This window comes from Lytechinus pictus, chromosome 2 (genome assembly GCF_037042905.1).
Source record: "Lytechinus pictus isolate F3 Inbred chromosome 2, Lp3.0, whole genome shotgun sequence".
NCBI classification, from domain to species: Eukaryota; Metazoa; Echinodermata; class Echinoidea; order Temnopleuroida; family Toxopneustidae; genus Lytechinus; species Lytechinus pictus.
Genome location: NC_087246.1, coordinates 11,419,205 through 11,533,611, shown reverse-complemented (window position 1 = coordinate 11,533,611; position 114,407 = coordinate 11,419,205). Strand labels below are relative to the sequence as shown.

The 114,407-nt window shown below is 34.9% G+C and overlaps 3 protein-coding genes across 4 annotated transcripts; 1 reads left to right on the top strand and 2 right to left on the bottom strand.

Annotated features, from left to right (window-relative positions):
* Positions 1 to 9,591: 9,591 nt before the first annotated feature.
* LOC129254827 (uncharacterized protein KIAA2013 homolog) lies at positions 9,592 to 26,014 on the bottom strand. Its single transcript, XM_064109452.1, has 2 exons — positions 25,622 to 26,014; positions 9,592 to 16,664 (listed from the first exon to the last, which is right to left on the bottom strand). Exon 2 carries the CDS (start codon positions 16,557 to 16,559, stop codon positions 14,682 to 14,684), a length of 1,878 nt encoding a protein of 625 aa, XP_063965522.1. The 5' UTR covers positions 16,560 to 16,664; positions 25,622 to 26,014; the 3' UTR covers positions 9,592 to 14,681.
* A 6,397-nt stretch (positions 26,015 to 32,411) lies between these two features.
* Positions 32,412 to 47,722, top strand: LOC129254828 (beta-ureidopropionase-like). The gene is made up of 14 exons (XM_054893362.2): positions 32,412 to 32,566; positions 36,783 to 36,954; positions 37,360 to 37,447; positions 37,914 to 38,008; positions 38,944 to 39,028; positions 39,516 to 39,592; positions 39,920 to 39,974; positions 40,584 to 40,698; positions 41,490 to 41,571; positions 41,888 to 41,930; positions 42,258 to 42,284; positions 42,592 to 42,632; positions 43,571 to 43,657; positions 44,703 to 47,722. The coding sequence occupies exons 1-14, from the start codon at positions 32,466 to 32,468 to the stop codon at positions 44,790 to 44,792; spliced, it is 1,158 nt and encodes a 385-aa protein (XP_054749337.2). The 5' UTR covers positions 32,412 to 32,465; the 3' UTR covers positions 44,793 to 47,722.
* LOC129254830 (bridge-like lipid transfer protein family member 2) lies at positions 47,150 to 102,670 on the bottom strand. 2 transcript variants are annotated; one of them, XM_064109431.1, is made up of 63 exons: positions 102,552 to 102,670; positions 101,878 to 101,927; positions 100,852 to 100,979; positions 100,370 to 100,425; positions 99,544 to 99,662; positions 98,938 to 99,001; positions 98,322 to 98,408; positions 97,828 to 97,873; positions 97,121 to 97,177; positions 96,202 to 96,293; positions 95,042 to 95,100; positions 94,614 to 94,738; positions 93,936 to 94,003; positions 93,219 to 93,490; positions 92,236 to 92,424; positions 91,961 to 92,087; positions 90,903 to 91,155; positions 90,431 to 90,537; positions 89,867 to 89,953; positions 89,114 to 89,225; positions 88,397 to 88,532; positions 87,774 to 87,888; positions 87,276 to 87,367; positions 86,595 to 86,664; positions 80,353 to 80,445; positions 78,341 to 78,400; positions 77,780 to 77,876; positions 76,962 to 77,172; positions 76,292 to 76,464; positions 75,533 to 75,631; positions 74,314 to 74,580; positions 73,844 to 73,940; positions 73,174 to 73,270; positions 72,476 to 72,550; positions 71,981 to 72,052; positions 71,423 to 71,517; positions 70,457 to 70,619; positions 69,969 to 70,052; positions 69,262 to 69,317; positions 68,626 to 68,749; positions 67,933 to 68,034; positions 67,135 to 67,200; positions 66,383 to 66,565; positions 65,460 to 65,535; positions 64,624 to 64,790; positions 63,489 to 63,821; positions 62,761 to 62,922; positions 61,951 to 62,048; positions 61,743 to 61,826; positions 59,702 to 59,794; positions 59,184 to 59,236; positions 57,979 to 58,093; positions 56,779 to 56,875; positions 56,440 to 56,518; positions 55,893 to 56,060; positions 55,472 to 55,512; positions 55,042 to 55,119; positions 53,597 to 53,656; positions 53,111 to 53,179; positions 52,431 to 52,571; positions 51,322 to 51,389; positions 50,686 to 50,737; positions 47,150 to 50,089 (listed from the first exon to the last, which is right to left on the bottom strand). In XM_064109431.1, the coding sequence occupies exons 5-63, from the start codon at positions 99,627 to 99,629 to the stop codon at positions 50,027 to 50,029; spliced, it is 6,555 nt and encodes a 2,184-aa protein (XP_063965501.1). In that variant the 5' UTR covers positions 99,630 to 99,662; positions 100,370 to 100,425; positions 100,852 to 100,979; positions 101,878 to 101,927; positions 102,552 to 102,670; the 3' UTR covers positions 47,150 to 50,026. The 2 variants fall into 2 exon arrangements, with proteins under 2 accessions (XP_063965501.1, XP_063965507.1); XM_064109437.1 differs by lacking the exon at positions 97,121 to 97,177 and having other exon boundaries at positions 102,552 to 102,668.
* Between the last annotated feature and the right edge of the window lie 11,737 nt (positions 102,671 to 114,407).

The following is a 114,407-nucleotide window of genomic DNA, read 5'->3' as shown; positions in this document are numbered from 1 at the left end:
TACTGATTTTCTTAGGAAACATCCAACCAACGAGTTGATAGTTATTTATAGCTTCATATTTTACACTTCCATTTTCTTTTTCCATTCTTCTATCCAGTTCTTCTCGTGAAATTGTTGTCATTTCCTCGCATTTCCTCAATATCTGATGTATATCAAAATAAACATGATATTAAACCCATTACTCAAATTTCTCCACGTCATTCTAAACTTGCCAACTTCGACTGATACAAAAGCAGCTTATCATTAAAGCATACGTGGCATTAAATATTTCATCATCTACTATAAAGGTTGCATGTTGGCGAACGAGTGACCCATCCACTCTATGGGGTAACCCCCGAACACGCCTGTTTTGGTAAACTAAAATGAAAAATGACCGACTAAGGTCTGTTTCAGGGGCGGATATCCAGTTCTCGCCAATGGGGGGGGGGGGGGGCGAAAAAAATTCACCCATTTTTTTCCCTGATCGGGCGCTCAAAGTTGATTTTTGTAATTTTTTTTGAATGGGTACGTTGTCCTACCAGTCACTTTTTAGCTATATTCTTATAAAACAACATGAATATATTATAATCTCATTAGCCCTATTTTAATAGTGCGAGTGCAAAGCGCGAGCTGAAATTTGATGTATTTTGTCCTGAAAATTGAACATTCTGAGCAATGTTTGTGATCCTGAACAAGATGCGTACGTAACTATACTGCGAGTGCGAAGCGCGAGCAGAAATTTTTAATATATAGGTTCTGGCCTGATTGAAAAGGGACCTGTTAAGGACTGTTTGCAGTTAGCCATGAAGACGATACGTATTTCAACAATCAAATAATGCAAGCGCGAAGCGCGAGCTGAAAATTGTTGACATTCCGACCTAAAAAATGGACGTTCGAAGCACTTTTTGTAATAATGAACAGGATAGCTAAATAACTAAACAAAATAATGAATCAAAAATAATTTTTTATATTCTGATCTGAAACTGGATAATTTAAAGGAGAATGAAACCCTTGAAACCAGCTGAATCCATATCAAAGAGAAAAATCAAAGAAACATATTGTTGAAAGTTTGAGGAAGATTGAATGAATAATAAGAAAGTTATGAGCATTCGAATATTGAGATCACTAGTGCCATGTAGATCCTCCCAACGGCAATGCGACCAAGATCTGTGATATCACGCACGTACAACTCCCTCATTACTTTAGTACTTATTTCACTTATATTCTCACTTTTATAGAGTCTATCACAAGGTGAGGTGTTCTCTTTATGAGATGACAAGTACAGAGGTTTCACAACATTATATCATTGATGAATCGTTTGTCATATGATTAGAATGAGCAAAAAGAGATGTTTTGGGGTATATTTTCAGTGTCCAAATGGGAGAGTTGTACGTGTGTGACATCACAGATCTTGGTCGCATTGCCAATGGGAGGATCTCCATAGCATTAGTGATCTCGACATTCAAATGCTCATAACTCTTTTATTGCTAGTCCGATTTTACTCAAAGTTTTGTTGATCTTATTCTTTGATTTTTATGCTTTCACAAAAGCTAACTTGCTCCAAGAGTTTCATTCTCCTTTAAGCATGTCTTAAGAACCAGCAGTACATCTTAATCATGCGTGCGCGTTTTTGTCTCACCTGCATAGCAGAGTGAGACTATAGGCGCCGCTTTTCCGACGGCGGCGGCGACGGCGACGGCGACGGCGGCGGCGGCGGCGGCGGCGACGGCGGGGGCGGCGTCAACACCAAATCTTAACCTGAGGTTAAGTTTTTGAAATGACAGCATAACTTAGAAAGTATATGGACCTAGTTCATGAAACTTGGCCATAAGGTTAATCAAGTATTACTGAACATCCTGCCTGAGTTTCATGTCACATGACTAAGGTCAAAGGTCATTTAGGGTCAATGAACTTAGACAATGTTGGGGGAATCAACATCAAAATCTTAACCTAAGGTTAAGTTTTTGAAATGTCATCATAACTTAGAAAATATATGGACCTAGTTCATGAAACTTATACATAAGGTTAATCAAGTATCACTGAACATCCTGCTTGAGTTTCACATCACATGACCAAGGTCAAAGGTCATTTAGGGTCAATGAACTTTGGCCGAATTGGGGGTATCTGTTGAATTACCATCATAACTTTGAAAGTTTATGGATCTGATTCATGAAACTTGGACATAATAGTAATCAAGTATTACTGAACATCCTGTGCAAGTTTCAGGTCACATGATCAAGGTCAAAGGTCATTTAGGGTCAATGAACTTTGGCCAAATTGGGGTATTTGTTGAATTACAGCCATAAATTTGAAAGTGTGTTGGTCTAGTTCATAAAACTTGGACATAATAGTAATCAAGTATCACTGAACATCCTGTGCGAGTTTCAGGTCACATGATCAAGGTCAAAGGTCATGTAAGGTCAAAGAACTTTGGCCACGTTGGGGGTATTTGTTGAATTGCCATCATATCTCTATAAGTGTATTGGTCTAGTTCATAAAACGTGGAAATAAGAGTAACCAAGTATCACTGAACATCTTGTGCGAGTTATACATGTAGTAGTTTTCAAAATCAGCACTGCTGCTATATTGAATCGCGTGATGCAGGTGAGACGGCCAGAGGCATTCCACTTGTTTAGATTTAGACCTAAAAATCTTGGTATTCTAAATACATTTTTTTTTCATAAAAATCAATAATGCGAGCGCGAAGCGCGAGCTGAAAATATTTGATATTCCGATGTGATTAAGGATAAATTTAAGCACTATTTCAAACACTGTGAATGTGTCAGAAAAATCTGAAGTGGATATGGACCGCACTTTATAAATGATGCCACTCGCGAAGCGCGAGCTGATATTTTTATAATTATTATTTTGACCTAGAAACGGGACAAGCTAAGGATATTTTGTCATCACATTAAAATGATGACTATCTCCCTATTCATATTCCTAAGCGCAAGATAACACTTGTCTATATTCCTTTCTGGAAAAAAGAACAATTTAATTATCAAGAGTTCATGAAGATGTTATTATCTTATGCGTTAATCTAATAATTTGTTGATATTGAGGCCTGAAAACTGGACATTTCAAGCGTTTTTGTAATTATGAATAGGATGCATGGGTTAATAATATATTTATAACAATTAATGCGAGCGCAAATCGCGAGCCGATTTTTTTAATTACACATCAGGAAAATTCTAAGTTTGTTATGCCGTAGAATTGCAATAGATGTATGACCTATTCATATACTCCCCAATCAAAATGCGAGCGCGCAGCGCTAGCTGATTGGTTTTGACAATCAAACCTGAAAATTGATATTTTGATAACTTTATGGAACACACGGGTACTTTGACAAATCAAATAATGCGAGCGCGCAGCGCGAGTTCAAAATGTTGATACTCAGACAATAAAACTGACATTTTACATAGCACTTTTTGAAAATCAATTTGTAAATCAAGCAAAATACCGAAAGCTTGATGTCCGAATTGAAATATGTTTTGTATATTGACTCAAAGCTCCATATCAGCCTATAATTGAGCAAGATATGTATCTCATCGAACATGCAATGCGAGCGATTTGTTTTGTAGTGACATGAAATATTTTTTTCCAAGTCTTCCCCTCACCTTATTTTATTCACTCGTCTTCCTCCTCTTTTTCCCCGCTTCTTTTTTCTCCTCTCTTTTCCCTTCTTTTCTTTCTTTCCCTTTTTTTTCTTGTTTTTTGCTCCGCCAATAGGGGCCCGGGCCCCTCGGCCCCCTGGATCCGACTATGTGTTTGCATTGACTTGTTGGTGACATATTTCACAAATCTAATAAGCCCCAATGAGAGCGCGAAGCGCGATTTTTTTTTGAAATTCTGACTTGAACATGTTGAAAACCGTTGGATATCCATTCCTATAAGATTTTATTATTATTATTATCATTATTATGAACATGACTATTGATGCGAGTGTGAAGCGTGACCTGGTGACCTGAGAATTTGAATATATATACTGACATGAAAAACGACCAACTAAGGACTGTTTGCAGCGGATGATGTACTTTTCGTGAAGAAGAAAAAACAGAAGGACATCGTTCACCACGTGCATGGAAAGAGTGGATTTGCCGCCATCTGTAGAGCCTGTCTTTCGACAATTTTAGACACTGTCTTTTGAGCGCATAGTCCTTTGACAGAAAAACATTTCAGATCACATCACCAAGTCATTTATTATGAAATCCATTAGGGGCAACTGCACGTACATATTTATAAATAATGCCTATAGGTTTGCTCTGTTATTCTGATAAACCCACTATTACTCGATTGTGATTTCCATGACAACACCGCTATGCAGCTGACCTTGTTTCCTGAAGATTACGCATTTCAGTAGATGCTTTGGTTGTGGTTCATCTATTTCACAATTTGGCCAAAATCATGTCTAGATATGTGCTGCTTTTAAGGAGTGATATATCCTACTAAAAAAGGACAAGTCACATCAAAGATACAAACTCTGTTTTGAAAGGTTGAACAAAAAAATACATTCCTCAGGGGCTGCTTCACCAAAGTGGCGTGGGGGCAGTGTGTGACGCCCTTATATGATTTTTTTAGTAGTGAAAAAAGAGGAGAAAACAGAAGGAAAAGATACGCGTTTAAATATGAAAAAAGAGAATGTTATTGAAACAAAATATTCATGTATATTTTCATATTCGTTTAAATATCTTACCCTCTATTAATTCATATACAAAATAATATTTCTAGCGTTTTTCAATATTTTAATAACTGAAATGTATATACTCACTGCAATACAAGGAAAAGGCGGTCTGAATTTGAAAACTAATTTCCAATCAATTAACGCAACTGTCTTGTTCGAGGCTTCCTTCATTTTCTTCCTCCGGGCCAAATGAAAGGACCTCGTTATATCATGGATTTATTATTCAGAATAGTAACTTCATGGCTACTGACCACCGGATCAAATAACCATATACGATGTGGTCACAATTTTTATTCGGGAAATATTCATGAATAATTGATCTTACACTTCATTGATAAAAATAGGCCCTATTATAAAAGAGACTTATACACCCCAACCCTATGGTACTTAAAATTAGAGCACATTAATAGCAAACAACAATGCGATATTAATTCTTAGTTATAGATTAAACACTTTATTTATTAGTCTAGCGTGTATATATATATATATATATATATATATATATATACATGTATATATTAAATATAATTATATCCGTCCGAGTTGTTTTATATCTTCTTACCAGGGCCAGAGATCTCACTAACAATCCCTGTTCATATAAAGGCCAATCAGACAAGACTTTCAAAGATGGTACGTCTTTTCAGTGTGACCGCCCCTTCAGTCTCCCATTGGCCTCTCCCAAGGATGGAGATTTCCAACTGTCTTCAATCAACCTTTTGTAATAATTGCTTTTGTATGCAACGCTCCCTCCCACTGTACATGAGATGAACATTCTTATCTCCATATCAGATACAGTGGTTTACCATTGTACGTACAGTATCTTCCCCTGTGTCATGCTTTGTAATTATTGCTTCATCTGCAAATCATACAGACGGCCAGTGATATTGGTCTTGTGATTATAATTTCTCACCACCCCGCCCCCATCCAATGCGTCATAGTCACACTGTCGTTCATTTCTCCTCCAACAAGACCTTATATGAAATCGTTTAAATATAATTGACCAAATGGCTTTCTAATTAATTTATTATCATGAACTTATATCAGCACAATCTGAAACGTAAGAGTCGGGAGCGATAAGTATGATATATGTATTATAATTTTCTTCCTTTTTCATATATCTTTTTTTTTTTCAAAACAAGATCTAGTGCTCTAACAAGGGTTGCATCATTGTTATATTAAATAGTGAATCATCGATGATCACTTACACATCACATTCGTCACATGATATTGCTGACGTCGTACAGGTTCGTCTTTCGTTTGCGTTGTGTACGTACGAAAAATGGAAGTGTTTCGTGCACACGTTCATTTTTTGTAAACTTTTCAGTCAAAAAGCGTAAGTTTTCGTAACTTTTGGGAGAAGGGGGTAACTGCCCCTGTCCCCCTGCACCAGCTGCGTACGAACATGTAGGCCTATTACGCGACCCATACTCTTTGGTGCAATTTCTCTCCTTTTTTCAGGACTTAATAAATAATGTAAGAGGACGACCGCCCATGCCCCCTTTAGCAAAGCCCATTGTTTCATACATCCTGCTCGTTAAAATAACCTTTTTATCATCGCTTGCTGGTCTGACTGGCTTCTTGTGGGGGCCGGTGCCCTTAAATTATTTGCTAGAGCTCCTGTGTGCTGACCGGGCTTGCCCCTTAAACTGTCCGTGAACGGGGCAGCAAGCAGGAGGGCATCAGGCCGCACAGACGAAGCTACATGTACATGTAGGAATGATGACCTGCGAATGATGATGCAAAACTATACTTTCGATAATTTCTAAGACATGTCTTATAATTTATAGACATCACCATACTTTTCAAATCTTAAATTATAAGGCTTTATCTACTGAAAATAATAAAATAAAAAACATCTTTTGAGATGTTAGAATAATTTTGATTGGCGCCTATATTCTTTTTTGAACGAGAACGCCGTTAAAAACCAAACAGCAACAAGAACGATTCAAGGAGTAAATAAAACCGAGAACAATTATACTACCATAATCACCCCCCTAAACCCCCCCCCCCAAAAAAAAAAAAAAAAACGTGATTTTCTGCTATACTAGGGCAGCGACAGATCCATTTATTTCTCCTATATACAATCGCCGATGTTTCGATATCTGCTAGAAAAATTAATGTCATTATCTATGAATAGGAAAAGATTCAGGGTGCTGATTACAAATAATTGGGGGAGGGGGCGAATCGACCTCTATAACTTACAAGGATTGGGAAAGGGCGATAGCCCCCATTATTTTTTTTTTCAAGTAGTGCATGGGGGGGGGGGGTAAAATTGTAGAAAAGGGATGAAAGAAGGAAGAAGAGAATAAAGAGAGAGAGAGAGAGATCTAGGCCGTGTAATGATCATGACTATGGAATACTGAGAAAAATACAGTGTATTATTATATAAGAATATATTGTTGCCGCCCCTGATGACATTATGACGAATTAATAAAAAGACAATAAATCTGGGATCTCATGCATGCAGAATCATGAGATTCTTCTTAAATCCGCTCAGCAAACGAGTTAAACAAATTAATAAATTATTATTCAAACCTCGATAATTCACGACATATATTACTCCAATACAAACGCAATTATAATGATGAGTAACATAAATGAGTAATTCCCTCAATGTAGTTTGTTCATGATGCAGCAGTATATACAGTATTCTCATTGCCCACTTGGGAGTTTTACAAATGGATTCTCACTCATCAAAAGGCTTGGATAGAGAACATTAAATCTGATTTGCATGCCTGGCTTGTTGATCACCCGCTGGCTATTTCTTAAAAAATGCATTGCTCTGGTGGGGCCCTCTAATTTCTGTAATCTGCGAATAGACAATCTAATGGGTATGGGTCTATGGCCGACATGACACCATCTTTATTACTGCGTGCTGCACAGATATCAATCAAAGCTATTCCATTCACTATAGTAGCTTATAATCTAGGCGGAGGCTGTAGTTATTGTCTTTGCTGTTATGCTGAACGTAAGCGATACGTCTGATCTGGCGAAGACTACACATAGTGGCTGCTAACGCAGCCACTAACGCAGCCACTAACGCAGCCACAATGCGTAGTCTTTGCTAGATCAAACGTATCACTTGTGTTCAGCTTAACAGCAAAGACAATAACTGCAGCCTCCGCCTAGATTATAGGCTAATTAAAGTAGGGGCCCCATGTATGGGATCATTAAATTTTTGCTCTATAGAACGATTGCAGATTGTGTAATCAGTATACATCATGTATATTCGTCATTCAAATAGCTGCCTACAGAAATTATACTTTTTTAGGCCTTCTGTATGCCACTGAGAATCTATAAATCAACATTCCGTTTTTTCATGTCTCAATATGAATTAATAATGGACAAAATTCAAGATAGTCTATTCATGGATGGTATATAAACATCACTCATGATATTCATTACCTAGGCTAGAACATAAGATACAAGCTCCATGAAATGAGTATAAATTCAAACTCCATGAATTCAAACAAAGCATTCAAACTTTAAAGTATCATTTTTTTATTAGAACAAGTACATTAGTGGGTCAAAGCTCTGATCTTTATAAGAGAATTAAATAGAAGACAAATATTCCATTTTCAAAATGTTCAATCAATTATGGTACACTGAACGGGACTGAACTATACAAACTTCCACAGGTTGGAAGTTATATTTTGCTGTACCTCTGTGAAAAACCCGATTTACATTTATTTATTCATGTTTTATTTATAACAAATGATAAAATAAGGTGGAGGGTAGTTCGGTTCAGTTATAAAACTGCTTTACAACGAAGCCCTCCCCCTTTACATGTATGCAGATTAAACTTTATAAACACAATTTGATGGAACATTGTCACACATCTTAATTCTAACAGAACCTTCTTTAGACATTTTTGTATTTTCAACACAATCATATATGTTTACTTAAAACAATACACATTATTAACCTCACATTCCTCACCCTATATTGTCTTGTGATTATTGGATACTGAGAAACGGTGTAAAGCTTGCCAAATGAGTAATCCACAGTAGTCCAATTATGTTTATATCAATAACTGATACTAGTATTTGATATTCAAAAGTTATAGAGTATCCCTTTTTATTAGAAATCATACAATGTGATTTTATAATTTTTTGGAGGGGGCCCCAGGAGTATCATTGAATAATTCCACTTGATCAATGCATATGACTTTAATTTCTTCTCAAAATTAACTTTAACATTACTTTCCCGGTTGAGAGTTTTAATGTAATTTCGAAAATGAACTAACTTAGACCTAATATTACTTTAAAAGATGAATAAGATGACTATGAAAAAAACAGTTCCGTAGAACAGTAATACATCAAATGTTTGTAAAAGAAATCATTCTTACTTGTCCAGATAATCCAGACATACATGTATTGCAAAAGAAATTACAAATTGATATACCTTTAGTGTTTAATAGAAATAGCAATATCACTGCATTAAACAGAACTTAAATAGTTATTGATGATACATATAAAGAACAGTGATCTGGATTTTAGATCAAAGACCTGGTCTGTTAATATATTAATTTGAAAGCAAAAAAAAAATAATAAAAGAAAACGCAGTAAAATAAGCATGGAAATTCAATATCAGATAAACTATTGAATGAATAAGGCATTAACTGAGTTTTATATAATTCTTTTTCATAAAACAATGGACATGGGCAATATATAAAGCAAAAGAGTGAGCTGATAGCATTAGACACTCACTATTCCTGTTTGTAATTTATTGGATGAAATAATTTAAAATACACTGCCTTTTAATTTGAGGGATTAAGATTTGAAATAATGCAGCTTTTAAAGTAGCAATGTTTCAAATTCTAATTAAGGTGATATAACATGTTCTATTAGGAGTAAAACTATGTTATATAAAACAAAAACAAAAAGAAATGTTGATATAACATACAAAAGGAATTACACATGTGTTTCATCATAGCCTCAACAACACATATTTATTAGCTATCATTTTCATGTAAAAAAAGAAATGCAAATTTGAACATCCCACACTGTAAAAACACCTAAAATGTTCAGCAATGCTGTAAAGCCTGTCACTCTAACAACTATTGCATAAACTTTTTAAAACAACTTGTTTAAAAGTTTAAACAATAGTTGTTAGAGTGTCGAGCTTAAACAGCGTTGCTTAACATTTTTAACAGCATTTTACAGTGCATAAATTTCTTATTTTCCATTTGATTTTGATGGGAAGTTTTGAATGTTTGTTTGATTTAACTCCATCTTTTCAAATCAAATTGATGCTATTACATGTAAATCAGTTTGGGTGACATTTTTTTCTTTAATTTTACCTAAACTCAAACCAATTAATTGCAGATTTCCTTGATTTTTAAATTCATGTATGAAAACCAATGTTCAGTAAACTCTATATATGTGAATGTACATCCTTAGCATGAAAACATATATCACTCGGCCTCCTAATAGATAATTTTCAATGAGAACATTCCCACCAATAAGGGCACACTCCTATATTGTGATAAGTGAGAAACTAAATAAGAGACAAACTAAATAAACAAGCAAAAATAAAAAATGTAATATATTACAGCAAATATATCAATGAGCTCACAATCATGGGTGCAAGTGTGCAACGAGGAGATAAACACAACTTGTATATAAAGATCTAAATTACTACTAATAAAAATCTTACGTAATATTTTATAGCACAACCAAAATATACTGTATAACAAACTTTTGAGTAATTACTAGATATACAAGAATAACTAAGAATCGTACATTGATATAACAGGGATATTTGGAAAGGAAAACATTGCATTTTACTTAAATATGTTTTGAAATTAAAGGAATTTATTAACCACGACTTACATTCTGAAATACACATAACACAAATAAATGTTAGTACATGCTTCCTTGAAGCTTGGACTGTTTGGCCATGCAGATAAAATAATGCAAAAGATGCACAGAGATGGGGAAGTAAATTTGATTAAACCTTGCCCAACCATGCAGATGTGGCCACTTTTTTCCCATGATGATGTTTGAACTGGGGACATTTGTTTAAATTACACATTACAAATTTGATGGCTTGTGCAAGAAGTTGAATTGACTGATTGATGAATTTTCAATGACACTATCAACATACACTAACATGAATATGTACTGTTGAATACTCGATCCTCTTATTTATCACAATATTTTTCGCAAATAATAGTTGCTAAATGTAAATAAATATGACCAATATAACCTATTAACTCCTACCTCAGGGTAACTCCCTACTCACTGGAAAGTTACAAGAAAACATTCCAAAATTATGTAAACTGCAACATTGATGAATTCAAACAAGTTACTACAGGATAGAAACAACAAAACTAGCAGATCAATTATGTGGTACTCATCCAACATCTTTCAAGAAAATTAATGCAATGCTTAGTTAATTCTAGCCCAGTTGACATTGTAGGGGATAAACAAACTTTTTTTTTTATATATAATGGTAACATAAATTAAGAAAGTGCCAATATTTCACTTATAATTTCAGAATTGTGTGTAAAACGTAATGTAGCTATACCAGAGGAAACTAGAAAAAAATCAAAATAAGTCAACAAATAAAGAAGCATTTTTTTTTTTTTTGGGGGGGGGGGGGTTAAAAGAAAAATGTGCATAAATCAGTTTAAAAATTTGGTGTAGGTTTGAATCCCCACCTAGTGCTTTCATATTAAGCAAAGAGAATTAAAATCTGACATGAAATGATGACGAAGCAGCATTATGAAATTGTGGACGGACAGATGGACGATGGATGTAATGCCACAGCATGCGCTCATCTGGCCCTACAAGCCCTATGAGCTAAAACAACCCCCATACTCCTACATTATACCCCAAATCTTTCAGTGCATAGTGTAAAATATTCCATGTTCATGGACTCCTATCAATTCACTGCATAAGCTTATCTTCAAAAACACAAAGTTAATGTATATGATTATTGATAGTTCTGAGCCACGAATTTTCATTCTGAAAATTATATCATGTGTCTCAAATGATAATACATGTCTGATGGCATAGCAGCTCTAAGATTAATAACATAATTGAGGAGTATAAAGTGAAAGTGTGCAAGCTAGATCATTAAATTTAAGACCATAAAAGCTTTAAAGCAATCAAAAAATGTGAAGGTGGAGTTTCATGTGCAAAAGCAATGGGATACTGAAGAGACTGTCATCCAATAAACATTACACTTTCCATCCTTATTTGACTACTTCTGAGTACACACCAAACTGAAAGAGTAAATTAGGATTCATGCGCTAGGGCAGATCAGACATGACATACAATAAGTCTTCAAATGTATCAATGTGGTGAAGTCAAAGCCACATACACAAACAGAAACAGATCAAAGTAATATCAAAGGAAATCATTATTCCACCACAAACACCTTCTATGCGAAAATAACAAACCACTGCCTGGCTTAGAAGGATTTTGAGATAATGCAAACAGAATACCAAGCTGGCTTTGGATGTGGTGTGCCTAGGTTTACTTGAATAGTTACATCTAAAATTGACATGGGCTTCATGAAAAACAGTCTCTTCTCATACATGTCTATAAGCAATCAATCCTATTGTAATGCTTTAGACATTTGTATAAACTTGCTTTGGTATTTTTTCCTTGCAGAAATGTGTTACATACTGTATAATACATCAAACTAATTATTATCTTGAGAGCATTTACACTAAACATGCAACTGGTAAACAAACAAAATCTAGTATAATTCTCTACTTTGTTTTCTCTCTCAATAAATCTGCTGTGAAATAAGGAATCATATACACATTAAATACATAATCACATCTACATGTCTACATCCATAAATTATAATTCAATATTTCACTAAATTGCACTATAGTCAATCTTTTTTTTTTTAAATCAATTGTCTAGCACGCAAATCAAAAGTTTTATCTGTATTGTGCAAAAAATATAATGGGGGTGGTGCCATGGTTAAAGGGGGGGGGGGGGTCAAGGGATACCCCCTATAATTTTCTCTTGATAAAAATAAAAAAGGGTACACCTGGCCTGTAGGGGGAAGAGAAAAGGGAAGAGGAAAAATAAAAGAAAGGGAGCATTGAAAAGAGAGATAGGTTGTAACTAAATAATATTTCAAATTTTTTCTTGACAAAAATTAAATCACATTGACATCACCTGGCACCCCTGTACTTTTAAATGCTCTAGCACCTATCGATGCACAGCCACCGTATGGTTACCACATAGCAAATCAATATATTTATTCCATGCAGCTGACAGCTCTATATTTTATGAAGAAATCATTAAAAAATATAAATAAGCATCACTCAATAATTAAAGAAGTCGCCTCCAAGAGTTTCACAATTTTCACAAAATTGTATATTGCCATTACACACATTTCCAGGCACAAAACACAAGTTTCAAAGTTTTAAAAACTTGCAAAATATATAACATATATTCCTTTTTTTATAACCAAAAAAGATTTGGATGACAATAAGAAATAAGTTATGTACAAAGACTTTTGATTTTAGTATCAAGTACATGTAATCCTTTCATATGCTTCACAGATTTGTGATAGCTTCCAAAATCACATCATGTCTTGTATCAAAACAAAGGTCATGCAATATTAAATGCTATTAAGTAGTGCAGTTGTACATGTATGCTGTTTTGACTATGAAGCTCAGCAAAACTAGATGAATTCTCAACTGCATGTACATGTAGGAGTTTATGCCTCCCCTAATTATAATACCCCACTGACTGGTCTGAAAAAATATTACATATTTAATTTCTAAAACTTAAAAAAAAAGAACTACAACAAAAAATCTGGTAGGTGTTTTATAAGGCTGTTCGGAAGTTATGAATAACTTTTTGCACAACATGTGACCCTTTCTAGTGCTCCATGATCCCAATATAGCTGACTGACATATGTAGAACCTAACAACATGTTCCAGTAGTAAATAAAACTTCACAAACAGCTTTATGAAACAAGCACCAGATCAGATTGTCACTTCCATATTGAGCATTATTTTATTTGCTCATTGGACCTATAAATAAACAAGTCAATTATGGATGACTCATATTCATATATTTGGCCACATTTGAAAATATTTATGCTTTAGTTATGAGTATAATAACCATTTTCATGTATTCATAGGCCTGAGTCAGACCCCAAAATCTAATATTATTTCCCTTCCTCGAGCTCCTATTTGCATACATGAACCGGATTTGAAATCTGATCCATCTAATAATTTTTTTAAGTCAGTGTGACAAAATCCGGAATAGAGTGACGGTGCAGATGGATGAATCATAAACATGACTATGGCATTCATATACGGCGGGGGAGGCATAACCAAAATAATTTATTACCGGTACATGTAAATCATGGCATACAGTGATAAGTAACTGACCAAAGTTCAATATTCAAACTTCTTTAAAGGGTTTTTTGAATTGCATACACAAGTATGTTACTACACCCCACACAAAATATACCAGATGAATTAATTATTCAAGTTGGAAGTCTCATGAAATTCTTTTCTAAATCTAACAAAGGCACTGACAAGTATGTTAGTACTCAAGTATTGAGAAGAAATTGAATTTAGATTAGAATTTAGCTTTTAATCAGGAAAATAAACCTAGGGATGGAGTTGAGACCGGCCTTGGTCTCAGAGCAAGTCACATACTCTGTCAAATTCCATTTAGGTAGCCTTATGACCGGCAACTCCAGGTCTCAACTCTTTCCCTTATTAACCCATTGACACTATAATTCATAAACAATCTAAATATCAATATACTAGCTAGTGTAAATTCAGAAATCTTGCACCATGACATATCAAAACATTTGAACATTTACTGTGCAACAATCTGTTGCCATATTATGATTTATATTGTAAAAAGATATCTTCATATTCTCTATGACATTAGTGAAAGTCTGTGATATTATGCTTTATCGTAGAATGATAAGCATCAAGAGGTAATTTAACTTAAATTATCAATGAAAAACAAATTCACATTAGACATTTTCTGATTATCACAAATGTATTGTAATATTCATTCAGCTATGGTTTAATATTAAATTTTGATGATTTCTGCTTGGTCGGTGATCCATCCCGACAGTACTCATTCCAAATCATTTTGATAAGAACAACATGAAAGCATATAATGAGACTGATGAGAACAATCCATACGATGACCGGAACTCGGAAACCATGATGGTCTTGGGCGGCACTGTTGATGGGTATTTCATCCAACCACCTGAGTTTCTTAATGTGGATGATCTTCTGGAGATACTCAAGGTGCTTTCGGTCATGTGACAAGTACAGAAATGGTGTTTGTGGTTCTGTCCACTTCAGGTCCAGCTTCTGATCTTCTTCTGTCAGCTGCAGTGCCTGGAGGCATCCTGATCCACAAGCATAAAGAGGGCGTACTTTATCATCTTGACTTTGGTAATGGCTGACATGAAGAGTAACCTTTTGATTTTCAGCAGGACCTGATGGATCCACATTGATTTGCAGGAAGGATGAGTTGTACAGGATGTTCTCAAAGAGGAACTTGCCTTTGATGTGTGCAGGATCTGCATGAAATGAAAGCTCCTTGTCAGTGAATTGAGCAGAAAAGACACTGAGAAGCATTGCCTGGGCAACTCCCGTCACTCCAGCTGATAACAAAGAACTGCAGCCATGTTTGTACAATGTGTGCATCCAATGTGAGATCAGATCATGTAGCTCCTGAGGTTTTGTAAGCTGCATCCAAAGCTCTGGGTTATCATACGTTGGTTGCCCATTAAAGCACGACTGTGGTCGCTGCAAGGCACTCACTAATTCCTTCTTCTGCTGTATACTAAGACCAGGCACCAAGAGAGGGGCTTTCACTGACGTCATAATATAGTAACACGTTGCAGTGACTAGTTCAGATGTCAAGTGCGGAGAAAGGGGGTTTTCCTCTACACTTGGCAAAGGTTCTACAAGTAGTTTACTATTCCACATACTCTTAGACCACACACTAATATGTTCATCCAAAATGTCCCGAAAGTCAAGATGTAACAAAGAAAACAACTCTTCTTCTGTTTTATCAGTTAAACTTGCAAGAACATCAGTGTCTGCATGAATATCTAACACAGGTTCAGAGAATCTTGCAATTGCAATGATTGTCTTTGAGTATTTTGTGCCCGGAGCTACTTCTACTACTTTGTCAAACCCTGTGGCTGCAATCACTAATGCCACATAGTGCTGCCCTTGCGTGTCCCTCACATAAGGTGCAGGAAATTTCCCTGTGGATATCACATAGTCAATTGATTTTCCATTCACTTCAAAGATTTCATTGCTTGTTGCTGATCCTTTCCAATTATTAGGGCCATTTCTTGAAACGACCAACGTCACAGGGATAGAAGCTGTATTGTCTACTTCCACTTCCTGATATAATATTGCTTCTCTTGTCCTGTGAGCCAGTGTGGTCACTTTAACTTGCACACACGAATCTTGAACATAATAACATTGTATATGTTCTATAACACCCTTCTTGTAGTTGATGATGGTCGCACGTTGATCATTGTACCCTTCAATCTTGGTGCGCAGGAGTGGACGGTATGGTGCATCAGATACCCAAGAATCTCCTCTAAGGTATAGATTGTTTGGCTTCACATGATCCACAATGAACTCAATGTACCCGTTCCCTGTCACTGCTAGCACCTTTGGACGTTCGGGACTGCGGTTAGCGTGGAGTACTGTCACTCCTGAAGCGCCATACTGCTCCTCTAGCTGGGTGACCTTGGCCCCCAGGCACTCAATGGTCACCTGTGTGGTCTTACCATGATGGATAACCCAAGGGCCGATGTAACCAAAGATGACAAGGATGAAGATCCCTGCAATGCAGACCTTCTTCCACTTTGGTGCTGGGATGGTCCCAGTCAGTGCGCTGAGTTGACTCTGGAGCCACATGTGATAGGCTGTCTACCTCTGCATAGTCTAGTCCACAATCACTTTCGTCTAATGAAGGAGATTAACACTAGATCACTTGTTCTCGTGCATAATATCCTGAAGAATCTATAACATGGAGATATAAATAATGAGGTACAATTGTTAAATAAGGAACACGGCCTGAAAATCATCATTACATGATGAACAGGTGGTTTTAGATTTTACTAGGAAATGGTTTGACTAGAATCACACGAATAATGAATATATCTACATACAAATTATTTAAAAAATAGAATCCAAGCCCTGTTTTACACCCACTTGGACAAAAGAAAATACTTGCAAATAGGATGTTGATTTGTTCATTAACTTATTGCTCTACTGAATACTGATCATATACAAATTTATTAACTAGTTTATGGTCTAGTTTATTACCCTCATTTAAGGAGGCGCGATAGCTCAGTTGGTAGAGCGGGGGATTCGTATTGCGGTGACCCGGGTTCGATTCCCACTTGGTGCGCTAGTGCCCTTTGGTAAGGCATTAATCCTCATTACCAGGTCCTTCGGAGAGGACCTTAAGCTGTCGGTCCTCTGGTTGCTTGCTTACAAGCATTCATGCTTTCTTAGCAATCAGGTAAAAAATCCCCACCAATCAATCAATCAATCAATGTCAAATATCTAATAAACTAGGTCCATATACATTTGAAGTTATGATGACATTGCAAAAACTTAAGACTCAATCTTGACACCTCAACGTGGGGCAAAGTTCATTGACTCTGAATTACATCAACTAAAGCAGGATGATTAGTGATACTTGATTACCATTATGCCCAGAATTTATACCCTAGTTTCATGAACTAGAGCTCTTCATATAAATGTGCTTCCAAAATTATGATAACATTTCAAAAACTTAATCTTAGTTAAGATTTCAATGAAACTTAACCTTGGTTATGATTTCAATGTTGATGATGCCACTGTCAGCAAAGCGGCTCTTTTGTCAAGAAGCAACTGCTTTCACTACACATTTAATTATCTCAAGAAAATAAATTATAAAAAATAGATAAAATAACTTTAGAAACAATAATCTGCAACAGATTTAGCTGAATGCTGCTCTGATAGCAAAGGAGAGAAAATCTTCATAGAAATAAAGTCTACAATATATATGAAGGGAAAGTTAAGATCCCAATATCAAAAGAACGTGAATCAAGGGCCAAGGCTTCTGAATGTTCATTGCAGATCAAATCAGGACATAAATATAAAATTGGCAAGCTCCATGTTACATAAACTTACGTGCCAGCTCCAGATATTGGGTAACTCTATTCTAGATAACATGTATCACTATTGATGATACAAGTACAAACTACATAGCAGGAAGCTGATTAACTTATGGTACTCAATCTAAAAGGAAATGAAATATCCATATCATGAATTTCAACAAAGAAGCTTTCCGCTAATACGTAAATTCAAGCTTCCTGCCCACGACCCGTGTATATCAATTACCATTGGTTCTCTTGATCAATCCTTTAAACATTTCATGAGGATTACCATGATAGAAGAATAATTTTGATCTTTGACTTTTGAAGATTTGCATAGTGGTACATATATTCATGGACCTACAATTGTGCTCAAAAGTTTGTGAACCCCGCCACAAAATGCACTCCTTCAAGCCGAGTGTTGAATGCAGACAACAACATTATACGAGCCTGGAGAAACAAACTTGAACACTTTAAATATGCACATTTTCAAGTGCTGTGGGGTTCACTAACTTTTGAGCACCACTGTATACATAGGTGTTCACCATATATGGTTAATCCTGATCAAGACTGCAGGTTGGTTGCATGAAGAGAAATTGATGAAACATGAAAGATAATGATTAGGAATTAAAAGATTACAAAGAGACAGAAATGGACAATGTACATTGACAGTTTGTCAAAATATCTTAAGATTAAAAGATGAAAATGAAAACAAAAACCTATGAAAAGACAGAGATATTGAAGAGAAAAATATTTAAGTTAAATGTATATATTAAATCATAGTACAGATTGAAAAGATTAAAACATTTTTAATAAGATGAGTAGATTCATGAACAGAATCGTACATGGGGATCAAGTACATGGGGAAATGAGATTTAAATCTAAAATCAAAATTCCTACGCAAACACACTTTGATTACATACATTTTCCAATATGGTCTACCTAAAACCATATTAAAATGAAAATATCTTACCCAAATCACAAAGAGAACTTAGACAGGATAATTTTTCAGTATAAAATCAGGGCATGCGCAACCATTTTATCACATTCTTTTTTTTGCGGAAAAAAAACCCCACACACGTCTCACAAGCTACATGTAGCGCTAGGCCTCGATACAGACATCTATCCTGCTTGAGCCTACAGTCTAACAATGGCTGACTTTGCAATGCTGCCATGCCTGCCGCGATGATCCAATTTTAGACTTAGTTTCATTGAGTCATTCTCTTTCTTTCAAGGTATGCTCAATGTTTTCCTCAATCATTTCAGCATGTAAATTATCTAAGAGTTTTGGCAACTAATCAATTTCATTTTTGTAAAAAAAAAAAACTGCCTATAATTTGCACTGACACTGCAGTGAATACTGTCTGTGTACGCCCACTACAATAGATTATGTGTTGCTACCATTGGGGAGGCGCAACTGTGTGTAGCTAAAGGGATAGTCCGGGCTGAAAATATTTATCTAAATAAATAGAGTAACATTCACAGAGCAAAATGCTGAAAATTTCATCAAAATCGGATGACAAATAACTAAGTTATTGATTTTTAAAGTTAATCTATATTGTGTGAAAACAGTTATATGCAAATCGTCATGAATATTCATTAGGTGGGCTGATTATGTCACATTCCCTCTTTCCCTTTTCTTGTGTTATTACATGAAATCATAAATGTGTTATTTTTTCATACATGTGTAAATGGTATATTCCATTATGATAAAACAAGTTGCAGCAATAAATAACTAATGCACTTAATCAGTTGTCAATACAATTGTTTTAGTTTTGGGTATTTTTTTTTTGAATAAACCTAATATCATATAATAAAATACAAAAGAACAAGTGGGGATGTGACATCATCAGCCCACCTAATGAATATTCATAAAGATATGCCTAGAATTGTTTCACCGCAATAATGCAAAATCTTTAAAATTAAATAACTACTTTGTTATTTGTTATCCAATTTTGATCAAATTTTCAGCATTTTGCTCTGTGAACTTTACTCTATTTATTGAGATATAAATATCTCCAGACTGGACTATCCCTTTAAAGGACAAGTTCACCCCAGAAAAACATTGATTTTCATCAATATAGAAAAATCAAACAAGCATAACGCTGAAAATTTCATCAAAATCAGATGTAAAATAAGAAAGTTACGACAATTTAAAGTTTCACTTATTTTTCACATAACAGTTATGCACAACCCAGTTGCATGCAAATGAGAGAGTCAATGATGTCACTCACTCACTATTTCTTTTGTTTTTTATTGTTTGAATTATACGATATTTCAATTTTTACAGATTTGACAAATAGGATCAACTTGACTGAACCCTGAAATGTTAAAACAACGGCAATACCACATGTTCAGGGGGGAATAAAACTTTGTTTCACAGGAAAATGGGGAGAAAATTAGAATATTTCATATAATAAAATACAAAAGAAATAGTGAGTGAGTGATGTCATCGGTCCCCTCATTTGCATACCAACCAGGATGTGAATATAACTGTTTTGTGAAATTAAGCGAAACTTAAAATTGTCATAACTTTCTTATTTTTAATTTTTCAGTGTTATGCTTGTTGGATTTTTCTTTATTTATTCAAGTCAGCATTTTCCTCGGGTGGACTTGACCTTTAATACTGGGTCTCCCAGATGATTGGTGCTGGTCCCAAAGTGTCCAAATAAAAAGGTTGGACTGTAGCATCATGGATAAAAATAAGAATAAAATGCTCCAAATAACCTACTAGTTTACATTTGGTTACTAGTACTATAATTTTGATGTGGCATTAAAAAAGGAAGTTCAAAGTCTCATGGCTTGTGAATATAAATGTACCATATTTTTGTAAATTAGCGGGTTTTTTAAGTATTGATAATGGCAAATCCAATGAAATTACTAATTTTTTACCTTTCCTTTAGAATCAAGTGTCAGAATTGACTTCAAAATACCATTTTTTCAATACTCCAGAAAGGCTAATTGATGCAAAATTGCACACAAAGTATCTGCACTCTGTGTGTGGTCGTGTGTTTCAGGCTTTCAGCTGTGCGTGTTTGGGACAAATTATACTATAGAGCCTATTGGAAGCATTTGGCTGAATTTCATTCGAAATTCATTATTCAACAAGTGGAATGCCTCTGGCGGTCTCACCTGCATCATGCGATTCAATATAGCAGCAGTGCTGACTTTGAAAACTACTATAACTCGCACAAGATGTTCAGTGATACTTGGTTACTCTCATTTCCATGTTTTATGAACTAGAACAATACACTTACAGAGATATGATGGTAATTCAACAAATACCCCCAACGTGGCCAAAGTTCATTGACCTTACATGACCTTTGACCTTGATCATGTGACCTGAAACTTGCACAGGATGTTCAGTGATACTTGATAACTCTTATGTCCAAGTTTCATGAGTCAGATCCATAAACTTTCAAAGTTATAATGGTAGTTCAACAGATACCCCCATTATGGCCAAAGTTCATTGACCTTTGACCTTGGTCATGTGACCTAAAATGCGCACAGGATGTTCAGTGATACTTGATTACTCTTACAGTATGTTTAAGTTTTATGAACTAGACCAACATACTTTCAAAGTTATGATGGTAATTCAACAAATACCCCCAATTTGACCAAAGTTCATTGACCCTAAATGACCTTTGACCTTGATCATGTGACCTGAAACTTGCACAAGATGTTCAGTAATACTTGATTACTATTATGTCCAAGTTTCATGAATCAGATCCATAAACTTTCAAAGTTATGATGGTAATTCAACAGATACCCCCAATTCGGCCAAAGTTCATTGACCCTAAATGACCTTTGACCTTGGTCATGTGACGTGAAACTCATGCAGGATGTTCAGTGATACTTGATCAACCTTATGTCCAAGTTTCATGAACTAGGTCCATATATTTTCTAAGTTATGATGACATTTCAAAAACTTAAAGGGGAATCCAACCCAAACCAAAACCTGTTTTTATAAGGAAAAGAAAAATCAGACAAGTTGATAAGTGAAAGTTTGAACAATATTAGACAAACAACAAGAAAGGTATGAATTTTTCAAAGTTGTAAATACTGGTAATCACTATACCCATGCAGACTTAAAATTGGCCGCATATGGGATGTCATAGTGATGTAAGGCAAGGACTACAAGGACTATGTACTCCAATACATATTATGGCTAAAATGTCATTTTTCCCAAAAGTTTTATTTCAAATTATATTTTTATTTCATGAGGACATAAAACAATATACTACCTGGGTTATATTTAGATTACTGCCCCAGAGGAATGGGTTCTTAGGAGAAAACCACAAATCCCTGATAATAAAGTACATGGCCTATGGGAAAGTTGTCCTTGCCCCTTGTCATAATTTACTTACTCATTTGCCAATTTGAAATCTACATAGTATTAGTGATCTCAATTTTAAAGCAGCTATAACTTTCTTATTGCTTGTCTGATTTCTTTCAAACTTTCACCATTCTGTTTAATTTATTTTTCTCCTTCCCAACACAACATTTTATGGCCAAGGCTGGATTCCCCTTTAACCTTAGGTTAAGATTTTGATGTTGATTCCCCCAACATGGTCTAAGTTCATTGACCCTAAATGACCTTTGACCTTGGTCATGTGACATGAAACTCAGGCAGGAAGTTCAGTAATACTTGAATAACCTTATGGCCAAGTTTCATGAACTAGGTCCATATACTTTCTAAGTTATGCTGTCATTTCAAAAACTTAACCTTAGGTTAAGATTTGGTGTTGACGCCGCCGCCGTCGGAAAAGCGGCGCCTATAGTCTCACTCTGCTATGCAGGTGAGACAAAAACCGATTCTTGGAATACTATGAAATTTGGTAGATTTCTATTTTGCATTATTTTCATCAAGATCTGAAAATATCAGACAGTCTGATGAAGTGGTTGAAGAGATTAAAAATTCTTGCCGTCTCCCGAACCCTCAGGCAACATTAAAGGTAACATGGAAGGTAACATTCTGCAATCATTCACCCAAGAAAAGCACCCTGGCATTCTTGTTCAATCTGGAATTGACATTTCACAAACATGTACCTCTTGCAGTCAATAAAGCTAATCAGATGCTTGGCATTGTAAAACGATCCTTCTCATATTTAACTGAAGGGACACTACCCATCCTATACAAGACACATGTCAGACCTCATCTGGAGTATGGGAACAGTGCCTGGCATTCCAAGATTTGTTATGGATATTGATAAACTTGAAAGAGTCCGGAGACGTGCCACTAAATTACTGCCTATCTTAGCCAATAAACCTTATGACGAGAGGCTCCAACATCTCAAGTTACATTCACTCAAAATATAAAAGAAAACCGGTGACATGATACAAGTCTATACATTTCTATATGGTATAGACTTTGGTCAGGTTGAGTTTTTCACAATGCACCAAGCCCGCAAAACTAGGTCACTCGCTGAAAATTTGCAAGCAAAAACACAGACTCAACCTCACAGTGCACTCCTTCAGCCAAAGAGTTGCCAATGACTGGAATAATCTTCCCCAGTCAGTGGTCATTGCACCTACTTTGAATACCTTTAAAAGATCATTAGACATTAATTGGTCCAAATAACAACTGTAGCATGTGATCCGACTCTCTAGCATGCCCTCAAAGTTGTATTGTCTGTAATTAAATTTCCAAGAAGTGACCGGAAGACATACAGGACTACCTTCTCTTCCGTATATCATGTATATTGCTGATGCTGATGCTCAGTCATAAGTGGCCAATTGAAAAAAAAAGGGGTCTTTGCGGAACCGTCTTTCATGTCGCTGAATGAAAAGGCCTTTAAAGGGGAATGAAACCATTGGAACAAATGGGCTTGTGTGGAAAGAGAAAAATTAAAGGATAAGATCAAAGAAAGTTTGAAAAAAATCATACAAATAATGAGAAATTTATGAGCATTTGAATATTGCGATCACTAATGCTATGGAGATCCTCCCATTGGCAATGCGACAAAGATGTGTGATGTCACATGTGAACAACTTTCCCTGTGAGGGACTATAAAATACCCGTAAAATGTCATTTTTTGCTCTTTCTCATAGTGATACAAACTCTTTATCCATAATGTATTATTAAAAATCCATACTACATGCACTCTTTAAAGAAAGAATACATGATCTATTGATAGATGTGATAAAAGAGGCAGTTTAAGCGAAATGTATAGTAATGGGAAAGTTGTTCACAAGTGACATCACACATCTTTGTCGCATTGCCAACTAGAGGATCTACATGTACATTATGATAATGATCTAAACTTCAAATGCTCATAGCTTTCTTATTATTTATTAAATTTTTCTCAAACTTTTGTTGATCTGTTTCTTTGATTTTTCTGTTTTAACACAGGCTATCGTGTTTCAAAGGTTTAATTTTCCTTTAATTTCAATACATAACTTGCAATTAATTTGCAAATGCACTTTCATGTCATAAGTGAAAAAAATAAATCAGTTCAAAGTGAGCTAGGCATTAATTTTTAAAATATGCCTCGTACAGGTAGTGACTACCGTAAATAAAGTACATCGTGCAAAAGATAGTAGTTGCAAAGTCTTTTGGCCCCTCCTAGTCCTAGCCTAGCCTACCTCGGGCAGAGTTCGTGCAGGCTCCACTCCACTTCACTACCGCTACACTACGCTCCACCTACCCGAACTTCGGGACCGTGAACTAGTTCGGATATACCGAGTGACAAAGGTGGGATCAAAAAGGGGTTTATTGTAAAAATTATAGAAAAAAAATATCAAGAGAAAGAAAAATAGCTTTATTTCTTACTCTTCACCCTTATTTCACTCTGTGTCCATCCTCCGGTTATCCTCAAAATTGGTGATTTTGGGCCAGTATCTAATTCCTCACACATATTATTCACGGCCGATTTCAAAACATCGCATGTGATCGGTCGCAGGCCAAACAGCATAAATATTTATATCATATTGGATGGCTCAAAAAATACCAGAAATATTCTAAGAGTTTGGGAAAATATTCAAAGAATCAGTGCAATATTTGGACACAGAGTGAAATAAGGGTGAAGAGTAAGAAATAAAGCTATTTTTCTTTCTCGTTATATTTTTTTTCTATAATTTTTACAATTAACCACTTTTTGATCCCACCTTTGTCACTCGGTATATCCGAACTAGTTCACGGTCCCGAAGTTCGGGTAAGTGGAGCGTAGTGTAGCGGTAGTGAAGTGGAGCCTGCACGAACTTCGCCTGAGGTAAGCCAAGCCCTAATGTTAGTATGGAACAGACATTTTATTTTTAATTTTTTTTTCATAAATATTAAATATAACTAAAGCTCAACTAGACCCTATGTCTAATGTCAGAATTACGTTATGGAACTAGAGGCTGGTCAGGGTCTAGCTATCTTTTAATGAGATGACGGCATTATCCTGGTTCAAGTCACTACTCCATTCACTGCCGTTCATTTCATCAGCGGCGGTGACTTCTTTCTTCTCCCAAGACCCAATCAATACTATAGTTTGGCTTGCCAAACGAACACACACACACTGACGTGACACACACAAGAAGAGAGGTGACTTATTTCAGGATAAGGCCGAGAAGACTCTAAGTCTAACTTTATGAGGTTATGTAAAGTAGAACTAGAAGCCTCGAACTGCACATGTGCTGTGGAGTATGATTTTACTTTTTAGCTAGCTCGGATTTGAATATATCACAGAATTGTGATATCACCTATCTATTTACGTGCACAAGAGATCACACATGATGGTAATGGTAATGGCCTCCTCATCCATGTCATCGTTACTTAGCCAGTACGGACGGGACAGGTTTAATTCAAATACTAAAATAGATAATATAGTGCTCGGCTTTCAACATTACCTTGTTAATTGCTGTATCAAATACAAATTTCCGTCGCTTGTGTGAAAGTTTCCAGTACAGTACCTTCGACTCTAACCATGACACTAATTTTTCGAGAACGTGAAACTTGTCTTGGCTGTGATTTATTATCCACCTCGGCTCTGCATTGATGATATACGCACGCACGAGATCCGGCAATTAGTACGGTCTGCCGGATGTAGATCAATTCTCTAAAGCCTTCAAAAAATCAAAAATATATTTTGCTTTAAGAGACAAATATTTTTGCTGCAAAAAATGGCATGCCTAAAATGATATTTAGAAATGCCTGATTTACTATGGTTTTAACTTTTATAAAATAGATATAGGCCTATATCATAGAGATTTGCCACGCCCTCTTTTGGCATGTACATTAGTAGAGAATGCATAATCCCATAGAGTACCGTCGAGATAGTAACGCACAATATTCGCTCATGTTTTTTTTTTCTTTTCTTTGAACTACTCCCAAAACAATTACGAATTAATTTATCTATATATGTCTGGACCTTTGTCTATATCCATTTCCACTTAGATCTAGATCCGAATGAAGGTAAAATTATACTTTCATGCCATCACAATTTGTTAAAATGCACTGCAATTCAAATTAAGTGAGGTAAATAAAAATAATACACTGTGTTTTATTAAAATCCGAGGGATACCTGCTATGTTGAATATTCATATATTTGTTATGTGCTGAGTAACTGTTCGGTATATTGTGAATCTCAATCTAAAACTATATAAAAAAATGAAGCGGGTTAAGAATAACATGCAGCTTTGCATATGATGTAGGCCTAGATCACTGAGGCCACTGATTGACTGCAATAAATTATATTGTTGTTTAAGTCTCTAGGCCTATGACATTCTGGATATAATTAACATGCGCCAGTGACCCCTACCGAAACATATGCAAATTCACCCCGAAACTTCACCAGTGGATGCGAGATGGCAATCTTCTAAAAAATAAGCAGTCAGACCGTTGGGGCCGATTGCACGAAAGGGTCTTTCCAAGGACCGTCTTTCGTGTCGCCCATCTTTTATGATACGCCATGTGAAACGCATTTCAATTAAATTATCTGCAAATATATTTTATTTGTCCGTTAAAATAAACAAAATATTTGTTTATAAAATGATGTGATATCTCATGAAATTGTATAAAATTTGATTTAAAAGCAATTTTATTTGCTTATCATAAATTTCAGAAACACCCCGCTTATAGCGCATCATAAAAGATGGGCGACACGAAAGACGTCCTTGGAAAGACCCTTTCGTGCAATCGGCCCCAGGTCCCTATGCTAATGAGCAAAAAGGCCAGATTCATCCAAATCATCTCGTGGCTGAATACTCCTCCTTGCAAAATCTCGTGATTCGTGAGATTTTCTTTCTTTAAGAATTTACTTGTTTTGACCTTAAGTTAAATGAAATATTATTGCACCATCAGATAAAGTAAATGTTATTCTTCCATATTGGTCATTTATTTTGTATACAATATTTTGATAAATAAGTAAATTTCTGGCCTGAAAATGTGCCTCAAAACTGAATTTTCTTCCTCTGTTTTCTTTTGCAAATTGTGCAAAACTTTTTATTTTGAGCCTCAACGATATATCATCATAAAGCTGAACTTCTGTACTTTCTCACAATGCCACTCTTGATATGCGGCACCTTTTAATCGGGTCAAGATCACACTTTTCCCACCAAGATACAAGACGAGATGTATGACATTTTGTACTTGCATGATATCCAGAGTTCTGATTGGCTGGATAAGGTTCACAGAACAACAGGCGCGGGTAATTTGAGGAGCTCCACATGGGAAGTGTGACCTTCCACTCATGATGAACCCAGGCACTGGAACCGTTGGAATAGTGTGATCTTGACCCGATTAAACCAATTCTTATTTTTAAAACCTATACAATTTTAAAGCATATGTATATCAGCTTTATCATGATATAAAAATCATGTGGGCTCAAACAAAAATAAAGTGTGAAAATAGCAGCTTTTGTCAGGTGAAAATAATTATTTTGTAGCATATTTTAGATCAAAATTTTAACCTATATTAATTTTTGTTTTAATAAATTCAAACACATGACCTAAAAGAATGACTTTTCTTCTTTACAATGATACCAAAATCATGAAATTCTATGCACAATTAGAGCAGCAATGACCGAATGAAAAGAGGTGTTTTGGTCCGCATTGCAGGCTCATTAAATATGCAAAACATCTCAAGTCATGAGTATCACTTGGATGAAAGAAGCCACTTTCTTGGGACCTGCCGTCTGACTGTAAGCCTCACAGGTACCCCTCATTTCCCGCCTCATTTTGTGTTTACCACTGTACCAACGACATAATTTCTAACCTGAAGATGAAACTTTTGTCAGGTCCCTCTTTTTTTTTTGAAGACGAATTACGCAATAATGTCGGAGGTACAGCGAAATGTGGTGGGTTCGTCTTACCCAAGGGATCCGATTTACCCCACTTTCCCCTAGTTTTGTAAAACTATACTATATTATGCGGGTACAGGGGCGGATCCAGCCTTCGCCAATAGGGGGGGGGGCCGGAATTTTTTCAGCCATATTTTCCCCGATCGGCCGCTCGAAGATGATTTTTGTTTGTTTCTTTGAAGGGGAAGTCCTATTTTTGCATTTCTTAGCTTTATTCTTATAAATCAACATAAATATATAATATCATAATCCTTATTTACATAATGCGAGCGCGAAGCGCGAGCTACCTTTTTTTTTGAAATTTTATGTATTTTTTCCAAAAATTTGAAAATTCTGGGCAATGTTTGTTCTCCTGAAAAAGATGTGTATGCAACGAAATAATTACTAAGAACGCGTAGCGCGAGCAGAAATTTTAGATACACGTTTTTAAGTGATGGGAAAGGTACCTGTTAAAGACTTCTTGCAGTTAGTCATGAAGACGTTACATATTTCAACAATAAAATAATGCGAGCGCGAAGCGTGAGCTGAAATTTTTTGACATTTTTACTTTAAAAATGTAAATTCTAAGCACTTTTTGTATCTTAAATAGAATAGGTATAACAATCGATGCGAGCGCGAAGCGCGAGCGGAAAATTTCGAGATTTAGACCTAAAAACGAGACACTCTATTCTTGTTTTGTAAATCATGGAAAGGATGAGTAATTGGTGACCTTCCGTACATTAATAATGCTAGCGCAAAGCGCGAGCAGAACATTTTTATATACGTTTTGAACTGATCGAAAAAGTACCTTTTAAGGACTGCTTATTGCACTTAGACATGAAAACGTAACATATTTCAACAATAAAATAATGCGAGCGCGAAGCGCGAGCTGAATTTTTTTGACATTTCTACATAAAGAATGGAAAATTTTAATCAATTTTTGTAATCGTGAATAGGATCGCTATATAACAATTGATGCGAGAGCGAAGCGTGAGCGGAAAAATTCGAGATTTAGACCTAAAAACGGGACACTCTATTCATGTTTTTTAAATCATGAAAAGGATGAGTAATAGGGGATCTTCCTACATCAATATTGCGAGCACAAATTTTTCGATCTGAAACTGGATAATGATTTAAATAGAGAACAAGTTGAGTATCTGAATAAACATGCGCGCGTGTTTCAGATTTAGACCTAGAATCTATAGGCATTTTAAATACATCTTTTATCATGAAAATCAAAGCGAGCGCGAAGCGCGAGCTTAAAATACTTGATATTCCGATCTGAAAAGAGAGTCAATTTCAAGCACTTTGTAAGAAATTGTGAGGTGGATATGGATCCTAGTAATTATTACTTTTAGTAACATAGAACATGTCATCATATGAAAATGATGACTATCTTTCCTCTTGCTAAGCGCGAGAAGAAACAAAAAGTACAATTTAATCGTTAAAATTGATATCTAATCTATTAATGCCTAATGAGATGCAAAATCTGATGATATCATGGCATGAAAACTGGAAATTTCAAGCACTTTTGTAATTATGAATAGGATGCATCAGTTAATATATATTTTAACCGTTAATGCGAGCGCAAATCGCGAGCCGAAATTTTCGATAAACTGTCATGTAAAGGGGATTGTAAGTATATAGTTTGTTGTATAATCAGCAATATTGAGACATACATAACTCGCCAATCAAAATGCGAGCGTGCAGCGCGAGCAGAAATATTTTAATATTCAGACCATAACATTGACATTGTTACAGAGCACTTAAAAATATAATTTGGAAATCACACAAAATAATGAAAGCTTGATTTCCGAGGTGAAAATTGTTTTGTATATTGACTCCCAAACTTGATATTTAAGCTCCACATTGAAAAAGATATGCAAATACCTAACAGGCAATGCCAGCGCGAAGCACGAGCAAAAATTTTATATAGTGACATGAAAGATCTATTTTATTTTCCAAGTCTTCCCCTCATCTTATTTTATTCACTCGTCTTCCTCCTCTTCTTTTTTCTCCTCTCCTTTTCCCTCCTTTTTTTTCTTTCTTTCCTTTTTTCCTCTTTGTTGCTCCGCCAATAGGGGGGGGGGGCGGGCCCCCCGGGATCCGCCTATGGGGTATAATACCCGGGTATAATAGCAAAATCGTCGATGGGGCCGGTTGTGGATGCATTGGCCTGGCCTGCCTGCATAAGAATTTAATCAAACACGAAATGGAAAAGAAGTTCAAGTTGATTTTGAAGACTTTTCTCGTCGAGTTGATATATTCGAGCTAGGGATGCATGTCATTCCTAATGTAAAAACATATTCTCTAAGCTCAATAGACAAATACAACATTTAGGGTCAGTCTATTTTATACTAAAATATTTTAAATTGAGACGTCACACAACCTGAGTGTACAGATTGGGAGAATAAAAGTCCAAGGTCTGTATACATATCGGGATACCTATGCAATGTGACGACAACCCATGACAAAAAAAACCCAGATCTGCTTGAATAGCTGATGCAGAAAATTTGTATGCAAGGCCGTATAGTATAAGGATTTTGCCGGGAATTTCGATCGTAGCTTATACAAGAAAAGCCTAACAGACCGGGGCCGCGGAACGGTTTTGGAAGTGGGTGGGGGGGGGGGGGGCTGACCATGCAAAAAAAATAATTATCATGGTAATTTTTACGTTTTTGTACACGAATTTGGAAAAAAAAATGCGGGGGCTGAAGCCCGGCCACAGCCCCCCCCCCCCCTCTCCGTTTCCGCGGCCCCTGGCCCTGCCTAATAAAATGGTGAAAACCATGAACTTAGTGGGGGAATCCCATATCACTACCGGGGAATTCCCGGACACTTGCGCGCGCTTGCAAACAAAGCTCGACAAATTGAAATGGGGAACTCCCTTATTTTATGCGCAGATCTCAGCGAAATTATGACGTTTCTGCGCTGCCAATACTGTATTGTATGCGCGTATTATTAGTGCGTAGTTAAGGGGATTTCCCCTGGACCACGGAACCGACTTTAATATAATATTAAAGTCGGTCCCGTGGTCCAGGGGAAATCAATTGCATTTTTATCGATTAGTTTTGCACCAACTTAATTTTGTTGGGACTTAAATGCAGACTGACTGACGGTCAGTGTGTCTGCTTTCTAGTTGCAGTCCCAGCCTATACTCAGCAACAAGTTAATGATCATCAACAAAAGCGTGTATATTATTTGATATGATCAATGATTTTAATTAAAATCGGAGTGAACTCGACATGTTCTTCAGATTTAGATCATAAAATGGAATGAATAGAAAATGTAAAAGACAAAACTGGGAGTTTTGGGCTTTAGAGGATTATGTATTATGCACACTGCATCATTGGTGTAAACGTTTGTTCTTTTATGTGCACAGGGACCGTGTTCATTGTTAGCTGCCATAGCACCTGAAGCTTCATAGCCCAGAGCAACAAATAGACAAGGTTCTTATTTATGAACACGGTCCCAACTTCACTTAATTTTCTCCTCTGCAGCTCTGGTTCCAGACAGTTGCAAGTTTGCAGTTCAGCGGACAGCTGGCATGACACCACTCAAAGTTCCAATGTTATGACACAATTGCTCCGATGGAAATTGTGCAAAGTCGAACATAATTATAACCTAACCTCCAAACCTAAATAAACCTTTATCCTTATTTAATAAGGAATAGAGTTTATTTAGTTTTGGAGGTTAGGTTATTTGCCGGTTCAGAATAATCTATTTTTTAAATTATTATGAACCAAAAACTATATCTAACCAGTAGTGATAACAGTGTGTACACGGCGGCCCATATACACATGAAATGTTTGGAGATTTTACTTAGGAAATATTTTTGTCATTAGGGACTTTGTTATTTTTCAGTAATAAATTTTACTTAGGAGATATTTTTATCATTAGGGGCTTTTTCGACTTTCACATCTTTCATCACCATCATCATCTTTCATCTTCTACATTACGACTTCACGACTTTCATCATCACCATCATCATCATCATCTTTCATCATCTACATTCCGACTTTTACATCTTTCATCATCTATATTCCGACTTTCACATCTTTCATCTTCTACATTACGACTTTCACGACTTTCACATCTTTCATCATCACCATCATCACAATCCTCTGACATCTTTTACATTACGACTTTCACATCTTTCATCATCACCATCCTCTGACATCGACTTTCACATCTTTTTCTCGACTTTCATGACATATTTTTACTCTCTTCCAAACAATGTAACATTGATACAGACTTTTACTGTAAGGAACAACACGTACAATATTATTATACATATCATGTACATATAGATCCATGCTCATAATATGGATCTGGAAGAAAAAAAACAATGTTTCAAGGTTAATTTACTTAGGTAAAGCGCATGCGCGTGAACATTTGTTTTTATTTTGGTAAAGATGGCATCTGAGACAGAAAGTTTGGAAAGGATTTTGGAGGAGCATCTCCCAGCTGATAAGATTCAAACAGTTAATCGTATTTTGTATGGTTCATCTTGTAGGTAATGGAAATAAAATTAGGTGTACTGGTAATCTAGAATATGATTTATAAGTCGCTGCCTTGCAATGCCATGAATGCCGCTTCGCGCTGCCACACGGTACACGCAGCACCGCTTGCTGACGTGATCCACCGCTCCCCGCCCCGCTCTAGCACAGACCGGGATAACCCAGGGAGCTCCAGCCCGCGAAGCGGGCCGCGAAGCGGACCGGAGCTCCCCGGGTTAGGACCGGGGAAGATGACGCGGACCACTCCTAATGTGATCCATGGTCTGCCTGCGAGTTGCGCTTGGAGCTTTGCTGCGGGTTACCGTTTATTAAATTGACCCTGGATCAGTGGCGTAGCTAGGATATTTCTCCCGGGGGGGCACTGGGGGGTCCTTGCTTTTTCAGGGGGGGCACCGACCATTTTTCCGGTGTGTGTGTGTGTATGTGTCACAATGGACGGGGCCCGAAATTATCTTCACCTATATCAGTCACTTCTTAGTTTTATTCTTTTAAAACAACATAAACACAGGGCCGTAGCTAGAGGGGGGGGGGTATGGGGGGGGGGGTGTGACACCCCCCCCCAACATTCATGGCAGTCGGCAAAATCATGTACCAGTTGGCAAAATGGAGGATAGGGGAGAAAAAGAAAGAGGGAAAGAAAGGAAGAGAAAAAAAAAAGGAGAGAAGGGGAGAGAGAGAGAGAGAGAGAAAGAAAGAAAGAAAGAAAGGAAGGAAGAAAGAAAGAAAAAAAGGAAAGAAAAATAGAGGTATCAACTTCGAAGAAGGTTACGACTTATGGAGTAAAGACAACCAGTTGACAAATCCAAGTCCATGTAGCCGGGCTTAGAGCCCTACTAGTCAGCAAAATACAAAGGACAAAACAGATGGAGCTATAATAAAGCACAAAGTAAGCCCCCGGTCCTCCCCTAATATAAACAAGCTTGTGAGTTTGCAAATTATACCACAATTATTGACGATTTAACATACACATTAGTTTTGTAAAATTAGAGGCAAGGCAAAGTGATGTACAAGTACTGCCCCGTTTCAGAACTGAAAAGAACAGAACACAAGACTTAAAAAACTGGTAACTCTGCAGTTGGCAAATTCATGAAGACAAGTGTACAACTTGTAGACTTGTCTACAAGTTTGCAGTTGGCAAAAAACACAAGTTATTATTGTTTTGTGTAGTGATATATACTTTTTTCATGACAATATACTTGAAGTGACTGCCCCCTTTTAAGGCCTTAATATAAAACATTTCCCGTCTGTGTTTACGTTCGCATTGGTGTGGACCGATATAGGTACCGGGCTGGTGTTAAATCAACACCGGCGTTTTTTTGCAGTGCACAAATTCCTAAAGACAGTCCTTAAAATGTCCCTTTTTCTGATCTAATTATAACAAACTGTCAGCTCACGCTTCTCGCCCGCAATATTTCATTAGTAAAATACGTATCATGTTCATGATTACAATGACCACAAAAAGTGATTCATGTGCTTAGGTGTAATTACAACAAAATCAGCAAGCGATTGTATCTCGCATTAGATGACTATGATGAGATACGTACGCACTTCATGAATTCCAAAAGATAGTCCTTAAAATGTCCCTTTTTAGGGTCAAGTTATACAAAAAATTTCCGCTCGCGCTTCGCGCTCGCATTGTTTGTTTTGTGAGACAGGTACATATCATGATTACAAAACTTTGCTTATAATGTCCCTTTTTAGGACTGAATATCAAACATTTTCAGCTCGCGCTTCGCGCTCGCATTATTTGATCACTAAGATACATATCCGTTTAATTGCATAGTCCTTAAAATGTCTCTATTAGGTCAGTATACCTGGCAATTGAGCACGCTTCGCGCGCCCACTTAATGACTCAAAATTTTTGCTGGTCCCCCCCAATGCCGCGACCCACGTTACGCCACTGTTAGCAGTAGCACTCTTGAAATTTTAGTTGAGACATCTTGCACAGAAGGTCAATTAAAAATTAACAAATCTTTGATTTTGATATTATTAATGCATAGGGTATGTCATTATACTGCAAGTTAGCAACTACGGCACACTAGCCTTTCTATTTTGATCCAAAATGTTTATTTTTACAGTGCAAATATCTTTGTATATCTTTGTATAATTTACCTTAAAGTATTCACCAAATGCCACTAATTTAATTCTAAAAATTCAAAATCTTTTGGCATGTGATTATTGTAGGGGGGGGCACATCCCCCATCAGACTCCCCCCCCCCTGTGCTCACGTTGGCGCTGTCACGCCAAATTTAGTTGGCAAATTTAGCTGGTACACCCCCCCAACAAAATGCTTCTGGCTACGGCCCTGCATAAACATGAAATAATCTCATAAGCCTGATAAAAAGTGCGAGTGCGAAGCGCGAGCAATTTTTTTTTTACTTTCATGTATTTTTAATTTAATTTTCTGGGCAATGTTATGTGTGATCCTGAACAAGATTCGTATGTAACTAGATGGCTACTGCGAACGCCAAGCGTGAACAGAAATTTTTATCAACTGTTCTAGCATTATCGAAAAGGGACCTGTTAAGGACTGCTTACAGTTACCCACGAAGACGGTATATATTTCAATAATGCGAGCGCGAAGCGCGAGCAAATTTTTTTTTATATTCCGACCTAAAAAATTGTCATTCTAAGCACTTTTTGTATTAATAAATGGGATAGGTATGTAACTAAACAATTGATGCGAGCGCGAAGCGCGAGAGGAAGAAAATTGAGATTTTAGACCTAAAAGCGGGACATTCTATTCATATTTTGTAAATCATAAATAGGATATAGTCGATAAGGTATCATTAATAATGCGATCGTGAAGCGTGAGCAGACAATTATTGATATTCTGATGTGAAACTGGATAATTTAAGTACATGTATATTTTAAATAAAGAACATGCAGGCTATCGCGCGATGTTGTAGATTTAGACCTAGAATCTGGGCATTCTGAATACATTTGTTTAATGGAATATTATGGAATACACGTAGACAATATGAACTTCGCAAATCAAACAATGTGACCACGCAGCGTGAGCTTAAAATGCTGATATATGTAGACCATAAAACGGACATTTTACAGAGCACTTAAATTTGTAAATGAAAAAAAAATAATGAAAGCTGGATGTCCGAGCTAAAATATGTTTTGCATATTGACTTCAAAACTTGCTCCATATCAGCCTATTGAGCAAGATATGAATCTCATCGAACAGGCAATTCTGGCGCGAAGCGCCAGCACACATTTTATATAGTAACATAAAAAGATTTGTTTTTTAATTACATTATTTCATTCACTCGTCTTCCTCCTCTTATTTTCTTCTGTCTTTCTTCTTTTTTTTCTTTTCTTCTTTCTCCGTTTTTTCTTTCCTTTTTTTTTTTTGCTCTGCCAATTTTTTTCTGGGGGGGGCACACCAAATCTCAGGGGGGGCACGTGCCCCCCCAGGCCCCCCCGTAGCTACGCCACTGCCCTGGATTGGTTGTTTATACTTTGGTATACATTACACTTACACTTACAGGCACTACCACATTGAAGTAGAAATATTTGAAATGACAATATTTCTGAATAATTATTACAATGTCAATGAAGGTTAGATTCTATAAAGTATAATCTATTCATATTCAAATCAACTGTTTATTTGTAACTTTGTTACTAGCATTGAGTGGTCATTTTCAGATGATTTATCCTTTGTAAAAAAATGGGATTTCACTTTCAAAACAGATTAAGTATACCGGTACTCTCCACTTCATCTGTTGATATTTTAAACATTTCTATTCATTAAAATCACCCAGACCATGCAGACGTAGACTGACAGTGCAGACAATTATACATTGATTTACAATTACAAATACAAACTTAATATTTTGTACTTGTAGAAGGTGCACATGTATCCATCTTCAAATCATATGATAAAAATGGAATTGCATGTTGCCCAGTAAATCATTTCCAAGGACTTTCAGCATCAAAAATACAAAGGAAATACTAATAAAAAATAGTCAAGACATTAAGACAATAAATTAGCCTTCCTTTTAATACATCCTTCTTGGTTCTGATTAATAACTATTTGTCCCACTTTTATTCTCATATTCTGCATTATCATATTTAAAGATGATTTCAAGCCCCGATGCATGCTGCAGGAAAATGAAGTTGGAATGCATTAACTCTAATCATATAATTAACATCCATCTAAACTAGACCCTATTCTTAATTTCATACATGTATACATTACAGGGTCCTTGCTCTTCCTGCTGAGTGTGGTGCCTTAGGAGAGAATGGTAACTTTGAGGTCAAAGGTTATCAGATAGGTGCAGGTCAGGAGCAGCTGCGTTCTCCTCGTTTAGTCCGTATCGGCTTGATACAGAACAAGATTGTGCTTCCAACCACTGCACCCGTTAAAGAACAGGTTAGTTTATGCAGATTGATGCACCTTTAAGCATTCTCCTGCAGAACGTTTTTTTGTAAAATGAGAAATATCTCAAGAAGAAAAGGGGGTGCAATCTCTCCTGTGTATTTTGTGCCACCTACCACATTGCAGTATAGTATTATTGATTTCTACATGGAGACCACAGTAACTCTTTAAAACTAAGTGGCATTTTTTAAATAAATCTTTATATTTATGAATTTGTAAAAAAAGTTGTCCACAAGAGCAAATGAGAATGCAAATAGAACAACACTCTTAGAAATATAACAGGTATTTGATTTTGTAACAAGGAAAAAATATATTGAACCAACCAAAGAAGGATGAATTTTATTTGCTATGCAAAATAGTGAAGAAATCTCCTTTATCTTTGATTTTGCATGTATACAGAAAGATGCCATTCACAAGCGAATTGCAGAAATAGCGGAGGCTGCTGGTAAAGCCGGCGTCAATGTTCTTTGTATGCAGGAAACCTTTGGTAAGGAAGGATATATTTTCTTTCTTACCAAATTATGATAGGTCAAAAGTAGTGGAAAATCAGATGGGCAAGTTCTCAAGATTTGGTATACATTTTGAAGAAGACATTAAAAAGAATTTAGTCTAACCTAAAACTTTTACTGAAAATTGGAAGGCACTATTAGAAAGCCAATCAAGGAAATTAAATATCCAAGGGAAGATTAAGATTGATGGTGATGAATGGGGTGGGTGTGATAGTGATGATGATTATGATGATGATAATGGTGATGATGTGATGGTGACAATGATTATGACAACAATGATGATGGTGACGAGGGGTAAAAATTAACAAGAAGGAGTATCAATATTTGAAGGAAATTAGTTCTGAAATCTAGCAAACTTTGGTATGAAAGAGTCAATATTCATTGTGTACTGTCTGAAAGTAAAAGTCAGCTCTTATCAATTAATTCATAATTTTTCTTCTTTAGGAATGCCCTTTGCCTTCTGTACTCGAGAGAAGACACCTTGGACGGAGTTTGCTGAGTCAGCTGAAGATGGCCCTAGTGTGCTGTTATGCCAAGAGGTATTAGAACTCCCCAGCTTAAATCTTTCATCACTTAAAAAAAAAAATAGGATCTTGAATTTTTCAATAAATATTAGTAAAAATTAAATAAACGAGGTAACTTTGGAACATTTTGAGGCAGTTTGGACTGTTTCAAATCTAATAAGTGTGTAACTATTTTATACATTTTATAAGAAAGCGACATGGATATATGATATTTGATAAACCATCCTAATCTCAAAACCATGACATTAATAAAACTAGTCATTAGTACCGGTCGTTAGCAAATTTCTTGTTAGCTAAAATGAATGACTGTCATGTGATAGATTTCAGCCAATCATTTGATTAGGATCCATATTACCATTTTACAAAATGCATATTCCATGATTTAGGGGACCAATATGTAACATCTTTTGTGTACCAGTTGTGCTAATTTAATTAATGCAACAACAAATGTTGCTTCTATGGAAGATCTGCTAGGTAACTTGAGTATGAAAGTTAAAATTGAAACTAATCTCTCTCCTAACTGTAATCATCATGAACATGTTATTCTGTACCAAAAATCTTATCACAACTTCAATTTCAACCATACTCTTTCAAGCAAGAAGTATCTTCCCAAATCAAATATTAGGTCACTCCCATTATGTAAACTCTGCATTATTTGGGCAATCCAAACCTTTATTAAACTGTGTCATCCTCAACTTAATGAATATGCTTTGTATAATATTTATTACCGAACCACAAAAACATCTCTCTAAAAATATTCCCCTTTGTATTCCTGATAGGAGGATAACAATGTGTTATTGACTACTCCTTTATTTCATATTTTATCATTAAAAGGTCCCATAATAACTATAATACCTATTTAAAAAAAAGGTTTTGTTACCTGCTTGAATTGTGCTGCCTGAAGTAAAATAAAGTAATTTTACTTGATGTTTGATTTGACTCTTTTTCAGTTTGCCAGGCGGTACAACATGGTGGTCATCTGTCCCATACTGGAGAGAGATGATGTTCATTTTGGAACCATCCATAACGCAGCAGGTAAACATTTGAAAAACGGTTAAGGGGTGATATTATGGATTATACTCTTAATGTTGCTGTGGTTGATTAGAAATTGTGTGATGTTAGTTACATTTTTATTTCTGTTTTTAAATTACAAGGAAAACATGTCATTTTTCTGTCAATTAAAAGATAACTGTCAGTGTATTTCAATGGAATGATGTACAAGTAAATTCTTTATTTGCTAGTATGGAATCAGTGCCAATTTTTAAGCTGTATTATATTGAAATCCTAATGACTCGGCCTATTATTTTCAACTAATGAATAAGATTGTATGATATCATAATATATTGTTGGAATTTTTAAATATGAATCATGAAAAACAATTTTTTTTTTACAGGATTCATGATGAGTGATTTCATTTTGTTCCATTTCAAGTACCGGTTAGGTGAAAACACTTTATATACTGATCATTTAAAAACTATTGATTTACAGTTTTTGAATTTTTTCATTTGTATTTTCTTGAAAGTTGTGATCTCCAATACTGGGAAGGTACTTGGAAAAAGCAGGAAGAATCACATTCCCAGAGTAGGGGATTTCAATGAGGTATGTTGGAGTATATATTAACCAATTTTAAATGTTAGTTTTAGACAAGGACTCCTTGTTATGTGATTGAGAAGTATTGGGGAACTGGCAGTGGACCATTTATTACAATGTCAATTGAGTAATTGAGCAAACCATAAACATTCTGACAAGGGATGAATTAATTTTAGAATAGAATGGTATAGATAAAGATGGGCTTCCTAAAACTGATAGACATCTTGGAGTGGAGGAGTGTTGTTTTTTCATATAATTCACAAGTACAACCAGTACTTTACTAAGTTGACTTATTACCCATTTGTGTTCAATGAAATTTATATGCTTGTCTTTTAGTCTACCTACTACATGGAAGGCAACACAGGCCACAGAGTGTTCGAAACCCAGTTTGGTAAGTGATCTAATGTTCAAGGTTGGTTTTACATTCTACCGTGTGAAGTGTACATGTGTGAAAATCAGGGAAGTTTTTATTTCTCCAATATGAGAATGACATGCATACTTGTTACATTTAAACTTACAACAAACGCACTGGACCTATGCCTTTCAGCATGAAAATTAGAATTCTGTCAATCGTCCCGTTAATGTGTACTTTGTAAACCTTGATTTTTATTGCAGTTTTAGAAGTTTTACCATCAATTTTAGAATACATGTATGTATCATTTATGGTTATCTTTGCAACAGGACATCAATGATATATCTTCGTATTTCATGGCTGAAAAAAAATGAGAATGTAACTGTTTTGTTAATAGAAAGCTTGGAAATGCGAATGTATCTACCCAAGTCGAATCTTTGACTTTGACTTACAGAAGGTTGACGTGTGGAGTTTCAACTATAGTTAAGACTCCATGTAGTTTAAAGCTAGACATTTATATTTTCAGATGAGAAAAGGAGCAATGCAATACATGCTTGACATAGTAGTCCATGAATAATTTGTTTCATACCAGTTCAAAGCAAATCCTTGGATGCTTGGATTGACTTGGCTCTTGATCTTATTGTGCAGGTCGTATTGCCATCAATATCTGCTATGGTCGTCATCATCCACTGAACTGGTTGATGTATGGTCTTCATGGAGCTGAGATTGTTTTTAATCCTTCTGCTACTGTAGGAGCACTCAGGTAAGGAGGTCAAGAAAGTTACACTGATTTTTTGTGTTTTCATAGTTGTACATTGTAAGTTTTGCTTTTCCAACGACTTCAAGATTTTGTTACTACTATATGAATGTTTTTATAGACTATCCCCTTCATACGTAGATGATTTATTTACTCTGTACAAGCCAAGTTGACATCTTAAAAACCAATTCACATAATTTGAATTTGCTTAGAATTTCTCCAATCTTGACGTGGTGAACATTCTTTTGTTCACGGCACCTTTGGGTTACAGGAATTTTTAAACAACTATATGTATATCTAGTTTGTAGAGTGTTGAATGTGCTAATAGTCATTTTTACCCAAGCCTTAGCCTTGTCAACATCCTGCCATAGAAGCGTTTCTTGAAATGAAATGTTAGGAACCAAATTGAATTTCATGCTCAAGGAAATGAATGCAGTGGCCAGGATTTGAGCTGTGTGTAGAAATACAAACTTGCAAAAATGGTTACTAAATTAAAACTAAAAATATTTTAAATTCCTCTGTTCATCTATGATTCAATGATGTCTAGTCATAGCAGAAACCTGGGGAACGTTTTTTTCATCCAACATTTTTTTTTGTCTGGCAAGTTGTTAAATCTGACAACTTCCTTGATTTTGATTACCTATTACTATGGCAATTGTGGGATAAAATGGAACACCCAACACGTCCTTTCATGAACCGCTTCCCAGAACTTACTGATTATCTATTGTTCCAATGTGATAAAGTGATAAGTACTACATAATTGTTTAATATTATTTTTTTTAATACTAATTATATAGTGAGCCAATGTGGGGGATCGAGGCTAGGAATGCTGCCATCGCTCAAACATATTTCACAGCAGCTATCAATAGAGTGGGAACGGTAAGGAAAAGAAATTGATTGATGATGATCATGATGATGGTTGAAAATGATGATGGTTATCGTAATCATAATAATGTTAATAGTAATGATAGCAATGACATGGTTAGTAATGATGGCTTTGACAATGAAATAATGATGATAATCGTAATAATAATAAAACTATTACTACCATTGTTTCTGCTACTACTGATCCTTCTGCTTCTGCAGTTATTTAATGTATTCCAATACATGGATGTTCACAAATGCAAATAATTATGTGTACTGTATTTCTATTTGACCTAATATTGATTAATAATCCTTTCCTATATATTTTTAGGAGAGCTTCCCAAATGAATTTACATCAGGAGATGGAAAGAAAGGTATTGTATGGACTTCTGATTTTTAAGAAATTGCAATGTTTGTTTAATTTAGTATATTTTCAGTTTGATTATGCAAATGTCAAGTTCGGGTATTAATGAGTATATACTTGGAAGAGATATGTACCTCTTTATACTCCATCAGAAGCAAAATTTTCTCCATACATCAAACTTAATACTCCCCTTTAATAACATGAGATTGCAAAAAAGTATATAATTGCAATTTTTTTTCTTATTTGTCAATCTGTTAAAATTGACTTATCAAAGGAGTATGTGAATGTCTTTATTTTCATTACTTATATAAGAATTTGTTTTCATATTTAATTTCAGCTCATAATGACTTTGGACACTTCTATGGTGAGTATGTTTATATATATTTTTTCCCCTTTTCTTCATATTTTCTTACATTTTTGGTGCATTTGTAACCTTAGTAATGCATTAAAGACTCATTTAATAAAAAAGGCATATTTAACAAAGCTCTTATTACATTTAATTTGATCTTTTACATTTATTTTTTCATATAATGTTTCATGTTTGTTCTTTGTATATTTTTTTATTTTCTACATTGTAAAGTGCTTGATATGAATTTCATGAAAAGTGCTATATAAGATAAAGTTATTATTTAACTGAATGACCAAGTGATAATTTCTGTCTCCCTCTCTAGGTTCAAGCTATATAGCTGCACCAGATGGAAGTCGAACTCCAGTAAGTCAGTACTCTTATCTTACTGTTAAATAGGTCAAGGTCTAATATGAGCTGATATAGAAAGATGTATATAATCCCACTATAAAGTTTCAAGGAAATCATCATTTGAAATTTGCTTCAAAAGGGAAAAAAGACATATTTTATTGCATCAAATAAAAATGAAGGCAAGATTCTTAACAAGTATGCAATCTCTAAAAAATGTAAGCAAAGGAATGACGGAGAGTTTATTTCTGATGCATTTCCATTTCCGAAGTATGGGTATATCTGGAAGTGTAGATCAATATTAGAATCATGACTGGAGAGTATGGAAAGCTAAATAGGATGCTAAAAACTTTGCCACAACAAAGTGGTACTTCTATTGTGTCCCCTCCCTACAAAACTTCATGTCTTTTTACAATCTCTCAAGTTCAAAGAACAAAGGTCACAGAGGGTCATTATTTGACAATTTCAGAAGTTAGATGTGTAATTTATTTATAATCTGTTGATGGCAGACGCATGCATTTTGACTGTGCAGTCGAGAATTGATTTAAGTTTGAACAAAATGCACTGCGTCTAAAGCTTTCATGGGGGTGGGGTTTTAATTTGCTGACACCAGACTCTGTGAAAAACACTGGACATACCTGCATTACAACAGATCTCTGTGGTTCTGCCAATTAGGTTCTCTCACCACAGATATTATTCTTCACCTGTTTTAGGCATTATCAGGCCTTGAAAAGTGAGATAATAAATATGAGGTGATGGGTGTGATATACTGTTCATTGCATAACATCTTTTGGTCATTAAACCTAAAGGTGCTCTAGATGATAGACAACAGTTCTAACTTTGTAAATGTCCTGATGGTGTCAAATTTCCTGTGAAAGCTGATTCTTGAGGGTCTTTAAAGTTTAATGCAATTACACCTCAGTGATGCCACTTCTTTAAAATTTAATTGAAACCAGGGATTGTCGAGGACTAGAGATGGTCTTTTGGTGACTGAAGTAGATTTGAACCTGATCAGACAAGTCAGAGATAAGTGGGCTTTCCAGGTCAGTATGTGTCAGAGAAGTAAATTCTAATCTGCCTTTTCGATATTAATCATAGAAATAGCTCTAAAGTTGAGTACTTCATCATCTCATCTTTCAGCAGGGATTTCCTCTACATTAACCCTTATAATCCCTTTCTGTTCTCATTTCAGTAGAGACGAGGAATAAGGGAGTTGGAAAGCAAAGTAATTAATATGAAATTGTAGATGCGACAAAGTCTATTAATCAAAACCTCATATGAGATGTAAACCAATAAAACAATGGACTCAGGGTGCTACATAAGCACTTGCCCGATTGCCCGGGCAAGTAAAAGTTAGAGTCGGGCAAGTGTTTTGAAGTAAAGACCAAAACTACTTGCCCGAATTGGGCAAGCAAAATTCTCACAGTAGAATGACCAAAATAAGGGTCGATATGATATACTGACCCTAATTTTGGTCATGGCAGGCAAGGAAAAAGAAATGCAATAACAAAGATCAGTTCATGTCAAAAGAGAGAAAAAGGTCAATGATTTATAAAACCACAAAACTTTCTTTTGGAGAGGTAAAACTTTTTTTTTCAATGATTTTTTCGGGCAAGTGAAATAGATTTTTGGCAAGTATATTCCAACTATTTAAAAATTTACTTGCCCGACTGGGCAAGTGCTTCTAAAAAGTTATGTAGCACCCTGGCCGACGTTAAGTAAATCTTCAATTTGGGCAATGTATTTTGTTGATGCAAAGTGAACCTAAGCAGAGTTTACTTTATGATTGTTCCCCATACTCATATTGATAATTTGTTGATGGTAGTGTGAGCAATGAGCAGGCTGAAAGTAAAGTAGAGGAGGAGAATGGGAGTAGGAAGAGGAAGAAAAGAATAGATGGAGGGTGAGAGGGAGAAGTGGGGAGCGATTCATGATTTTTTTGTCGTTTTTACCGATATGTTACAAGCTACTGAAAATCCTTGCATATGATAGGCTTCAATTGAGTTGATGTTTGTGTCTAAGAATTTCGGAAATATTTGTAAAACTATTAATTTCATATTTCCTCATATTTCTCTTATCATTGTTTAGATGACAGGTCGATATGAGATGTATGCTGAAGAACTACCCAAGGTGGTTGCTCCAGACTTCAAACCAAATATCATCAAGGAAACTGAATGAAATGAAATATTCTGAAAGACCTTGTTACATTAATCATTCCACTTCGAAAAAAGAGTACTCTCTAAATAGACAATCTAAATGGGTTGATTAAATGTTCACAAAAGATTTTTGGTATTTTGCCATGATGGATACTTTTAAAATCCAGCATAATATTTTCAAAACAACATGAGTATGTAATATCATGTTCAGTTAAGCTTTTTTATCACTCTTTATAATCATGCATGAGGCATGATTATTTTCATGTTTATATTGATTCAAATTATATAGATTCATATCATTCTTGAAATAGAAATCATACTGCTTGTGTATTAAACAGTTCAGATAAAGAAAGATAAAAGGAAGTACATGTATTCATAAGCAAAGCTCATAATGCCTGATTATATTTTTTTCATTCCAAATGAAATGGATATTTTTGTGTAGCGAAAAATGCTGTAAAATACTGTTGTACAGGCAGTAACAAATTGTACCCGTTATCCATAAGGATGACCTAATTATCAATGAGGTTGTATAGAAATGGCATATTACCATCTCAGAATATTCTTATATTTTTCTATCAATTACAATGTATGTTCTTATGATGTATCATTAAGAATTATGTAAATGATATAAAGGAGTGTTGGGCTATGTATTTTCTGAACTATTATTATTTTTTTTTTTTTTGGGAACCATGAAGGTTCACCCTTCACGTTGTGATTATATATTCCAATAAACTGTATTTTTTAAATTCAGTGTGCATACTGTGATTTTTGCTGTGGTCAGCAACTTCTGACACTGTGTTAGGTTGTCAAAAATACAATGTAAAAAAAGTTGATGTATTTTGATATGTTACTAGTAGGTCTAATATTTGTTTGTTTCCATGTTGTGTATGTATACACTGTGTATACACTTTAAAATTCTGGAATCACTGCCAGTAGTGCTTGTGCCATAATGGAAATTTATGGAAAAAAGGTTAATCAGACATATTTACTTGCCTAATATATATTTACATGAAGGCCAATTAAATGAACATTTTAATTTTCTTTTTGATGGATTGAATCATTATTTTTACCTTTTGAAATAGGCTTATGAATTAATGTGTACTTTCTATAAAGAAAAAGATGCCATAGATATATTTTTACCCATACTGAATGGTTTGAATCCATACCATTTTTATTTTGTCTAGCATTGCAGATGAAAGAGATATTTATCTTGGATTTTATGACAAAATATTTCATCATAAACTTACTGTCATCGAATTAGGAAAGGAATGGAAATTTAAAAGGACATTCTCTGAAAGATAGCAAAAATAAATGAAAGTTGTTAGATAAACATTAAAAATGACCAAATTCATTGAACTTCTAGCTCCTGAGCTATCTCAATATTGACATACCTCATGAAGCCAAATTGCAAAGACCTGCAAATCAAGGATTTCAATGATTGTGGGGTGTGTAAACGATGAGAAAATGTTGCAGAACTTCCCTAATTTTGTTGGTCTTCAGTGAGGAATGATAAATCTGTTTATACATGCATGTGATCTAGAAATAAATCAAGGTCACAGAATTCTGCGAGTATGCTTATCCTTTTTTTTTAAATAGAATTATAAGAATATGATGATGGAGGTATGTGATTGATAAAACCTGTGTTTGTATGATTTTTCACTCTTATGGTCATTCCAATGTAAAGGAGCTTGTCAAATATTTTTCATTTCTTAGCAGTCTCAAGTTTACATGATACTTTGTAATGGTGAAGTGGGTATTTTATTTCATAGATTGAAATTAGTTTTACAGACACCATGTATTAATATTTACAGTATTGAATAAAGAAGATTATACATGTTTGTTTTATTATATTTTAAAAAATATATGGTCTTGGTTTGAAAAAAAAAGAGAAATATATACTTGCCTTCCTATGTGTGCATTATTCATGTGTGTATGAAAACAATGTACCTATGGGTGCTGGAAGGCATTTATTTATCTGCTTTGATCCAATGATGAGAATAGATGTCCGATATGCTATCAATCAATTTATGAGATCTATTGGTATACTTAATTCAGATTGGAATGTCAGATGATACTCTAACGTAATACACATATTCCCACTTCAATTTATCATTTCTAGTCAAGGCTCCACAACTTTTTCTTGGTGGCCCGATAGGTTTACCAAAATCATCAATTTCATATTCTTGGTGGCCCTAAAACAATATAAAACATTACCGTTTATCAAAACTTCGGCAGCCCGACTGGGCCACCTAGTGTGGGCTTTTACAGAATTTTGGTGGCCCAACTCTCACTTTTGGTTGCCCCGGGCCACTGCTGATGTCGATCCCTGGTATTATAGTATTAGTGCCAACACAGAGATTGATGGAAAAAACGATGACATTGAATTCTTTGAATTTTTTATTGGTTGCAAAAACATCTCCTTACACTTGCCACAAACAAGTTACATTGAAGAAAATGTAAAGGATTATACATGATACAGCATACAATTGGGATAAAAAAAGATGCTGTGTAAACTACCAAATTTATTGTGTTAACTACCAAATTTATTCTAGCATTTCCAGTTCTTTTCTACCCCTTAAATCAGAACAGTAATTTGTTCATATTTCTAGAAATACAAAATTTGATATATATTTGTGAGAGTTCAACATGTGCTTCAATGAATTGTTGGTTTGGTTACTAATTAGTGCATGATTTAAGCCTGTATGTAACCCTGTTGAAGCACAGTCTCTTCAGACCACATGACATTGGTTCAACTAATAGAAATGTAATTTAAAAGAGGTATATAACTTAATCTGCATAACCATACATGTAACTATTACCATCATTAATACATGCTTGTATGATTCTCAATGTTAATTGGTTTACTGTACTCTCTATTCACCAACAAATGCTTCATATAAAATGGATAAGTAAATGTCTTTTATATTAAGAATAAAGTAATACAGCATGACAGAGATTTCAAATCAATTGCTTTTGTTGCAAATCCCGCAGAAAATGGACATATCAGTTCACATTCTTAATAATTGGCGTAATGTGACACAAATATTAAGTATAATAAATAGTGAATAATTCTAAAGTAAGAATATGGAGAAATCAACATGATGCATTAATTGATAATGAAAAAATAATAGATCTTTATTAAATTAAATGATATTGTATAAAAGGTATAAAAGACTATACATTTTGTACAAATGTCATGTGAATAATTCACATACTAAGTAATTACACCTTTATAATCATACATTCATACACAGTATACATAAAGCACATACTGTGTTCAACTGAACAATCAAACCATCATAATATAATTCTAAGTATCCCTCAAACAATGCATGCACTAATGCATGACTTTAATTGTAAACTATAAATTTACATGGAAAATAATTTAATTCTTTACAAAACACACATTGCACTTGAAGATAATTTTTGTAAGCTCACGTTTCTATTGCCATGATTGTTTTGATTTAATAGCACTAGTAATCAACAAAAGCTCCCCTTCAAAACGGAACAGGAAGGAATTTTTGTTATTGTAACAATAAGGACCATTGCCTTTTGGGGCTCTATGACATGCCAGGTTGTCAATGACAACTATAATAATAATAAACAAACATGGGCCAGCTTCATAATTATACAACTTGTGCTCCAACATTGTATGGTAAATTGTTCTTGACCAATCACCTAACATTATTTCAGTAGCTTACAATTTATTATTGATGTTAAGTATTGTGAGACAGGGCCCAAGTCTCCATCCAAATCCTTGATAAATCATTTCTGATCCTACCTTTACTCTGTACATCATTTTTCTTCTGTGAGTTCATTTTATATTTTCTTTCTTCTTTTTTTTTCTGTTCTGGTGAATGTACTCGGGCTAGAGTCAATTCATTGATATTCGGTAATTAATATTTCATCATGAGGTATTACCCTGAATAGCATTTTCATTCCATGTAATATTTCATTTTCCTCAGCTTTATATAATTGATAGTCGATTAATAACTTTTCTCACATAAAATGTATCTGATTATACTCATGATTTTTTAAATACTAAGTTCATCAAATAATTCACACTCACATGGCTTTCAAGTGATGAGCTCATGTTACTATTTGAATATAATATCTCTATTCATAAAAAAACTGACCCAAAGGTACAAATACAAGCCTCTACCTATATCAAATTGTATACATCTTCATATACTTCTAAAATAATATTGGAACTCTATAAATAAACAAATGAATATGGTTTTATAGCATAATTATATTAATTAAAAAAGAATATGGCATATCATGACTAAAACTAGAATGCACATCAACAGGAGCATCTAGTCAGATATGAATAGGAAGGATTAATCATCACTAGCCGGTGATGTTTCATAAAGCTGTGTTTTTGCAAAGTTACGAATGAATGAATTATGAATGAAGAGCATTTAACAGGCCAAAATTTGTTTCTTAACAACTTTTAGTGACACTGGTTAAAACTAAAATACGATAAATACAGATTTTAGAGTAAAGTATTTTTGTCATGATTTGAAGTGAAATCATACAAATTCAGACAAACTGTTAATATGGCTCACATTCAGGCACTACATATTCAAGTATATTTCAAATAATTGTAGAGTCCTTTATAACTTTAAATACAGTTTTACGATATGGTCCGCAGGGCTCCGTAACACAAAGCATAACGATTGATCGTACGCTTGATTTTTACAATTGCTTGTACATTGTAGTCAATGCAGTCAATCGTGAAAATATGTTCTGCGATCATTGCTAAGCTTTGTGTCACGGGCTCCTGGATAGCTCAACTATACATCTGTGAGTAATTGATTTTTTCTCCATTCTTGGGTATCATTTGACTGGAATATACTTCCATCTAACATAAATGCCATTCTCATAGTGCATCCATTTACAAGAGGACTCAAATGGTCAAAATAAAAAGCATACTTAAATGGAGAGAAAAACTGCAAGGAAACATTTGATATAAGGGCTCAGTCTGATATGCTTCACTTAGGTAAAGTCATGTAAAAATGCACAAACTCTGACAGAGAAGCTTGTTGGTTAAAGTCAAGAGTGACATCATATGACGAAGCACCGAAGGCTTCAATCTAGGTATAAAAAAGTAAGCATTTACCCCTATACAGTGATCCCTTGGTGAACCCTATGATTATGCAGTGACACCTAAGCAGTGAACCATAGGCAGTTGCCCCTATACAGAGTAAAGACTCCTAGGCAGTGACTCCTACATAGTGTGATATAGCTAGAAGTTCAATGACCTGATTGACCTTTGCCAAAGAGAATTCTCTTGCTAGAATGCTTTTCTTCTGTGGCCTGAAAATATCAAGAAAGAAACGGAATCATCGTCATTATCATTATCATTATCAACACAATATCTGATTTCAATCCAGTAGTAGGGTTATCATCTGTAAAGTACTATTATGTAAATTACATAAAAATCCAGAATGTTTTTTTATAAAACAAATACAGAATAAAATGGTTCTACCCCCCCAAAAAAAAACCGCTGATAAAGACCAGCAACAGAATGAAATTGAATATGATGACACAGTTCTAATTTAATTATTAAGTTTGCCATATATCATAATCCTAATTCTTATTGCCTGTTGTGTAGTATCTGAAGAATTGAAGTGCAAATGAAACAGAGTAACATAACGAATTGAAGTCCTTTAATACAAATGATTCATTACATGAATTTGCTGGTGTAACAATGGCTTTGGGTGCAATGACCTTGCCCCTGTTTTTACAGAAAGTTACTATCAATGTCAAATGCAAGTATTCTATTACAAATCTAATATAATCCAATCAAATCATATCATTTGTTGTACATATAATAGGAGACTAACTTTTCACAAAATGGGCCTAAGGACCGTGTCACACTATGTTTTTACTGTATCAAAATCTTTACTTACAATATTTGTGGCTTTTTGTCCCATCAACAATCTTGCTTTATCAACATCTTCCCTGCAACACAATGAACACCATACAAGAAATAATGATCAAGACTCCTACAAAATATACATATTTTGAAAATTATTGAGAGCAGTAAGATACAACTTTTACATAGAAATATAACACAGTGTAGCTATCCTTGCAGAGATTGAAATGTGTTTATTTGTAGGGCAGAACTTATCATGATGCACATTCTTTCACTTTTCTAATGTCTCTGGGCTTCCTAGACAAGTTGTAGCAATTTCTGCCAACGTGTTCTTGACTTAAGATTTTATTATTAATTATTTATTGGTATAAACAGATAAATATTAGCCAACGGCAGAGCTGAAAGGGCCATTTTAAAATCTCAATTATATAAATCACCCTACAATATGTGTAGATCTATGTATTTCATAATGTAATACAATGAGGTGGATCAGAGAGAGAAAAGTGAGTGAGCAGGGGAGAGACAGCAGTAGAAAATATATCTCAATTTGAAAGAAAAACTAAATTTAAAAGTAAGGAGCAAATATATACACATAATATGAAGTTTGTAGGGAGTAAATGATTATCAAAGTACCAAGAGGCACGTGAGTACATTGTAAGTATGCAGTTACCTTGCATCAATAGGCACTGGTCCAGCATCATCTTTGCCTGATTTGAACCAAAGCTTCTCCTTGATTGCCTACAACATGGATAAACATATTCAAACATTTTACCTACTATGAAAAATAATATCAACATAATAATATAGTGAGTCCACCACACATGAACCACCTCTTTTGAAACCAACCACCTTGCGAGCATTAAGATTATTGCGTATTACAAACGCTATGCGAGGGAGAGTAGGTGCAGTGTCCATAGGAACGATAAGAATAGATTTTACGATAGAAAGAGAGGGATAAAAAGGTACGAAATTTGTAGATTTTATAAAAATTGTATTGACTAGAACCAAACCCCACTGCAAAATAGCTGTTCATACCATGAAATCATATAGGAAACAGCTTGAGAACAAATATCCATTGTCAGTCATTGAATTATGTGCTGTAGCTCGCCATGGAAGTAGCGAGATAATCAATCAACATCATAGAATTGATTTGAAAGAGTCAAAATATTAATTAAAATCTGAGTCATCAATCTAAACATGGGATTCTGATCTGCTCAATTTTCTGCACAAATGAGACAAAAACTTGGTAAAACTGATATATTTTTTCGCAGATATGTTGCTTAGAAAATTAGGTGGTCAATAAGGGGTAGGTCCAACCATAAATTATTCTTGTAAAACACATAACATGCCCTTATTTGTTACATTATTAATCTCATTAGGTAATCTTATTCTCTTGAAGGTTGAGAGATGACGTATTATAAAATATTAAGCAGAGCTTTCAAAGCAGTTACCTTCTATACAACACATATAGCATACAAACATTGAGAAACATATAGGGGAAGTTACAAGAAACTTAAAATCACTTTTGCAATTAATTTGATCTTGCAACAGGAAGTATAAATAGGTTTGCTTTGGTTGAAAAATTTATCCATCGATTGCAAATTTGCACCCAATATTTGCAATAAATCAAATTCAAATAAAATTCTGGCAACACTCTCATAAACTTGTGTAATGCATTGCTTCTACCTAGATGTTTCTTTACTGCAAGCATCCAATGAATTCTGAGCATTCAGGTTACCAACAAACCATACTCTTCATATTTCCATAAAACACACTAACCTGTGACACTAGAGCATTCTTGTATTCTTTCTTCATACCCATTAGAAAGTCAAGCCAAGTCCATGTTTTGTTGTGATACTCTAAAGACGGCAGCAGGAGATGAAAGTTATGCACATCTTCCAGGTTCTTATCCTTCTCACCCTGTAGGGGTCAAAGGTCAAAGTCAAACCATTATAAAAATCATATTTCCCATTTTGTAGATCTATGGTATCGGTAAATGCCATAATACACCTATAAACGTTACAATAACAGAGATTAAACTCAGAGGTAATGTTCAAGAAAGGAGACATTTATGCTTGTTGATTCCAGTGACTTGAACCTAAGCACCTATAAAACAGGAGATCCCTCCCCCCCCCCCCCGAGACCACAATGCAAATGGGAGATCACAGCTCAATGCGCACGTAGACCACATCACCAGCACAAAACACAGAATTCTCCTGCCCATAGGCCTCTCTAAGGGTAAAATCAGCTCTCTACATTTGAAAGTCAACTCGAAGTAAAAGATCTGCCGAAAAGGGAGAGTTAGATTCTTTGTGATTCAATTATTGTTGATTCAAATCCTTGCTTCAAAAACTTATGGTTCCAATGGGTAGAGTAATTATTTCATCCTCCTAATTGATAGTTAAAAGAAACCTATACCTATCCTATTGTACTCCTTTTGAAAGTCAATGTTTACATACCTTGTAGCTGACTAGTAAAGGTACTGCTGGAATCTTGATGTAAACAAACATATTGTTCAACGCTCGCTCCTAGAATAGTAAAGGAAAATTGTAATTGGAGATCCATCATCCATAAATAGAAAACTCATAATGACATACAGATTTACATTAGTAAGCATGAATATTATATAAATAATTAACAAGAACTGACCAGCTCAATTATGAAATACATATGCAGCAATTTTGCTTGCAAGATTGCAAGATCTTGCACAAAACAATAAATGTAATTATGTACAAATTTCAATTCAGGAGCTACATTGAAAATTTTCATGAAAAACATTTGTTAATCTATAAATAATAATTTAACCAGATTGCACTTTCTGGAAAGTTGGATAAGTTGAACAATATCTTCCATTATCATCTTATTATTTGTATTAACTACACATCGCTGACAACCTCTAACAATGTTTTTTTTTATTACTTTTTAAAACCAATTATTCAAGTTACCTTCATCTTGTCAATGTCATCTGTTTTCTTGAGCTTTGCTAGGAGTTGCTTTCTCTTTGGCTAAGGAAGGGATGAAGGTAAAATGAAGATTAAATCTGTTCAAGCCATGCAAAGACAATCAAGTGATTGTTTGAGTAACACTGAGCAATTTAATGAAAACTTCGAGTACAATACAAAGTTTCTATCACATTCAAGATTCAACTGATTTTAAGGCCGTGTGAAAGAATGATTTGCAATTTACTATAACATGGCAATGGGTAATTAAAATAATGCATAATTTGTTCCAAAGATTATCCAATAACTAATCAGATGATTTCTTTCAGATTAGCAGTTCATCATAGGCCTAGGGCCATGCCAATATGATGCAGAACTATCTAAAGCAACTCATAGTCAGATTAGATATCAACATTGGTGTCCATTGTGAGATTTCAGGATGATCAAAGAGATAAAAAAAGAAGAACTTTACTAACATTCTTTTTCACAGGTTTTATGTGTTTTTTCATAGCAGCTTTTTGCATTCCCCATTATTTTATTCATGATGAAATTTGGAGATTGGTAAAGAAAGGCTGTTTGCAGGAATTCTGTCAAAAAGACGAGGTCCCAATTGTGGACAAGTAACCTATGTCTGATTATGGTCACTCCTGTAGGAACTCAGAAGGACAGATTTTTTTTGCTGGTAAATGCCAAACTGGCCTGGCATATAACCAATTACATAGGAAACATTTTACGTCTAAGATTGAAACAGTGTGGCTGACTTTATAGACGATAGAAATACTCTCCGGATACTTTTTTATCAAAGTGGAAACAATGGAAGAGCGGGGATTCAAACTCACAACCTTGCGATTATGAGTCCAATGACAATCACTCTCTCATTTCAAGAAGTTGCGAATGATGTTGAATGATGTATTAATCTTAAGAAAGGAAAGGATGTTTTTAATAACTACTTAATAACTACATTTTTATGGAGTGTTGCAAGAATCTTATTTGCAATCGATCACAAATTTTAATCTCAATTTTCAATTGATGGTAACTTAATTTTATACACTATACTATAAGACCAGTAATTAATCAATTGATTTCAAGACATATGATTGATATAGGGACAACACCGAAAGTTATCAGATTCAACAACTTGTCAGACAAAAAAGTTATTATTATTATTTATTTGAACAAATCACAATACAAATATAAATGACTTTTATACATGTCACCCCCACATGTAGCACTGAGTACAAATTAGACTTACAAAACATACAAATTACAAAAATAATAATCTAACATAGTGTTTATTGATAACATGTTACCCATGTAACCCTTTCTTGTACTAAATGCTACTTGTACAATGTTTATCACTGTTTAGCTGCTTTAACACCTAAGAATATGTTCCAGACATGTGTAAAGTCTTTCATAACATTATGAAGAGCTACATGAAATAGCAGGTATACCTTTGATGGTGGAACATCTCTTGGTAGAGTTCCACTGATACTTGATTCATCACTGCTAGTTGATCTCAAGCTACCACTCTGTATTCAAACCAAATAACAATGAATACTAATATGCAATGCATTTAGTGATGCAATACACAATGTATATCATAGTGTTTACATAGCAGGATAATGTTTAATTGACAATTCTAAGAGATGATATATGCATGATGGATACAGGTATCTTTTCAAATGTTTCTTAATTCTTATAACATTAACAGCAGACATTTCTAATGCATTCTCTATCTAGAAATATTCTAATCCAAGATGAATGAGAATATCACAAAGAATAACAAGAGTTTGAATGAGTAAAAATGGGCATTATTTCTTCAAATAAAAGGCTTAAACTAAAGAAATGTTATTTTTAAGAAATAATAAGATTTTGACTTACCCTTGTAAAGGTACTTGTATCATTCTCTTCAGATTCAATTCCTTTTTAGAACAATAAAAAATAAACAATAGGAGTGGAAAAACAGAAGAGATAAACACTTCAGAATGGATAAACAGAGGTTATATTTAAATAAATATACATATGTACATACATATTGGTATATAATAAAGATGTAAATTTTGAATTGTTGCTTTAACATGATTTTTGGTTTCTTTCTAGTTTTTTAAATTCCCTGCAAGGTACATCCGTAAGTAAATGTATTTCATATCATACAAATCTTTGTATATTTTAGATATACCTTTTTCTGTACAAGTGTTAAAAGATATTAATATACATACAGAATTTTCTATCAAAAAAATGAATAAAATAATGCCATCAAAATTTTGGAAGTGGCAGATATTAACTGGCCCTGAGAACTCACTCTTAAGCGTATCATCACTGAAAGCTGAAGCTGATACAGGTCCGTCATGATCAACAGATCGTCCAGGAAAGAAAAACGCCATCACCTTCTTAAAGAATCGATTGGTTAACTGGATGGTCAACGGTACAACATTGACCTCAAAGTTCTCCTGTACCGAAATCCCACCAACTGAAAATAGACAGTTTCCAGTAAAATGAAAGTTTAATTTTCACTGGTAAATGATTACAACCCTGTTTTTCAACTGATATCTACATCTACAGTATGTGATGGGCCTGGATACTTATGATTCAATCTATCGGTTACAAAATAATTGCATTTTAATATTTAGAATGTTAAAAGCGAAAAGGATGGTTTGTGGTACGAGACTAAAGAATAAGAGGATTTCATTGGGCAAGGATATAACTGAATAGCACTGGTTGCCGAGTATCACATGAAAGAGCCTCCATCCCCAGGGATTTTACTTCAGCAATTTGAAAGACATCTTAATAATTTACACTAAAGAAGAGAATCTTTAATTAAAGTAAAGTTCACAGTTGATGAAGCTTACCTGGTGGTTTTCCTCTTGCAATAACCCTGAGTGCAACCTGTGCTGATCTACCACTAGTGTCCTGGGGTCTCAGAACTTCCTGAAAAGTCAACAGAATATCAGAACAATGATACCCTCCAACGCAACTAGTTGTGGTAATGATCATAAAATGAGTTGAAATCAAATCTGATTTAAAGACCACCCAAGTATTTGTTCTTATGACTACTAAACTAAGTATGAATCTATTCTGGTAAAAAATGTGTAATTGTCTACTGATGAGGACCACAAATTTGGCATTCTGTTGGGTTGCCACCAGGAATACAGGTTTTTATTTTCACCAAATTAACATCATAACCATACCTTATAGACATCGTTGGGAAGGAGGTTTGTGATTGTCACATAGGCAAGCTCCATCAGGTTTTCAGTAGAATCATCTGACTTGATATTCCTACAATACCTGGGGGTTGTAACAAAGAGATACGTTGAACAGTTGATTGTATCTTATAATAATAATAATAATAATAATCCGTTTTTTATATAGCGCTTAATACATCGGAACGACGTGTCTAAGCGCTTTACAGATATATTATTACCCCGGTCATCGGATTCAATCAGTCATTCCTGCACACAATGTGTGCACATCCTCCACTCCCTGGGGAGTATTCCAGTCAGTCGCCGGTGAGGCGCACACAGTACTGGACAAGCTACAATGACTGTCACATCCTACCGGGTACCCATTTAGCACCTGGGTCGAGAGTGGCAAAGTGTGGATTGTTATGTTATTGTATGTTACTGGGCACTGGGGTCATAGCAGATATTATTACTCAATGGAAACATGTGAGAGAAAACAAACAAAACCAAAGTGACTGCTAGTACGAGAGAAAGAGAGAGAGCTAACAAACTTTATGTGGACCTCAACTGCTGTGTACATATAGGACATAATGAAAGAACCTGGGTTGAAATCATAACCAAATAGCCTTAATGAGAAAATAACGATAATTGTACATCTTCATGAACACAACTTAATAAGAAGTTTCAAAGCACTCTAAATAATGCAGCATAATAAACTTGGCTTAAGCAGAGGTCTTACGCCATCTGGGTTTCAAATAACAAGTTTCTGCCACGCCCAAATTTACCTCACCTGGGTTGAGTGCAGCATAATACTGATCATTTTCTTGCTGAAGAATCATTAATGCCGGGAGTAAGATTCACACAAACAAAGCAACTACATCCCGATGGAACCATTAGGACTGACATCTTTGAGTTCTAGGATTAATGTGCACAGCCCTGTAACATAGAGCTTAGTGGTTGATAATGGGGCTGATTCCTACAATTTCTTGTACTGAACACTAATAGGATCAATCATAAATATCCGCTCCACAATCAATTGTTAAGCATAATATTACGTGACCCAGGTAGCATACAAGACGTTTTTCATATCATCACTGTCCTGGCATGAGTCATAGGTTACAGATCATTCTATGGACAGATACCTGGAGGCATGCTCGTATGAATTCACAATCACAATGTCAACAGTATCAATGTAAGGATATGTCTTACTTGAAATGTCTGAGTTCTAGATCTGCTATACCCAGCTGTCCATCTGCTTCAGTTAATCTCCACTTGGCTAGACTGAAACACACCTCAGCTCGCCAAGCAACACGAACACTATCAGCTACAGATGGGTAATAATCGCAAAATAAATATCCAAAATACCAATGATTAGCTTTTTGTCACTCAATACTAAGAAAGAAATTTCAGCATGTCTCTAAATCTGAAATCAATCATACTAACATCCGATTCATTTTTCATGAAATTAAAAAAATCCTGACACTGCTCTGATAAAAGAGAACAAAGATCATATTTCAATAGTGGCACATGCAAGGAAATATTTTTCTTATTTTCATGAATGAAAACAAATTGAAGGTTAATACTTCATAAAGATAATGATAATAATAATCAGTTCTTGTATAATGCATATCACATTATGATATAAAGTCTCATGCGCCTTAGCAAAAATTTAAGTCAATTTTAGCTGCAGCTTACAGTGGGAATTTTGGTCGGTGTCTTTCACTTCCTAATCCTCCAGAGATGCCAACCTAAAGGGATGGTTGTCAGGAATATTTACCATATTTGTCAGGAACAAATGGGAGTTTCTCAGGAACATCCCGCGAAGTAGCATCATTTATATGCTCAACCACCCAATGATTACATGTACATGTATGTGTACAGTCAATCGCCATTGACATTGTGCATGCATGAACCGCGGCTTGCACTCCGCACTTCGCTGTGTATTCAGCAGCAGCGCGCTTGCAAGGCGCTTGCAATAGAAATCTCAGTAGAGAAACTCCCGTTGGTTTACCGTTGGCCACACACACGCTGCATGCACGATACATGTATACACAATACACGCATATACATGCACAATACACAATACACGCATATATACACATGCACAGCAAAGCAATACACAATACACATGTATTGTAGTTGTTTTTTCCGTAACCTTTTTATTGTTGCCGTAACACCGTAATTGGAGGAATAAAATCGGAACAAATACGGCGAATCCGTAACGGTTGGCATCTCTGATCCTCCCATATCTTCATAGCTTAACAATCTGGAAAGCTATTCAGGTATGCAGCAAAGATGGGCATAGGTTTATGTAGGTAATTCAGGTACAAAAGTGAATAAGATTCATGACAGGGAAGCACATGTGTTCCAGGACTGAAAGTATTTAATTAATTTGAAAAAAAGAAGGGATATACCTTGATGCATCTTCTTCTTTAGTGCCGTCTGTAATTGGATCTCCTTATAACAACTAGCAAAGAGAATAGAAAGACAAAATACTGTAAAACTATGTGGTATAGAGATGGTAGTAGCCAAGAGGTTATGCTACTCAACTTGAATTGACATGTTCATGGGTTCCATCAACAAAAACTAAAGTTATTGTCAACTTCTTGAATTTACATTGCAGCAAAGGCCCAATCAGCTTCGTAACTTATCTGAAACAATTGCAATGATGTCTCTCTTATTAGGAATTGGCTTCCCTTTATACCTTTACAGAAGCTCAATATAGCACAGTATTTTATAGTAAATATTTGTACAAGTATTTAGAAGTTTGTTCAGTATTATTTGCTGTTTGAATGTTAATATCAACTGCTGTAAGATTTGTGTTTGAAATAAGACACAGACTGTTCTGTCCAATACACTTTCTTTAATAACAATACATCAAACCAATCAATCAACACCTGGAGAAATGACATGAGCTCCTGGAGTCACTCACCTGACCATGATCCTAAGGTCCTCAGCAGCATTGAGAAGAGATTCTTTAGATTCATACAGCTGCTTCTCTAATTCAGATACCTTCCTTACCAGTCTGAAAGTCAATATATCAACTCAATCAAACACATTTCTCAGCAACAGACTTATAAAAAACAATCTAACAGATACAGATTTGTGATTAATTATAGGTCTCATTTCTATAACACTGATCAGGTAACCATCATGAAAATTAATTGAACAATCCTTTCATTTTTAAAACGCTTTGGTCCGAATTCACAAAGGTGATTTTTTAAGACCATCAATTGAACCCATGGTTTATGCAGATTTCCTGTATAAATTACGCTTATTTACAGCGTACATTAAAAAATGTCCAATGCTGAAGTGCATGTTTGTCAGAGTGCGCCAAATTGGTGCCTGTTGCCGTGGTTATCCATGCTATTTTATTAATGAGTCCACCGTTTTGCATTAATGAGTCCACTCTTCAAACAGTGGACTCATGAATAGAATATCGTACTTAACCATGGTAACAGGCGTCAATTTGGCGCACTGTGACAAAAGCGCGCATCAGCATTGGACATTTTTTAATATACGTGGTAATTCATACAGGAAATCTGCATAAATCATAGTTCAACCAATGGTTTAAAAAATTTAAAAACCACCTTAGTGAATTCGGACCTTTGTGTTAAGGCCCCAGAATTAGACATTCAACCAATAGTCAGCAAATGGTCTGTTTACAGAGTTTGATACTGCACTAAGATGGCAATGTTTCAGCTCTCTGCTCTTACTGTCTATGAAACATATCCTTCATTAAGGTACTAAACGGGACAAAATTCTTAGTTTCACCGAGCTAATTCATTTACATCCTCAAACAAACAGAATCATGCAGCTATGCTCATCTTCATACGCTGTCAACACGACCATGTGAATACATTAAAGGAGAATGAAACCCAAAAATTAATACCACATAATATCATTGATAAGTACATGACAATCAAAATGAATCCACTTATACCCCAATCTGATTTCCCAGTATCGAGTACCACCTCTACAAAGTTGGGCTTCTTCAGGTTCGAGGTCTCTGAATGGAGATCGCTATTGTTGTGGGGTTCGTTCAAAATTGTGAGGTCAGCGAAGAACAACTGCTCTCGGTAGTACCAGTACTTCCATGTGCATAATGCATAGCTAGCTATTTGGGCTGAAACCCCCCAAAAGTTTGCATAATATAGATACTTTTTTTACCAGAAATAAATAAAATATACACATGAAACACTTGAAAATATTATTAAAAGCTATTTAAATAATTTTCATGGTTTAAAAACACAAATTGATGAGTTTTGATGAAAATTTTTAAACATTTATTTACCATATCCAAATTGGCAAATTTGACAAAGCTTAATTTGTACATACTGTACGGACGGTCATATACCCTGAACCGAGTGATCGTGTTATGTTGGAAGTTTGGTTATTTATCCTAATTGAATATCATGAAATTGTTGATTGTGCTATATCTATATATATCTAACGTTGTTTATTATTTGTTACCGTCGATTTTAAATAAAACAAAACTTATCGCGGACGTTTGTATTGAAATGGAAGGCCAGAGCTAAGAGAGCCTACGACTTATCGAGCCACAATACTCGGCCGAAGAAATCGCTCAATGAGCAGAGCTAAAGGCACGTCGGCGCAAGGTCAGCAGCAGCCACCCATTTTTTTAAAGAGAGATTTCTGGCCTCTTCTGCGGATCATGAATTCGGTAAAAGCTAGCTGCATTTTGTCCCCTTTTCTGACCGATTTTGGCAGCCATACGTCTGGCAGTATACCATCCTGATCAGCATTGGCCTTGGGGTCGGACACCGAGTTGTTCGTCGCTGACGTCACAACCCCCCACGGAGATATGGGGAGTATGAGCAAAATGGTGAATGGAAAAGTAACAAGAAAATCTGGATGATGTTGCAAGTACACAAAAAATTAAACATACAAGGGAGGATATTAATTGAAGAGGAAAATGTATATTCAGAAAAATGTATCATATTCATTCTTACGGTTGCTCATTTCCTGAATCTTCCAAAGAGCGATGAGCATTGTACAGATCTCGCTCTATCCGTCGATTGTGGGAGATGTAATTCCTACAAATATCAAAAGCAAAGAAAAGAGAAATCGTATGTTTCCAACAAAGTATAATTTCAACATATCTGAATATCTGAAATATGTTGTGATTGCACCAATAAATTAACTGAGCTTTATATTTACCTGAGAGAGTTTTGAAGTTGCATGATAGGTTCTTTCTGATCTTCAGTATTGTTGAGTTGTAAGGCAAACCTCATATGTTGCATCCTAGCTATGGCTTCCTAAACATGGAGAGGAATAGAAAATTGAATCGGTTCATCTTACTTTGTTCTAGTCTTACCATTATCATAATCCTCATCATCATGACAAGCAAAATCTTGAAAAGACCACCATTACATTCATCATGTTGGTAATAATGACACTGGTGGTGGTGACAGTGGTGTGCTTTATATTATGCTTTGTTTATTACTAGTTGGTTTAACTCCAAGATCATCCCATATCAGTATAGCTAAACCGAATCAGATCCAGTCATTAATCGGTCTGATACCAACTTTGGCTAACTACTGTCCTTTTCCTAATGATCAAATTGTGTCAATAGCACTTCACTTCCCAGTTTATTTTATGACTATTCGGTTTCCCTATGGTTCTACATATAGGCATAGTCTGACTGGATGAGAGTAAAATGGTTAAATATTGTGACAAGGAGGCCAAATGTTTTATTTGACGAACTAAAAAACAAAATTAAATGAGTAGCAATCCCTTTGATGGTGTTGGTGGTGATGATCACCAACTGAATATCAAAGGGCCGATTCCGTGATATATTCGTCCATTCCCCTATATGTTGGATCTTCCTGAGCTTATTTGTCTCTTTTTTCTAGTTCTTTTTAAAAATTTGAAATGCTAGTGATTTGAGAAGTGAATTAAGAATGGAGGAAAATGTGGGTTGGATGTCTAAAAAGGCTGATCATCTCATGGAATTGACAAAGAACAAACCTTTCTCTTTGGTTCTACATAGAGCAGTAGATTGTTGATGATATCCATGATCATTGAGTACTGGGCTGAGTTGGTGCAGATATCTAGGTCATGATGGACCACTGTGATGGAATTTATTGATTCTTCTTTACCAAGTGGGTCACCATCATCATCTCCATCTCCCTGAACAAAAACAAATATTGAGGAATTAATACAAATATTGGTATGGTAAAGCGCAGGGCTGCTTATAATTGGTGAACCACATTTGCTTGGTTTGGTTTGGGTAAAAGTCTGGATAGGGGCTTCGGTTCAGGATGAAATGAAAAGAAGTCATTAAGGATAGTGTTTTTAATATTTTTTTATGTTTGACTGACCAACCACATGGGAATACAGGCCACAGTCAATGTCTAATAATCCTCAAATAAGGTTGTCAATGACTCAATATTTTCAAGGAATGCACCACTACCATTTTTTCCCTCTTCTCATACTACATGCTCATTGCAAATAATTCTTATATGTGGGGTAAATTTAAATTTACATTCAACATATGAAAAAAACATTGACCAGAAGAATCTCATAATCATAACAAACATGGCTTCTTGCTACTACAAGATGATCAATAATCGACAGTTAAGTATGTTTTCCTTTACATCTTCCCGTTTCTCCTTTCGTCTTGATTTCCACTCCCCCATCATCAAGATCCACACATCATTGCATGCACTATTATCCCTAAATAATGCACCTCTCACCTTATCCACATCTCCTCTGGCAAGCACCTGCGCTGCAACATCAGGATCCACATCCCTGCCGTACATGTTGTAGTAGAATCTGCAGGAACATCGCGAGATAATTCTCTGCAGCTGCACCGTATCGTTCTCCACATCCTCCGATGCCCCACCCACCGTATCACTGACAACCCCACCCACAGAGTCCCCACTCCCCACCAGGGCGGGGACGTCGGTCACACTTCGGTTGTGGTTAGGGTTCTTCTCTATGTTGGAGATGGCAAGCCATTTGACATGATCTTCTTGGTGGATGGCTGGGTTCACTCGAGAAGCAGGGTAACCAACCGTTGCAAAATACTGTCAGGATGAGGGGAGGGGCAATAAGAACACATAAAACTCAGCACTTGTCAAAGGGATACATCAACCATTTAAAAATACTTGTAAAGTATTGGTAGAAAGAGAATTGCATTATGAAACACATGTACCTATGCACTTCCAAAGAATATGGGATATTGTTAACACAGTTGCAAAGTCAAGATATGAAGCCAAACAGCTAATACAGTAATGTCAAATACCAATTAATATATCCAGAAATACCAACTATCACTGAGCTTGAGATATAGCATGTTCTCATGTAGATATTATCATGCATTTTATATCAATTACACACATTTTGGCCCCTCTGTCATCTCACCAACCTATAATAGTCTCACATAAAGTGATTCACTGAAATTAGAAGCTCATAATCTAGTACACATAGGGTAGAGCTGTGGGGGGGGGGGTTGAACCCTGGACCCAGTTCATGATTTACTCACTAATCCACAAAACCTGCACCATCACACTGTAACCCCAATGTCAAATTCTTCATTATATTTTAGACTAATCAGACCACATCACCATCATACCAAACAGAGAAGAACACACATATTCCAGAGTGTCACAATTTGATGCCAATATATCATATTAACCATCTTACATTTCAATAGAGCTACAATTTCTATTGGATTTAATAGACATTCAAAAGGAAATCAAAAGAAGTAAAACAAATAATAACTCCTGCCTAGAATATTTTGCTGTCCTAAGTTTAATTCAGCTTTCACTTACTAAATAAATAGGTTTAAAAAAATGAATTGATGTATTTATTTGTATTGAATCTTACCTGCATCCTATCCAATGTACCAACCACCGTGGTTTTACTGGTCAATTTACTCTCCAACCACTTTGGCCAATGAGCTCTCTGCATGACCTGTGCATTGGCTGCACATACTAAGACATAACCAGAACTATCTGACCCTCGCAACATAACCTGACTGTTGATAAGTTCAACTGTAGAAAGGAATACAAAAATGTACTATTAAAAAATCATCTAATCTTCATCAATCATCACTGATACACAAGTCTTTAACACAATTCAATTTCAGTTCTAATTTCAATTTCAATTATCTCAATTTTTCCATTTTCAATTTCATATTTTATTGTTAAATATGAATTCATATTCGCAGGCATTTCCAATATTAATTATCAATACCAACTTATTCAAGATTATTACATTCAACTTGCTCTCAACTCAAATATCTATTTCAATTCTAATTCTGATTTCTATATCAGTTACGAATTAGATCTATTTGTCAACAATGACAAATTCTACATTAATAAACTTGGTCTTCTGAAACACATATTATGCTTGCAATAAAAATAAATCAAACTCAGATGTCACAATCATGATCCCATTGCCTCTTTTGTTTAGTTTTTTTTTCACACTTCTTGTATATTACATTGTTATGGATACTTCGGACTATATCTTATGAAATTATGTACCATCAAAGACAAAAAGTTAATATCACCATTACACAACCAGTAGAGCATGACCTGATGACTTATTTCAACTTGAAAATAATTAAAATGGGGATATTCAATTAAATACTGTCTATAAAAGGTCAGCCACTATAATGGCTACAGTTAAGGCATTATAAAGTTTAACACACAATGAATTACCAAGCCAGTTGTTGGTCATGACATCATCTTTGTTACAAGCTAGAACACCAGACAGTTGTTCATTACTTCCTGATGTCTGGAAGATGAATAGGGAAACAAAGTATTGAGAAAGCAAAAGTCATTATCTAAATTCCATAAAGTATAACATCTACCTGGTCAAGTACTTGTTCTCCTTATATCCAGTTTAATAAAACAGGTTCAAGGATGTAGCCAATAGCGAGTGCATATGCAAGTCACATGATCATGAGTTTTAGGTGAATAATTTTACCACTAGTGAAGAAAACTAAGATGCCATCTGAAATATGCATTTAAAAAAAAAAAGATTTCGGCAAGAATTTTGGTGCACTTACTCAGACATGCATAGGTTGCCAAGTTGATGTTTCATTTTCGTTTATGCGATCCTAGAAAATTTGGATGGGTTTGAACGAACTTTCCACTACAAATTCATCCTGTTAACCCATTTATAAAACAAATAAAATTTGTGGTATAGTTTTTGATATTGCAGGTGTCTTGGGTAAATAGCCTCACTTACATACCCACACCTCGGCATTATTTGTATAAAAATGCACTTAAATTGAAATCAAACAAACTACTAATTAGACTATGTGATAAGTAACCCATCTGGATACTAAAGTGGTTTTTGACTATGCATGCATAAACCATAGTCTTCACTGCAGTACTATTAGTAGGGTAATTCCATAAGGTATGTACATCAGATGCCCTATTTTCAAGACCTTTCTATTTCTATCCTTTGATATTTCTAGTTCATATGAAAGGTTACAGAGCTTTTTAATCAACATCCGCTGACGTGAGCAGTTCATGAAGAAACATAGGAATGGATGAAAACTTTGATTGGATGTGCTAAAAAGGTTGATTATTTTATGTAACTATGCAATAGTGTAAGCAGTAATAGAAGTACAAACCTCTTCAGTAAAGACCATGAACTTAGTGCTTGTCTCAGCCAGAAGCTGCTGTAGCATACTAGCCCCATGACCAGCTTGCATCTTAGACATCGGGCTAGGGGTGTGTCCAGCTACCCCTGTGGAGCTGGAACCAGCTGAGGAGGGGGTACCAGGAGCGCTCTGTATACCACCAGTCTGCCGCCGCTATGTCAGGAAGAATAATCAAAAGAGGATTTGAATCTCTGACGTAGCAATTAAACATGTAGAGTCAACATATTAATTCAAGTTTGCCTGCAGCATATTCTTACATAGGTTATGGTAACTCGGCCGGTCAGCTTTTTGCTGTTTAACGCCAGCTGCTATAACTAATTACATAGGAATCATTTTACGTCTAAGTTAATCTGGCACAGTGGCTGACCTTTTAGATGACAGAAATTACTAATGGGCCTTTCTATCAAAGTGGAGACAATAGCAGAGCAGGGACTCAAACTCACGACCTTACTATCATGAGTCCAATGCTCTAACCACTAGACCACACAACCTGTCAAAGATATGCAGGTTCATTTCCATAACAAAATGTGTTTAAAAGCTAAGCTTTGAATAACAAAGTGGATTACCCTCCCCCTCCCCACTTTCACAGATAGCTATATTTTTTCCTGTTTTACAATGCATTTGTATTTGCATGTGCAATTGTCTCATCTGTGCTGTGAATATACAATATGATACATTTATACTTTCTAATCATAATGAATAATGAATTCAGATCTACTTACTGCCTGTGCACTGCTATCCATCTTCACACCCTTCAAGGCCTCAGTAGATAGATTCTGCTTCAGAGTCTAAGGGGAGAAAAACAGAGAGCGTCTTAAATTAGTATCATGCAAAGCTGCTGTGAAGAGATATTCATTAAGAGGATGAGTTTTGAATAATTGATGAAAGCGTGAAGTTATTAAATTTATTTTTTAAGCAATTATCAACACCCATTGAAGTATCACTTATCTACATTTTCTACAAATGAATTTTACTCTAAACATTCAGAGGCACGACAGGTACAAGAAAAGCAAACAATTTTCATATTTAACATGAAAAATTGTGATTCATACACTTCTTCAATTCAACAATCAGGATATAGAGGATGCTTCAGAGGTGACAGAGAGTTACTGTAAGTTTGTTCCTGCATTAATATTTTTAAATAAATTCATAGGGCTAGGATAGTGAATGGTTATTTTGGGGTTACTTTTGCTTTGGTTGATTTTTTTAATGGAGATTAGGGAAAAGGTTAGTTTTAATGTCATAGAATCCCCCAAAAGGCTATACACTTTCTGATCACTCAAATAAGACCTTGTGGGAGACACAGGAATTATAGTTTGACACAAAGAAGAAAATTGAAAGATGTTTTGAACCATATAAAATCCCAATGAGGAAAGCTAAAAATAAAGCCATTACTAATAGAATTGAAAGTCCATATAAATCCCCAAAAAGTGGGTCAAGAAGACTCTGAACACTAACGGTCATTTCTCAAATCCACAACATTTAGTATTTCAGCTGCTATGGTAATGGATATTTCTTACCTGTGCTTTGCTGTATGAGTCATAGAGCCCAAAGACCACATCTCTGTTGAACCTTGTCCATGATCCACGGAATTCATATACTACAAGCTTATGAATGAAATCCTAAACAATGGGGGGGGGGGGAGAAGTAATAAAGATGAAATCCATGTTTATATATACTTCATGAATTGAGGATTTATCTGCAATAAGAAAATACAATGGATAACCACCATGCAAGGCTATGTACTCTAACTGATTGTATCATCATAGTACAAGTACTCACATCATTGAAAGAAATTCCCAACTACCAAAAATATTAATCACATGGGAGGAGAGTGGCAATTATAGATTATCCACACAAATTGTATTAACTGTAAAATGCAGAACTAAGTGGTATAAAAACACCTATTAATTTGAACATTCATTACTCATTCTATTTTTAAATTCATTACCTGGCAATAAATGTATCTTTATGATGAAAGGAAGAAAGTGCATTTTATATACTTTCAACAAATTTATTATACATTATTAATTATTTATAAAGTAAAATGGAATTCAGACATTTCAAATGACAGAAAATATTTTGTAGTCTAAATACTACCCTAAATGTTAACTTGTTAAAGACAGAATTCTCCTATCTCACTATAAGCAACAAAGAAACCTCCCAGTTCCATAAACCAATAAAATGAAATATGAAATAATATACAATCCTACCCTTTCTTCATTCTCTGTGTTCATTCTCTTAGCATCCTTCACTTCTTCTTCCTCATCTTCAGAATCAGAAATATTCTCAGGTGTCGGCTCTAAGTTTTTGCACTTCTGTCGGCAGTAGCTAACTCTACAAAATTTAATCACAAGGAAGTTTTGTTTCTCTATAGATATTGTTAAAAATGATGTAGGTATCCCTTGCACTCCCTTATGATACACATAACTTCTGCACCTCTGGTATATAAACAGCAGCTCACTCTTTTATAAAAATGTAAGTACATGTATACAATCAATATCTTTATGACAGGATTAGCATACATCTCTGTAATACATGTACAAATCAATGGATATGATAGGTGTAAATCTACTCAAAATGAAAAGATCAAAATAACAACAAAGATTAACAGGATAAAAAACTTACAATACATGCAACAAGTCACTTTGCTTTTAAAGAGAAATGTTAACTGTACCAACTCTCTCTGAAACAATAGATCCTTGTGCAAGTATTTGAAGGCATAATTTAATGTTTATATATAGGCTTGAGACTGAAATAAATACATCAACACTTGATAAGTATAAGTATAGGAACAAAATTTGCTCCAGTTGACGAACATCATACACATTTGGTAAGAATTGACTCACCTGTTGACACTAGCAAGGTGATGCTTCTCTGCTGGGGGCTTGATGATCATGTGACACTGCAAATTGGCAAAACAAATAAATAAAAAAATTAAAGAGCATAACAGCAGACCCTTTTTAGAATTAAGAATCTTAAGTCAATTTGACCCAAAGTCTTTATTTTTAAAACTTTGAGGTCAATTCTCATTTTCTCAGATTAGGGGGGTGGGGGGGGGGGCATGGGTAATTCTGATCTTTTGGTGGAGCATAACAATTACTACATTCAGACCATCATTCAATAGAGGAGACCACATTTTATTATTTCAGCTTTGCTTTATCACACTGAAAAGACTTTCTCCTCCCTTTCAAAGATGATACATGTTTATAATTTATACAGGCAACATGAAGAAATATTCCAGAATACAAAGTGTTATAAATTTTTTTTTTTTTAAACACAGTCAAATGAAATTAATCACAAGAAGGAATGATAACAAAATAATCAGGCTGAATTAGCCACATTATTATAATGAAAAAGGTTGACATAAACAATGACCATCATCAGTTGCTCTCTCAACCAACTTCTTCATTATTATCTGCATCTTATATAAATTACTCTTACAAAAGAAAACAAAATAAATAGAAAATAAGAAGTGATATTCCAGAAGGAAACAAACCCAAATGCCCCTAACACACACATACACATATTAAGTATTGGACTGCTGAGATAATACCTTAACCTCATCTGCATTTGATGTGTAGAGATAAACATGGCTCTCTCCTACTTCAAAGTCAAGTTCAACAAAGCTCCAATCAGCCTGATAAGAAAAAAAAAAGAAAACAAGATTATTTATTTTGTCAGACATATACATGCAGGTGTGAAATATAAAAAAAAAAAACGGCAGTGAGATAGAAAAGGGTACAATATACATCAATTTAGTTCAATTTTTATGTTTCAAATAGCAATAGGAGATCAAAATTTGTTTCTGATACATGTTACTAAGTACATGTACATTACATTTATTAAGTACCGTAGAATAAACAAAACATTAAGATGTAAAGCATATGAATTTGATTTCAGTTTAATCTTTTTTTCAATTTGTGTGAAGAAATTATTTTGCACAAAATATAAACATGAAGAGTACTTATTCTGTAACCAATACACTGACAGTACACAGGACTTCAGTCGAAAAACAAAAGATGGACAAAAGTGGTAACTTACTATTGGTCTATGGATGAGACCATCACTGTTCTCTAAGAGCCGAAGACCATTCTGAGAGTGAAACATACCAGGTCCTAGACACACCTCTATCCCTCTCTGTTGGGCAAATGAAGCCCAGTAGTTCAATCGTAATGCTTGAAACTTGGCTTGAAAGTCTACAAGCCTGGAAAGACAAGAATGCTCAGGAAGTTGGTTACTGATTAATTTAACTTTGCATTATAGTGGAAAATGACTTCTAAACATATCAGTATTTATAAAATTACTGGAACTACATCTAAATAATTATGATTTCATGTAATAATATAAGAAAAAGGAAAGTGGGGATGTGACATCATCAGACCACCTAATGAATATCAATGAGGACCTGCATATAACTGTTTTCAAAAAATATTTCTGCAATTTAAAATTCAATAACTTGTTATTTGTGATCAGATTTTGATGAAATTTTCAACATTTTGCTCAGTGAATTTTATTATATTTATTTAGAATTTTTTTTTTTCAGCCTAGAGTAGCCCTTTAAATGTTTCAGGGCCTAAATCTTTAAGTTTCTGACTGAGTCTATTAAAAGAAAAGTGATGTCATGAGCTTATGTAAATTAGATGAAGCCAACTATAATGTATACAAAAATCCCAAATACAGATACGCACATGTGGGCACATGCATTATTCATAGTTCGAAAAAGGTAAAGTCTGCTAACTGAATGTTATGCTCATTATGCTTACAAATGAATAATTACTTGGTTTCTAAAAGAACTATTTGGTACACAATTTCTTTTCACACACACAAGGAGTTTTGTTGGATTTTGCTGAAATTCAATTTGTGATCATTACTTCATCTGTAATTTATTTTCTAACTTGAAACAAAACCTATATAAATTCACTCTGCACAAAATAACATAGTTCTTTTAGATACATATTCCATATGAACAATGCGCCACAAATCATATGGGGATTACTGCATTCTTACTTGAAATGTCTACTGAGTGGGGTCTTCTTTTGTACTGTGTTATTAAAGAGCCTTCCTCTTCTTGTTGGTCTTGTTACATTACCAAGGGTGCAGGACTGTTTGATACAAGAAAAAAATGTTTATTGTTTGAGCTAATGGATATTCTAACTAGTTAAGGTTATAATTATAAATGTATATTGCATCATACATCCATTCTTTCATCCATCCGTCCTACCAACTATCCATCCACATGCATTCATCCATTCATTTATCATTCAATGCACTCATCAATCTATTCATTATTCATCTATGCAGAACAAGAAAGAAAAAGTACAAGGTGTAAAATTCATAAATACATGTAGTTTGCTTTTATGTATGACATTCATGAATAATGCAGTTGTTTCTGAGACATTAATAATCAAATGTATGTAGAATGCAATCCCTAGACTTTAAATATGATTCCCATTTACTTTCTTATTCACCTTCAATTACAACTCCCTCCCCATTACACTTGCTAATTACAATACATACATAAAAAATGCAATCCAATCTCCTGTTAATTCAACATTACTAACAAACCTGAAAGTTTTGAAGCCATCTCATTGTACTACTGTAGAACAGACACTCTGGTGGGTCTTCTTCTTCACCATCCTATGAAAAAAACAATACAGAATTAACTTGCATATGAAGGCATAGGTGAAGTCAAACAAATATTTATGGTTAATACTATACAATATATTATGGTTCAAATTTATGCAAATATCGATTTTAAAATTGTTACTGTCAAAACATTATAAATGTAAAGTTGTGTTCTAGTCATATTTAGTGAGATATAACAAGAAATACGATCACACCATAAAACTGTAGGCATACCGTTGGCACTTCGTTCTCCAGTCCTCTATAAGATTTATACATTATCAACAACCCTTGTGTAACCAAGTAAACAGACCACTGCATCCTTATTACATCACTTAAAAAAATAAAACAATTTAATGCAGAAATCGATTTTCACCTCAGAATTATTGTATCCCACAAACATAAACAAAAAATGAAAGATTCAGATTGTATATTTACATTAGGTCCTTTGAGTTCCAGTGACATTCGTAAGTGGAGATTCTGAGACCTGAAAGCACCATACGAGTCATGAACCTGCAATCACAATAAAAAAAATATTAAAAATACATGTATGCAATGCCAGTCATAAAAACAAAACCAACTTATCACTAGTCTAAATACAAAATTAGTGGAACCAATTGATAATATGGTAGCTAAAAATGTGTGAGTTTGCGTTAAATCGGGAACTGATTAATTCTTTGTGTGCAAAATTTACACTGCTAACATAAACAATGTCAACATGACAGTACACTATCCCTCTGCACCTAATCAGTTTCAAATGGTATGCCATGCTTGATCATTGAGAGGATAAAGTTGTCATTTATTTTGTCTGAGTTTAAATTATCTTGTCAAACTCCCATTTTACTCTCTTGACAATCATAGAATCCTATCAAAATGTAATGGGATCATGTTTCATATCGGTGGACTTTCATTTATAACTTCTGTTAGATTATTATCCATAGGCAATTCAAGATTTGATATATACAACTTTTGTGATGCACCTATTTTTGCAAAAATATTGCTATATGCTTCCATAAAACAGCTTCTCACTTTTACACATGTTTTACAAGTTTTGCCCCCCCCCCAAAAAAAAAAAAATGTCACAGTAATTGCATCACAGATCTTAATCTGCCTATTAAGAGAGAGAGGCTTTTTACCTGTGTGATAGAATGAGCAGGAACCTTGTCTGGTGCACAAGGCATGATACTGTGATGATCATTACAATCTCCATTCGTCAACCATTCAATACCAATGCTGCAAAAAAAAATATATTGATAGGAATGAAATTTATTCTAGGTATCCATCTCATTGTTTATCACATTCATAGACTTCACTAAATGTATTTTCTGTAGATAAGCAAACACTCATTACATCACTCTTTACTTAATTCTTACTTCATTCTTTTAATTTAATCTGTTCCATGTTTATTTCATTGCATCAACAATGGCAAGCAATTTGGTAAAGTTTATGAAAAGTGTTATATATGACTAAGGTATTATCACAATAGTGCACATAGGAGTAGATAATTTCATGATGAATAGGGCTATATAAATGCCTATTATTATCATCAATATATTATGAATATAAACACTAATGATTTCCTTCTTAACAACCAAATAACTCTTGCCTAAATCATATCATAGCCTACTTTTTCAATATCAAATTTATTTAGCAATAAAAGCAGGTTTAAGCAACATCACATTCTGCATACAGGTAAATGAGCAAGACTCCAAATATTAGAGTTGTGCGATACATACTTAAATACGATAAAACTTCGAAATTCAAAAATTCATATACAACATTTAATAGTTCATAGAGATTACTTACTCCCATCTGAACTTTGGTAAGTGGATAAGTCTGACATCATCATATTTTGATGCAGTCCTCACAAAGATGTCTAAGTTACCCTTGATTAAGAAATGTGCTGGGAAAGAAAGAGAAATAAAATCATCATATAAGACTAACACTCCTGGCATTTTTTTAGAATTTGTGAAAAAATTATAAAAACATGAGAACTGAATAATAAAATAATAATAACAAGAACAATTCTAAATGATAATAAGGATATAGTGCATTAAAACATTATTTATCATGTGTAAGGGATTCTCCACACCTTAGAATAAAACAGAAGATATCTCGCTGTAATTTATCATGAAAAGAGGATTGAGGATCGAGTATGAACAACACTGTTTGGTTCCTGCTCGGTGCTTTGAATTAACAGTATGTACAACAATGTTCTTGATCGGCCATCATTATTGAATGATTATTAGCAAACATTTATGTTACAAAACACATACCGTTGGTCCAATCTAGATAGATATCCCTCCACTCCCAATCCAGTTGCTCTGTAGTGTTGTAAGGATCTTTGGTGGTAAGCCACATCATATTGCACTGTTCCAATGAGATGGTAAGTCGGCCATGGAAGAGTAGGCGGACCTTGTCCCAGAAGGGGAGGGGCTTGCTGGGGTCAACAGAAGGTCGATTGAGGAGGTTCATGGCTAGGTTGACCTGACCCCAGGCTGGCTCCATGCTGGGACCGTATGCCATACTCATCCCAGTAGCATCTAGGAAAAATGTATGAATCAAAAGTAAAAGAAACATGTCTTGATACTGCATTATATCATTAGAACTCTAAATTTTACTGCTTAAAGGTCAAGTCCACCCCAGAAAAATGTTGATTTCAATAAATAGAAAAAAATAAAACAAGCGCAACACCAAAAATTTCATCCAAATCAAATGTAAAATAAGAAAGTTATGGCATTTTTTAAGTTTTTTCTTATTTTTCACAAAACAGTTACATGCACAACTCAGTGATATGCAAATGAGAGTCGATGAAATCCCTCACTCACTATTTCTTTTGTTTTTTATTGTTTGAATTCTACAATTTTTCAAATTTTACAGATGTGACAATAAGGACCAACTTGGCTGAACCATTTTATGTTGAACAATTGTAATTCTACTTGTTCAGGGAGGGACAAAACTTTGTTTCACAAGATATTGAGGAGAAAATTAGAATATTTGATATATTATATATCAAAATGCAAAAGAAATAGTGAGTGGGTCACGTCATCAGTCACCTCATTTGCATACTGACCAGGATGTGCATATAGTTATTGTGTGAAATTAAGCAAAACTTCAAAATGTCATAACTTTCTTATTTTACATCCGATTTTCATTAAATTTTCAGTTTTATGCATGTTGGATTTTTCTCTTTTTATTCAAATCAACTTTTTGTTAGAGTGAACTTGCCCTTTAACTTATCCTCAGCAGTGACCTCAAATCGCCTCTGGCATCATTTTTCATGTTTTTAATTGTAAAGATTATCTTCATCACCATCGTAATCACCCTTTTCACCATCATCATCATTATCATCATCATCATCACCACCATCATCATTATCATGTTCATGCTTATCATTGAAATCATCACCAATATCAAGATGACCACCACCAAGACTGATACCATCATCAATATCATTGCAAGTTGTTTGTCAAGCCAATCAAACACTTTTATTACCTGTAGTGAGATCATGGAAGAACTTCAGAGGTGGCATGCTTCGAGTGACTTTCACATCCTGCCACGGTTCATCAATCTCAACCAGACCATCACGTTTGGCTGAATTAAAAAGAAAATGCTTGTTCAGATATGGCTCAACAAAGCTTAGCAACATCTCTGTGTACAACAATGTCAATGGGACATGAGGTAACAAAACTGTTGCAGAGGCAGGACTACATAAGAATACTGCGGTTCAAGAGACAAGATGTATTATCTTAACAGTTCCAAGTACTATTAACCTGAATGTCTGTGATTGCAGTAGTTCATAAAAATTCAAATACCCTGCCAAACCCAAAGATGCATGTCTGGTGCAAAAGTATTGTCTGGAAGTATTGCTATGTTGTAAAATGAAAAATATGTTATCATCATCTGGAAGAATTTGTTTATGTAGCGAGGTGTAGCGGTTCTGACTCTCGCCTTGTAATTAGAGGGTCGTGTGTTCGAATCCCACCATGGCCTAGCGTCCTTTGGCAAGACGTCAATCCACACTTTGCCACTCTCACCCAGGTGCTAATTGGGTACCGGTAGGATACAACCGTCATTGTGGTTGGTTTAGCAAGTGTGCGCCTAACAGGCTGCATGAAATGCTATGAATCCAGTGACCGGGTAATAATAATTGTGAAGCGCTTTGAACAGTCATAGATTGATAGAGCGCTATATAGATGTCAATTATTATTAGCTTGGTTCATTCCTAAGCCATCCTGTTTCCCCAGTGCTTACCTCTTGGGGGCCCAGTCTGTTCCGCTCCAACCAGCTTGCCCCACCAATGCCAGTCACTTATCTGCCATAGATTCAAAGGATAATCTCTAAGTTTGAGAGAGAACTGTTTGACATGACCTCGAACCATTCGACACCACAGTGTACTGAATTCTGTCTCATCTGAAGGTGGTGGACTGCAGAGGTAGAACAATGTACGTATATTAGGTGTTGCCAAACAATCCGTAATCAACAACAAATTCCAATAGCAATTAACTTGTACATTCTGTTGCTAGAAGATTAGAAATCACTTTTAAATTTACTATTTCTTAATTACATTTAATATTAATTCATGTTGATTTCAGGACCTTACAATTGACTTGTTATGATTGGTTTTTTTTTGGAAGCTCAAACCTGTCTTGTCCTTTAAGCAACAAGTTTGAATTTCAATCAGTTCAGTTATTTATAAAATAAAGAATTTATGACCCCTAACAAGCATTGCATTATACAATGACATTCATTCATCTAATCTTCTGTATCCCTTTAATTGTTTCATTAGTCTGTGCCCAGATTCATCAAGATGAAATCAATAAATAGTAATTGCCTAAATATCCTTGGTTGTGATTTGTTAAGAAGAATGGTTACCATGATAATAAAAACGTAAATAAATTGTCCAAAAATAAAAAAACCCTACCTCGCAACATCAATCTCTTTCATGTGTCGTAAGATATTCTCTCTACCATTCATAGATTCATCAGCAAGGGCGCTAATCTCTACTCCTGTCAAGGTCAAGGTCATGAGGACTTTCCGTTGAGTAGTGGAGGCATAAAGCCTCTGGGATCGCTTCAAGAAGATCTCTATATTCTTCTTCTCCAGGGAGATGTACAGCTCTTCTATCTTCTTTGCTGTTAGGTTATGAAGGAAATACATGATGTGGGATTAGAAGCAATTTTTACTATGAGTCCATCACTGTATTAATTATTGACAAACATGAATCATACTTTTAGTATCCGCATGTGGTTTGATTTGTTCTTGGAGCAAACAATGATGAAAATGTAAATTAGTCTTGAAGTATTAATCTTATCAAAAAGGAGAAGCGGTTAAAGTACATTTTCCCTTATTATGGTTTCTCAATTAAGCATGTACTAAAATAAACTGTTCATAATACATTTTAACCATCTTTTCAATCAAATCAATTTCATATTTTATTTCCACCATTCAATAAAATCAATCCACAAAAAAGACTGTATGTAACAATAAATATGCATACTTTGATATATATATATACAATAACAATAGGGATATAAAGAACACGACATTGAAAAAATTACTACATGTGTATTTTAAAAAAACGGAGGGACAAACAAAAGCCCGAGGCTTATCAAAGGTTTAAAATCAACATATTGTCCCCCTTCTTTATGAAGAAACCTGAACATCTATGACACCTGTCAATAAAGACCAGTTCTTTGGTCTCCCTTGAGTGGTCTTTCTACACAGGTTATGAATACAAACCTGGAAGAAACTGGCCATGATTCCTCTTTAGACCCTCTACCTTGTTGTCCAAGAGTTCTCTTCTATGTTCACTCTCAGCTCGTTCATCTTTTATCAGCTACAAAACAAGACAGAATAATGAGGAATTTTTATGGATTTCAAAGTTTCCATAACTAAATTTGGGCAAAGGAAACATAGTGAAGTGAAAGGATATACATTTACTCACCACATCTCCTTCATGATTTTTTTTTTGTTTTGATATATTTGGTCTAAAATCAATGTGTATTACTACCATATGATGTCACAAAAAAAAACATACACTGTGTAGAGACAGAAAATGTCAGCATTCCCCAAAACATACTCCTGAACTCTGTCCTTAATTCCCCTCATTAAACTACTGTTTATTTTTACATCTAATAATGACAAATAAAATGGTTTTGAATTTAATTGAATGAAATCACAGATCAAAGGAACATAACATGAATTTCAAATCTTAACATTAACGTGTGAGGGATTATATGACTAATATGAAATTCAAAACTTCAAAGTAGAAAATATTAATGGAAGAAATACAATACTTACTTCATAGTTATCACCCAGCTTCACTTCGAATGGATCCTCATTCATCTGCATCTTGATCACCTGAAAAGGAGTATGGTAAAAACATGGACATGCAAGTATTTCCAGCTGTGACAATGATCTCAATATTAACTAGAACAGAGTCTAATGAAATAACCACACCGGCGTTTCAAAATTTGAACATGAATTATAGGTCAAATGACTGTGGTAGAAAATTCATAATTACTGAGAATATCAAAATAGCCTGGGTATTTATTACTCCTGGGAAATGGATGTTTCCAAGCAATGACAATGTGTTCCTAAATGTGCTTTTCTGTGCAGATTTCATTGTTTTCGAGAGTTTGTTTTGGATAAACTTTACCAGATTTTGATCTTTATCATGATATTATTGCTTGCTGCAACTACTTGAGTTAGGCTTTAAGCACCCATTTAAGCAAATATGAGATAATTGGTATTATCATCTCTTTAGAGCAGTCATTCTCAGTTACTTCTGTTGAAGCTCCACATTTCTTGTTGAGAATCTGTACTGCTCCACTGGCGCTAACGAGCGAAATATTGCTGAGGGGCCCCTGATGGGCTCGAGGGGGCGGAGCCCCTTGAAGCTTTGGAATATGAGGCTTTTTAAATGGCCAAGAGGGGATCTAATTAATATCAAACACAAATGCAAACAAACTACACAATTTATTATTTTTCAAATGATAAGTGACTTTTCACAACATACCAGTGATACCGCTAGTTCACGAGAGCATGCATGCACACATCACAGCAGGCAATACCTTGCAGCATTTCTCTTTCACAACCTTGGTTTTAAATAATCGGCTTCGGAAACAAAGTTTCTGATTTTCAATATGTCTAAAACTTCTTACTTCTGTGAAAATTATTTGATGGTTAAAACTTACCCGACTTACTTTTCGTGATGCCACACTAATATGCAAATTAAGAACTTTATTTTATATCTGTATATATGTCACCACATTTTCCGATATGATGTGCTTTGCCAGGAGTCCAAGTTGTTGATTAAAAGCATGGCTTGTCAAGTATAAGAGTGTTAAATCATGGACTTATTGTCATCATTTCAAATGCTGCATCTGAGCAATTCCATCAATTTTCAATGTATAATCTGAAAATGCGAAATTACTAGCCGTAGAAATAGTTGAAAACGTGATAGATATCCGACGAACGGGGCTATCAGATCACTTGTGATCATAGAGATAATTTGTACACCTCTATCGTGATGCACATACTATTGACAGTCGCACATGAATCCATACACCAAGCATATAAAAACCATAACGTTAGAATAAATAAAAATAAGATCAATATAGACTTAAGTTTAAAACACAACTGACTTGTTTTTCCCTTTGGGTAAAATTATCATCAAACATCAATTCTACATACATATTTTTCCCATTTTTTTTTTCATACTGGCTCCCACGCGCCTCTCCGCAAAGCTCGGTGCTCCACAAGTGGCGCGCTGCCACTATTTGAGAATCCCTAATTTAGAGTGTTTTTTAGTAGTGATACATTAAAAACATGTATCTTGGTCTGCATCATGCCCGTTCAATACCAGAGCATATACGTAAAAGGACCGATATCCGACGAATATCCCATAGGCTCCTGTACAATACTTGCCGTTGAATATGAGACCGTATTCAACAGTCTATAGTGCGCATGCACAAATGCGTGAAATATACAACACATACAACAGTGAAAGAAATGCGATGCGCAGCACAGAGCACAATGACACTCAATGACATCATAATGAACTACATGTAAGTCACATGTCAATGACTAAATTTGATCTTACGAAGTTATGATGCCGTATGTGGCAAGTGATATGACTTGTTCAATCAAATTTCTCCCTCTTTTTTGGGGGGGATGGGAGAGGTGATAATAATTATATTGGATGGCTTTCTTTCATGGAATACCAGAAATATTCCACTCGTTAGGGCCAAGTAAAAAAATACCTAGAAATATTGTTAGGAAACCTTTTTGATTCTTAGCATGTGTATTACCTGTGCTCTTATCAAGATATCAGCATAGAGTTTCTCTTCACCAACTCGCTTCTTCTGATGTAATAACTTTAACCATTTCCTGATGTTGATGATCTGAAAGGATTAAAATAGAATGAAATTGAAAGAAGGAATTAAATCACGGACATAATGCTATAATTATTTGATAAAAATGTCATGTATCTGGATTTTTATACCGAAGTAGTAATTGTTGTTGATTGTGCGCCTTGAGTGTCATCAACAGATATGTGCGCTATAGAAATCTCAAATTATTATTATTAGTAGTAGGAGTAGTAGTAGTTATAACTATAAAAAGTGAAACAAGGAACTTCAATGGGATGGAAGCAACAGCACTTAAGTCTCAATGTAAATGAGAGACAAGTAAAAAATAGCAAACTTGAATTTAATAAAATGATCAAGAAAATCAAAGTCACCATCACCACCATACAGGAATTAAGCAACCATGACCAGATATCAACCTGAATATATTACATATTAAAGTTATAAAAAATCTACCAAAAGTTGGACCATAGCCAATTCACCCCCCCCCCCTTTGTATAATATGGTAATGACGATGGGACGCAACTGTCATTTATCATGGCAATGCCAAATTTGGCGTTATTGAAAATTGAGTAATGTCTTTTTTTTTTATAAGCTCTGAGGTCATCCTCAATGTAAAATCTTATATCTTAGATCTTTTGAGGGAACAGGGGGGTGTTTCATCAATATTGTCGCGCGACAACTGTCAGCGCTGACTAAAATTGTCAGCGCTGACTAAATTGTCAGCTTGAAATACATTCTGCAGGCCTACACATATGAAATAATTGCATTTCATGAAACTCTCGGAGCCCCTCTGACTATTGTCAGAGAATTTTTATTTTACAAATCGTCTTGAACGAGGTTCGCTGACTAATTAGGCCACGCCCACTCGCAAAGTCGTGAAAAAGATGTAAAATTGGTTGATGTTTTCGCCGCGACGATTCGAAATGAAACAAAGAAATAAGTAGAAGCGAAGGTCCCCGGAGAGGTGAATGGGGATTTTACCGTAAGTAAAACCCTTCAAAATGTCGTTCATATTATATGTAAGGTGATTGAATTATTCGTTGTGCGTAATTATCAAATGAATTACAAGAAAAGAGGATCTTCTGGCAGGACCCCTGTCGATACGATCGATAAACTTGACAGTACATAATCCAGTCTAGTCCCATACCCGTGTTTCTGTAGAACTATCTCAAGCCCAAACTAACGACACGGCTCACGACTGTCACGTTTTTATGATCCGCACATGGTTGCAATTTTATAAATTTTGCAAAGAGAATTCTTTATATTGTTCTACCTTTATGTCATTCTGTGTTACAAATCATATTTTTTCATTTCCTTTGGTTTTGTATTAATTTTGTTGCTCGGTGTGGTCGAGGAGACCTTGATCACCAGGCAAACTAGCGTGTGCAATTGTTAATGTACACATATCCAATGGGGCCATCCTAATTCTGTGTTACAGATATTGGAATTGAACAGGAGCTAAATCACATGGTAATAGTGTGAGTGGTAAATTTGTAAAGTGGATGTTCTCAACTATTAATATAGGCTTAGCCTAGTTAGCAAGTCACAAGTCGAATGAAGTGAAGGCTCTCGACAGCTGGCGAGGATTCAGGGGGGGGGGGGGTACCTCGAGCGAAGTTCGTGCAGGCTCCACTCCACTTCACTAGTCACTACCGCTACACTACGATTCACCTACCCGAACTTCGAGACCATGAACTCGATCGGATATTCCGAGTGACAAAAGGTGGGATTTTATGGGGAGAAAATAAAAAATTCATGCAACATCACGATCTTTAAAAACAAGTAGAACTAATATTCTTACTTTACACAAAGTTTCACTTCTTTTCCATGCTTCTATCAGTCTCAAAATTAATGATTTAGAGCCAACATGAAGTTCCTCACACTTAATAACTCGCTGCCGATTTCAGAACATCGCATGCGCGCGAGGGTCCGAGCTCGGACCAGACCCGGTACCTCCTGCATGCGATGTTTTGAAGTCAGCAGCGCATTAATATTTATACGTATGAGGAACTTCATGTTGGCTCTAAATCATCAATTTTGAGACTGATAGAAGCATGGAAAAGAAGTGAAACTTTGTGTAAAGTAAGAATATTAGTTTTAATTGTTTTTAAAGATCATGATGTTGCATGAATTTTGTATTTTCTCCCCATAAAATCCCACCTTTTGTCACTCGGAATATCCGATCGAGTTCACTGTCCCGATGTTCGGGTAGGTGGAGCGTAGTGTAGCGGTAGTGAAGTGGAGTGGAGCCTGCACGAACTTCGCTCGAGGTGGGGGGGGGGGTGATGCGATTGTGGCAGAGGTACGTTCACACCCAATAAAAATTAAAATCTAGATATGAAAAAATTATTAGATCTAACTAAGTTTTAAATGGTGCACCCGGCCCGTGGCCGTACTGGTATAGCCTATAGGCCTAGATCTATCTTAAATTATCTTTGACTTTGCGCACCCAAGTGAAATGAGCCATTGCATAGCTCCCTTTTAAAAAAAAGATTGATCGTCCAATTTGGATGGGAGACAAAATAATGCTCTTCATTTGTGTGTGATTATGAAGTTTGTTTTGCTTTTATTTTTCTTAGTCAATTTTTTTAGACAAATTAGTATTTAGCATGAATCTGCAATAGCATCGGTGTTATTGGAGTTAATAAATTAAATTATTGTTGATAATGTCTCTTAATCTTTTTTTTGAAAAATATTGTCGTACCACATAAAGTTAGAGTCTAGTCACACCTAACCTTAAATAGCATGTAAAGGTTAAAGGTCTCTTCATTCTTCATTAGAAAAAAATATAGGAGAATATGCAATGGATAGCTCTCATCAATCCCAAATATTTTTCTGCCTTGAATCTCATATTAAAGTTCCATTGAACAAAGGTCACAGTCCAGAAATAGTTGACAATTTGATGGGGATGCAATTTGCTGCAGTTATGAATTAGGAGCCTATTCATATTTTTTTATTAATTTGATTGTGGCTTTTAACCGGCAAGGTATCCAAGCGCTACTGGGTTAGAAAAAAACTTTTATTTTTATTTTTTAATTAAAAAAAGAATTTGTAAAAAAGCTGTTTTACTATTTTGTATGGTTAATGTGTTAATGACCGTCTTGTTTATAATCAAGTGAAAATTATATGAATTAACAAGGATAAATTGTTGACCGATTGTTGGTAAATTCTAGAAATTTCAGGATAATAAAAGAAGAAAAATGATTGGTATATTTGATCATTCCCCTTGATGAAATGTCAACAATATTCATTGAAAGTGCAGTATTTTTCAATGATCACTGTAAACCTACATATTTTCTTTGCTACATGTATAACAATGTGATATTATTAATATTTTAATTTCAGACTATGGACATTTGAACCATATGCAGAAGAAGACGGGTCTGGAACTAGAAAGCTAGGCTCTGACTGGTCTACGACAGCAAGGAATGTGCCAGCGGCCAATCTGATGAACATGTGGCAGAAGATTTGGCAATGGGTGAAGAAATACTAAGATTGAAATGCAACCACAGGTAACATGTAGACTAGTAAAATGTGATAATGATTATAAAATAATGAAGGATATTTTTGGGGTTGCAGAATGTTAAATCATTAAAACCCACATCAATGACAATGAAATCAGACTGTGACCAAGTTTGTAATGCAAACATTACATAAACATGAAAGACATATAAAAGAATCAGTTTGTTTTGCATGTTAGCTGCAGGGTCAGCAGAACGGTTTTGAAAGTGAGGGGGGTGAGCCGAAAGTGGGGGGGGGGAGGGGACTGACCATGCAAAAAATCATTAGCAGATGGTCAATTTTACATTTTTGTACATGGTTTTGGAAAACAATGCGGGGGGTGAAAAATGGAAAATTACCATCTGGTTATATTTTGCATGGTCAGCTCGCTCACTTTAGAAAATATTCCGCTGACCCTGCAGCTAACATGCAACCCCCCCCCCTGTTTCCGCAGCCCCTGCTCTCACCCCTCAATCCATTTATCACTACTTTCTCATTTGTATGTACATACAAGCTACATTGTGAGGAATAATTTCTCTATTTAAGTTTCTCAGCCAGAGCATGTCATTTATTATTGTTTTTATTTTTGATTAACATAATAAAAACTTGAACCCTTTATTTACCCCCTTCTGTATGGTTATCAAAAGATGTTTTATTTCCTGTTTTAGACATGTACATATACATGTGAGAAGAAATACAAGATTATGGCAAATATTTTAATTAGTTATTTCAATGCTATTTTTCCTTCAGGTGGAGGCTTTACCCAAACTTTTCAGACAGACATGAGATACAAAGTTACCCAAGTATAAATGGTTGAAGGTTTAGGAGAGCCAGACAAGAAGGCAGGAAATGTGATGTCACTTATAAGGTAAACACTCGTAATTATTACTGCCTCATTTTGGCAAAGAAAGTAAAGTCACATTAAAAAAATATCTAATTACCGGTACTGTTCTCTTCTTTATTTGGTCTTCTACCAGTCAATATTTGAAAACAATGACATCTATAAGTGCTTAGATGCTTAAATTATTAATGGTGATATTTCTTGGACAGTTGTTAAACAGCCAATATCAATCAATGCTAGATGGTGTGACTTGCTTTCTATTGCCAAAGTAGTAAATGAATGTTCCATTGTTCTGCATTCCTATTAGACCCCCCCCCCCCCCACACTCACACACCATCACCATCTGCTTTGTCAGGGAGGAACACCAGAAGATTACCCCAAAAAGAACACAATTTTTTTTAATATCTCTTGTAGGCCTGTGTAAATCAGATAAATGTAATGACTACAGAAGCAGTCACTAAACCTCACTAATTCAAATGATCTTGGTAGAGGGGGGGGCGTGCCTCAGGATCTTGCCTGTTGATTGTGCACTCACTTCAGAAATCAGCAGGTATGCTGCTGCTCCTGATGTTGGTTTTTTTTTATTTATGATAACATGACTCTTGCATGAAATCAGCATTTTGCTCTAAATCAAGAAATAAAGACCAAATGTGATAATTTTGGATTTTGACTCCCTTTCTTTGGTAAACCAATGAGAAAAACCCAAGTCATTAATTAAAATCAATTGTGTATACATGTACATTTTAATCATTTTCTTATGCATTTCTTTGTTATTAACTTGTTTGTTTTCGTTGTTTAATAAGGCTTTGGTGACAATACTTTAACCATTTAGAACTTAAAGTTATTATTTGAAACATTAAAAATAAAAAAATGTAAGTTTTAACAATGATAAATTAGGAATAAATGACTTTGATATCAATAATGATGGAAATTAATATCTTTATTAATAGAATATCACATGCTCTATAAATTTATTCCATTTCAGTTACTTCAATAAACATGAACAGCAGCAGGAGCAACAACAGCATCAGCAGCCGAAACCACAACTGCAGTAAAAGATACAACAACCACACCAACAACACCAAGAGCAGCAGCAAAAACAATTGCAATTCCAGCAACCACGATGACAACAGCAGCAACACCAACAACACTAATGAATATTGAAAAACTTGTACAAAAGTCAATGAAGCCACAGTTTTCAGACATTATCAGACATTATCGATTAAAAAATGCACAATGATTTATTCGGGTTGAAGAAAATTATGTTTGAAAAAATGTGTACATTTGAAGATGTTTCCTATGTATCGATTAATATTTATGAAAATATAGTTTTAAAGATGAAAATATGATTCTTGAAATGTCTACTTTTTATTTGTCATTGACTAAAAATAAATACATTTTCTTTGAATTTTCTTAATGAAATGAAAAATAAGCAATTTATTAAAATGTTATATTGAAAATCAACTGAAATTGATCAATTTTAGCTGCGAAGGTCCACAAAAGGCTTATTAGTCGGTGAAAATGAGTTTTGTCGGTAGGTAAAGGCCACCGACAAAATTAGTCGGTGGTTTCCAATAATTTGTCGGAGAAAATCACCGACAAATTTTCATGAAATGGAATTTAGTCGGTGATGGCAAAATTGTCGGTGAAAATGAAATTAGTCGGTGAAAATCACATTTAGTCGGAGAAAACCACCGACTAATTGTTTGATGAAACGCCCCCCAGAACTCTAAAACATATTAATTTTTATTTTCAAAATGCAGTTACTTGATAAAGGATCTGATTTGAAGGTAAATATAGATATATGCCAAGACAATTGCTTAGTGTGTTACAGACCTACCTCTGTGTAGTTATCTGCGAAGTCATACTGATAAGGAAACTCAATATCAAGAGACCTCATGAAGATACCCCTTTACAAAAAAGAAAATCAGAGAAGATAAAGGTTAAATAATTAGAAGTAAACAGGAAAATTTAGAGAAGAAACCATTTACAGGTATATCCAATAGTTAAAAAAGTTAATAACAATTACAAACAGTTAGATATAGCATAAACAATGTGCTTCAGAACATGAAGAAGAGAAAACAGATGTGTTGCTGAATTTGCTTTAGTGAATCAAGGTACATTTTAAATAAGTGAGTTTGAAGAGCACTTGATGTATCAAAATGTTAACAGACACTTACAAAGGACTTTGAATAACATTCTTATGGCTTTTGATGCAACTCTCAAACAATGAAGGAATAGAATTGTCAAAGTACCCACGGACAAAACCTGGATCAAAACAGGCAAATGAAGATTATTCATAAAACAAAGACTGCAGAGGGATGGACACATTAGTCATCATTGTTCATAATCCAAAGACTTTCCAAGGCTCCCAGATACCTCTATACGTAACAAATAATCATAGCTGATCAACAAGCAAAAACAATCATGACAGTCAAATTATCAAACATTTGGAGTAAAATTAAACAAAATATAAGGTAAAATTTATACAACATAGGTGAGAATAAAATCCTTTTCTTACCATGCCCTATTGGTAGGTGATTGCAGATGGCTGAAACTGAGTCTGTCTTCAAGAAGCTGAGGATGTTCTACAAGCTTCTCTATACATGCAGCCTGTTAAAGATAATCAGGGAAATTAACTCAGGAATCCCTACAGGGGATATTCACAAAGAGTCAAGCTTGACTGACAGATGAACATAAATTACTGGATGCATGAGGTATATGATGCATCACTACATTGGTTGGATCATACTCAAGGAACTGGCATTACTGTATAGTCATCCTCCAGGTTACACTTTGGAAAATGTGTGCACTTTATCACTTACACATGGTTTAATGGCTGAATTCTGGCCTAATGTTTCAATTATCAAGAAAACAATCATCTTTATCTTTCTGACAGATTTTGTTGTAAAAACATAAGAAATCAAAACAAAATATTTACTTTTAGCAATCAGTGTGGCATTGGACTACCCATAGTTAAACTTGAGGCAGAGATTAGAATACAGTCTTGAAGATTTACCTGGACAACAAATAAATGATGGTCATCAAAGCCCAGAATGACCTCTGTGGATGTGACTTTCAGAACCTTGGAACCTTCTTTCACTAAATACAGTTCTTTGGCTTGAACAAAGTTTCTGGCAAAGAAAAGAAGTTAAAGTGGTTCCATAACTGGTAATAAGAAAATATGTTCAGAACATAAGACTAATTTTAGATAGGTAAACAACCAGTGAAAAATTAGTTTCACATAAAACTGCATACCACAAATAAGGCGCGATAGCTCATTCAGCAGAGCGGGGGTTTCAAATTCCAGTGACCCAGGTTCGATTCCCACTTGGTGCGCTAGTGCTTTTTGGTAAAGCATTAATCCTCATTACCAGGTCCCTCGGAGAGGACCTTAAGTCGTGGGTCCTCTGGTTGCTTGCTTTCAAGCATTCATGCTTTCTTAGCAATCAGGTAAAAAAAAATCCCCACCATTTTACCATAAGCAAATTGGCTAAATGGCAATTACCAAAAATGGTTAGTAGATGAACAGGTTGTAGGCAAACTAGGATTAGACCATGTGGGAAGAGACAAAATGGAAAGGAGCAAAGTGGCTGGAGACCAAGTGAAAATTTACCACACAAAATGCAATCATAGACCTACTTGTGCTTGGAAGAAAGCTTGTAGTAGAACTCGACGAGCCTGACTTTGACCACAGCATTAATTCCTGGTGAAGATGGTGTCAATGGCGAGGATTCTGTAGTGGATGCCCCATCATCTCCAACACCTTTCAAGGTCCCTACAGTTGAAAAGAGAAATGACTTGATCTAAATAATATGTAGCAATCAGGTGGTGTGCTTTCACATTTGGTAAAGTGGTGGTCTTGCAATCCGGTGACCAAGGTTTGATCCCCAGTAAGTGCGCTAGAGCCCTTTGGTAGAACATTTATTTTCATTAACAGGTCTTTCAGAGAGGATCTTTAATTGTCGGTACTCTGATTGATTACTAACGAGCATTTATGCTCTTAGCAATCAGGTAAAACAACTATCTTAACCACTTATAAGTGTCGTGTCACCTTTCTAGCTGCCTTTCCAGTGGCGCACTATTATATCACCCCAAAGACATCAATTCTTTCCATTCCCTGTGCTTCTAGGTCTTCCTCTCACTTTAGTCCCATCAACATACCACTTATAAAATTTCAGTGTTTTTAACATTTATAACAAAAGCATTTCACAGAAAGGAATATATCTAGGGAAAAAATTAGTCTACCTCCATTTTAAACTTACAATTACCCCATCATTTTAATTTAAAGGGAGTCATAGATAACTGCCAAAAATAAAAATGCAAACTTTGTTCACCTTGAGCAGTGCATTCTATTACCTTTCAGTTCATTTGCAAATGCGAGCAGCTCTTTGACGTGATGGAAAATAGTCATGTGACTTGAGGTATCCCATGATGCTTTGATCCCTTCAGGAAGCTGAACTGTCAAATTCTGTATGGATTGAAAAAATTTAAAAGGGATTGATTTATATTGAATCATTAAAGCCCACAATTCTACATGAAACAGATTCATGTTATACTTTTTCCACCCTTGCCCCACTCAGAATAAATTTGCAGTTAATTTCTTTCATAGACAAGTCCCAATGTCACTCCTGAATATTTTTAGTATGTTTTTGGTTACTGAATTACTCTATTCTAATATGCACTATACCTTCACACTGATGTACAGAACGATAAATCAAGGGACAAGGAGAATGCTTTAGTTTTCATTTGTAAAACATATCAAGCTCTATATGAACAACCTGACTATGGAAAGTCTGATAGGATTTTCAGTCTCATATGGATGTGGAATTCACACCATAAACATTTCAATAATACGCAAGCAAGACAAACAAACATTTGTTTCATCCATGATAAATTCCATGATAAAAATAATTGGGGATGTTGCAATCAATCAATCTTAACTACAGTACAATGATTAATAATAATTATAATAATAAATTTGCTTTTACAAGAAGCAGTTCAATAACCTATTGCCAATTTTCTATCAAGATTGATTTGCAGTAAATCGTAACCATCTATGCATGTCCCCTGCAATTACATCTTAAAACTGAAGATGTTGACCTTTCTTACCCGTTCAGCTGCTGTATATTGTGTTGAGACTTCTTTGAGTTGTAACAAACCCTCAGGTAACTTGCCATACTTTGGACAATTTAAGACCTGATAGAACAAAATTATTTGATAACAGTTAAACAATATAAACTGTTATTTATCTATAGATTTATTCTTTTTATACAGAGTACTGCTTTACTGGAAAGCAATTGAAAGATATACAAAATGACTTTTAAGATGTTTCACACTCTGTTTAAGTCAACATGATGTACAATCCCCAATTCTCTAAATTTCAGCTACACCTCAGATGACTTAAGATACTATAGGAACTGCAAGTCTTTCATATGGACCAAAGTAAGGTTTAAAAAGAAATATGGAAATATTTAAATCAACAATTCTAATGTTTAACACACTGCTTTACAGGAAAAAACATCATTCACCAGAAACAAATCCATTCACTGAGCATGCACTCAAATATAAACTGCAAGTCAATAAGTCCCATAGTTTCTGAAAATTTGTCTCATTTTGTAATAAAGGTATATCATTTTCAATTACTGGTGACAAAAAGGTAATAATGTAACTCACCTTTGTCTCCTTCTTGATAATAAGGAACTTGAGACCATCTACAGCTGACATTGATTCTGTAGTACCAGAGCTCATCTCAATCATATCAACATGTAACAGTAAACTCTCTGTTCATGGTAAATAATACAATTGACATTAAAAAAATATAACAGAAAATAATTAACTTTGTGAGCATTGAATTCTCTTACTATCATACATGTACATTGACTGATTAATTCATTGTTCGATTACTGATGAGTTTAATAACAACCCCCTCAGGCTCCAAAGATGAAGAAAATGCATATATAGTCATGTCAAAAATGCAAAAGTGAATGTGTAAAATAAAATTGAAAGAAATCATTTTTATCAATTAATATGTTGTCCATCTCAAAGTTGTGTTTGAATGGGTAAGATATCAAATTTTGACACTGAAATTTAAAAAGTAATACATTTTAAACAATCATGGGTTTATGTTGGATGAATTAAAACTAACCTTTGATAGAGCTGGTGAGAAAGGCATTGAAGTCATCCATCCTCAGGGCAAATCTATACTTCCTACGTGCCCTACCCATAATGGGATCAACCTTGACCTTTCTACGATGGGAAGAAGTGTGCGGTGATGCCCCCTTCAGGTCTACCATTGTCTTCAAGACATGCTGGATGATAAGGTGAAGGGAAGGAGAGCTCTCAAGCTGGAGAGAATGCAAGGAGCACTCCACGTCAACCAGGAGCGGAGAGAGGTCCATCTGCAAGATTGATAAATTAAAGTCTTGAAAGATAATAACACATAAACATGCCACATGCACTGGGCCCTGCATCTTCATTCCCTTGCAAAAAATATGATAACACTACCTGGGGATATTCCTCAAAGATTCACACTGAAGTTTGACTAAATTTCAGGTACCAAAGGGCCCACTATATGTAATCTCATTGATTAACATGCAGTAGATTGCATCCCATGAGCGTGATCTGACTAATGCAATGATGTGCTATTTATCACATGCAACTGGAAATTTTCTGTTAGATACATAGTCAGACTTAAATCTTTGTAAAACACACCTAAGATCCTCAGTATTCTTTCAATCTATTCAAGCATGATCCATTCGCTCACCTATATCTTTGCTTAAATATCAACACATAATTACAACTATATGTTCAGTCAACTATGGAATGCTAGAAACTGTACCGTTTCAAGAATCTAGTGATATTCTGAAATTAATCTGTTTTGGAGCAACTACCTGTAAAATATGTCTCCAATGACACAAATCAGCAATTCAGCAAACAGAAGAATGACACAATGAATGGATATTTTTACTCATTGTAACATGTAACAAATTGTAGCTATTCTGGAAAAACTGCTCTTTGGCAACACTAGGGAGGAGTTTCCACGCAAGTTATATTACAGATTACCTATAAAGATCAGATTTGTGCAATATGGTCTAGAGAATAAGAGATCAAATCAAAGGTTTCAATGCGAGTTATATTACAAAAGAATACCAAATGAATAAAGATCAGATTTGTGCAATATGGTCAAGAGGATAAGAAGAATACCTTAGCATCAAGAGCTTCTATTGCACACACAGTTCCCCAGACATGTCTGGTTGGAAGCATTGCTCCAGAGGGGGTGCGTACTGATTCACCGACGAGCAAGTAGAGTTGTTCACTGTGCATACTCCCTCTGAAGAAAATATGTGGAGATGAAAGGAATTTGAGAAAACAAGATAAATTGACAACCTAGAGAATGAGGTGGGACGCTGATGAATCATGTAAAACGCACATAGGCAAATTGAAATACTTTACAAAACAATATTTTATTGTGAGTATACCTGATGTAAGCAAATGGTTTCTGGACTGATTTCCCAGCATCAGATGTAACACTCCAGCTCCCATGAAGTGTGGCTAATCTGACAGCACACTGAGGTACTTCCTGACAGTTGACCTGACATGATAGGTCAGATAGGTTCAGGTCAAGGTCAACAGGTAAGCAGAAATGTTGCCACGATTCCCAATCAGATCTAGACAAAATGGGTAAAAAAAATTGATAACCAAAATATCCATCTTTCTGTGATGCTAATTGTAACCAGACAAGACATTATTACCGCGGTCAAAGCTAAATTGCCAAAGTAGGTAGCACTCATGCAAATCAGGTACTCATTTTCACCTGGTGGAGAGTGGTAAATGAAGACAAATGTCTGACAAGGACATAGGTATATAGGTAGTGCAGCAGCATTTGAACTCAAGACTTTGTTACTCGAAGTTCAGGGATTTACCTACTGATCAAAAACATTTATAAAAGTTCAATTTATTCAAAATTAATAACAAATAAATGAAACTACATGAAAGAAAGATTATGATGTCATTTGAAGCAATGACCAGACTCTTAGCATTATCCCTCATACAACAGAATATGTTAACAATAAAATGTGACTGGAACTTCACTATGCACTAATAAAATACCCGTGAAGTCCACTTTTCAAATTGTTGAATCCATGGCAATATGCAAGGTTTATTAAAACAATGGTACTATTCAAATTTTGTTAAAAGTTTAGGTGAATCATATGTGACATTGACTGAAAGACCAATAGGTTTGTGAGATCATCATGGTAATAATTCTATTAGATGTCTTTAAATAACAAATACAATACAACAATAATTTATGTCATTCATTTATGCATTCATTGTTGATCAAAAAATGACAGGAAATGTTTCCACTGCTTATTTTACTTTACAGAATCTTTCCTGACTGCCTGACTAAAAATAGTAAACTGAACATTCATTTCTAGTCTCATAAGCTTGAATACATTACTACCTTGATAATGTGTTATTCAGTTGCTGCGGGGAAGGAAGCAACGGAGTAGGTGATACTTTCCTCGGCGGGGGCGGTGACGATGACCTCGATGACGGGGGTGATGATGATCTCGATGACGATGTTGAACCAGTTGACCCTGTGGACGTGGACCTTGGTTTGCGAAGTGCAATAGTTTCCATGATCCAGCCGGCCCAGAACAGGATCTCTTCTTCATCATACAAGGAATGTCCACGCTGTAACTCAACACCTATCTGTACACATCTTTCATTGACCTGGAAAAGTGACATTTTGTTTGAACCAATAGACTACTAAATTATCTAATTTACATAGACTTTGTACATAGACCACCCGGTTTTCATAGCCAATTGGTTGGTTACAAATTCAAGACCATGCTAGAATAGGATATATTTATATGATGAATAATGAATACATAGCAAATTTGCAAAAATTAAATGTGAATTTCATCATCAGCAATTAAAGCCAATTTGATGTGGTAAAAATTGTTGAAGATGGACAAACATAGCACGATAAAATTACTGTGCTTACATCTGGCAACCAGGGGACAATTAGTCCAGTGCCTTTCAGCCAATCAAAACCAGGAAGTTGTTGGATTTGACTACAAACCATGGTACAGACCTTACACCATTTCCCTTAGTATACATATAAAATATAAATAATAATGATTACAAATTATCTGTTGTACTACATAATACTCACCAGCAAGTATGTTTTTAAGCTTGTTACTCTCAACAGTTTAACAGAATCAGCATTCATTATATCCACATCTGGAATTTCAAAATAAAGTAGATCTTGGCTATATATAATTTGCGGATAGTAATAATAACAAAAAACAGTTTATCGCACAAAAGACCTGGCAAAAATAGTAGCTCTAACAATGTATTTATAGTCTGCTGTATTGTAAATACTAATTTTCTTACTTCACTATTAGATGTGTGCCTTTGTGTAACAAGCAATATGAATCTTTCAGAAAAAACTTTGATTTTTACTCTAACAGAAACAAGCAAACAAATTACCTAGTGAGTACAGTAATTTTTTGCTGTAAACATTTTGTCTTCTGTCATTCAAAAATATCAAATCTTGAAAAAAAATTATTTGTGAATATTATTTGATTCAATTTTGTTTTTTTCCATACATTTTTACAGTTCTTGAATATTTAGAATACACACAAACATAGTTCATGAATAAAGAGGCATCACATCAAATTCATCTGTCTTTCCATGAGATAAAAACATTTAAAAACTTTTAGTTAAATAAAGAAAAAAATAACATGTAATTAAATTGAGAATAGTATCGGCTAGCATTATTTGACTCACTTTAACACCCTTCATAGAATTTCAGAAAGATATAGTGAGTTATCTCTGGTAGAATACTTACGTGAGCAAGTGAGATGACAGGTGATAGGGGGAAGAACCAGGTCCCCATTTTGAGAACATATGATACCATCTCGACTAGCTAGCTGACTGGTCAAAATCACGCTCTTGGTGTTGAACTGCAATGACCTGATTAATAGAAAGAAATTTACAGTTTCACCGTTTAGGTTACAGTAACAATGTGAGTTTCAATTATTTGAGCTAAAATTATTCCAATTACACCTGTACAATGAATGTTTGAGTTTAAATACAGTCATGATTTGGGTAATAAACAATAGTTCAAATTAAAATTTTAGTTACAATTATAATTCTTGTTACAATTCATATTACTTAGAATAAAAATATGAGTCAAATTAATATCTTAAATGAAAATGATAAATTGAGTGACAATGATAATTTGAGTTGATGAAATACAGCTAACTAAAATCTGACCTTTGACCTCCCTGAAGGACCATCTGCCAAGATGCTTCCTTGATATCCAAACATGCTTCCTGAAAGGTATAAACAGCAATAACAAAGGAAAAATAGTATTCAATGTAACATGTCTGGTAAGAAAAATAAGCAATAACAGACATAATTATATCATTTGACTCATCTCACAAGGGGAGGGGGGAGGAAGAGGGGTGAAGTTACTAACAACTTTCTTAAAGATAATTTGGAAAAAGTACAATATGTTTTGCTATCAAAATATGCATAAAGCATACACAATGAGAGACTAACTGGCAAGTACCATTGAAAAATAAAGGAAATTTTTCACTATTTTTCTTGAAAATTACTTAGTCCACTGCAATTAATAAATGCAGTATAGTATCTAAGAGTAGCAAACAAGGAGAACAAACAGCCTAACCCATACAAAGATATCAAAATGTTACAGGCCAATTACTTCAAGCATGAAAATTGAGAAGTCTTGAATAGGAATCCCATAGTCCCACTAGATCGATAATATGATATGGAATTTCAAGGGATTCGGTTTTTAAACTGTTTGTCAGCATTTGACTGACCGTTGTAAATTTCCAATGTATGGTATTTCTTTATTTTAGTGGATTACATACTTGCTATTACATATTACTAATGTATGGTATTTTCTTTATTTTAGTGGATTACATACTTGCTATTAGCAAGTATGTAATCTACTTAAATAAAGAAATATGATACATCAAACAATAGTGGCGGACTGTGACCTGGAGGAGACAAAGCATTGCAGGGGCACGGCATTGTTCACAAACAATAAAGTGCCCTTCCAATGCTTTGTCTCCTCCGGGTCATGGTCCGCCACTGTCAAACAATATACCAGGCATCGATTAATGTGGGTTTTTAAAGGAAACATTGTGTTTATACCAACATTCTTTCATGTAAAGAAGTATATTATTTTGTTTGAGTATATCTAAATGTTTCCAGATGTGGAATTTAAGGCAATTAACCGCCTCTTGATTTTAGGTGACCCCATAAATCTCTTTCTCAGCAAGCCAGATTTATAGAATATCTTTCCTCAGCTTCTTTTTGGAAAGATAGCTACATCCGCCTTGCCTTGAAAGTAAGAGTTTGCCCATAACCGTCATCAGAGGTAATTATTTGCTTGATATACTATTTACCTCAGGAAACTTTTTGGTAATGACTTTAAGCTTCTGAGTGAGTGGATTCTCTGGCATCATAGTGGTGGGAGCATCAACAAATTCATCTTGTACTGAAAGGAAAGAGGAAAAAAAATGTTATACACTATGATGGGGATAGTAGTAACAGGACACACAGGATCTACAGGCAAATAAATAGAACAATATTAAAGTAAAAAAATAGAGGTAAAAAAATGAACAAAAATTTAGTTGAAATCACAGGCCTCCTAGCTTGAATTTCAACCCATCTTGAATGGGCAATAAAGTCCCTGCAACATTGAAAATGATGGGCAATGATTTAGGTAAAATAATTATAAAAAAATACAATTGTGCATTGAGGAAGTACATAGTAATTATGAATTGGAATAAAATAAATTTAAACAGGCTGGAATTACAACAAAATGTCTTCACATCAAATGGTTGTAGACAAAGAAATGTAAATATATGGCAAACAACTCTGGGTGGAAAACACTCCAATTATACAACAGCGATATCTCCTTCTTTTTTTTAGTAGAAATACACAGTGGCACAACAGTCTTAAATTGTCGGTGCTGGAGAGAATAATAAAATCTGCCTTCCTGTACTACTTACCCATAACCCTACCATCATCATCATTATCATCACCACCACAATCATAACCATCATTATCATTATCATCATCATCATCATTGGTAGTATTAGTAGCATCAGTAAAAGTAAAAGTAGAAGAAGTAGTAGTAGGGGTGTTATTGTTATCATTAATACAAGTAGTAGTAGTAGTAGTAGTAGTAGTAGTAGTAGTAGTAGTAGTAGTAGCAGCAGCAGCAGCAGTAGTAGTAGCAGTAGAATTTCTAGAATTAATAATGATGGTGTTGTAATTTTATCACTATCATCATTATTATTGTAAAGTGATGTGATATACCTGGCATCACGACAGGTGCAGCTTTAGACACTCGAGTCAGAGCAGTAGGCAAGAAACCTTCAGAAATTAAAGAAAAATGAATGAAAAAAAAAGAGAAATGTTTAGAAAGGAGATGAGTTAATCCTCTTTCTTATATGTTGTGAAGGTGAAAACATAAAGTGTAAGAAACAAAAGATATCACTTCCAACTACAGTGACACACTATTATAAGTGCCTACAATCACACCACACTAAAATACTGGTTCTTGTCCAATATGCACATTTCTTTATATTCTTAGTAATAACTTCTGTTCTTTTTCTTTATAAAAAAATCAATAAACTTTTACCAATTAATGATAAAACCATGGCTGAATTATTATTGGCTTCTTGGATTGTTTGTTTTTTTATATAAATTTTTATACTTCTTTGGCAAATAGAGGAGATGGCACAAAATTAATCATAAAGTTGCAAGTTTGTAATTGGTTGAATGCAACTTAATGAAATAATTCTTTAATCATAGTTTATTAAAAGTACCAATTATTAATCCATGCATTTATCTGCATTCATCATTTACATGTTTTATTTTTCTATTTTCTTGTAAATATCGAAATGCAACATCTCTAATATGAAAGCCTTGGGACAAATACTAGTTTATGACAGTGGTAATTAGTCTTGATCAAATAAACACAGCACAAGTTTGTATGTTAGTATTGAAACTCCCTTACTTACCATCATATATTGTGATATTTGGACTACCAACTTCAACAAACAATGTCTGCAGACGAAGAAATAAAAATGATAGATGAAATCAAGCAAAAAACAGAAAAAAGATGAAAAGGGGGAATGATTAACAATCACCTAAAATTAATGTTTGAAGGCTACACACATTCTAAATGACTAAAATTGATTTCATATCACTTAAAATCAATTTCAGCTGTTAGTGAATCATCCCCTGCAGATTAATTCTTGTTTATATGAACAAAAACAAAGAATAAAAAATTTGTTTGTCCTTTAATGAAAAATATTGAAATAATGGTTAATATAAATGTTAGATGACCAATGTATAAAATGAATTTCATCATTCATTTTTTAAGGGCTCAGAATGTCAATCTATTCAATAAGAACTTGATAACTAACACAACATCTAATTTCTGTATGTGCTTTATTATTCCTATTTTCCATAACTTCATGAAAATTAAAAATATAATATATACACTACTTACTGTAAGGACTCGTCCGACCAGATCAATCTGGGTTGATACCTTGAGGGCAACGGAAGCCTGGGCAACATGAGACTGCTCCCCTTCATTCTATGGAAAGAATCACAGAACAATACACTACATATATAACTTTTCATTTTAAGTAAGCCTGCATGTGGGCATGGGTATATGGTAAACAGAATAACCAGCCAGTCTTTAATGGGTTAAATGCATATGACTTACAGTTGAAGGTAAGTTAAAACCTAACTAATAAAAAGGTTAAGACTTTATCACTGTAACTGGGACTGGCCCTCTGGAAAACAGACATAGTTCTTGCTGTATAAAGTATCTTGTGTTGTCCAGGCTTCCAGCAAATCCTGCTGAAATGGTTTAAAACTTTTTACATGATCTCAGAATGACTTGAAAAGTTATTTTCACACAGTAAACAGAGCTTTTGTATATCAATATTTCCATGTTATCCAAGAAATGGATGTTAAAAGTTATTCTTGACTTATGAAGTTTATTTTATGAACTTTTTAAAGTTTATTCTGGATAATGGTTCAACGACTGAATGTCATAGAAAAAGATTGAATATTATTGAATTGCACTGATAATTCATACATCAAAAGGATTTACATACTGGCTTTGCACTGCGTAGCATTCTCAGGGAGAGCTTTTGAGATGAGAAGTCTGCCGATACAAGTCTGCAAAATAATAACAATAAAGAAATTATTCAATAGAATTGATGCATTTCAAAATCATCTATAAATGTATGTAGTTTTATATTTAATTGGATAATGACATCGTTCTTTCATTTCCATATGTTCTATTATACTAATTCGACACTCAGTTCTAGAAATTAATGTTTTTCAACTTTGTTTCCAATGTCTGCCTTCAAAATTTGCTTTAAATTATTACCCCCCTACTATCATCAGGTAATAATGACAGAATTATAAGAGAAAGAGGAAAAGAGTGTATAAAGCACCAGAAACATGCATCTAGAAAGAGAGTGAGAAAGAAAGGGTGAGCAGGTCCCTATTTGACCAATCAAATTGTATCATTTCAATGACTCACATGTATACAAGTAACAGAATCTTATCACTCACCATAAATAGACATTTAAGAAAAACATTCCAAGTTAACAATGAAATACACAAATTAAAAAATCACCAATTAAAAATATAAATGCATACCCATATCTAGCTAAAAGAAATCTAGCTAACTTGATATGACTATGTAGACTGACCTTTCATTTATTGCCTGTCCTGTTAGTGATGCATCATTAACTGTTACATGTAGGAGAGAGTCTGTTCCCATTGCTCCTAATAGCATCACATTGACAGCTTCTATGTGGAACGAGGATAACTGTAGTATAGGAAAACAGGAAATCACAAGACATTGGTGAGCTGGAAGATACACACCAAATTGTCATATAGTCAAATACCAATATAAAAAACTTATTCAAGAATGTATGAACCATCAACATAATAAACACTGAAGTCAGAAAGGTGATCTCATGCCGATCAGCAGATTATCTTTTTATTAAAATTTGTTTCAACCAATTATTATAGCTTGAATGGACAATTCTAATCATGAGTCCAGGGTTTTGTCTTTTTTTAGTTTTCTGTCATTCTAATATGGGAATGAAAACTACACATTGTCTCCAATCAAATTATTATCAATGATCATGAATATCATTATAAGATGAGAATAATGAATATATGTAAATTATATCATAAATTCTTTTGTTCCTGTTGCAATCTGTACATTTAATAGCCATACTTGAAATTATATTACCCCCCCCCCCACATCCTACCTTTATCTTAATTTCTCTTAACTTTGTTTGTTGATTTGTATAATGTTTACTTATGTATTGTGTAATCTTTGTGTGTATCATATGACATTCTAAATTGAATTTCCATTTGTACCTGATTCCATTATGAACAATAAAAAATATCTGAATCTTAATCTCAATATAAATTCTGTTTCCATGACCAAAATACATGTATCACTGTTTTTTGTTTGTTATCCATTGTTGATTAAGAAACTTTATTCATTGCATCTTTACATACCTGGGCTGCATATTGAATCAATGTAGGTAGGCTGCTCAAGATGAATTTTGATATTCCTGGAATTGAATTTTAAAAAGATTAAAGTTATAAAATCAATATATTCTTTAAATCATCATAAAGGAAATTAAAAGCTAACTTAAAATACACCATGAGAAATATTGCAATAAAAGGATGATATGTCAGGTATGCTTATGGGCCCCAAAAGTTTATTCAAAAGTTTATATGATAGCAACTCTTGCTGGAATGTCAACTTTCATTGGAAGAGCCAATAAAGAAGCAGAATTTTCACTGTTGTGATGGTACAGTAGTTGATGTTCCAGCAAGAGTTGCTATTACATCAACCTTTCATGAAATGGGGCCCAGGGGCAGGTGATAACAGAAAAATAGACAAACACGCCTGCTCTTCAAGGGGCAATGGCGAGCTTATAAGGGGCTAATGAAAAGAACAAATGTTGGCATTCACTGTTGAGTGTTTTGGTCACCTGATCTTGGTTTAATTGGGCCAGGGTGGGGCGGTGGTCTCCTAGGAGGTAGATCATCAAGACTACCATCTTCCTGACTCAATTCTGCTCTCACTCTTACGTCCCCTATGTGCAAAGCTATAGGGTGTCTGTTAATTACACAAAGAAAAGAAAAATTAAATCATCGCAATAAATTATTCAAATGATAGAGCAAATTCATGATTTAAAAGGGGAAGTTCATGCTGAAAGGTTTGTTGTAAAAATAGCAGAAAAAAATAATAAAAAATATTGGTGAAGGTTTAGGGAAATACATCAAATATTGAAAAAATTCTCAGAATTTCATTTTTTTTTATTTGTGATGTCATACATAAATGTGAGCAGCTTCCCATGTATGGTGAGTTAAAAATATCAATGAAATGTCATTTTCTCAAAAAATTAAAAATGGGTTTTATTGTACCTTTAAACATCAACAGACAAGTTATTTCACATCCGTTCCTAAAATAAGAAAATTTTCAGTCTTCACCAACCATTAAATAAAAAATGAATTTATGCATTTTATATTACATAACATTTGGGGCAGCTGCTCGTATATAACGTCACGAATCAAAATCATGAAATTCACTTTCTTAACTTTCTTTAATGAATTTCCTCAAACTTTCACCAATGTTTTTAATTATTTTTCTGGTATTTTACAACAAACTTTTCATCAGGGCGAACTTCCCCTTTAAAGGATCACTGTACTGTAATATTTTCCATACTATTTTCATAATTTATTTTTGCATTGCACTAGAAATAACAACTTTTCTTCTTCAATTTGGGATAAGAGTTATCCCTGATTGTACCTAATTTTCAATACTAATCAATAAACTGAAAACACAAAATACATGTATACAGGATAATAAAATATGAAAATATCTTTATTGGCTTTTAAAATGTTTGCTTGTGTTTTTTACTTTTTAGCCTTATGTGTATCATGGTGAATTTAACTGAATTGCCTCAAGATTAGGGAGAAATTAATATACATATCAAATTCACATGCAAACTTACAACTGTTGGGAATTGAAGAGTCTCCATGATATCCATATACAGTCTATCTCCTGTTGGGATAAAAATGAATCATTGAAAAATTACATATAAACAATTGGACCTCTGACATGAACCCACAAGCTATTTTAAATGATTGGTCTTGGATTAAGTCTAGGTTATTATATAATTCTAGTGTCAACTGCTTGGGAAAAAAAGTATAGAAAGAGATTGAGATTTAATCAGTTTTAACAACTAAATTTCTTTTTCTCCACTTTAGGAATTAAATTGTACCTTGAAATAATAACATTCAATTTTGGAAGTTATATTATTTCTCTAATTATTCTTTAAAATTTCTGTAGCGCAAAGGAATGGAAGACTCAGGTCTGCCCGAACAAGTCCAAGAAGTATGAGAAAAAGCATTTACATGTACATAAACCCAGGCCCTGTCTTACAAAGAGTTACTATTGATCCAATCAACCACAACTATGGAAAGCCAGCATCATAAACATCTAAAATACATGTTTGTTCAAAATACTTTCTAGATATTAATACATTCATTTTTTTCTTGACAGTTCAGGATGCTTCTCTTTGTTTTCAAAGGACATCGTGCTAATTTCCTAAAGAAAAAAATTATGACATTGATGGCTTTCCATACACTTCAGGGGCCCATATTGTACTATATACTGTATACTTACAATGCTGCTCTTTGGGAGTTGGATGGTAATACTCTTCAGTGAAAAGAAACCAAAATATTCAATGGAAATACTCTTCTTCAACACCTTGCTGAGAATCTTTGACACTACAATGGCACTTAATCTGAGTAATAGAGGAGGAAATAAAGAAAGTTAAAAAAAAATACTTTGGTTGTTTGATTCAAGACTGGTGGACTATTGAACAGAAGATAGTTATGATGAATATTCACCTCTTGCATATTGTCTTTTTTTCATTATGCACCATGTTTTAAAAAGATGTGAACTAAATTTTCAATGGGTTCTTCTTCTTCTTCTGTGTAGTCTGCTTCCTTCAATCCTGAAGATTCTTGCAGAACTGTTGCATCGCGCGCAGGACAAATAAAACCAGGCAGTATTTCAATTGTTTCGTTGAGCAATCAGCCCATTGATTGATTGTGTTTAAACATTTGGAATGGCCATTAAAACATTTTTACACGGCATGAGAAAATTCCAGAACTTTTTTACACATACATGTAGCATTTCCTTACGTGTGAATGTGATTGATAAAAACACTCATTCTTCATACTAGGTCATAACTAACCTCATGATCTAGTCTAGTCTAGTTATACCTCAAGTGATGTTCTTGCAGCTCCACTTCACTACCGCTACACTATTCTACACCTACCGGAACATCAAGGTGGTGAACTCGCTCTGATACTCCAAGTGACAAAGGTGGGATTTTATGGGGGTGGGGGAATATAAAACTCATGCAACAACACAGCCTTTAAAGACAATAACAAGTGGAATGCCTCTGGCCGTCTCACCTGCATCACGCGATTCAATATAGCAGCAGTGCTGATTTTGAAAACTACTATAACTCGCACAAGATGTTCAGTGATACTTGGTTACTCTTATTTCCACGTTTTATGAACTAGACCAATACACTTATAGAGATATGATGGCAATTCAAAAAATACCCCCAACGTGGCCAAAGTTCTTTGACCCTACATGACCTTTGACCTTGATCATGTGACCTGAAACTCGCACAGGATGTTCAGTGATACTTGATTACTATTATGTCCAAGTTTTATGAACTAGACCAACACACTTTCAAATTTATGGCTGTAATTCAACAAATACCCCAATTTGGCCAAAGTTCATTGACCCTAAATGACCTTTGACCTTGATCATGTGACCTGAAACTTGCACAGGATGTTCAGTAATACTTGATTACTATTATGTCCAAGTTTCATGAATCAGATCCATAAACTTTCAAAGTTATGATGGTAATTCAACAGATACCCCCAATTCGGCCAAAGTTCATTGACCCTAAATGACCTTTGACCTTGGTCATGTGATGTGAAACTCAAGCAGGATGTTCAGTGATACTTGATTAACCTTATGTATAAGTTTCATGAACTAGGTCCATATATTTTCTAAGTTATGATGACATTTCAAAAACTTAACCTTAGGTTAAGATTTTGATGTTGATTCCCCCAACATGGTCTAAGTTCATTGACCCTAAATGACCTTTGACCTTGGTCATGTGATGTGAAACTCAAGCAGGATGTTCAGTGATACTTGATTAACCTTATGTATAAGTTTCATGAACTAGGTCCATATATTTTCTAAGTTATGCTGTCATTTCAAAAACTTAACCTCAGGTTAAGATTTGGTGTTGACGCCGCCGCCGCCGTCGCCGTCGGAAAAGCGGCGCCTATAGTCTCACTCTGCTATGCAGGTGAGACAAAAACTAATATTCTTACTTTTCTTATGTATTATATATCAAGATCTGATGCAAATGCGAAACAATCTCGATGTATAGTGCTACTCATGAATATTCATGAATTGAGCTGCGCAATTTGCGTTTGCGATGTTTTGGAATCGGCAGGGAATTAATGTGTGAGGAAAATGTTACTGGCTCTAAATCACCAATTTTGAGACTGATAGAAGCGTGGAAAAGAAGTGAAACTTTGTGAAAAGTAAGAATATTAGTTTTTATTTAAGGTCTTGTTGACTGATGTTGCATGCAGGGGTTGCATGAGTTTTATGTTTTCCCCCTATTAAATCCCACCTTTGTCACTTGCACTTGGAGTATCAGAGCTGGATGGAGTGAGTTCACCACCTTGATGTTCGGGTAGGTGTAGCATAGTATGATGGTGGGCCCCAAGTCTGCGCACCTAACAATTTGAGTTAAGATTTCACATGAATTTCTTCTTATTTCACAAAATCTTTCAGTTCATAAGGTTCCTTATATTATCATGAGTAAGTGAACCAAATTTCTCATTGAAAAATGAAAGAAAATATAGGATTTTCTTGAAAAAACCTTGGGCAGTCATTTTCAGATTGAAAAAAAAAAATGGTACCCCATGTCTGCGCACTCATTCACTTTGCACACGATTCAGGGATTTTGATGAGAAAGGCTGCATTTTGAGGCCGTCACATGAAATGCCAAAATTTCATTATTTTTCCACCATTTTGAGTCAGATTTTTTTATGAATACCTGTCTATGTATTGCATGTGTAAAGTCTGTGTTCGTTGCGTATCTTCTTTTACTAGAATCGCGCAAATACGCGTGTGCGCAGACAAGGGGGACTGCGCAGACTTGGGGGAACTTGCCATATAGCAGTAGTGAAGTGAAGTGGAGCCTACACAAACATCACTTGAGGTAGTCTAGTTATAGAACTCTAGCCTTTTTGACTAGTAAAACTCAATTTTGCAATGAAACCCACTTTTGTTTGCTTTTGCAAGCTTGTCATTTTTTTTCTGACAAAAATCCCCTTTTGGATTTTTTTTTTGCTTTTGGCAAACCAGCACTCCCCATTTTAATTGTTCCCAGACCCCTGTCCCCCCCCCCCCCCCGTAAATAATTCTGCATAACATAGGGGTCTAACGTTACGGTAGGCACTTATGAACCAAGTTTGAAAGGAGACTCGTAAAATTACGTCACTCTCGCCGATGAATATTCATTAGATCGTGGTCGTGCGTGTTCAATACACACTGAGTACAGCTGGCATGCAGAAAGTTATATGCGAGGAACTTTGGCTCCAGAGACAAGTTGTCAAATAACGTATGTGTGTGTGTGTGCGTGTGTGTACCATCGGCTGGTAGTATTCCACGCTGTACTTCAAACCGCGTCGGAGAATTAAAGTGCATGGCAATTCGGTAAAACGAAGTTTCCCATATAAAGAGATAATAACACTATGTACAGTACGTTGAGAGGCAAATGTCAGATCAGGGGAGGCAGGAGTACAATCAGGTTTTTTTTTAAAGGGAAGAATAGTGTAGAATAAAAGGTATTATATATAGCCAATTGATCTAGGTGAGGGAAGCTTAATTAGTGAACAATGATGACTTTGAATGAATATACCTTACCTGAATATTATGGTGAAGCGAATTTAAAAGGAGGTGAGGCAAGTTTCAATGTAGGTTTTTAAAAAGAATAAACTGTACTACAAATTATGGTGAAGCCAATTTAAAAGGAGGTGAGGCAAGTTTCAATGGAGGATTTTAAAAAGAACTAGATTTTAATTCGTCATGCGGACGAATTAGGTGGTCTGTCCTTATTCTCGCCATCATGATCACCGTTACCATGTTCATGCAGATCAATATGATCTTCATGACGACAACGGAATGTTCATTATGGATGGAATACTTGTGAAAGTCGGGAGATGATAAAGAACTGTGAAAAGGGTCTCTTTGATATATGACAATACATGTGATATGGAAAAAGTAATTATAATCTATTTAATCTTGCTAAATTTTAACTTTCATACCTTTTAAATATAAAGGATCATGTACGAGGTGGTAAAAAGAAAAAAAAAATGAAAAAAAAAATCATCTTGTTCACCCCCAGGACTCGAACCTGCGCCCCCGAGAATTCAAGTCAAGTGCGTTAGCCATTGAGCTACGATATTCCTCATAGAGATTACACGTTCCCATAGAGATTACACGTAAGCAAATTTGAGAATTGCAAATCCAATTTTGCAAGCGAAAAACGGGCATGATCCTGGCATCTGATCAAAAAATGGAGGGCACACTTCCGAAAGCTGAGAATCTCAGCTACAACATATTCAAAGCTCAGAGATAACTGACAAAAGAAAATGGAGATATAGCTCACGAAATAGAGGAATGTAGAATGTAGTTTTGAGAAAAAGTCATGTCCCATAGAGATTACACGCAAAATGAGTAAAAATGACATGCCATTATTATTTGCAATTTTTGAGGATGATTTTTCTATCAAAATGAAAAATAAAGGCAATAACTCAGAAAGAGTAAGAACTAAGCTACAACATATCAAAAATTGGGTGAAAATTTACCAATATTCACGGAGTTAGAGCAAGATTTGCATAATTATAATGACGTCATAATAGGCAAAATGGATTTTTTGAATTCCGACGCCATTTTGATGACGTCATAATATAATTGAGGGTCAAATGAGACATGAAATTATATCTCTAGTTCATACTCTATCAAAATATGAAAAAAAAATTGGGGGTCCCCATGCGTTCTGAAGAGCTACAGCGGATTTTCTATAGGCATGTTTTTGCCCATATATGGCCTATAGTGAGAGCTCGCGCGCACACGTGCTGCAAACTTTAACGGGTGTTAATTTCCTTATTAATGGTCGTAGAAGGTTGATCAAGGTATCAAATTGCTCAAAATTATATGATCAATGCAATGAAATAAAAAAAACGGTGTTTCTGAGTTGCATTGAGGCGTTACGCGCAGAAACGCGCGCGCAATTTTTTGAAATGCTTAAAATGACCTAAAACGTACTCTGTTTTGGTCAAAAAGTGATTTTTAGCATTTAAAAATTTTGACGCGCGCGTACGCGCGCGTCGTGACCTTCAGGTGACCTTTGATGACATGACCTGATGACCCTTGATCTGAAGTTTATGTCATGTGAATTTGATTTATTTTTGATAATTGATAATGGAGATATGATTGATAATGTGATTTTACAAAATGGCGTCTAGATGACGTCATGATGACGTCATGACATTAAGATTCTTGCAGAATTGAGGTCTTATTGATGTTGATATGTGGTGATATTTTGATGATTATTGAATATGAACTTTCTGAGATTTGCTGTCCACAAGAAATGGAGGAAATAAAAATAAGAAATAAAAATAAATAAATAAAGAAAGAAAATTCGGACAAACATAAAAGGTGATCTGTCATAGACAGACCACCTAATAAACTGTACCACAAATTCAAAAGGAGGTGAGGCAAGTTTCAATGGAGGTTTTTTAAAAGAATTATAATAAACTGTTCTACAAATTTAAAAGGAGGCGAGGCAAGTTTCAATGGAGGTTTTTAAAAAGAATAAATTGTACTACAAATTAGGGTGAAGCCAGTTTAAAAGGAGGTGAGGCAAGTTTCAATGGAGGTTTTTTTTTAAAGAATAAACTGTGCTACAAATTTAAAAGGAGGCGAGGCAAGTTTCAATGGAGGTTGGGAATATAAACTGTATTATGGTGAAGCCAATTTAAAAGGAGGTGAGGCAAGTTTCAATGGAGGTTTTTTTTTAAGAATAAACTGTACTACAAATTAGGGTGAAGCCAGTTTAAAAGGAGGTGAGGCAAGTTTCAATGGAGGTTTTTAAAAAGGATAAACTCTACTACAAATTATGGTGAAGCCAATTTAAAAGGAGGTGCGGCGTGTTTCAATGGAGGTTTTTTTAAAGAATAAACTGTACTACAAATTTAAAAGGAGGCGAGGCAAGTTTCAATGGAGGTTTTTATAAACTGTACTACAAATTATGGTGAAGCCAATTTAAAAGGAGGTGAGGTAAGTTTCAATGGAGGTTTTTATATGGTGAAGCCAATTTAAAAGGATGTGAGGCAAGTTTCAATGGAGGTTTTTAAAAGGGAATAAACTGTATTATGGTGAAGCCAATTTAAAAGGAGGTGAAGCAAGTTTCAATGGAGGTTTTTAAAAAGAATAAACTACAAATTATGGTGAAGCCAATTTAAAAGGAGGTGCGGCGTGTTTCAATGGAGGTTTTTTAAAAGAATAAACTGTACTACAAATTTAAAAGGAGGCGAGGCAAGTTTGAATGGAGGTTTTTATAAACTGTACTACAAATTATGGTGAAGCCAATTTAAAAGGAGGTGAGGTAAGTTTCAATGGAGGTTTTTATATGGTGAAGCCAATTTAAAAGGATGTGAGGCAAGTTTCAATGGAGGTTTTTAAAAAGAATAAACTGTACTATAATGATGAAGCCAGTTTAAAAGGAGGTGAAGCAAGTTTCAATAGAGGTTTTTAAAAAGAATAAACTACAAATTATGGTGAAGCCAATTTAAAAGGAGGTGCGGCGTGTTTCAATGGAGGTTTTTTAAAAGAATAAACTGTACTACAAATTTAAAAGGAGGCGAGGCAAGTTTGAATGGAGGTTTTTATAAACTGTACTACAAATTATGGTGAAGCCAATTTAAAAGGAGGTGAGGTAAGTTTCAATGGAGGTTTTTATATGGTGAAGCCAATTTAAAAGGATGTGAGGCAAGTTTCAATGGAGGTTTTTAAAAAGAATAAACTGTACTATAATGATGAAGCCAGTTTAAAAGGAGGTGAAGCAAGTTTCAATGGAGGTTTTTAAAAAGAATAAACTGTATATATAGGCTACTACAAATTATGGTGAAGCCAATTTAAAAGGAGGTGAGGCAAGTTTCAATGGAGGTTTTTTAAAAGAATAATCTGTACTACAAATTATGGTGAAGCCAATTTAAAAGGAGGTGAGGCAAGTTTCAATAGACTGAGGTTTTTTTTAAAGAATAAACTGTACTACAAATTTAAAAGGAGGCGAGGCAAGTTTCAATGGAGGTTTTTAAAAAGAATAAACTGTACTACAAATTATGGTGAAGCCAACTTGAGAGGTGAGGCAAGTGTAAAATGATGTTTTAACAAAGAATGGATATTATGTAGAAGCAAACTTGACAGGAGGTGAGGCAAGTGTATACAATGATGTTTTAACGAAAAAAGGTATTGTGAAGCCAAATTGAGAGGAGGTGAGGCAATTAAGTGCAAAATGATGTTTTAACAAAGAATGAATATTTTGGTGAAGCCAACTTGAAAGGAGGTGAGGCAAGTCTACAATGATTTTTTTAAAAGAATGATAAGTGTAGAATATAATTCAAATGATGAAGCCAACTTGAGAGGAGGTGCATGAGGCAAGTCTACAATGAGGTTTCTAAAAACAATGAATAGTGAAGAAATAGATTGCAATTGCTATTAATAATCCACAAAATTGTGTAGTTATTTATTTCATGCAAATTGCTATTAATTGATTATGCTCATTTGTGCATAATTAGTATACTATACCTATTCCTCTAACTCCCTAAATAAAGCTCCAAATGTTCTAATTTTTGGTTTAGAAACTCTTTGTGGTGTTCTTTGATAATGTATTTCTTGGGTTTTTTACCTTTGTACTGCGTTGTTTTTTTTCAACGATGCTGGGACTCTCGTAACAGCATAAAATAAATCAGTTTAGTTCAACAAAACTAAAAACAATTAGGCATTTATGAATTTTGGTTGAAAACGCATATTCCATTTACGTGGTACACAAATATCACAATTTTGAGCCATTTTTGTCTGATATGCACTTACAAATTGTTTGGTAATTTTCAGAACCCAGTACCCGGGCTTCGCAAAACTGGTCTCAAAACATGCAAAATACTTTTTTTTAAAAATCGCAGAGCTCAGACCCCCCCCCCCCCCTGCGTAAATAGGTTAAGTATGCATTAATTTTAAACTTTTCCATTCCCCCAAATATGTAATATCCCCTCCCCAAAAATGCAATTATCACTGAAATGGAATATACATAATATATTTTTTCAATAAGCCAGGTTATGCAAAATAATCATCATGTCATCCTTTGTCAACAAGAAATCTGTACATGTCCTCTGGGGAAAAAATACATCGGCCGCCTATTAAATTCTAAGTTGTGATTTTGTAAGTATTTTACTTAGCAATTTGGCTGGCTTAACAAAATGCTTAAACTTGTATGCAGATCAGATCTCAGAATTTACCTTATCCAAATTGAAGTAAATACTAATACCCATTGTGATGTTATAAATTTTGAGCCAAATAGTGCCGAATGTGTGAATGTATTTCTGTGCGTATCATTTTTGTATATGTAGACTTAAGTCTAGTAGATGGCAAAATATTTAGCCCAAAAAAAATGCAATTGAATACCGAAGATGGATAAGTATTTTACTTTTGCAAAATACTGAGTATTCAACGACGCGAAGCGGAGTTGAGTTGAATAGACTGTTTCAACTTGCACACTCATGCAATATTGGGAACGATCGCACTCATCAACATTGAATATTTGTATATTATATAACGACTGCATATCTGTAATCTTGCAATAAGCCAGTTCACGGTTAGCTCATGATCAACTTTTCTCCAATGACCTTTGTGATTTTTCATTAGGATAAGCACTATCATTTTCAAATGTAGATGTTGCATAAGCTTTACCGGTAGAGTATTCAAATTCTAAGAACAAAAGGCATTGTATAGACCAGGTGACTAGAATAGTACATCAGGGATAAAGTTTGGAAATCTGTTTTATTGTCTACCTTTGGCACATTTGACTATTGTTTAGGCTACTGTCAAATACCAGTGATTATGAAGGCTCTATTTATTACTCTTCAGCTTGGATGTGATAAATATTTTGAAAGGAATACATGAATAATCATCAAATCACAAATGCCTATGTCAGTGAATTTGAAAGCCACCTTCATGGTTGTCTCCAATGACCTTTTTCTGCTGGTGCGCAGTTTACAACCGTGAACAGGCTTATATAATCAGATCCTTAATTTGAAGTTGATCCCACACATGATTCCTTACTGAGTTACGGCAAGAACAGGATATATTATGTATTTGATGAGTCATTGACTTTATAACCCCAAAATCTGATCAGATCGTCTCTACTCAATTATACACACTTATACCAAGTCTAAAGTTGATCAGACCAACTATTCTTAACCCTAAACAGGCCGGGGGGAGTTGAATCAACTCCCCCCTCAACATTTTCTGCGATCATTAATTCCGCCGCGCAAATTTTTTTGACCGCGCCACTTGCAGAGTTTATACTTAAAAAGTCTTGCGCATCTTTTGAGACCAAATTTACGACCCCATGTACACGGTTCTGAAATTACACAACATTTTGTAAGTGCATGTCTGACCAAAAATTGTTCCTAAACGTGATTTTATATACAAAGTCAATGCAAATTGAGTTTTCTCATCTTAGTCATAAAGATATGATTATTTTTACTTTAAACAGCTGAAATCAATTGATTTTATCATAATTATGCTTCAAAAAGGTTGTGCAATAAATCTGGTGAAAAAAAAACAAAGAAAAACAAAAGGTTGAAAAACAAAGAAATACATAAGAAATTTATAAAACAATGAAATACATAAGAAATTGATTTCCAAAACCAATTTTGCGGAGTTAGGTGTCATAATCGAGCCTTGCATGTAAACTTCAGCGTTGACCTGAAAATAACCTTTGACCTTACCATGTGACCTCTGACTGCAGCCTAACATGCAAGTCTCATCTACCATCCAAGTTTGGTTGAAAAGTGACTTATGGTTGTGGAGTTTTGTGTCATAAGGTTCGTGACAGATGGACGGACGATATATGGATCTTTAAGTCTCGCCTTCACGTCTGGTGGGTGAGACAAAATAAGTCTGAAAATCACTTGCCTCACCTCCTTTTAAATTTGTAGTACAGTTTATTCTTTTTAAAAACCTCCATTGAAACTTGTCTCACCTCCTTTTAAATTGGCTTCACCATAATTTGTAGTACAGTTTATTCTTTTTAAAAACCTCCATTGAAACTTGCCTCACCTCCTTTTAAATTGGCTTCACCATATAATTTGTAGTAGTTTAATATTCTTTTTAAAAACGGACTTGCCTCAACTCGACCTTTTAAATTGGCTTCATCATAATTTGTAGTACAGTTTATTCTTTTTAAAAACCTCCATTGAAACTTGCCTCACCTCCTTTTAAATTGGCTTCACCATATAATACAGTTTATTCTTTTTAAAAACCTCCATTGAAACTTGCCTCACCTCCTTTTAAATTGACTTCACCATATAATACAGTTTATTCTTCTTAAAAACCTCCATTGAAACTTGCCTCACCTCCTTTTAAATTGGCTTCACCATATAATACAGTTTATTCTTTTTAAAAACCTCCATTGAAACTTGCCTCGCCTCCTTTTAAATTTGTAGAACAGTTTATTCTTATAAAAAACCTCCATTGAAACTTGCCTCACCTCCTTTTAAATTGGCTTCACCATAATTTGTAGTACAGTTTATTCTTTTAAAAAACCTCCATTGAAACTTGCCTTGCCTCCTTTTAAATTTGTAGAACAGTTTATTCTTTTAAAAAACCTCCATTGAAACTTACCTCACCTCCTTTTAAATTGGCTTAACCATAATACAGTTTATTCTTATGAAAAACCTCCATTGAAACTTGCCTCACCTCCTTTTAAATTGGCTTCACCATAATTTGTAGTACAGTTTATTCTTTTTAAAAACCTCCATTGAAACTTGCCTCACCTCCTTTTAAATTGGCTTCACCATAATTTGTAGTTAATATTCTTTTTAAAAACGGACTTGCCTCAACTCGACCTTTTAAATTGGCTTCATCATAATTTGTAGTACAGTTTATTCTTTTTAATAACCTCCATTGAAACTTGCATCACCTCCTTTTAAATTGGCTTCACCATATAATACAGTTTATTCTTTTTAACAAGTGGAATGCCTCTGGCCGTCTCACCTGCATCACGCGATTCAATATAGCAGCAGTGCTGATTTTGAAAACTACTATAACTCGCACAAGATGTTCAGTGATACTTGGTTACTCGTATTTCCACGTTTTATGAATTAGACCAAGACACTTATAGAGATATGATGGCAATTCAACAAATACCCCCAACGTGGCCAAAGTTCTTTGACCTTACATGACCTTTGACCTTGTTCATGTGACCTGAAACTCGCACAGGATGTTCAGTGATACTTGATTACTCTTATGTCCAAGTTTTATGAACTAGACCAACACACTTTCAAATTTATGGATGTAATTCAACAAATACCCCAATTTGGCCAAAGTTCATTGACCCTAAATGACCTTGACCTTGATCATGTGACCTGAAACTTGCACAGGATGTTCAGTAATACTTGATTACTATTATGTCCAAGTTTCATGAATCAGATCCATAAACTTTCAAAGTTATGATGGTAATTCAACAGATACCCCCAATTCGGCCAAAGTTCATTGACCCTAAATGACCTTTGACCTTGGTCATGTGTCGTGAAACTCATGCAGGATGTTCAGTGATACTTGATTAACCTTATGTATAAGTTTCATGAACTAGGTCCATATATTTTCTAATTTATGATGACATTTCAAAAACTTAACCTTAGGTTAAGATTTTGATGTTGATTCCCCCAACATGGTCTAAGTTCATTGACCCTAAATGACCTTTGACCTTGGTCATGTGACATGAAACTCAGGCAGGATGTTCAGTAATACTTGATTAACCTTATGGCCAAGTTTCATGAACTAGGTCCATATACTTTCTAAGTTATGCTGTCATTTCAAAAACTTAACCTCAGGTTAAGATTTGGTGTTGACGCCGCCGCCGCCGTCGCCGTCGGAAAAGCGGCGCCTATAGTCTCACTCTGCTATGCAGGTGAGACAAAAACCTCCATTGAAACTTGCCTCAACTCCTTTTAAATTGGCTTCACCATATAATACAGTTTATTCTTTTTAAAAACCTCCATTGAAACTTGCCTCCTCACCTCCTTTTAAATTGGCTTCACCATATAATACAGTTTATTCTTTTTAAAAACCTCCATTGAAACT

Bases quoted from the DNA above. Each gene is read 5' to 3' on its own strand.
- LOC129254827 (XM_064109452.1), bottom strand. From the start codon at position 16,559: ATGTGGCTCCAGAGTCAACTCAGCGCACTGACTGGGACCATCCCAGCA.
- LOC129254828 (XM_054893362.2), top strand. From the start codon at position 32,466: ATGGCATCTGAGACAGAAAGTTTGGAAAGGATTTTGGAGGAGCATCTC. The intron at 41,931-42,257 runs GTATTGTATGGA...ATTTAATTTCAG, and splicing joins ATCAGGAGATGGAAAGAAAG to CTCATAATGACTTTGGACAC. The intron at 42,633-43,570 runs GTAAGTCAGTAC...AATTGAAACCAG, and splicing joins CAGATGGAAGTCGAACTCCA to GGATTGTCGAGGACTAGAGA.
- LOC129254830 (XM_064109431.1), bottom strand. From the start codon at position 99,629: ATGCTATTAGGAGCAATGGGAACAGACTCTCTCCTACATGTAACAGTT. The intron at 80,446-86,594 runs GTAGGTCTGTAA...TAATCCTTTCAG, and splicing joins TCGCAGATAACTACACAGAG to ATCATCAACATCAGGAAATG. The intron at 58,094-59,183 runs GTATATCCCTTC...ACCCATCTGTAG, and splicing joins AAAGAAGAAGATGCATCAAG to CTGATAGTGTTCGTGTTGCT.